This window comes from Xyrauchen texanus, chromosome 1 (genome assembly GCF_025860055.1).
Source record: "Xyrauchen texanus isolate HMW12.3.18 chromosome 1, RBS_HiC_50CHRs, whole genome shotgun sequence".
Classification (NCBI taxonomy): Eukaryota; Metazoa; Chordata; class Actinopteri; order Cypriniformes; family Catostomidae; genus Xyrauchen; species Xyrauchen texanus.
The window spans coordinates 36667320-36811498 of NC_068276.1; the positions used below are offsets into that span (position 1 = coordinate 36667320).

The following is a 144179-nucleotide window of genomic DNA, read 5'->3' on the forward strand; positions in this document are numbered from 1 at the left end:
TACATATGATAAACACTATATATTGACAATTTATTGATAATTGTCATTTTAAAGTTTATTGGGACATGTCCTAAGGATAGCAAGGAGTTAATAATATTAAGAAGAGGTTCTGAGATTACAGGGAATACCTCTTTTATGAACTTGGTTGGTGTTGGATCTAACATACATGTTGTGGCTTTTGATGTTCAGATAAATTTTGTTAGCGCTTCATGACATATGACAGCGAAGGATAGAAGTTGCAGGTGAGGAAAATTACAAGACACTGTTTTCTGAGGTACTGTGAAATATGATTGCATAATTCCAATTTTATTTCTGATTATTTAAATTTTATCAGTAAAGAATTTCATGAAGTCATTACTCTTGTGGTGTGACAGAATATCTGGTTCTGTTGAGGCTTTGTTCCTAACCAATTTAGCCACAGTACTGAATAAACACCTAGGATTGTTGTGGTTATTTTCTACGAATTTGCTAAAATATGCTGGCCTGGCAGCTTTTAATACCTGTCTGTAGCTACAGACACTATCCTTCTATGCACCACGAAATACCTCTAATTTTGTATTCTTCCACTTGTGCTACATTTTCCAAACTGTGTGAACATTGTTAACTGTGTGAACATTGTACCATGGTGCAGGGATTTTTTTCTTTAATTTTCCTTAATCAAAGGGGGGTGACACTATCAAGAGTGCTAGAGAAGACTGTATTGATATTTTCTGTTATTTCATCAAGTTCTTCTAGGCTTTGGGGTTTACTGAGTGTTGAGATAGATCTGGAAGATGATTAGTAAATCTATCTTTAGTGATCGAAAGAATAGTTCTACTTGAACGATAGATTGATGTAGATTGAGTAATATTAGCTGATCACAGTATATAAGAGACGAGGTAATGATCCAAGATGTCCTTTGCTGAATTTCTATAGTATCAACATCAACTCCATATGACAGAATTAAATCTAGCGCAGTGGTTCTCAACCGGTGGGGCGCGCCCCCCTACGATGGAAGGGAAAAAAAAAAACAGAAAACATTTTTGGGCACATTTTTTTTTATCACTAAACTACTGTCATAAAAGTTATAGTTTTGTATATACATAACTCCTGAATAAAAATTTAAATATGTTTGGACTGATTTAAAAAAAAAGTTTTGAACAAATTTGATTGGTTTGTCGATAGTTAGTGCAAATGCAGGTGATAAGCATAAGCGGTTTCATTAAGCGAGTCATTGAGTCATTCATTCAAACGATTCGTTCAAATGGCCGATTCATCAAGAATGAGACAGATGTTTGTGAATGGGTCATTGAATCTTTGACTCAACCGATTCGTTCACAACACTGAATCATTCAAAACACGATTGAGTATTGCTGTGAGATGCGCTATGCTAAATAAATAACAATACATTGTTGTAACAGCAATATCTCCAAGTTTTGTTTTTCACTGTAAAAATTTCATTATTTGCCAATGCAAAGAGAGTGCCGCCACCTTTTACCCCCACTTCAAGCACTGATTATAACACAAACAAATCATCCTCCTGGCGGCTTTTTTTTTTTTTTTGGTCAAAAGCGACAAATCCAGCGACTTTTACTGGTGTTTTTGGAGACTTTTGTGGTGTTTGGAGACTCGAAAGCACGAATCACTCTGCAGTTAGGCCTACTGTGCTCAACAAACAGCGGGTGCTGCCGTGAGCCCCTCTCCCGTCCAAAAGCACTCACAGGCGGTCAGTCTCTCAGTAGCCTCGCGCAGCAGTCAGAGCAAAGAGGAGACACACACACACACACCCCTCCGCGTCCAGGCTGCAAATGAATCGCGCATGCGCATGGCCGCCGCCGTTCCCGCCCTGGCTTACAGAGCGGGGTATAAATGTAAATGTTCACTCACTCTCACACAAAAATAAATCACTGCATTTAAATTGACTCGCGACATAGCTTTCCATTCACTCTAGTCTAGTCTCTTGCCAAGTTGGCTTGTGCCAGCTCTCGCTAGTCTTATCAATCTCGATTTACATAGGCCTTTACTACAAAACCCCAACATTCTTTTTAAAGACTAAACCCACAAACATTCTTTTTTAAGATTAGATCAAATCTCAGCCCTAGCCATTATTTTTTTTTAACTGCTAGGCAGTAGCTACACTTAGCTAAAACTACCCACACGACTAAGACACACACACACTCACACACTCACACACACACTGACGAGGACTACAATCGTTAAGTATTAAAATAAAATCTGAATTGTCTGCAAAATAATTATTTTGTTCGTTTAATTAAAGATTGTGCCTAAGTCCCGACTGATTAGCCCCTGATACGTCTCTCAACATACACCACACACACAGTTACATATTGCCTAAACTTTATTGAAAACACATCAAAATGGAGAAATTTCTTGTGAGGACCAACAAGCCAACCGACGCACCACCAGCTGCAAAAAAGCTTCGAAGATACGATGAAGCATACCTGCAATTTGGGTTTACAGTCAAGGCTGATCTGAGACCTCAGTGTGTCGTGTGTGTCGTGTGTGCCGAGGTGCTGGCAAACGAAAGTATGAAGCCCTGCAAATTAAAAAGGCACCTCGAAACAAAGCATGCTGGCATTAAAAATAAACCAGCTGAATATTTTAAAAGCAAGCTTGATGGCCTCCATCAGCAACAGGCAACCATTTCAGTGCACAGCACTGTGTCTAAACAGTGTTTGGAGGCATCATATGTAGTGGCCAAAAGGATCGGTAAACTAGGTAAACCGCATACAATCGCCGAGACTCTCATTTTGCTGGCAGCGCAAGACATGTGCAGAATAATGATAGGTGATAGTGCAGCAGCCAAACTCGGTGCAGTACCACTGTCCAATGACACAGTCGCTAGGAGAATTGTAGACATGTCCAATGATATCAGAGAGTAACTGATAGAGTTCGTAAAAAAGAGTCCTTACTACGCGCTGCAGCTGGACGAATCCACTGATATTGCTGGGCAGGCACAGCTCCTCACCAATGTCAGGTATCTGCGGGACAAGGCGATTGAGGAGGATGTCCTGTTTTGCCGGCCTCTTCAGTCGCACACTACAGGAGAAGCCATTTTCAATGTCCTTGATATTTTTATCCGTGAAAATGGTTTGGCTTGGGACCGATGCGTTGGCCTATGCACGGATGGTGCGCAGGCAATGACGGGGCGTGAGCGTGGCCTAGCTGCTCGTGTTCAGCAAGTAGCTCCACTTGTGAAATGGACACATTGCATGGTACATCGCGAAGCACTAGCTGCTAAAAAATGCCGGTTCTCTTTGACTCCGTGCTGAACCAATCCGTGAAAATAATAAATCTCATCAAATCACGGCCGCTAAACTCTCGCTTGTTTGGGGTCCTCTGCCAGGAGATGGGGTCAGGGCACGAACAGCTGCTTCTGCACACTGAAGTTCGCTGGCTCTCCAGGGGGCGGGTGTTACAGCGGTTGTATGAGCTGCGAGAGGAGGTGAAGTGGTTTTTGACAGAAATCAAATCAGATCTGGCGAAGCATCTGGATGACACTATGTGGCTTGCATCTCTGTCCTATTTGGTCGATATATTTGACCGCTTGAATGGCCTCAACCTGTCTTTGCAAGGCCGCGAAACTCATATTTTGCTCCTTGCAGACAAAGTGCACGCCTTCACACAAAAACTAGACCTCTGGCATGGCTCTCTCTTCAGCTCGGTCAGGTCTATCCCAAAAACTCTTCCAATTGTCTATAAATCCTATTCTATTCTCCTTACACCTTGTCACCATAATGAGCAGGGAGGGGGCCAGAGCATATTACAGTGTCTGACAGTGTTTTTGCACATTCACACACCTCTTTAACATTATCTCTAGTGATTTCCGACTGCAAAGCCGGACATCTTTAGTGCTGAAATAAATAACAATTTTAGAAAATCATTAGCCAGCAATTGTAAATTTTATCTGATGTCAGACATTCTGGTACCTGAAATGCATTTAACAATAGTGGCTGGAGTCTCTATTTCCTTACAATAGAATCACCAATTATTAGGGCACTTTTAACATGATTCTCAGTGGGTGCATCACTGAGTGGGAAGATTGGAAACCCTAACAGGAACAGGAGACTGTTGTCACTTTGCTGAGAGAGTATGCCGCCGAAACGCCCTGCTGCGGGGGCTCTAGAGCCGGAACCAAAGTGTGTGTGTTGCTCTCTGTACTGCCCGCATCCGAAACAGTATCTACTGGCTTCTCTTTCTCAGAAATAACATGAGCAGATGCCATGACTTACTGCAATTGATTGTTGTTGTTGTTGTTTGTTGTTCCTGAGTGGTGAGGGTTTGAGATCGATGTGAATCTCTCATGCAATTATTTGGTGTTATGGTTGTTCTTGAAAAGCGGTGCTTTGAGATCGATGCAATAATTTGTGTAATAAAGAGGAGAAAAATGGGTGCACACTGTAAAATGCATGCAGTTTATTCACAATAAAAATAGAAAGCGGATGCATCGCGAGCTAGACGCCAGCAGCAACAGGTAAAATACACACAGATGAAACAGTAGAAAAGTGGAAAAGCACGAAACATGTGGTAAAATGACAAAGGATAAAATTATGAATGTATGAGAATAAGAATAAGCAATGCTAAGCAGACAAGCAGGCTACAAACACTTGTGAAGTGTACTGTCAGCAACAGGAACAGGGAGTCCAGTGACGTCAGTCAGTCCAGGTTGGCTGTAACACCTCGAGCACTGTGTGCTCAGTCCACTGCTCTTCACACTGCTGACACATGACTGCACTGCCAAGTTCAGCTCCAACCACATCATCAAGCTTGCGGATGACACATCTGTCATAAGCCTCATCAGCAACAATAATGAAACACTCTACAGAGAGGAAGTGGCACAACTACTTCAATTGTGTGGTGCTAAATACCTGTCCCTCCATGTGGGGAAGACAAAGGAGGTTGTGATGGACTTCAGGAGATACTCTGTTGACCACCTCCCACTGACCACATATGGCATGACCGTGGAGAGAGTCAGCAGCATTAAATTCCTGGGGGTGCACATCCCAGAGGATCTCACCTGGACCACCAACACTATATCAATATCCAAGAGGGCCCAGCAGCGCCTCCACTTCCTACGCCAGCTGAAAAGTGCAAGTCTCCCTCCATCCATCCTCACCACATTCTACAGGGGCACCACTGAGAGTATGTTGACCAACTGCATTACTGTCTGGTATGGAAACTACAGCGCCGCAGACCGCAAAACCATGCAGCGAACAGTGAATAAAGCTGCAAAGATCATCGGTGTCCCTCTCCCCTCTATCATGGACATTTTCCTTGCACGGTGCTCCAGCAAAGCCACCAGTATTTTGCAGGACCCCACCCATCCCTCCCACAGTCTTGTCCAGCTCCTACCGTCCATCAAATCCGAGCCTTCAAGACTCATATCTAATAAAATCAATTTTGATCAATTAAATATATTAAATATTCACAAATTATAGCCATTATGATGTGAAAAACAATATAATTTGGAAATTGTAAAATATAAATCGATAAACTCGACAGAAGTTAAGAACAGCCTAACTGTTTTCTAAAGATGTTTTATTGAAAATGGAAATATGCCTATAGCATGGTACACAAATAAAAATATTAAAACTAAGCATATTATGTTTTCTGCAATTCTTCAACAGACAATACGTATTTTAAACCAAGAACCTAATGAAAGCTCCACTCCCAAAAATATTTTATTGTGTCTATGAAATACAGAGGCATTCATTATGATGCCCTTTTGCAATACTGTGGATACAAAAACAGGAACTTCACATATTTGGTATGTCAGTACTAAATCCAGTAGCTCACAAAAGAACCTAAACCAGTTTTTAAAATGTGCCATAATGTATAGAGCAAATTAAGTTTCTAAAATCTAAATAATTTAGACCATATCATGAAAATAACTGTTTATTTTGCATCAATTGAAGTGCTTCATAGATCAAAACCATGCATAATTTATCCTTACTGTATGCATTTAAAATCTTGTATCTTGAATGAAGAAATTGTTCTTATGTGGTAATAAATAAATAAAGTGCTCAAAATATAGCATATAGTCAATTACTCAATGAACATGTGATTATTACAAAACATGTCAAATCACTTCATATTCAGATCATTAAGTAATATTACCTGTAGAAAAGTATCTACTGTAAATACAACTAGTAAGTCTTCTCCAAAGTAGAATTTCATATATACATAACAGGAGCACAGCTGCAGTTTTGAAGTAGTTATTACTGCTGTTGGATTCATGTATCCTCTAATAAACACAGCTGAGCATGTGCTTCCACATTACTTACATTTCAAACATGCTGCCACCCAATTTATAAAATGTTCTGACATACTATTAAAGACATTTGAAAAACATACAAACAAACAAAAAAACAAACAAAAAACTTTGCAACACTTAAGACCTTATGGTGCTTGTGAAATTAACTTTCAAGTTGAATTATAGGTAACACTTTCTTTTATAGTTTACACTTTCAGTGGATTTAAGACCACTGACAGGAACAGTCCGTTGGTTCCTGTATGGTGTAGCTGACCCATGTGGAGTTTCCACTACAGTAGAGTTGGACTGAACGGCGCTGCAGCCCCAACTCTCTGCAGCACTTACAGAAACGTGCATATGTGTTGATATTGTAGTTGTAAATACTTGCAGATGGACACTTTCCATCACATGACACTATATTGACCTGTGAACATGGCAGACATGGTGTGAGCCACACATAAAGCTCAAGGGGAATTAAATCCATATGATAATAGGCATATTCTTAAGTGAACTTACCGGTCGGTTGCTACGGCAATCATTCTTTCTAATTGTCATCCTCACTGTCACTTTCTGACAAGACTTTCCATCCTCTTTACCTGCAATGCAAGAAGTCAATGAATTATCTTTTTCATGCTGTGTAACAGTTCTATTTCATGCAATAAATAACTTCTGCTCGTCCTAAGTTACAACCCCAATTCCAAAAAAGTTGGGGCAGTATGAAAAATGCTAATAAAAACAAAAAGGAGTTATTTGTAAATTATATTCACCCTTTGCTATATTGAAAGCACTACAACTAAACATCATATTATGTTTTACCTTGTGAATTTCATTTCATTAGATTTTTTCTTTTTTAAATGTACAGTAATTTCAAATCAGATGATTGAAACACACTCCAAAAACGTTGGGACAGTCCAGTGTTTACCACTGTGAAACATTACCATTTCTCCTAATAAAACTTATAAAGCATTTAGGCACTGAAAACACAAGTTTGTTAAGTTTAAAAAGTGGAATTTTCCCCCATTCATCCATTATTCAGGTCTTCATCTGCACAAATGTACAGGATGTCTGTTGCTGTATTGTGCACTTCATAATGCATCACACATTCTCAATTGCAGATGGTCTGGACTGCAGGCAGGCCAATCTAGCACCCGCACTCTCTACTTATTCGGCCAGTATGTGGTTTGAAGTTGTCCTGCTGAAACTGCCGGGATATCCCAGGAAAAGAAGGTGCTGGATGTCAGTAAATGCTGCTCCAAAATTTTTACATATCTGTCTGCATTTATGGTGTGCAAGTTACCCATGCCATGGGCACTGACCCTGACCACTGGGTTTTGGACCTGACACTGAGCTTGGATGGTCCTTTTCCTCTTTGGCCCTGTCACGATCCACTGTTGTCTGCCCCGTGATTCACTTGTCAATTGTCATGCATTACACTTCCCATGATTCCCGGCCCTCATCACTGTGTTATTGTGCTCACCTGATTGTCGTTTTGTCATCACCATGTCTGTGTATTTAAACCCTGCTGTTTCTCCATTCCTGTGTCGATCGTTGTTGGATGTAGATGTTGGTATATGTTAAGGTATATGTTAGTTTTGATTTGTGCTCATATGTTAGTTTTGATTTGTGTTCTCCTGCTCTCCGTGGATGTTTCTCGTGTTTATGTTTAGTTTTTTCCCCACGTGGATGTTTTGTTTGTTCCCCGTATTGTTTCATTCATTAAAGAAGCTGCTCTTAGATCCCCACTCCTCGTCTGCCTTCGTCTGAATCGTAACAGGCCCAGAGAACATGACAGCTGTGTTTTTGAAAAAATATATTTGAAATGTGGAAAAGTGGTTGAAATTGTGTTGATGTAGTGACACTATGGGTCGCTCTTGAGAGCCCCAAAACACCTCATATCTTTCGAGAAAAGGCCAATGAGAATTGGCGATTGGAATTTGCATGCCACTCCCCCGGACATACGGGTATAAAAGGGAGCTGGAATGCAGAGTTCTTTCAGATTTTTTCTTTGGAGCCGAGCGGTTGTGTGGGGTTCACTGATGTTTCATTCACCTCTTTAAGAAGTGTTTGCTGCTGGATATACGGTGCATTCCAGTGACTTTCTCTCCTTCAGCACGATCAGTGTACGCCACTGGGCGCTTCGACAGTGCAAAAAGTGTGTATTTCTCCTCTAAAGAGTATATTTCCCCTATTAGAGCAAACACATTGACGTTGAACGTATTTTTAAAGACGCATCTTTTAAAGATGCCTTTCCGTCTGTGTAGTTCCTGGGTGCAGTTGTTACCTCTCCGCCTCTGATGGTCAAGATCGCTACCTCACTGGGTCATGATCACGTTCAGGAAGCGTTCATGGATGGTTCATGTTCTCACTGAGAGTACATGACCATGGCAATGTTGTGGTCACGGAGCGGCTGAGGGTTATGCCGCGATACCCCAGGTGGATAAAGCGATCGTAGAACACCAATCCTGGACCTGTGAGTTCTGTACCGGGCCTTGCACAGAATCCAGTTCAAAATTCTGTTGCAGAAACTCATTTTGACATGCATCTGGCATCAAGATTGGTTTATGGCAGTAGACTTGAAGGACGTGTATATATGTCTCGATTTTTCCTCGACACAGACCTTTCTGATGGTTCACGTGCGACGGTTGGGACAGGTCCTGGACAGGTCCACGCCTGCTTTGGCACATCGACTGCCTCGAGTTGCAGGCAGTACAGCTCAGGCCACTCAAATCCCCGCCAACCTCAATGCCACTACAGACACACTGTCGTGGCAGGTGATGCTCAGGGGAGAGTGGAGACTCCACCCCCAGGTGGTTCAGCTGATTTAGAGTCGATTCAACAGGGCAAAGGTAGACCTGTTTGCCTCCCGGTATGCTCTGATGGGAGCCCCCCTCAGCACAGACATGCTGGCAAACAGCTGGGACAGGGCACCATCTGGCATGCACGCCCAGACCTCTGGAACCTCCATGTCTGGTCCCTGGACAGGACACATTAGATCTAAGTGGTCTACAGCCCGCAGTGGTTAACACAATCACTCAGGCCAGGACTCCTTCCACAAGGAGCTGTATTCCCTGAAGTGGCGTATGTTTGTTACATGGTGTTCTTCCCATAGCGAAGACCCCCAGAGATGCACAGTCGGGTCAGTGCTTTCCTTCCTACAAGAGAAGCTGGAGGGACGGCTGTCCCCCTCCACCCTGAAGGTGTACATAGCTGCTATAGCAGCGCATCACAATGCAGTTCAAGGTAGGTCCCTTGGCAAGCACGACTTGATCATCAGGTTCCTGAGAGGTGCCATAAGGTTGAACCCTCTTAGGCCGTGCCTCTTTCCCACATTGGACCTCTCTGTGGTCCTGCTGGGCCTTCAGAGAGCCCCATTCAAGCCCCTAGAGTCAGTCTCATTAAAGACCATCCACCTGACCGCGCTCACTTTCATTAAGAAGTATGGGGACCTGCAAGTGTTCTCTGTCAGCAAAACGTGCCTGGAGTTCGGTCCGGAAGACTCTCAAGTGACCTGAGACCCCGACCGTGCTATGTGCCAAGGTTCCCATGACCCCCTTTAGGGATCAGGTGGTGAGCCTGCAAGTGCTGCCCCCAGAGGAGCCAGACCCAGCCTTATTGTTGCTGTGTCCAGTGAATGCTTTGTGCATCTTTACACTTCATTACACTTGGATCGCACGCAGAGCATTAGACGCTCTGAACGTCTATTTGTCTGCTTTGGTGGACAGTGGAAAGGGAACACTGTCTCCAAACAGAGGCTTGTCCACTGGATCATAGACCCCATCGCATTGGCCTACCAGACCCAGGCTGTGCCCGCCCACTTGCGGGTTCAAGCAAACTCTACAAGGAGTCTGGCATCCTCATGGGCACAGGCAATGGCACCTCTCTAGCAGACATCTGCAGAGCAGCAGGCTAGGCAACACCCAATACCTTTGTGAGATTCTACAATCTCCGGGTTGAGCCGGTTTTGTCCCGTGTTCTTTCAGGTACGAACAGGTTAGTTTCGTAATGCAGGGCAGCTGGCCAGGTGTACCGATAGCATTTAGTACCTTTCCCCTCCAGGACGTGAAGTTGTACGCTCTTTTCTTGCATGCAAGCTCACCAGCCGTGAACCCTAGATGTCCTTCCTCCTAGCCCTCTGGCTCACAAAGCAGAGGAATTCGTAGTCAGACCCAGTACGTGTGCTAATGTGCCCTGTTCTGGTGTAACCCCGGTAACCTCCTGTGATGTATTTTCCGCAGCACGGTCTGCCTTCGCTAGACCCGCGTCTCCCTTGGGCAGAGCTCTCTCTGCCCCGGTCTCTGTGTTTGTAGAGCTCCTCCCCTAAGAAAGGCAGGACCTTCCACCACGGCCCTTCCATGTGCGGCCTAGAGCCCATGTGACATATTTACCACATGTTTACTCCTCCTTTGGGGCAGGGTGTGGTCTCCTGGGGTCTTTTCCCCCTGCGGAACGCTCCCATTCTAGATACCATACTAGATACTAGATTACTGAAGCATCTGTAGGCAAATTGAAAAGCCTCAAATGACCCTTGCTCTTGAAGGACTAGGCTGTTTTTGGAAGCTCCTTATAAACTACGACACGAATGCCTCACCTGTTTAATATCTCCTGTTCCACAATGTTATTTTAACTCGCCAAATTGTTATTAGTCTTAAATTGCCCCGGTCCAATCTTTTTTAGAGTGTATTGCAATCATCTGATTTTAAATTACTGTACATTAAAAAAACAACAATGAAATTCACAAGGTAAAACATCATATAATGATTATTTGTAGTGCTTTAAAAATAGCAAAGGGTGAATATATTTTTTTTTATTAGTATTTTTCATACTGTCCCTTTTTTGTAATTGGGGTTGTAGGATTAGCATTTCAAGCAAAGAAGAACCTCCTCCCTCTGGTAGATTACCATTTAATTGCTTGGTTTTATTACAGTAATATGATTTTTAGCAGACATCTGATACTCAGAATCAATGTTGCCAAAAACCTATTAAGGGGTTAACTGCTGCTAATGCTTAAAATGTTTAAACATTTTAATGAATTGCTTACCATTTAATAGGTGAAGAAACTTCATTGGCAACAGCACACTGCACAAGCATATTGCTGGGAAGTCACTTCAAATTACATGAATGATGGCTTTGCCCCGGTATACACTCAAAAGAAAATACATGGTATACACATTTTGCTGCTTGTTCAATTTACTTAATTCAAATGAACCAAGGGAATACAATTATGGAACATTTTGTCACAACTTGATTTCACTGTGTTCTGTCTCTGTTCTGTTATTTTATGCATTTTGAGCAAGATGAGAATAGGTAAATGTTTTTAATGCTTAATGTTCTGTTATATTGATATTTTAAAATAGTGTCTGTTATGCTGGAGTTTTGGGGGTTAGCATTGTGGTGAAGAATGGCACTTGTGCTTAGGTGGGGGATGGACTTTCACTTTTAAGTAAAACATGGTTCAAGTGCTGCTTAGCTCTATAAGCAGTTGTTACTAACTTGACAGTGCAACAGTTTTACTGTCCTTCACTTGCTCACCTGGCATATCCTAATGATTAATAAAATAAATTAAGTTGGTCCAATATAAGAAAACGTATTTAAAGATTTTAGTTTGACGAACCTAATGAAGTTAATTTAAATCTACTATAGTACATTGTTTTGACCTAATCCAACTTAATTATGTTGGCTCAATGAAACTGACTTAAAAGAATGTTATGGGTTCAAACATGTTCAGCTCAATTGACAGCATTTGTGGTTTATGTTTACATATGTTGGTTATCACACAAATGTATTTCGACACGTCCCTCCTTTTCTTTAAAAAATCTAAAATCAAGGCACTTACAATGGAAGTGAATGGGGAAAATGAAAGTTAATTTGGCCAATTTTTGGAGGGTTTATACACTATAAAAACACTTTCATTCATTCTTCTGTTAATTTTTTTTTTATTATTTGAGCTGTAAAGGTGTTTAAATGGTCATTTTTAGAGTCATTTTAGTGTTTTAGGGTTTGTTGACATCACATTGTCATGGTAACAAAGTTGTAATATTGGCAACAACTTTACACAGAAAAGGTTAGTAAGCCATTTTTTCACACTAAAATCATGTTTACACACATTGTTTATGTCTTAGGCTTTACTAAAAAGTGTGCATTTTAATGTTCACTGTGGAGGCGAGGGCATAGTCGAGCATTCATTTGGGGGAGATAGGAAGTGGTAAGGGTTTATAACTGAGATGAATTGCTGTTAATTGCTGTTTCTTTGTTCACAGTGACAGATGGGCAAAATAAAAGGGGCCAGACCTCAGAGCAAGAAAGAGAGAGCCCAGCTGAAGGTTCAAGTGTGTTGGCAGCTGCCAGTCCCACTAAATATAGCGTTTGAGTGTTTATATATGAAGCTTTACCATTACACAGTCAAGCAAACATGTTATTGTGTGAAGAATTGGATTCAACGTCTCCCGCTTCCTCATTCCTCAAACCCGTTCACAAATTGGCCCCCATTCACTTCCATTGTAAGTGCCTCACTGTAACACAGATTTTTGCTTCAAAGTCAAAATATATTTTTGTTGGTACTCAACATTATGCCACAAATGCTGTCGATTGACCTTAACTTGTATTGAACCAAGAACATTCCTTTGATCTGAATTAAACTTTCTAAAATTCAATAAGGGTAATTAATAAATATTTGGAGTATATAAAGTAATCTATTATTTTAATCAGGTTTAACAACCACTTTCAGCAGGATGATGAGGCTACATCTATTTATTTTCCAGTCCACAATTATTATTTTTTTTGTGTGATACTAAATGGTAAATAGACTGTACTACAAATTTTACTGATGGGTTATCTTTTATAAAAAATTCCTTTAAGATTAATTCATAAGATTTTAATATGTATTTATTATATTTTAACTAATACTGAATCAGAGAAATAACCATTCTTTCCCCACTTAGCTGAAAAATAATTTCTATAAACTACTCATCTACTGAAAAAAAAGTGATGCATATGATTTTTACTTATTTTCAAGATTGATGTTGTTTCACCACACTGAAAGCAAAATAAGAAGAAAAGAATAAAAAGCCCCAAATAAGCCCCAATATATATATATATATATATATATATATATATATATATATATATATATTTTTTTTTTACCAATACAAATATAAATCAGTAGTCAGTAGAAGCTGTAATAGTTTGGGTAATGTGGCATAAGAGGCAGACTTTGAAGAAGAACACAAATAGGGGAAACACTTAGTATTGCTAATAATGCCAAATAACCCAAAACATTACCAAACACCCCATAACCACAAACTAGACCTACTGTGTGATTAGAGGCTACAGCCTAGGTATTCTGAATCATGCAGATCTACAGAAACTCACTACTTGGCCACTACCAACAGTACATTGTTGGCAATCAACAATGCACTGCCCGACAAAGCAAAATGGGGAAAGATTTCGCTATGTCAATGAGAAAATTTTCAAAGACTTTCTTTAGGGACAAGTAACTTAAAAATAAAGTATATTTATTCCAGTAAGCAGTGATCTACAACTCTGTTGAGAGTCCTGTTTTGTTTGAATAGGGGGAGTACATTGTTGGAAATCAACAATGGTGATGGTGAGCCTCAGGGTCTGATGTTAGTACCAGGTACCTTGTTCACAGTTTGTGCTAACTGTGGGTTTCAAAGGGCTAACAGGGAAGGGGAACATGGAGTTTTCAGAGCCTGGAGAGATTGTTACACAATGTTACACTTACCCTGATATAGCATACTAATATTTTGCTATGTTGCTATGCTTTTCTTTTATGTTTTGTTCCAGTGAATTCTCTAATATTCTCTAGATTTCTTGTACTTAAGTGACATGCAGCCATTGTTTTCATGCTGTATACATATGCTGAGGGGAAATTACTCTTGAAGAAACAGATGTGAAGTTGAGCTTTCATTTGTGAATGGTAGTGTTACTGATGGAGATGAACAAAGAAAATAATCCTCTGTACTCACATGTCTTGCAGCATCCATCCATGTAACTAACAACAGTGCCGCCAATCTAAGACAAGATGAAGACTTTTAAACATGTAGAAGGGGTCAATAAATGGGGCAGTTTATTTAAATTAGTTTAATGAATTGCTGTTTTAATTTTAGGCACATTATGATTGTACTGTGTCTTTAGCTTTTTACAAACTTTAAACAAAATCTTAATGGCAGAATAAATTTAAAGTATTAGTTGGATTGTTTACTTTGTTCCTGACTCAGGACCAGTTATGTCTCAGAAATAGAATGGAAACACCTTGATCTGTGTATAAATTAAATCCTCTAATGGACACTATATAACAGACTAAATCTCCACATCATTTTCATGTGTTTGTATGTGTTTGCATATACCTTTACCATGATGCTATACTTAGGTTTATGTTTATTAAGAGAGAGAATTCACCTTCATACATTCTGTCTCATTGAAGTGGGGGCAGCTGTAGGGGTGAGAGACAAGCACAGGTCCTGACAGAGTGTCTGTGCAGTCATAGTGCATGCAGTCAGACACCCAGCTGCGCCCTGGCTGCAGACGAGCAAACAGAGAAGATTGTCACATTCACAGCAGAACAGACAATAAATGCACAGTAATACACTTTAGACCATGTGGCAGACCATGAACCATCCTCGAGACAGACTCACAGACTTGACTGTCAAGTTATTTCAACAATTCAGACAATATGTCATAGATTTCTTTCTAACCACAAAACAATAAAACCGCAGAGTAACATTTGACATTAAAAGTAAATAGCAGGAAAAAAAATATTTCCTCATAATAGAACAATACATATAACAACGTGGCTTGTAGGGCTGTAAATTACTGCATTACATATTCAAACTTTGTTAGTAGAATTATATTTAAATGTCAAACAACTATAAAATGATGTTCTGCTGAAGTAAAAATTGTCTCATGAATAAACAGCCTTGTCTCACGAAAGGGATATTTTTCTAAACATTTCACAGCCGTGGTTCCAATCTTTTATTTATAGGGATAATAAAATTACTATGGGAAAAATAAGATATTATTTAAAAATTTTAACTGTGTGCTATGTAAAAGACAATGAAGCTAAGGTTTAGCACAGAGTTAAATTAATGACAAACATGAACTTTTCCATACTCAGTTTTATGATGATGTCAAGAGCATGTGAATGAAATTAAATACCAGACAGAGAGATGACAGAAATGTCTATGTTTATAAAAGTATCCATGGTGCAAGCGATCAGACGTGATTTTTCCGGCCCTGCTTCTCATTCTGGAGCTGCACAGATGTGTGAGAGAGCAGAGCTGGCTGCCAATGATTTTCTCTGCACACATGCTGTTTTACTTGCAATAATGCAGAGCCAACTCAAACAGATACGGAGTATAACGATGAGAAAGTATTATCTTATTTATTTTAATGCTATAGTTATTTATTACCGGTGAAGTGTAAGACCAATAGCAGCTTGAATATCTCAGTGAATATGCTGGATTCAGTCACATTATGCCTTCCTTAAAGTTGTCAGAATGTTAATTAGAGCTCTGAAGAGTCACAAAAAGTCAGATCAAATATATACACCCCATTTAATTTGTGTGAAGACTTTGATTTCAACAGTCTTGCTCACGTTTCAATAGCTGTTGTTGATACCGGAAGTAAGTTTACACTGTGAGGGCCATCCTTGGAATCGAGAAACGTGGAAGTGTGACAATATTGCCTTTCATAGTCAAAACATTGAGACTGTGATTAAGCAGGTTGCTTTTTAAAGTTTGTGCATAAAATTAAATTGAGAAAATAGTTAATGAGAAAACCTCCTCTGTCCCTTGATTTCAGCAGTCAATTCAAACAGTTTAATGAAAAACTTTCACTTTTTCATAATCAAATACTGAAACTTTTATTTTACTCAAGTAAGCTTTTGGCTAGATACTTTTCACTGAGTTATTGTTTGACACAGTAACCATATTTATCTGAAGTATAATTTCTCAGTTTTTACTCCTCTAGAGGCTTGATTATATTCAAATATTTTTGGCCTGGCATCAAACAATAGAAAGCAAAACAGACCACAATTGAATGGAGATCAAAATGATTTGCTGAATATCACCTTGTACATAGTTACAGATCCATTGTCACTCTGCTGCAGGCAGGAGATGTTCTTACACACCCCACAGCAGCTGCTGTGGTCTTTAGGAGGGATGTAAATTTGGTTCTGTTCAACAGGTAACACACAGTTAGTAGGCATGTTTGTGTTTGGCTTGTGTGTATGTGTGTCTTTGTGTACCTTAAATACTCACAGGCTGACAACGTGCAGTGCAGTTAGTGCTGGTTGCTTTGAGGACATAGAAACCTGTGGCAGAGTCCAGAGTGTGTGTGCATTGTGTAGTGTAACACACACCCTGTTCACGGTGCTCGACCAACGTCTGTCCCGGCCGCATCACTCCCCTTTGTCCATCCACACACACTGCCTCTCTCACTACAAACACACACACACACACACACACACATGCAATGAGATACATAAATGCATTAGATAAAGACACTCTGAGGTACGGTATATTAAGAGAAATTCCAATTTGGGCAATTTCACTGAATGTGGAACAAAATTATTTCAAATGGTTAGGAGCTGTTCTCACAGAATGTGTTTTTTCTTGCATCCATCTGCTCTGTTTTGAAACTGTTTTTCTATGTAAACATGTGGCTAATGGACATATTTGATCATTGCGATGCATCTCGCTGCTTTTTAAGGGTTTCAGTTTTATTCTGTTCCATTCTGTTTGAACGGCCCCTGAGTATTTCAGACAGAGGTGTATTCTCACCACACATGAATTGTTTGCAGCTACACTGGTTTTCTGGATCAGACAGAAATGACCTGTCTAACTGCATACTCTCCCCCTACAACACAAACACCTCATATCACATATGACCCAACCAATCTAACAAGAGCCTGATCAGACACAAATGTAAATGGAAAACAAAAGTAAATAAATCATGATTAGGATATATATTAAAATCTGAATGAAATGATAGAGTGCTGAAGACTCACCAAAGAACATTTAGGTCGAATTATTTTCTCACATGCACATTCTGAGATAGAGAAGAGCTTTAGTCATTTTCAAGATCACACACATGCACACTCAAAACAGATCTACATTCTGTTTCATTAGCACACATTCACAGACACACACAAATTGCATACAAAACATAGATATATTCTTAGACTGATACTCATGACAAAAAAAAAACTTGTCAACTTAGATAATATTTTAGAGCAGCTTACCACATGTCTTTGCTGGACAACACTGTTCTGGAATCCTTGAGGAAACTAAAGCCATGCCAACTGGACATGTGACCTCTAAACATCGAGAGGTCTCACACACTGCATGCATACACACACGGTTACTGTAAGACTTCACAATTTAGTTCAGTTTATGTTGCCTTTTCAAGGCAACCTTTTGGTGATTAATTTGTAGACCTTTAAATTTGTCAATATTTATATGATCATTAATTTATAAAGCAGTATATGAGGTGTAAGCTGCTTGTTCTCCTGTGGATGTATAGTACAGAATAATGCTTCATAAACTTCTCCAACAGTAAATGGCTCATCATTAGCTCCATGGATGCATTTACCACTGAGAATAATGTTTATAAATGTTTATGGATGTTTATACATGTGTTTGTGTGTACTTACAGCAGTGATAAACTGGGCAGCAGTGTTCTGTGCTGTTTGTGTCCACGATCAGAAGTTCTCCATCTTGACACACAGGAGCTCCCTCCGAACATTTGTCACAAACTAAAACACAATAACGGACACACAAAATGAACGTAACAATCAACTGTAAGTCAGGTTAAAATGTGCAGTACATTACATGATTAATACAGTAAAGGCAGGACAGAGGTAAGTTAAGGCTGATATCAAATAATTTGTGTGTGAATTTGTTTTAAATGGAAAAAAGACAAATTGAAGATGTTTAGAACACTGGAGCCTCTCTGCAGATGTAAGCAGGAGTTCAGATTTAGGTATAGCTTACTTTAGGTGCCACAGCCTAAATCTATTGATTAAATATTTATAGATATTAATTACTCACTGCAGATGTGGGCCAAACAGCAGCTGCCTTCAGCACGAGTGACGATTAATATCTGATCCTCTCGACAACCAGGGATGTCCAAGACACACTGATCAGGATCACACTCTATAGAGAGCACAGTGTCATTGAACGAACATGCACACATAAGCACAATCTCATGCATAGTCACATTGAAACAAAAAGTACACAAACCCAAATACACAAACTGGAGTGCAAACATCCAAACTCACCACATATGTTTTCTGGACAGCAGGAGTCCTGCCTATAATACGACACCAGCTTCTCCCCATATTTACAGTCTGCAGGAGCCATCTCACACATACTCTGATTACAAACTGTCACAAAACATAACAGCAGAGATAAAACACAGGTCTAAAATTATTATAATTAGGGGTGGGCGATACAGCTAATATATATATATATATATATATATACACACCGATCAGCCACAACATTAAAACCACCTGCCTAATATTATGTAGGTCCCCCTCGTACTGCCAAAACAGCACCAATCCGCATTTCAGAATAACATTCTGAGATGATATTCTTCTCACCACAATTGTACAGAGTGGTTATCGTAGAGTTTGCCGGTTCAAACCAGTCTGGCCGTTCTCTGTTGACCTCTCTCATCAACAAGATGTTTCTATCCACAGAACTGCCACTCACTGAATGTTTTTTGTTTTTAGCACTATTCACGTGTAATTCTAGAGACTGTTGTGCGTGAAAATCCAAGGAGATCAGCAGTTAGAGAAATACTCAAACCAGCCCGTCTGGCACCAACAATCATGACAAGGTCCCATTCTGATGGTTGATGTAATAATCTATCTATAGAACGGCCATACTGGTTCAAACTGACAAAGTCTACGGTAACTCAGATAAGCGCTCTGTACAATTGTGGTGAATAAAATATCAGTTCAGAATGCTATTCTGAGATGCAGTTTGGCACTGTTTTGGTGGCACGTGGGAGACCTACAAAATATTAGATGATAACAGATGGTTTTAATGTTGTGGCTGATCGGTGTATATAATACACTCATCGACTACATTATTAGGTACACCTGTTCATCTACTTATTCAGATTATCTAATTATTCGGATTATCTAAGTAGCCAATCGCGTGGCAGCAGAGTAATGTATAAAATCATGCAGTTAATGTTAACATCAACCATCAGAATGGGGAAAAGTGTGATCTCACTGATTTAGACTGTGGCTTGATTGTTGGTGCCAGATGGGCTGGTTTGAGTATTTCTGTAATTGCTGATATCCTGGGAGTTTCACACGCAACAGTCTCTAGAGTGTAAAGAGAATAGTGCGAAAAACAGAAAACATCCAGAGAGTGGCAGTTCTGTGGGTGAAAACGGAGGTCAGAGGAGAATGGCCAGACTGGTCCAAGCTGACAGGAGGGTGGCATTAACCCAAATAAACATGCATTACAACAGTGCTATAAAGAAAAGTATTTCTGAACATTCAACACGTCGAACATTGAGGCGGATGGGCTACAGCAGCAGAAGACCCCTCCGGGTACCACTACTGTCTAAGAACAGGAAACTGAGACTGCAGTGGGCACAGGCTCACCAAGATTGGAGCGTTGAAAAAACATTGGCTAGTCTGACGAATCTCGATTTCTGCTGCGAGATAAATATAAAATGAAGCAAAATTGTGAATATATATATATATATACAGAGAGGAAAATAAGTATTTGAACACCTTGCTATTTTGCAAGTTCTCCCACTTGGAAATCATGGAGGGGTCTGAAATTGTCATCGTAGGTGCATGTCCACTGTGAGAGACATAATCAAAAAAAAAAAGAAATCCAGAAATCACAATATATGATTTTTTAACTATTTATTTGTATGATACAGCTGCAAATAAGTATTTGAACACCTGTCTATCAGCTAGAATTCTGACCCTCAAAGACCTGTTAGTCTGCCTTTAAAATGTCCACCTCCACTCCATTTATTATCCTAAATTAGATGCACCTGTTTGAGGTCGTTAGCTGCATAAAGACACCTGTCCACCCCATACAATCAGAAAGAATCCAACTACTAACATGGCCAAGACCAAAGAGCTGTCCAAAGACACTAGAGACAAAATTGTACACCTCCACAAGGCTGGAAAGGGCTACGGGGAAATTGCCAAGCAGCTTGGTGAAAAAAGGTCCACTGTTGGAGCAATCATTAGAAAATGGAAGAAGCTAAACATGACTGTCAATCTCCCTCGGACTGGGGCTCCATGCAAGATCTCACCTCGTGGGGTCTCAGTGATCCTAAGAAAGGTGAGAAATCAGCCCAGAACTACACGGGAGGAGCTGGTCAATGACCTGACCCGTTTCCAAGGTTACTGTTGGTAATACACTAAGACGTCATGGTTTGAAGTCATGCATGGCACGGAAGGTTCCCCTGCTTAAACCAGCACATGTCAAGGCCCGTCTTAAGTTTGCCAATGACCATTTGGATGATCCAGAGAAGTCATGGGAGAAAGTCATGTGGTCAGATGAGACCAAAATATAACTTTTTGGTCATAATTCCACTAACCGTGTTTGGAGGAAGAAGAATGATGAGTACCATCCCAAGAACACCATTCCTACTGTGAAGCATGGGGGTGGTAGCGTCATGCTTTGGGGGTGTTTTTCTGCACATGGGACAGGGCGACTGCACTGTATTAAGGAGAGGATGACCGGGCCATGTATTGCGAGATTTTGGGGAACAACCTCCTTCCCTCAGTTAGAGCATTGAAGATGGGTCGATGCTGGGTCTTCCAACATGCCAATGACCCAAAGCACACTGCCAGGATAACCAAGGAGTGGCTCTGTAAGAAGCATATCAAGGTTCTGGCGTGGCCTAGCCAGTCTCCAGACCTAAACCCAATAGAGAATCTTTGGAGGGAGCTCAAACTCTGTGTTTCTCAGGGACAGCCCAGAAACCTGACTGATCTAGAGAAGATCTGTGTGGAGGAGTGGGCCAAAATCCCTCCTGCAGTGTGTGCAAACCTGGTGAAAAACTACAGGAAACGTTTGACCTCTGTAATTGCAAACAAAGGCTACTGTACCAAATATTAACATTGATTTTCTCAGGTGTTCAAATACTTATTTGCAGCTGTATCATACAAATAAATAGTTAAAAAATCATACATTGTGATTTCTGGATTTTTTTTTTTAGATTATGTCTCTCACAGTGGACATGCACCTACGATGACAATTTCAGACCCCTCCATGATTTCTAAGTGGGAGAACTTGCAAAATAGCAGGGTGTTCAAATACTTATTTTCCTCACTGTATATATATATATTCACAATTTTGCTTCATTTTATATCACCAGCAAACTCATCACAATTTTTTGTTGTATTCAATATATCAATATCATCTAGCCTTAATGTTAATGAAACAATGCACATCATAGCATTCATTATGTGTAGCTGTATAGGATAGAGTAATATATTGTACATTGGCGTGTACTGCACAATGTAGATATGTTTGAGTTGTGAAACAAGATATTAACAGACCACAGGCTTTGTGAGGGCAGCAGCTGCTGTCATCTGTAAGGCTGACGCTGATCTCTCCTGTACGGGTGCACACTGGCTGAGGGATGTTACTGCAGTTATACTCCACAGGCACAATGCTGTCGTTCTCACACTTATACATGCAGCAGCCATTCAGAGAGGCTTTCCACACCTCGCCCAGTGCCCGTGGAGTTCCAAAACTATCAGTGCATGCTGCAAACAAAAAAAACAAAAACAAATTATTTAGCATCTACGTGTTCTAAAGGGAGATGTGAGATGAAGGGCAGAGAGAGGGAAGGAAGGAGAGGGACGGGCATACCACACTTGCTGGGTGTAATGCAGAGAGCAGAATATGGCCGGTGTAGGAGAGTTCCCTCTGGACACACACAGCCCTCCGTAAGGCCCGTGCATTGGTCTGGGACAAACTCAAACTCTTGGTTTGGGCAGGAGTGGGCAGTGCAGGTTGGCAGACATGCCTGGTACCGCAGATTTTCTGGGCACATAAATGCTACAGAAACAGAGAAAACATATTATCATTAATGTATAATATACATTACCCCAATCAAACTACAGTGATATCATACAATAACAGAACTGCAAATCAAGTAATGGCATTTTAACCACACCATATAAAGCTGTGGAAACAAAAAGTTTTAATTACGTAACACTAAATAAAAGGAAAAGTTCACCCACAAATTAAAATACATTTTTTACTCTCCTACGTATATTCCATACACATATGACTTTCTTTCTTCTGCGGAACACAATAGGAGGAATTTTGAAGGATGTCTTCACTGATTTCAATACAATGGCAGCTGAGCAGAATGTGACTAACAGTAAAACTTAAAATGGGACATCCCTAAACTCAGAAGATAGAAAGTCAAACAGGTTTGGAACATCTTGAGAGTGAGTAAACTATCATAGAACTTTTATTTCTAGGTAAACAATTCTTTTAAATCAGTATTAAATCCACAGGTTGAAAACAGCAATGTATCAACCTTTGATTTTCTGAGAAAAGTGTTTTTGAGTGTGTATGTCTTGGTAACTTCATACGGCAGAAATTAGCGCTCCTCCATTCCATGCAGATGTTGAATTTGTGGCAGGATGCAGCATAAGCAGCCAGAGCAACACAAGGATTATTCACATACTCCACATCTCTCACCCACATATCACAGAATGTTGATGGAGGGACCTGAAATGCACAGACTGGTCAGGAATTGTATATAATCAAGTGTGTGTTTGCGGGTATTGGTAGATGACATGCATGTGTGTGCTGTACATAAGGATGGCAGATTTTGAAGGTATGGTTGTTCAACATGCTCATGCACTGGGAGCAGTCACTTGTGGTGCAGTTGACCTCCCTCTTTCTGCTGTGGCTGATGTAGCTTGTTGTGTTGGGAATCTGCCAGCTATCGATGAATACGGCTGGATCCTCTTGTTCAGTCACAACTGTACCATTAGACAGAGTCAGATCATTCAATGGATTACCATCACAACTACCTGCACCGGTTGAAAAAGATAGATTGAGAGAGATCGAGAGTGAGGAACATGAAAGAGGAAGATGACACTTAAAAGATACCGTGATAATTTAAGCGAATATACTCTGTAGTTAATGGCTTCGTACCACACAAGCCCATGGTGGTAAGTCTGTTGTTATAACTGTCCATCTCAATCACCATCATGCCTGTAGTGTGGAACCACTGGATCTTCAGACCAGCTGGACTTTGGATCAGATACATGTTTCCTGTGTCTAGAATCTCAAAACCAAACTTCTTAAACCGTGGCTTTGCATACCTGGAGTTCACATAGAGCTGGAAAGGCAGCACATCATACAGTACATATTAACATCTCTCAATTTGTCAGACTGGCAAAATTAGCATTTTTACAGCATTAATAGTATCGTTCACCCATAAATTAAAATTCTATAATTTTATTAGATTTTTCAAATTCTTGCATCACTTTTTGTGTTCTTTAAAAGAAAGAAAGACATACAGGTTTGAAACAACAAGTAGAGAGTAAATGATAACATATTTTCAACCTTAATATAATGCATCTCTATCACAAAAATACAAGTACATTCCAAGAATGGCCAAGACATATGCACACTCACACGTCTCTGCAGGCGGTTGATGAGAACTTCGTTGGATTTGTGAGTGATGTTTAAAGCTGCCAGACACAAATTGGTAAAGTTCCAGAAAGGCTGAAAAACATTCAGAATTATATGAGTTATACTTACAGTACAATTAATAACTATCTTTGAGATAAGGCAAAGGACAGAGTTGTGCATAGTTTTTTTTACTGCATATCTTACTGGGTCGTCTGGTCCAGAACACTCCTGTACCAGGATGCTTACAGTCTCATTGGGAAGTTGAGTCACCACATATAAAGCAGCTTTATATATTGCAACACTGTTCCCATCAAACGTGATCACATTGAGATCTGGAAAAACTGAACAACGACCTACATAACAAAATAAAATAACAAATGCATTGAAGACACATTTAACAGCTCAATATGAGCAACAAATGCCAGAATGGGAATGATTATAGTAATGTGTGTGTTCCTCACATGGGCAATCCCATCGTGGACAACACTTGTCACCATTGACCAGCACGGCAAAGCCAAGAAGACCACAGTTTGGGGGCGTAGGATCATAAGGGCAGCTCTGAGATTTATTGAAGACCAGCAACTGGCCACTCACACAAATAAGCTTAGTGCATTCATCCACTACCTCTGAATATGGAGACTACAGACACATGCACACACACATACACAGACATGCACACACAAGTAATTTAAACTAATATCTTACCCCAAAATTATAATTCTGTCATCATTTAAACTTGTAAAAAGAGATGTTTGGCAGCATGTTAGTCTGTAGTCATGTAGTTGATGAGAGTGCAAATGTCAATCTTGACTTGAAATGTTCATAATTCACAAAGAAAAGATAATATTATGTACATGTTATGTCATCGCACCACTGATATACTATACTATCTGAATTTCAAACCACTGTTATCTTGACCATGGCAAAGTTAGCTTCACACGAGAGAGACACAGGAAGCTGCCTGGTAAAGTACTTGCGCTCCATGGGATCAAGGCAAAATCTGTTTGGCCTACATATGCATATCTGCCTGCTTCGAGTACTGGAAAGCCACTTAAAAAATGTCACAATATTTTGGCAGTTAAAAACAAAATAAATTGCCAAGACGTGCTATTTTGCGCATCTGAAAGACACAATCTTTATGTTGGTAGATCAGCTCTGACCTTTTTTTTGTGTGCTATCAAGTTGCACATGCTTTTATACATGCAAACCTTTAGTAAATCGGGGCCATAATGTCATTGCAGGCTTTCTTGATCCAAAATTTAGAAAGTGATTTGAAATTTTACATGAAAATCAAATTATATTAAATAATTTCTTGATTGACTTACAGTGCACACTCTGCTGGGTGTGAGAGATGTTGTTTTGGGAACTGGAGGTGTCTGCCTTGTCATCCAGTGCTCTGTTTCAATAGTGTATGAAGGCCTGGTCATCAGAGACGAAGCAAGTGTTGTTAGGCCAGTGTCTGGAGCAGGTGACTTAGCTGTGACTGAGATATGTTCATCCACCAGAGGGTGTTCAGCAGAGGTGACAGAAATACTCTCAGTGACAGTGGGAGAAGCAGGTAACCATGTGGAAATAGTAGTCTGGGTAACAACTGATGCAAAACTGGATACTGGAGCAGATGTAGCTGTTCCAGTTGATGATGATGGGAGTATTGTGGTTGGACCAGATTCACTGGTGTGCTCTGTAGATCCATAGGTGATTTCAGTGGTGGTTACGGGACTGTGCAATGTCTGTGTGCTTGTAGTAGCAACAGATATACTGGTAGTATTTGTATCTGTGGAAACAGTGGTCACTTTATCTGTGGAAAAGGTAGTAAGTTGTGTTGTTAATGTAGATTCAATCCTGGCCACTGGTGAAATGCTGGTCGTGGCTACAACTCTTGGAGTTTCTTGTCGTGTGGTAGTCACAAACGCCGGAGAGGTCAGAACTGGTGTGTCACGGGTTATGATTTTTGGTGTAATTCTGGAAGGCAGGGTGCTGAAGGTCTCACTCTGCTCTGTTGATGTCTGTGTCATTGCAGCAGTTGACAGCACAGTTGTTTCCTTGTCGGGAGAAACTTGAGTTGTCTCTGTGACAGGATATACAATTAAGGGTGTGATTGTGGATGTTCGAGTGGTAGAAACAACCTTCTTATCAGTTGTGGTAGAAATTAGCAAAGATGCCTCAGAAGTGACAGTTGTTTCTGTGATTTTTGTTGGGGATTTATCTATTGAGGTTGCCGTTGTCCATGTGGATGGTGATGATGGGGAGATCTCATTAAGTGTAGTTGTTCTGGTCATAGAATAAGGTGGATGAAGTGGGGAAGTGCTTACTTTGTCTGTGAGGTGAGTCGTGGTGGAAACCGAACCCCAGTGAGACTCTGTAGGGCCTAGTGTTGTTGACATGGACATAGCTGTAGAGGTTGTTTTGTCAGTGATCGACACATGGGATGTAAACAGTGTTGATGTTGCCTCTGCAGTCATTGAGGTGGATGGGATGGTGGTGTAGGTGGTAAGTGGGATTTCTGTTGTCCTCACACTTGTTTGGGATGTTTCTGGTGGCACAGATTGAGTTGACATGGTTTGGGTTACTCTCCAATCAGTCTGTAATGTCCTTTCGGTTGTTGGAGTAGCAGGATAGGTATACAGAGAATATGTTGGCTGATATGCTGTTTTATCTGTGGTTTCTGTTGGCACATATTCAGGGGATGACACTGTGATGATGCTGGTTGCTGGGACAGTTGTTGAGACAGACACTGTTGTTTTTGCAGTTTCAGGTTGCTTTGAGGTTGTTGAGGTTGTTGAGGTTGAAAAAGCCAAAGGTCTGGTTTGAGTTGAAGGCAGTGATGGAACAAGATAACTTTTTGATTCAACAGGGATGTGGGTGGACAATGATTCTGTAGGTGAAGTGTAAATAGTTTCCAACTTCAAAGGTTTCTGGGTTTCAGAGGTACTCTCAGGGGTTGTCTTCAGAGTGTGTATAGAAGTTGACAAGGTAAGATTTGTTGTGGTGACAAAGGTACTAGATTCTAATATAGGTGATGTGGTTGATGGTGAAGTGAGTTTTGTTCTACTGATAAATTCTGAAGCAGACTGTGTGCCACCAGTAGAAGTCACAGTGGGTGTTGTGGTCTTTTCCATTAGTGTTAAGGCCTCTGAGACTCTGAGAGTCTCTGTACTAGAAGTGAGGGGAGATGGCACTTTGTCAGTTGGGGATGTGACTTCTGTGGGGCTCATGCTGGTCAAAACTGGAAGGACAGGTTGAGTGCTTTCTCTAGTCAGCTCCTTGCTTGAGGTCGATGACAGAACAGGGCTTGAAGTAAGCAGTAAGGGTACAGTTGTGGTACTGATGAGTAATGTTGAAGATTCTGATGGCCTGCTTATTGTAGAGGTTAATGGAAGAAAAGATGAGACAGAGACAGTGCTAGAGTGCACAGTGGTGGGGGAAGTGGGACTGTGGGTACTACTTGGCTCTCTAGTGGTTCTCTGTGTGGAAGCCAGCAGGCTTGTGGAGGAAGAGGAGGTTGTTAATGTGGTAATGGTATCCACAACCTCAGGTCTGACAGCGGAAGATGTTTGCTTTGCTGTGCTTGACATGGGAGTAGTAGGTGTAGATTCTGGGGTGCTAGCATTGGTAGTGGCTGATATAGAACCTGCTGGGCCGCTCAAGGTAGAAATTTCAGAGGAGTGTGCAGATATTACAGTAGAAATGGGTGGTGTGAATGGAGGAACAACTGCAGGCATAATGCCTACATACAAACACAATTCCTTTGTTAGACACTGCACAAAACAGCTCATTGAAACATGTTATTTTATGCTATATAGCTAAACTGGAGCTTGGAGTTACAAAACATTTTTCTAGAGATGGGAATAAAAAGTAAAACTGTAGTAAAACTAAAGTAAATGTACTGTATATAAATATTCATATCTCCATTGATACATGGTCAAAAATCAAGCAACTGGTTGAGCTAGTATTTAATCTATCATTCACTATGTTCACTATGTGAACACTTTAAAAGTTCAATATCAGTCAGACTTAAACAATAATTTGTCTTTTTAAAATGTCATGTAAATGCTTTAGTCCAGCTGAAATCGTACTAGTCAGTTTTGTCCTAAAACAGACTAAAAGACTTAATTTCATTGTAGCTTGGCTTCATACAACGTGTATCGTGATGTGTATTATCAGAACTTCCTCAGCTAATGTTCTTCTTTAAAATATTTGATTATATACTATGTCATATATACTTGGACAGACAGATAATAACTGTTGCTTGACTATTCCACTCTTGCTCAATTATAACGGCATATGTAATCGTATTGACTGAAAGGTAAACTTTTACATTTTTTTAAGGGAAGATCAAACAAAAGCAACCAAAGACCAAGTATTAAATGTGACATTAACCTTAGAAAGGTACAAATGCCATTGACAATGAACTGTATTTTACACAAGCTTTAGCATGGGTAGTAACACAAATAGCAGTAGCTTACAGTCCTCCAGATAGACACATCTATGAGTGACCTCATCTAGAACCATGTGACCCGGACACTGCGGCAGGCACCCTTCCACCCTACAGAAAAGAGCATTCAAGCCACACATCTCTTAGCCATATATCCAACCAAGCAGTGGCATGTATGCATGTATGTGTGTTCTTACTTTATGATGCTGATACAACTCAGACCTGATGGGTCACTGCATGTCCTAAAACATGGACTCACACAAGACTCATACACCCACTGACACCGAGGACCAATTGGATAGTCTGGTATAGCACCTGTATTAAAAATATGGGAAGAACATAAGTCATGATGCTCAATGCATAATATTTATTTGAATACAGTGAATTTGCCTTTATATTGTGACATGCTGACCTGTAAGTCTGAACAGTGTAGCTTGGCGGTACCGGTCTGAGTGACTGTATTTCAAAAGCTGGATTCTGGACTGCATGAAATGCACAAAGAATCCAGGCCGTGCCAGTGATTCTAGTGAATCAAAGCCTGAGACCCATGTGTCCCTGTGCTGCACAAATGTAGCTGCATCCCAGAAAGCCTCTATCTCTTGATACTTCTGCAGTCTCAGCTGGCCATTGCGCTCTGCTCTTAAAAAGAAGTTGGGTCTGTCTGCTGCCTCAAATGATATCAGTGATGAATCTGCAGTATCAACAGCATTAAACACATTGAGAAAATCCTCCTATACAGTATACATCATTCAAAAAGTTTAATATGCAAAAACAAAAATCTACAAGGACTACAACTACCACACATTTGAGTGAATATGCCTAATGAAAATGGAAAACCATAGCAGGTCTTAAGTATGGACTGTAGGTGTGTAATTTACAGTTTGTTGTATGACAAAACATAGCAAGTTGTATAACTAAACCATGGTCAAGTAATGTTTAACATAGACTTTATTTTACTCATAAATCCAAAACCCATAGGAAAATCCTGAAGGAACCCATGGATCAAAATATGCTCATTCTCTTCCAGGTTTTTGGACTACAAACTGAACAGCTCTATTTGCCAATGACGTAAGAAAAATATTTATTTTACTTTAATTCAAGATTTATACTCTGAAATCAAATCTTAACATCTTAAACAATTTTGGTTTCCATGTACATTTTTAAAATGTTTAGATATTATTACTGAAAATTGAGATTGTTGAGTATGTGCTTTTGTCTGAATGTTTGACTAACCATGTAGTCTGGCTTTGGTGAGGCCTGGTGTCATCATGAACAGTGTCAAAACCTCATCAGAACTGAATATTTCCCTGTTTGGGTACACCAGTCCACTTGACAAATTGGCTGCCAACAGTGTGCCTCTCTCTCTGTAGGTCAACAGTTTGATAGGACCCTTCCCTAAAGCTGGGCAGAAAATATACACAAGCTTAAGTAAATTCCCTTAAACATACACAATTGTCAAATAATGTTAATTATATAAAATATAATCAAATATTCTTAATATATACAGTAATATATATACAGATATATACAGTAAAGTACATATGCCAACATGTCTTAAATGTATAGATCTTTATGATGTTATTTACAGATGTGATCTTCAAATAAGGCAGATATGCAAATGTACCTTTGTTGTAGTATTCACAGTCATAAGCTGTAACGGGAGGAAGGCAACATTTCTCATTATAGCATAAAATTCAACCATGTAAAAAACTTGCAAGATAGATTACTCCTTTCTGAATACACTATAGATAGTCTTTAAACATAATGTTTGCTGTACTCAGTTAGTCTGTTTTATCTCAGTAATAACTCATATAATAAGTCAAATAGCTGGGCAGAGAGGCTGTCACTCACGGCAGACAGAAGGAGAGCGCCAGTCAATGGTCATGCCCTTTTGGCAGCAACGGTGAGCATATGCTGAAACGCTTGTGCAGAAACACTCACAGTCTCCTCCACGGTTGCAGCCACATGTGTCCACCAGGCAGTTCATATAGAACCATGTGACATCTACCTAAAGAGCATCAAACACCTTTAAACACAGATAATCTCTCTCACTCACATGTACATTTCCACACACATAAATACAAAGTGAATGTGACAATTAAAGGTGCACTCAGAAACAAGCCTGATAAAAAAAGCCTGTTTTTTATTTTGTTTTTTTTACATGGAGATGTGCTGCCTCATGGCATGTTGAGATCAAATGACTCGGCAGCCCCCTTATTATTGAAAATGTTTGCTCACAGTTTATATTAATCGTGACAGACTGTGAATTGCGCATTTCTACAAAGGCATCCGTATCCAAAAATTACTTTTGCAACTACAGTATGTGTCAGTAGCCTATAAGTCCAAGATAGCCAGCGCAAAACCAACACAAAACTGACTTCTTTAAAGTCAGCTGGAAACTGGACAGAGGTCATAAACTTACCACTGGGTGGCAGATCTGAAACACTTCACTGAGCAGAATCCCACACTGTCTTTTTGCAAAGGACTCACGGAGAGGATTCAAAATGCAGGGGTGCCTTATATCAGGACTGTTCACACACTGGAGAGACATTCACACACAAACAAATACAGTTATACTGTTTATTTGATGCTACTGACACATTCCAGATACATTGATCTGCTTCATTCAATTTAAGTTTATTCAATGTTGCAAAAACATGTATGTTTGGGCATCTACTATCAAAGAGAATGGAGAATTTGTGTCTGTGTGTCGTATGTGTGTTTATCTGTGTCATACCTCTGCTGCTGTCCAGCTGTTGCCAAACTCCTGCGGTGTTGATGAGTCAATGTTCTCTGGTGTTCTCATCTCATTTGCAGTCTTCTGATCAAAATTACCACAAAGACCAGAAAGCTTGCCCTGAAATTGGACAAATAATACATTAAATGATGCATTACCAAATTTCTGAAAAATAAATGTTATTGATTTGCCAACATAAAAGTTTACTCTTGCTGTATACTCAAGATTGAGTGGAACCTGCATAGTATCACACATTCAACACATTTGTGTGTGTTTGTGTGTGTGTGTGTGTGTGTGTGTGTGTGTGTGTGTGTGTGTGTGTGTGTGAGCATGTATTTATCACTTTGTGGGGACCAAATGTCCCCATAAGGATAGTAAAACCCAACATTTTTGAACTTGTGGGGACATTTTGTCAGTCCCCATGAGGAAAACAGCTTATAAATCATACTAAATTATGTTTTTTGAAAATGTAAAAATGCAGAAAGTTTTCTGTGAGGGTTAGGTTTAGGGGTAGGGTTAGGTGTAGGGGATAGAATATAAAGTTTGTACAGTATAAAAACCATTATGTCTATGGAAAGTCCCCATAAAACATGGAAACACAACGTGTGTGTGTGTGTGTGTGTGTGTGTGTGTGTGTGTGTGTGTGTGTGTGTGTGTGTGTGTGTGTGTATGTGTGAGCGTGTATTTATCACTTTGTGGGGACCAAATGTCCCCATAAGGATAGTAAAACCCGAAATGTTTGACCTTGTGGGGACATTTTGTCGGTCCCCATGAGGAAAACAGCTTATAAATCATACTAAATTATGTTTTTTGAAAATGTAAAAATGCAGAATGTTTTCTGTGAGGGTTAGGTTTAGGGGTAGGGTTAGGTTTAGGGGATAGAATATAAAGTTTGTACAGTATAAAAACCATTATGTCTATGGAAAGTCCCCATAAAACATGGAAACACAACATGTGTGTGTGTGTGTGTGTGTGTGTGTGTGTGTGTGTGTGTGTGTGTGTGTGTGTGTGTGTGTGTGTGTGTGTGTGTGTGTGTCTGTGTTTTACCTGCCAGCGAGGTCCAGCTTGTATATGGATGGTAGTTTTTCTATCCCAAAGCACAGTAAGATCTTCTCCAAGAAGATGTACAATGGTGTAGTATCCTGCTTGCCAGATATATACTCTCTGCCTGTCAATCACACTGGATGGGTTCTGCACATTAATCAGAACAGCAGATTTTTCTCAACTGACATTAATTTTAGAACAAATCAATCATCAGACCAAATCAATATTACATAGAACTTAAGACTAACGCCACAACACTGACAAAATAATGCGACAACTACTATCATTCTTTGTGTTTATGGCCGGAAAAAAAAGTCATTGCAATCTGCTTATGGTACAGTTATAATAGTTCTCTGATTCTTGAGATAAGGGACAAAACATGCCTTACACACAAAATAAATCTTTATGTAAAAAATCAAGAAATGTATAATAATAAAAATACTGAAAAAGTAAAATCTAAAAGGAAATGTGTATACTCGGCATTCATTTTTAAAATGCATGCTCTATACTTGGAAACGCATGCAACTTAACCTGTCCTCAGCAAGAGATCATAATTTATAACTGCCAAACAATGTGTTTTAAAATGCTACAAATTCATAAATATAAATATAAAATGAAAGGTAGGGATCTGTATGATATAAAACTATATATAAAATAAACTTAAATTTATAATTTCCATAAAAAACAGTCAATCAAAGTTGTGTCCTCATTTTGCATCAACTTGCAAATTTTTTCATAATCCTGAATAAATCAGGCAATGTCTCTGAGGACTCTTTCACATTTCCTGCTCATGGTGGATGCAACAGTAGGACACGTCTGGTCTGGTAAGTGTTATATTTTTTATATTTTAAACAAGCAATATTAAAGTTTCTGTGGTCACAGCTTCAACATGTCAACTTGTCATTCATCATTTCTGTTAGAATTGTGGAATCATTTTGGCATTTTAATTTAGGTTATGGGGCAGCTGTAACTGAAGAATTGTTTTTTAAAATGGCTGTAAACATTTTCAGAATAGTGTGAAAACAGATATAAATTATTTTATCACTCACATACTGAACACTATTATTACATAACTAAAGACGTTACACTCTTGTTAGATGGATCAAATTAAGATAGTGTTCTTTTGGTGTCTGACAGAGTTGACACAATTGACAGAAAGATGTAAGTTCTGACGTGAATAAATGCCCATTTTTGGATAGAAACATTTTTCCAAAAACCTGTTCCCTTACATGGTTTGTTAGCTGAGACCTTTGTCTACATATATAACCATTTAAAATTAATTTAGTATTAAAAAATAAAAACAGGTTTTGTTCCTTATCTCAAGAATCATTTCAGAGTTCAATTCCAGGATTTTGGTAAGGCATGAGTGAATAAGACACTCACAGGTTTGCCGGTGTCATCATCAAACACAATGAAGGAGTGACCGATGGAGATGAGGAGAGATTTCCTGCAGATCACGCCACTCTCAAAACAGTCAACATTCTCTGCTGTGATAGTCAGCATTACATCTACCAAACTCTAGCACACACACATACACATAGGAGCACACATTTGAGTCACACAACAGTCTCAGAGCCTTTATGTGTATGTCCCAGTCTGTTGCTAAATGCTCACCTTTACCAAGTACACCTTGCATGCTCCAATGTAATCAAACAGGAAACTGTCAAATGTTCGGTAGTGTCGATCTCCATAAGCTGTGCACATCGATGGACATGGGCGGAACACACACTGGAATGTGCCATGCTGACACACACTGCAAAACACATTCTCGTTCAGATACTAATAGAAGCACTTTTACTAAGTATTTCCATTCTCTCTCTCTCTTCTCATAGTCTGCGCATATATAATGAGTGAATATGTTTCTTTGACAAGTGACTGTGATAAATTAGCCTTCGAAAAGACTTCTGCTTCTGAGTAAATAACATGGTGTTACTGTGCATGTATTATTTTGTCATATTCATCATAAAAAACTACAAAATATTATGCCAAAATATTCCACCACATGTAACCATGCCGTTCCGTACCAATATGGGCTCATTGGCACAGTTGCTGTTTCTTTTTCCATTGTGGTGCTAAAGTTCCACCAGCATGGTCCTATGTCCTGAGTACGTTTAGCTAACTGTACAGAGAATTCCAGGCCGGAACGGGTTGTCATTGTCCCATAATAAACCAAATTGAAATGCTACTGGTACCGTTGGCTGCAAACTGACTGCTGTAAAACATATATACAAGTAAGTGAGCGAAATGCAGAGAATGTGAATGGATGTAAACTCACCACTGATGGCAGGGGGAGGACACTCTGTCTCCTGGATAATATTCCTTTCCTTTCCACAAACATGGGCAGGCATTTGGCTCGAAACACTCATCACCATGCTTTAGAAGCCTGAAGAACAAAATGCACCTGTGAACATACTGTAAAGAAACAGCATATAGGATGTGGATAAATGTGTGTAGGTTTGTGTATGAGAGTACATATGAGTCTAGAGCATGTGTTTAATGTCAAGTTGTTTTTTTAATGCAGTGTCATTGGGTAGCATGTTTACACTCATGCCTTACAATTGTGAGTTTTTTTGCTCTTTTGTTTATGAATTATGTTGTGTTTTGAAAAGGGGATTGGGCATTTATTTGTATTTTTATATATATATATATATATATATATATATATATATATATATATATATATATATATACACACACACAAAGACTTTACTATGAAAATAGTCAGCCTGAGACTAATATAGAAGAATATATGGGGGAAAAAAACTCTCACTGGTCACATGAGAAAAGAAGTCGATTCTCATTCTCACAGATCCACAGAGCTTCTTTTCAGTTAACTCTGCCTCCTCTCTCTCCATCTGTCTATCCCTCAGTCTCTTTTTCTCTCTCTTTTGCTGATAAAGATTTGTAATATTGATGTGAATCATTTCCATTGGCCTGAGGGCTCTCTGAGAGTTCCCAGCACACTGTCCCATAGTAGTGAGTGAAGTTACACCCCAGATAGACAGGCGTTAAAAGTTCTCTTTATCCCACAGCCAGCACACTGGATCACTTACTTCCATCAAAGAATCCATAATCACCTACTCCTGTTCTGCTTGCATAAACTTAGAGACAGAGAGATGGGTCCATAACTAAACAACCACACAGTCCATTGCTCAACAATTTTGTTCATGGACCATTGATGTAGTGTCCTCTATCTGTACAATACAGAGACTCCAGACAATAAACACAAAGCAAAATAAATAAATAAATAATTAAAAATAATAACAATAAAAACAAGGAAGTCTGAAATTACAGAAATACTGAAAAGGTGTGCAAAATTTATTTTTCCAATGACTAATTAAAAAAAGCCATAGTGAAATGAGTTCTCTGGAATCACTTCTATTGTTATATTGGATTGAGTAAAATAATTTTCATATTTCAATTCAAATGCAAGTGGCTGTCATTAATAAGAACTGATCACCTTCACTATACATGTAGGCTTGCCAAAAATGAAGAGTCTACACTAACTAACTCTTAACCTACACAATTCCTTTTAACCTCTACAAATCTTTTTAACCTGTACAATTACAGCACAATAGGTGAATTAATGCAGTGTGTCTGGTTAAGGGTTAGAGGTGACACATTTAGTGTAACAGTGATACTTTAATGTCTCAGACTGAGGCTCATTTACAGACTGATGTGAGGGTCTATATGTGTTTGATTTCACACATACCAGCTCTACCTACATCCAAGTTACCCAAAGTGGGCACTCTCACACAAATCAATCAAGCGGACACACTCCTATAAACACAAACCCTACAAAGACTAACTCCACAGACTCTTTTAAATCTTCTAATTTATTAAAGTAAACTGTCAAGATGCAAAAGAGATAGACAATTAAACTCTACAGACATTTTCTCATATAAGAAAATAAACAATCTACATCCAAGATCAGGGGTGGGCAACTATTTTGGTAAAGGGGCCACATCAGGCTTTAAGTAGTGCATGGGGGGCCACATTGTATTCCTTATGAGATACAATGCTCTGCATTTATTTGGATTTTGTAACTTTTAAGCACAGAAATAGTTGTGTACTCTGAAGTGTATCTGTGAATAGTGAGACTATACTGCAATTGCCTAAAGTATTATATTGCTCTACATATGTAGATACTTTTCTATCAGGCATTAAAAAACTGAATAAAGCTTATACATTTATTTTACCATCTCTACTTCCCTGTTCATTTATAATTCAATTTAACACACTCTACATCAGGGGTCTGTTTAAATAAAAATGTATTTTTTAATTATAGAACTTTTAATGTTTGGGCAAAGCGGGGGAGTTCACATGTTTTTTTTTCTAAAACATTACCAGTTTACATGCTAAAAGGGTCATGATGCGGATCTCCTCAATGGTTTGACTTTCAGCACATAACTGAATAACACAGACTGCATGACTATGATAAATGATTACTGCAAGAGTTAGATTAACATACAAGTGCAAATGGACTTCAACATTTCTAAATTGCACAAATAAAAAATACATATACGGCACAGGCTTGCTTTTGCTCGCATGTTAATGACCCTCTGTGTGTCAGTGATGCCGATATCTACTTATATATTTATTTCAATCACTGAGAAGGTTTACCTGCAAAATGAGTAGCACCAAACATCACAAGCAGCCTCAAGAATGGACACAGAGTAGCTGTATAAGACTTTTCCTTGAGCAGAATATTGCACTACAGATCGCCAAGTTTGTTCAAAGGGAAAAGAGAGAGATAGAAAAAGTGCACTTGCGTACATGGTTGCCAGATTGCACAAAATAAGTATAACATTAGGTGGAATATTTCCAATTCGTGCAAGTATAAATCTCAAACTGTGAGTGTTGCGTCTCTTATCTGGCAACCCTGAGCATGTTAAATACTTGTGGAGACGCATTAGGTCCCAATGCAAGTTAACTGAAATATCCAATGAAAAATAAAAGCATTTTTACGATAAATGAGCTGCCGGCCACGTTAAACCATGTGGATGGCCTGATCCAGCCCGCGGGCCATATGTTGCCCATGTCTGTCCTAGATGTGTTATTTGATCCCAGAGTGAATACTGAATAATGAATAGTGAATGCTGGTCTCACTATGACATCTTCAATATAATTTGTTCAACTTGTAAACATGCTTTCTCTAATATTATTAAATGTGTACTCCTCTAAACCTTACCTTTTTACTGTCAGCCAATTTATGGAAAATATTTCAGTCAATCAGAAAAAAAGAGGCAAAAAACTAACACTAACTAACTATAAAGTGGTAAGAAGTTATTAATTTAACAGCTGGAGTCAGTATGAATGACATTTATGCTAAATGTCTGTTCTTTTTGGAGCTTCAAAAGTCTGATCACCATCCACTTGCATTTTAAGGACCTACTGAGCTAAGATTTTTTTCTATTTTTCTTAAAATGTGTTCTAGTGAAGACAGAAAGTCACATACACACACCTAGGATATCATGAGGGTGAGTAAATGATGAGAGAATAAAACATTTTGGGTGAACTAACCCTATAATGCATTAGGTTTCAGGAACTTAACTTTAAGTATTTAAGATACATTCTCTTAAAGCAAGTCTAAATATATTTATATGTTGCCTCTCAAGTAAATGTATTTTTAGACCATTTTAAATGCAAAACAAGACAAAAACACTTGATAACAATAGGATTGTCATTTAGAAGTTTGCTTTATTGTTAGTAAGCATGTTTAATACAACCTATTAAGTCGGGGTACAGGCACAGTCAGTTAAGAATAGTCGAATAATCATTCTAATAATCATTAGATTAATCGATTAGCAAAATAATCGTTAATTGCAGCCCTAATAATGACACTAACTTGCGAAGCTTCACCTTGCGTTAGACTTTCAATTAATGTCTTGCCATTAATTATAATTTACATATGGGCAAGTATCCAAATCTGAAAAAGTGCTCTCCTCTATATATTTGCATTCCTGGTCATGTCATTCATGTTTTAACAAAGTCTTCCTGAGGCAAAACCTGGTGTAACGACAGATGACGGAAACAACAAAAATAAAAACCACATGAGACGCATTAACAAAAATCTTCACCTATGAAGGTGGTTTGGATCAGGCATGTGAAACTCAGATTTTAAGTTTTTTTTTTTCCTGTTCATACAACAAAAAACTAAATATATTTGAGTCGAATAGGCAAAAAAATCAAATTGGATTTCAGAACAAGGCCACATCTTAAAGAGTGGCAGATCATAGCAAGAGAGCAATATCATAAAGATACCTTTTCTTTCAATCAAATGAAAATGTGCTGATTTTGGAGTATGAACTACAGGAATGTCTTTAAGCAGCTTATCGGTTATTTGATCCAGCTGTGCACCTGTTTACAGCATAAATAAGCATTGCTGCCATTAATCACTTTGCTCGGGGTGGAGGAGAGTGTAATTACTCTCTCTCTCATTAGTGCAGGAATTCCCCTACTCACAAAAACACTCCTATACCTGCCGGTCCCAGGAGAGACAGGGGTATCAGCATCACACTTAGCATAATAGACAAAGAGTTAGAGAGAGAGACATAGAGGAGTCAACCTATGTGGAAACATCTTCGACAAATGTTAAAGTTCAAGGTGTAGTAAACAAAGTTTTTAATTAAATGACATGCAGAAAACATCCCTACAACCTTTCAAATATAATTGAAAAAATCTTGGTTATAGCCCTAGGCTTGGTAAACAACCAGGTCTACATATGGGCAAGTATCCAAATCTGAAAAAGTGCTCTCCTCTATTTATTTGCATTCCTGGTCATGATCATTTGTTTAGCCAATCAGACCAAAAATACCAAAGACTATCTGCCTGTCAATCATTGTGAGTGTTCACCAGGCAGCCCATATATACTCGTATAAGTGCCAGTACGGTGTCCTGCGACGAAAAACGTACAACATCGGAAGGGGGATCCATCTGTAACCAATTAGAATGTTTGTTCAAAAACTATCGCATGCATCAACAGTGATCTGTATTTTTTATTTCTGTGTACATCTTATTCATTTAAGAAACTACTGTTTCAACAAAACTTATGTGAGAACCTTAATAAACAAGTACAAAGTTGAGGAACATCTGAAGTGTCACATTGTCTAGGCAACAGGTGCATTGTGGAATTAAGGCTGCATGTGATACCTAGATCACATATCAAACACACTCATTAAATGCACACACAAACAACAATACCTAAATGTGAGAGATAGCAATGATCCAGACAACAAGACACTGCTTTATGAATCAGATGAGGTGGCTTGCCTGGGAATGTGTGTACTGTAAGTGTCTGTGTGTAGAACAGTATGCGCTCAATAATGCACTGACTGCTGGGAAGCACCTATAGAAAGGTCTAGAGGAGACTGTGTTTACCAGAGGTCAGTCTCCAAAGTATCAGTACAATTCAACCTTTTAATATCACTCTGGATGCTTTCAGATATAGTAGTTTGGCAGCAAAGAGAAAATGAATCCTACCCAATGCAGCATTAAATGTATCATTAGCAATGGATGCCTTCCTCATCTGGATGATTCTCACAAAACTGTCAAAAAAAATTCCTGCTCCTATCTTACTCCAAAATAATAATAAAAGAAATAATAAAAAATAAAAAAAAAGAAATTATTTTTTGCATATAGAAAATTAAGCCTATTTTCAGGGCCATTAAGATTTTTTACATTGTGACATCATTTCTGATTGTGAATATATGACATAATTTTTATATATTGCAAATCCCCCATCCCCAATTCTCATTACCACAATGCAAAAAAGATGCTCATACATAGATACATGATAAGAATCATTATTGTACACAACAATCATTTTCATTAACAATTTTCAGCTGACACACACACACACACACACACACACACACGCAGCAACAAAGTTTCTCTCTAGTTCTGTTGGCTAATTAACATCCCAAAAATAACATCCAGCGTAATGATTTAAGACTTCCTGGAACAGACCAAGAAAGTCCCCTACATTTATTTATTTCCAGACTTATCAATAATCTCATCACTATTTCTCATTGTGGCATAAAGGCCCATTGTGCCATTTTTACACCAGTTCCAGATGCCAAACTATCAAGTTCCAGGAATTTATTAAACACTCATGACAGAATCTCAGCCATGATATTTCTTTCCCATGAGGCTCTTGCGTAATGGTTTTCTGTTTAAAAGGTCAATAAGTCAGAAGCAAGTGAATCTCACACACACACACACACACACACACACACACACACACACCTAAAATATCACATCCCCTCTGTGTGCAGTGGAGACGCCAGTTGCTCTCCAGATACGTCTGTGACCTCATAGTCCTTTCACTACGTGAGCAATGAATGTTCATGAGAGTTTTTCACTTTGTATTGAGAGTATTTATTTGCCATTGTAATTCATTCTGGAGGTCTAAGCATTGAGCATGTGCTCTACTGATCCCAATCTCAAAAACAAGCCTTTCACTGTAAAAAAAAAAAAAAACTTAAACAAAAAATAAAAACAAACAGACAAAATCAACAATTTAACTTTCTGAATTTATTTAGTTTAAATGAAATGTCTAATAGATTAATAATAAACCTGTTACTCTTATCTACAACAACTAACAAAAAGTGCTTTAGCTTTTCATGTATTCTGAAAAGGCAGTAGTGAACTACATATAAACAGCTTAGGATCTTCAGGAAATTTGGTCAATTGTCTTTCACAAATAAAGTGGAAAACAACATAATAAATTCAAAGAGCTGCTGGTGGTGTTTTAAATTGTTTTCACTTGGTAAGTGAAAGCAGGTCTTATCATGCTGTTATGGCTGAGGATGGCTTTAGGAAATTAAGCTTGTGATATGGCACTTAACCTCAGTTTGCTTGTGTAGACACTGGCATTAAATGTATCAGATGACAAAAATCCATCTATAGAGCAAGAGCCATGCTCTCCGAGGCCCGGAGTGGGAACGTGACGCGAGGGGGAGAAAAGAGGGGGAAGTGGAACTGAACGACAAAGAACTCTTTTCACCTGCTGAAGAGAGTGGCAAAGGTTCCCACTGAGTAAGCCCGAGACCCTTTAACTGATCTGTATCGACATCATCACCTGCACCAAAAGACACGATCCGAGTGAGACCTCGATATGTAGAGCACCATTTGTCCGTAAAAGGCTGCCTCAGTGCTAATCTACATCAGTTTGCAATATAAAAATAACTGCACTTGCCATTAAAAATTACTTAGTAGTGATTAGTGATATTGATCTAGTGGTGATTAGTAATCATCTAAATTAAATTAGTTTAAAAAAACTATTTTGCCCAGATTACCTAGTAAAAAAATCCCACTGTATGCATGTGTAACGGAAATGTGTCATTCCTGACGCTACTCCACCCACTAAGCTTAGCCATGGATCACTGCCACATCACACGCACACACACCTACATAATCCTCTAAAATCCGCTAATACATGGAAAAATCTGCCCTTTAAAGATATAAAAATAACTCTACCAACACAGATCTTTACTATTAGTTCTTCAAAATTAGTTCTTTAAGAGCCCTATATGTCAGCAAAAGTGTTTAAACAGGCTAAAATAAGATGACTGGTGGTGAGACACCATGGGTCTGTTCCAAAACCAAGTGAGCATCCCCTGGATGTTAGTGGCAGGCTGGAGGCAGCATTTTAAGACATCATAGGCTGTGGACGAGTGTCACGTCCGCTGCATGAGCGCAATTTGAATAATATGCAGAGCTGCTGCCTATGTAGAGCATTCCAAATCAGTATCTTATGAGGCATCATTTCATTAAAGGAACAGTTCACCCAAAAACAAAAATTATGTTATTATTCACTTACCCTAATACCATCTCTGATGTGTATGACTGTCTTTCTTCAGTAGAAAACAAATTAAGATTTTTAAATTAAGAAACATTTTGAAGCTCTTTATGTCCTTATAATGTAAGTAATCGGGTGCCATCTGGCTCCTGGCTATTTGACAGTCCAAAAGGCATATTTAGGCAGCATAAAAGTAATCCACAGGACTCTAGTTGATCCATTAATGTCTTCTGAAGTAAATCGATAGTTTGGTGTAAGAAACAAATCAATAATTAAAAGGTTTTATAACTTTATAATCATTGCTTCCACCCAGCGTTGTATTGCTGTTGAAATGAACTAACTCATGACATTTGTTCCTCTTTTGTATACAAAGTGTATGCTTCTTGCGTGAACGTGCCATAGAGCTTATGTCACTGATGCGTCGACTGTTGGCAGGAAGTGATTTTTTAAAATTATAGTTTTAATTATCGTTTTTTTTCTTACACCATCCTATCGATTTGCTTCAGAAGACATTAATTGATCAACTGGAGTTGTGTGAATTACATTTATGCTGTCTAAATATGCCTTTTGGATTATCAAATAGCCAGCAGACTGATGGCACCCATTTACTTGTGTGACACACAAATCTATGGTCACGTTTTTGTTTAAAAGGAGTGTTTATTTTGTATTCAAAATTATTTATTTGCCTGAGCCATTTTTATGTTGTCAATGTAAATGCTGTGCTTTCAATGAGTCAGTACTGCTGTAGCCACAAGGGGACGCTACTTACAGATGTTAGTGGCAGGCGAACTTTCAGACCTCAGATGCTGACAAGCCACGCTTGAGAAAAGCCACTAATTTATGTCTTGTCTTCTTTTCTCCTGATTTCATAGATATGTTCAATGCAATAGTTGTAAAATACAAAATTTCTCATGTAAAAACTTATTAAAGCTTCACTATGTAACTTTTTTGTTAAAATATGTGGATGGAAGACCATCAGATCAAGACCCTGTCATGGCCAGCCCAATCTCCAGACCTGAACCCCTTTGAAAACGTCTGGAATGTGGGGGCCTGGGTAGCTCAGCAAGTATTGATGCTGACTATCACTCCTGGAGTTGCGAGTTCAAATCCAGGGTGTGCTGAGTGACTCCAGCCAGGTCTCCTAAGTAACCAAATTGGCCCAGTTGCTAGGGAAGGAAGAGTCACATGGGGTAACCTCCTCATGGTCATGATTAGTGGTTCTCGCTGTCATTGGGGAGTTGTGCATGGATCGCGGAAAATAGCATGAGCCTCCATATGCACAGTGAGCCACGTGATAAGATGCATGGATTGACTGTCTCAGAAATGGAGGCAACTGAGATTGAGTAACCACGCCACCACAAGGACCTAGTAAGTAGTGGGAATTGGGGATTCCATATTGTGGAGAAAAGGGGATAAAATTTGAAAAAACTTGAATGTTTTCTTTGCATTATTCGAGGTCTGAACACTGCATATTTTTTGTTATTTTGACCAGTTGCCTCATTCTGCTAATAAATGCTCTAAATGACCATTTTTGGGGGGAATTTGGGAGAAATGTCAGTAATTTATACAATAAAATAAATAGAAAATTTTTTGCAGTGGTCTCTCTTTTGTTTTGTTTTTTCCGGAGCTTAATATATGTTTATGTGTCTATATGTGATTACAAATGTGATGGTTATTCACATATAGTGAAGTTGTAAAAAAAAAAAAAAGTGATACTAAATTAAAGATTGTGAAGAAACTGATATATAGTAATTATGAAATATTCTTTTATTATAAAGACATGATTTTTTATTTTATTTTATAAATTAAATGAGTTTAATAAAGACGCTGACAAGCCAAACCTAATTTGTGTCTGGTCTTCTTCTCTCCTGATTTCTCAGGCAAAAATGAATCTGTCACCCAGGTCCTATGCCTGAGACCTGTAACACTTACGGTATATTATAAGGACTACAGAGCTTCAAAAAAAACATTTTTTAAATCTTAATATGTGTTCTGCTGAATAAAGACAGTCATACACATCTGGGATGGCATCATGGTAAGTGAATAATGAGAGAATTTTAATTTGGGTGAAATATTCCTTTTAGGATGATGCCATAGAAGACAGCTGCCTATGTAGTCAAAAGAGACAGCAAGGCAGCTGAATAGGTTTTGGAACAGACCCCATAAGCAATTACATAAGAAGTCATTGTTCTGCTGGTACTATGGTATTCCCATTGATTTTTTGGGACACGCATCATGGTACTATCCAGGGGATGTTCATGGATCTAATATTTTTCTAGTTGGGCATTTGTATCTTTAGGGTGGGCAACTGTTTATCTCTATGTTGGCCAGGAGGGTGCTCATACATGAAAATTTAGCTTGGGTTGGGTGGGGGTCGGGGGATCTATGGAGGCAATGCCCCTCCTTAGACCTGGCCATGGTTCTACCATGCTTTTGTACCACTGTAAATCATGTATGCTTTAAATAACTTTGGAATAACATTTAAATACCATGGTATATACAAATTATAATCATTCAGTTCTGTACCATGATATACCACAGTACAATGGTTTTGTGGTACCATCTGATACCATCACTGTACCATGCTACTACCACATTTGTAAGTGATAATAGACTCTAAAAATGAGATCAGTAAAAGAAAGTAAGACTGCACTCACCCTGCAGGACAGACGCAGCCCGGCACACATGGCTCATGGGCGGAGCAGGTAAGGTTGAGTAAATATGACTCACAGGTCTTTTCACAAGCTAAACCTTTACTGGCAGAGAATTCATCCAATCTGTTCCCACAATCCTCATAAAACTGCCCAGGTGGACACAGCATATCTGAGAGAGGAGAGAACACACACCCTGAACTCCAGCAAACACACACTGCAGACATTCACAGGAAACTAGTGTTCAGAGTACATTGCAAGGATAATCAACAGCAGCATCACAGGATGCTGAAACACAACACTCACCAATAATTGAGCTCTGGGAAACAAGTTTTCCATCTTGGCAAATTCTGTTGAAGAAGTAAAGAAAGATTTGAACTGATCTAAGGCAGTGAGTGTATTCTACTGTGATACAGTGATCAGTCAGTTTTTGTCCTTATAAAACAGTAGTTTTTACAGGGAATGGGATTTAATGCAGAGTCTGATAGTATGGTGACTGCTTAATATAAGTGAATGAGATGATCTTACTGTACACCTGATGATGTCATGATCACATCTCCAGGAGAGTAATCAGCACCAAGAAAACTGCATGGACACTCACTTCTGTACCACAACATATGAAATAGGTGTCATAAATGAATAGAAGTGTCGAAAATTCTGTCATCATTTATTCACTCTCACAATGTTATCAAACCTGGTATGTGTCTTGAGGCACCACATTTGAATGGACGCAAATGCGAGTGATATCTTAGAGGTATGGTGGAGGTGAAGATTTCCAGTGAATAACAATATACATTTTGCTCTGTTCTTCCACAAAGATATATCATGGCTTTAAGAGACTTGGAATATAGTGTATAGTTTTTGAACCTAGACAGAAGCACCTGTATTCATTTACTTTCATTGTATGGAAAAGAACGGTCAAGACATTGTGCTAAACTTCCCCTTATTTGTTCAACAAAGGAAAGAAAATTATACAGGTTTGGAATGGCATGAAAGTGAGTTAAATAATGACAGATTTATTTTTTTCATTTAGCTTAAATTTTAGACAATTCAGTTAACTAAGTCTCTATGGGTACAACTAAATGTATTTCCCAAAGCACAAGCCCTAGTGATAACAGTCTAACTAGAAACGAAACTGAATTGTCAGCACTCAACATACTGCATTCACTATAACCAAGAGTCTTGTTATGCCATTACCACCTCTTACCACTGGACCACACCCTTCATCAATGAGGAACATGTAGTGAGTTATAAGACTATAAAATATCTATGATCTTTTTAAGATTAGCTGGGTTAGAGGTGAGAGACTGCAGGCCACAGCGCAGCTGCTGAGTTTGTAGCAGAGTAAGAGGACGAAATCCTTCTCTATCACATCCCTGACTTTCTCTCAGACTCAGCCTCTGAGTGCTGTAACTCTAGTACACGCTGAGTATATGGCAGTGGGACACAGGACATTTAAGGGAAGTAAACCCATGTGAGGGTGGGGAGGCTAAAAGCGTTATACAACACCAGAGGTTGTCAGGTCCACAACATTTTACAGCCTGCTGAACAATGACTTGAAATACCTTCATTCTCACAAATACTAGATAACTCAATCAAGGTCAGTCACACATCTAATATTTGAAATAATGAAGAGGGTATAAAAATGCACATATTTGTTAATTTCACAAGTTAATTTGCATTTAACCCTTGAGTGATATAAAGGTAAACATACTTGGCTGTCTTTGATGGAGGGCTCAAGCACAAAAGACGACTCACACAGTAAATTCTTGCACTACTGACTACTTAAATAATAAAGATATTATAACATTAAATACATAAGATGAGTGAATAGAAAGAGAGGCAGAGATGATTTAGGCAGAATAATGTTTAACGTGTTCCCACCCTTTTTAATAATTGCCATTTCGTCTTTCAGTCATTTGCGATTACTGGATATGGAATTTTACAAATATGTAAGCTAATGAATCCTTTAAAGAGATTTGTGAACCTTTTCAACCAATTTATTGAAAAGAACTGACTCAAAAAATTATCAGCTCATAAATCGGACATCACTATGTCATGCAGTAATGTTTTATGCAATATGTTATTTTATGCAATATGACAATTTGGTATTTTCAGAGCTGATATTTCCTGGTTTTCCATGAACGTGGGAACCCTGTTTACTAAGTGCAGTTTAAGTAGAGATGTTTACGATTGTGAAGGTGTGTACCGTGGCACGCAGGTGTGTGTGTGCATGTTGAAGTATGTTCCTTCCGGGCAAACACACCCCTCTTCACACTCATCCCCACACGGCTGTGGATGAGACAGAAACAGGCAGCGGCGCTGACACGAAGACACGCAGACTCCATACTCCATAGTAGGCGGACACAAGACGGCTGCAAAACAAACACACATACAGGCATGTCATGCATACATATACTATATGTACATGGAACTTTGACCTATTCATACGATTGTATGTATTTATTAGAATCACCCCAAAGAGATGCAGCATGTTACTTTAAATGTTATATTACGTTTATATGTGAATGTGTATTCAATATTGATTAGGAGGGTATTTAAGCGTGTGTGTGTGTGTGTGTGTGTGTGTGTGTGTGTGTGTGTGTGTGTGTGTGTGTGTGTGTGTGTGTGTGTGTGTGTTAGACTCACCGCACTCAGGCAGGTGTGTGCGGAACTCAATGATGACACTGTGTCTCCTGCAGGTCCGTGCGTAGTGAGCGATGATGGAACAAAGGCACGGCGCTCCACACTTACATACGTCTGCCCGACATTGTAGCTGGAATGCCACTGGACTTACATACTCGTGACAGGCAGAAAACACTTCCCGCATCAGCATGTCACACTTCTCCACTGCATAGGGGGCTGACATCACACACACCATCAAAATCATGTCACTATCATGCCATAAAGACCAGACAGAGAGTTTGAATAGACGTTATGGTGTGTGTATATCGGTATGTATTCAGGTATGTAAATGTGTCACCTGCTTGCTGGTGAGTGTCACAGGGGTCGAGCTGGGGTAAGCTGGGCTGTGGCACACATGCTGAAGAAACACGCCATGCATTTCCAAACAAGTATGGTGTGCTCTCAATCATGCCAGAGGGTGCGCTTGAGTAACAGTCAAACAATCAGCACATTTTGTACACATATTAAGTACACATAGGTAACGAAAGAAAGAAAGAAAGAAAGAAGTAATTAATTAAATAAAAGAAAGAAAGAAAGTATAGGAAGAAAGAAATAGAGAGATAATAGGGAAAAAAGCAGGAAGCCGGGTGATCAGTTGAAAACTCACAGGAAATCATCCTGAGTGTTTCCGTTAAAGGTCCCGCAGAGCCCCACAGTATCATCTCTCCAGTGTTCTTCCAACTGGAGGTACAGCCTGAACTCTCTCCAGTTATACTGCAGCCGCAGACCCTGCGATGACTTCACCTGAACAAACATGGAGGACAGCTCCTGGATCTGAAACACATCTGCAAACAGCAAGAGAGAAATGTCTCATATCAAACATATGAATGAATATGAATAAAAACATGTTTAAAAACAACTCACTTTGACATACCACATAAAAATGATTTTAAAGACGTCACAGTAAAACAAAAGAAGAAAAAAAAGAACACAAAATCATGTTCTAGGGATGGACCAATTAGGCTCAAGTTCACATAAATTGTATTGCAGATTAATTTGTAGAACACATCCAAGCTAAAAGCTTAAAAACATCGAAATTTACAATATAAGCGTTTACCATGTCAAAATAGCATAACAACACTCAACCATCTCAACACATAGCAGTTGTAGTAAATTACCATTTGAATATGGCAGTGAAATCCTGAACTGGCTTGCCAGAAAAATCTCTCCACTGTGGCTCATTGTGATCTCAGTGCGTGGATCCTCATCAACCACCAGGTTCACTGACTGTATACAAGCACCATCCATATTCTGCAGTAAACACAGACACACCACAAATAAAATCTGAGATTCTGAACTTCTTAAATCATACACACACTTGTATAGTACTGTATCCACACACATAATAACAGCTATTGAATTACTGCACAGAACACACACAGGCTAAATGGATGAATGACTGCACAGGGAAACAAACATATCAGTTCATCTGTACATTTAAATTTGAACTAATTAATTTATCATGTCATTTAGGAATTAAGCATTTATGCTTGTGAATAAGTTCCTGAGAGCTGTTCACAGGAGATAACCAACTCTGACTCTGAATCGTTACATTCAAGAAAATGATGGACTCTACCAACAGGTGCCTATGCAGGGATCTTTCACCGACCGCTTTACTGAAATACATCTCTCTATCTTCTCTCTTGCTCTCTCTCTCTCTCTCTCTATTAGTGACTACAAAGTCTCTGGCTCTGTCATTCAGAGGCTCAGATAAGCAGAATAGCTTGTTCAGATTCCAGACAGTGACACCATACACCAGAATGCACTCCGTGTGTTGAGTTGTAGCATCAGCAGCGCTGGGCTTTGGGAAAGGAAGGCTTTCAGTGGGGAAATCTCTTCATCTTTTGTATCTTTTCATGTTTTATCTGTCAAAGCTAAGCAGGGTATAATCACGACACAAACACATCGTAGACTTTGTTTTATCTTGACCCAAAACCTGAGACTTAAGCCAGGACAAAAGCTGTGTAATCGTTTGCACAATCCTTACCTAATCTAGCAATTAATTCAACTAATTTAGCTAACATACTGTAGTAACAAATCCAGCTACTCTAGCACCTTAATTGCCAGTTACTTGACTAATCACACAAATCTGTCTGTCTACTGAAGCTGCGTTCCAGCCACCAGATTACTCTTTAGATCAACACACCAGGACAATTCTGGAACATGATGAATAAAGGTTTGTCATGCTACATCTGGCATGCCTTTTGTCTTTTTTATGCTATTGCTTTAGTTTTGTGTTAGTGCAGATAGAATGAAAGTGCAGAAAGACTTACGGCTCCACAGGGTGCATTCTGAATGGTCACAGTGAACCTGCCAGAGTTTCTGCTCTTGGCTAAAACATACTGGCACGTAGCAGGAAAGGTGTAAATGCGGCCATCAAATGACTGGAAGAACATATCTCCTGTCACAGAGCACTCTCCTGTATCAACCACAACAGAGTAGTTTCTTAGCAATGGTGGAAATCTTTCCATTAACATTATGCTGTTATCAGATTGAAATATTGGAATTAGTTATGAACAGAACATGATTCATGAATATACAAGCACTATATCAGGAGGGTTTAATAGTACTTGCTACATTTGACATATTAATAGAATCTCAGGAATCACAAGATAATAAAATACCAACAAGATAGTAAGTTTCAGTGAAGTAAGAAAATGTTGTTTATAAAGAGTGAGTGAATGACTGTGAATGTGAAAATGATTCAGTTACACATTATAAGTGAGACAGCACAGATGTGCAAAACAAAGTTTGTGAATAAGAAGTACACAACAGGGGTATACATTTCTACAGAGGTCAACAGAAGACCACAGCAAATATTATTTTCTATTTCCTATTTGCTCCAACAGCTAAATAAAAAATTCACTATAAAGTTTTCACTTCTTTCCAAATAAGGATAAACATAGAGAGTGGTCAATAAAGGTTGTCAGAAGAAACAAAGTTGCCAAATTTACAGTGACCCTTAGCAGCTATATTAGAAACCACATCATGCCAGTGGTGACTAGTTTGTTGGAAGTTCACATTAAAGGGATACTTCACCAAAAAATTAAAACTCTCTCATCATTTACTTAACTCAAAATATTTTTAGAACTTTGTAGGTCCATACAATGCAAGTGAATGGTGACCAGACCTTTGTAGCTCTAAAAATCGCATAAAAGAAATACAGGTAATCCTAAAGACTCCAGTGGTTAAATCCATAATTTCAGAGGCAATATAATAGGTGTGGGTGAGAAACAGATAAATATTTAAGTCCTTTTTAAATCTCTGCTTTAACTTTCACTTTTACATCTGAAAGTCACATATGGTGTCCGTTTAGTTTCACTTTCACAACTGAAATTGGAAGGTAAAATGGAGATTTAGAGTAAGAAAAGCACCCAGACCCATACTATCGCTTCTGAAGATTTGGATTTAAACACTGGCTTCATATTGATTACTTTTATGTTTCCTTTATGTGTTTTTTAGAGCTACAAAGGCCTGATTACCATTCACTTGCATTGTAAGGACCTACAGAGCTGAGATATTTTTCTAAAAATCTTTGTTTGTGTTCTGCAGAAGAAAGAAATTCATACACATCTGCAATGGCATGAGGGTGAGTAAATTATGACAGAATTTGTATTTTTGGTTGAACTATCTCTTTAATATAAGGGTAATCTAACACAATGAAAACTGTTATAAATTGACACAAAATAATAAAAAACAAAATGAAAATATAAAACATTTGCTAGATACACTGCAAAATAAGGCTGAAAAACGTGAAAAACATGCTGTGAAAAGGTTCCAATAAAAGGTGAGTTAAAAAAAACATAAAAACCTGGGCAGTTGTGTTCAGTGCAGTTCCATACTCCCCCCTCGCATGTGCTGAGAGATACAAAAAATAAATGAACAAAGCTAAATGAATACATGCAAAAACACACAAAAAAATATGCATTTTTATAATTTTTTTTGAGTATATCGAATCTTCATGCATTCAAGTTTGCAGTGCAGTATGGATAGTAAATAGTGTCTGACCAGTTGTTGCAGTCCTCTTGTATGATGTGTCCAGAGGAGTACAGCATACCGTGGTGCTCACATGGACAGTCTGATGCCTTAACACACACTCTGTCTTCATAGATCAAATCTAGACACAGCCAAATGATTGTATTATCATCAACAAATGAACACACATATTGAGGACATGCTCTGCACTATTATGTTACTACCATCAGGGCAGTAGCAGCCATCCAAACACTGCAGCTTGCTGTCTATGCACTTGCGTTCGACATTGCAATGTGTAGGGCAGCAGGTGATACACTCTCTGAAATGGAGTTCGCCAGGACAATCAACATCTACAGCCAAGAACAAGAACATGAACTCACACAATATGTATCTCCCTGCAAAATATACACTCAAATGCTCAAAACCCACAAAATTTACACTAGCTTTGAATATGTTTGTTATCAACAGAGATAAGAGTCTAACTATCAATTTTATACAACTTAAAAGTACATTTGATACATAAGCAAAATGTACACAAGCAAACATTTGTGTATTTGTAAGCAACCCACCACAAACAGGAAAGTGTGCTCTCCAGTTATGCAGTGGATGTTCAGCATGGGCACATGCCCTGGCATATTCTGTGAACACCTGGCACACAACATCACCATTGGGACTGGAACTGCACCAGGAAAAAAAAACATTACACACATAGAAGTTGTAAAGCACTACAATAGCATCAATTCTATCAGTAAGACTCAGGATAATTAGAATTAATATGACTGTAAAGATATTTAGATAATTTGGTTTGTCCTACGGTTTGGCGCTCAGATACTAGCTTAAAACGCCAGATCCCGACTGAAGCAATGACGGCAGGGGAGAGGAGCTTACCCCTACTAAAGGACGGAACCTAAACTTGTGGTGGAGGGGGTGAAAACAACAGAGGCAAATGAGCAATGAAAGGATTGGATGAGATGCCTGAATTGAATGAATGCTTAAAGATCCAGAGTCTTTCTGCTAGAACTACACTTATTCAGTTCTTACTTCCATTTCCAGCAGTACATTTAGGTTATCACTTCTGCATAATAGTTTTCCAGTATAATGTATTATTAGTAGGTGTGGTAATGTCAGTGTTCCTGCAATATGAAGTCAGGAGGTCAGTGTGTGTTACATCAGTACTTACAGGCAGAGGTCATTGGAGCAGCTGGCCATGTATGAATATGGACTGACAAACTCATGACAGGACTTAAACGGCTTCTTCAGTAGGGTAGCACATACCTCCTCCACTTTCTGCAGGAAGGACCAGAATACTTATTTATCAGGTGTATAGGTGTGAGTATGAATATGAGACTGTATGGTTGGGGGGACAAGAACATGTTTGTGTTTTGTGTGAAGTACCAATAGGACATGAGGATCTTGAGTGGCACAGGGTGAAGGATAGAGAGAGGGAACAATAGGACATCTGGCCAGCTGTGGCTCTTCCTCTGCCCAGCTGTTTCCGAACATAGCCAAATCCTGCGTCAAAACACCTGGGCCAGATATTCACAGACACATATACAACATTAATTTAATCAAATATTAGTCTTCTGGCCTTGTCACAAGCAGAGTTGTGGAACAAAATTTATAAAAATTTATTAGTAATTTATTTGAAAATAAACTTTAATTTCAGGTTTTCACAATCTGATGACACCTATACAACATTAAGCAATTGTTGTTGCATGGTTGTCTTTGGGACCTACCTACAGTATGTGGAAAAGTAAACATTTATCAAAAGTCCTTTAAGTGTACATGTTACTCGTGTGATTTCCAGGGAAGGCACTTACTGATAAAATGTAAACTTTGAAGTCACGTGACGCCATGCGAGGATCGGCATGTGAAAAGCGAGCTCTGCGCACTTGGCATTCTATAGACCAAGTGAAATTCATTGATGGTCAGCATCTCTAGCCGAAAGTTGCACTTTCATATCCATACTTTACAATCATAAGAGAGCGGTTATATCGAGTGATGCAGAATGCTCACACAAAGGAGGATACAACCCAGTTGCTAATACCGCAAAGCCGCTGGGAAATTTTATTCCAGGCGGCTCATCATAATCCGATGGTGGGTCACTTAGGGGAAACTGACACATAAACGAATAATGGCCGGGCATCCATGGCAATGTTTGCAGGTGGTGTGTGTTATGCCGTGAATGCTGGCTGGTAAACCAGAGAGCACCATAGTGCCCCCTTCTGCTAATCGAGGTTCCCTTCGAAAGCCTTGGCATGCACCTCGCCGGGCCATTAGACCGGAGTACATGCGGAAATTGCTTTGAATTGGTCTTAGTGGACTATGCAACGCGATATCCGAAGGCAGTGCCTCTGTGCAACATCTCAGCGTGCAGTGTTGCGGAGGCACTCTTCAAGGTTATCTCCCGAGTTGGGATTCCGAAAGAAACCCTCACTAATCAAGGCACGATATTTATGTCATGCACACTCTGTGAACTCTACGAATTATTGGGCATTAAATCGAGTCACACCAACATGTACCATCCGCAGTCAGATGGCCTGGTGGAGCGATTTAATAAAACCCTGAAGAGTATGATTCGCAAGTTTGTACACGAAGATGCTAGAAACTAGGATAAGTAGCTTGAGCCCCTATTGTTTGCAGTGTGAGAAGTCCCGCAAGCCTGAGCTGGGTTTTCCCTGTTCGAGCTCCTATATGGGCGGTGCCCACACAGGGTGCTTGATGTCATATGGGAGATATGGGAGGAGGGACCTTCAACCAGCAAAAAACTAAATTCAATACGTCATTGATTTTAGAGCAAAGCTCCACACACTGGGGCAACTAACACAGGAGAATTTGCTCCAAGCTCAAGAACGTCAAATCCTCCTGTATAACAGGGGTACTTGGCTACAAGAGTTTGCACCGGGAGATAAAGTACCCCATTCACAAGAATTGAATGCAATGCTCGTTATGGGGGTAATAGAGGAATTCCACAGCGATTGGTCCAGCTAGGTTGTTCTGGTTCCTAAGAGCAACGGGTCTTTACGGTTCTGTGTGGATTATAGAAAGTCAACGCAGTGTCTAAATTTGGTGACTACCCAATGCCTCGTGTTGATGAGTTGCTCGATCGGTTGGGCGCTGCTCGTTTTTTTTTTGACACTGGATAAAAGGGTTATAGGCAGATCCCCTTGACACCAATTTCCCATGAAAAAATTGTGTTATCGGATTACACCAATTTGTGACACTTCCGTTCGGTTTGTTCAGCTTACGCCGCTGACTATTTGGATTCATCTTACACCGCTGACTATTTGGATGACATTATCATTTACAGTAATTATTGGCAGTAGCACATGCAACATCTGAGGGCAGTTCTGAGGTTGCTGCGATGGGAGGAGCTCACAGCAAACCCCAAGAAGTGTGCAATTGGGCAGGTGGAGTTACGGTATCTGGTGTTCCACTTGGGCCATGGGCAGCTTCCCCAAATAGATAAAACTGCAGTGATCGCGACCTGCCCAAGGCCCAAGACCAAAAAGGGGGGTGAGACAGTTCCTGGGGCTGGCTACTATATCAGTTCTGTGTCTAATTAATCAGACGTCACCAGCCCTCTGACTGATTTCACTAAAAAGGGAGCTCCAGACAAGGTCCAGTGGACAGGTGATCCCACGAGCTATAGCCTCACTTTGTGGGGGGTCGCTCTTACACTCTCTCCCTTTAATATTACAGACGGACGCTTCAGACAGAGGGCTGGGGGCAGTGCTCTTGCAGGTGGTGGAGGGGCAGGAGTGCCCGGTGCTGTACATTTGCCCCAAACTCTCACTGAGGGAGACTAAGTACAACAGAGTGGAAATGGAAAGTCTCGCTGTCAAGTGGGCAGTCCTCACTCTCCGGAACTGCCTGTTGGGGCAGGCCTTCACTCTCTGTTTAAATCATGCCCCACTCCAATGGCTCCACCGCATGAAAGATACCAATGTGTGGATCACCCGCTGGTATCTGGCTCCTCAGCCCTGGTAGTAAGCAGTCCGGATGTCTCTACGGCCTGAGTCAGGTATTGGGGAAATGTGGCAGCAGGGGCATGGTTGAACATCCGTCGAGAGAGAGAGAGAGAGCGGTAAGGGTGCATGCACCTGAGCCAGATTATGACTAACACCTGTCTCGAATTGTAGTGAGATTGGGGAGAGCGGCATAAAGGACCACACTAGTGCCAGAAGAGTAAGAGAGTTTGGGACAAGCAAAATGTTAACAAATTAAATTGTTTATTAAAAGTTCCTACCTGTGTTTGAAGAATCTAGTTCCCTACGTTGTTCCTTGTCACAGGAGTTAATTGGTCTAATTGGTCTAAATACGAAGCTTTGGCTCTAACAGCGTACTGCACGGTAACAGCTTTTCAGCCAGGCGTCTTCCAGTGGCCCAAACAGGGCATTAAGTATTTGGGTATTTTATTCCCAGCAAATTTGTGTGTTTCAGTTCATTTAGACCCTTTATTAAAAAAAGAATTCCAGCGATGTGGGCAGATGGGCTTCATTACATTTATCTATGATTAGCAAGGTTAATGTTATTAAAGTGAATATTCCAAAATTCAACTACCTGCTACAATCTCTCCCAATAGATGTCCCCCTCTCTTATTTTAAGCAATTTGATAGAATGTCGAAGTCCTTCATTTGGAATGGTAAACATCCCAGATGACATTTCAGTAAATTGCATAGGCCGATTGACAAAGGTGGGCAAGGTCTACCCAAGGTTTTGTTTTATTATTATGCATTCGGTCTCAGACATTTGGCTCATTGGTCGCTTCAACCTGAGAGAGCCCCTCCCTGGTTTTGTATTGAACAGGAAGGTCTTGCCCCTATTTCGCCATTACAAAGACTTTCTATCAAACTAACCGGAGAAGTTAAGTTACACCCCGTTATCACGCATTTGCACTCAGTATGGACAAAAGTGTCCAGAGTGTTTAATTCGGACATTTACTTAAATGTAGCCTCGAGCATATGGCTGAACCAAACATTATGTATTAATATGTCCCCTTTCTGCTGGACAGAGTGGATTGAAAGGGAGGTTAATAATCTCTGTGTCCTATATGAGAGTGGAGTGTTGAGATCCTTTGAAAATATGGTTCAACATTTTGGGATTTACAGATCTCAGTTCTTTAGGTATTTACAACTGCTCCACCTGGTCTGTACTATTTTTGGGAGTAGCTTAAACTTGGTATTGGAGGAGGGAGTGTGGGTTTGTATTCTAAAAACATCAAGTCTACATCTAGAGATGCAAGGGTGTGCCTTATGCAATTTAAGATTTTACATCGATTCTACTGGACCCCCTCTAGATTGTATAGGCTTGGTCTTAAAGACAAACCCACCTGCTGGTGATGCCAGTCAGAAGATGGGGGCACAACCCACGTTTTTTGGATGAGGGTTCAGAGTTTTAAGTGTTATGTATTGGTCACTCAAATGTCATTTTGCCCCAAGACTCTGTATTTTAGGTCGATCGGCGGTCATTAATATAGCGGAAAAATACATAAACACTTGGGTCCTAGCCAGTGCTATGATCGGCAGACAGATTGTACGTAGGGGATAGAAATTGGCTGGAGTGCCCTCATTTCAAGAGTTGTGCACAGAGATGGTGAGGGTGGCGGCATTCGAGAAAATGTCATGTAGAAGGTTAGACAATTTAGATTAATTTAATAAAAAATGGGCCAGCTTTTTGGGCTTCTTGGAGGGCTCTTGGGGAGGGGCAGAGATAATTTTTTTAATTATTTTTTCTTTATTTTTTTTGTGTATATGGATATTTGTTGAGAGTCAGTGTGTGTGTGTGTAATAAAACATCAATAAGACATCAGTGCCACAATCTGCAACAAAATGAGAAAAACTTGCCATAGCTGGTCTTAAGGTCATCCTGAATGTCAGCATTGAAATTCCCACACAGTCCACAGGTGCGTCCCACAAACTCAGGGCTCGTCTTGATGTACACAGAGCCAGTGAGCCCCTGCCAGGCCAGTGTGAAAACCTGTGGTTGTGATACTATGATGTAATCAGAGATTCGCTCCAGCTCAACATCATGGATGTTATGAGGCAGCTGCACACTAAAGAGAGTAAATATGCAGCTACAGTTAGAACTGCACACACACACTTAAAAATCACTGAACAATTAATTTAGAAGAATCTCTGAGATGTATCACTATGGTTGGTTAAACTGCAGTTAAGTGGCAATGTGTGAATGGTCATTACCTTTGACCCTTGAACATAACACTGGAGTTCTGTAATCTAATCTCTCCCTCCCAAGGCAGGAATAGGCTGACTGAACGTGTGCAGAAGTATGGGAAAGAACTGCATTTTGGGTCATTATGCACCTGCAAATTAACAATTACAAATGAAGAATGCAAACAAGATGGTGATTCTTACAATTTAGGCCTATCTCAGGGTAGTAAATTTGCAGAGAAAAACTGAGTAGACCTATAACAGATTCTCCAAACCTGAAATAAATACACAATAAAATGCATTAACTCTCAAATAAATAAACAAATAAATAAATTCAAATATAGTGTGCAGCTCTTAAGAAGCTTTCTCTGTCCCATCAAAGCCTGGAGTCCTCTTAACCAGATCAGCCAGGGCAATCCTACTTAAATTCTGCATTACTGTCGGTCATTCTTTCAATTGATAAATGATATTGCCACTTAAGCTAATGGCCTAAAGAAACTCCTGGCTGAGGCAGCTCACCTCCTCTGGATTCCCATCAGTGAGTCTAAGAGAACAAAGCCAATTCTGTTTTGGCCCTGCCTGTAATTACTGTTTTAAACTGTAATGGCCATAAATGACCATAATAATGAGATCACTTTCTCTATGAATGCCAATAAAAATCTTCCTCAGGCAAGAATTGGGCAGTATACACACGCATGTACACACACAACACACATACAATTCCTCAGTGTAAATGCAAATAAAAGAACAGAAGCCTGCTCAAACCTCTATATAAACATATAAAAGCTTATAACTGAACAGAGCGCTAGTAAATCTATCCCGTGAAGTGCAAAAGGAAGATGCAGTAAAAACATATTTTGTCAAAACTGAGTTATGAGTAAAAACAGATCTCTTAAACCACATCTGTCCTGTGACAGGTGGCTTTGGCTCAATTATTCTCCTAAAACTATTAAGACACACTAAAACCAATGCAAACAGCATTGCTGTTGCTGTTCTTACTGCATTTTGGTTTTGTAGGGAAGTATTGAAATTTAGTAAAGACTAAAATCAACATCTGATAAATTACTATTTATTGCCATGGGTGATCTACCACTATGAGCATTCTTTTGATTTGAAATAAATTCATAGCCCTCAAATATCATTCCACAAAAAAAAATAAAATACATAAATAGAAAAAGTGATGGGCATCTCAGTACAACATTTCTTTTATAAACAGTGGAATCACCTGTATATGCACACTGGACTGAGTGTTTTCTTCACAGACTCTCAGTAATGTGTAGCTGCATTTTCCAGGGAAGTAGTAATAAAGTCCATCAAAGGTTTCATAGTTGTATTGTCCCCATGAGCGGCATGTCATCTCTCGCTCAAAGCCTAGGTTGGCGACTGAAACATTTAATCTATTATTGCCATACCGAAACATGCCACTGTCTTATCTGACTGAACAGCAGAAATTCAAAATGAGATATGAGAGTTTTCCCTGCAGGATCCATAGTACCTGTCTGGCAGTGTGTTCCAGTGGCGTGGTATAAAGTGCAGTTACAGGAGTCTGGATAGACACACCGACCACCATTCAGACAAGGAGATGTACACTCACCTGTACAGTACACAAAAAGCACAGTGTAATGTGCCCCACAGTAACATTAATCATATACAACAGTGTGCTTTCTGTGTTTAAGTGCATTTTTGGTGTACATCAAAGAGTGGCACAGTTAATGTGAAATGCTCAAAGAAGTGTAAAGACGAATCCGGCTCTTGATTTTAATGACCATACTGATCAGCCTGTTTAACAGATGTCCACAGAAAGCGGAGGCAGCTACATTCTCACATTCAAATGATCATAAACTGTTATTGTTTGCCATTTCCCAAACCAAAAATCAGGCTAAATGCAACTCAAACACTGAGCAGAAACAACATACACTGTTATTATTAATACAGGTCATAGGCTAAAAGTCTCCAATTATTGATAGATGATGCAATATACAAATATAATTATACCACAAACACAAGCAAATTATTGTGCATGCACACAAACTTACATTTACATACTCACAAAGATGCCAGTTTAGTTCCCTACAGACCAGACTAACCCTCAAACATACAAACACATGTGCAGGTGTGCACAACAGGACTGACATGCAAGTTGATAAACACACAGAGCATTGTTTGTTAGGGTGAAAACACAGGCCGAAAAGACAAAGGGAGCACTGGGCCTCCTGCTAAGTTATTGTGGCATTCGGCTTAGGTCTTACCACTGGCTGTGCGGGGTGATGGCTTCTGGGCTTCTGTTTGCTCTGCTGATGATGTGATGATCTCTAAGAAAGCTTGCTTTGGAGAGAAAGTAATTTAAGTTAAAGCATAGTATTTTAGACCGAAAGTATGACTGTATTCATCAGGAACGACACTGTGATCTAGGAATTGAGGTTAAATACAAAGACTGCTGTGTGAGAAATATTTTATTTCAGGTGATGAACAAATACTGAGCTTATGTGACTGTACCTGTGCTATTTAATTAGCTCACTGTCCCAACTTGTCTAATAAAAAGCAAAGTTCCATCCTGCATCTAAATCAATTTGCTCTCATATCAGGTTAATGAAGACCTCCAAGAACTAGCACACCACAACAAGGCACATCTGAAATTCAAATCAAAATCCTCATCTAAAAAAATCATTATTCACCTGTACAGAAATTGGAACATTATGCAGAGCATAATGTGGATAAGAGTTTATTATTACCGCAGGAGGGGGGTAGCTACACGACAGCGATTAGTGATTCACTTTTGAGCTAAAAAGAACATTTCTTATCTGACCGAAACCTGCTCTATTCTGATAGCTTTTCCCCCATCACACCTGATATTTGAGAGTTCAATAATTTTATGAAGCTTTCAAGGCTGCAGAGGAGAAAGTATTCTGGCATAATGAACGGGGCCAGTGTGTCTCAGTGAATAGCGGCTCTTGGGAACAGTTTACCAATCCTAAGCACCCAACGGACACCTGAAACCGCTTTACTGCCACCGAAATGACAGCTTTTGTCCCAAAAAATCTCATCAAAGCAAGCACTGGGGGATGTGTTTTTCCTTTTTCAATTATTAAACATCTGACATTGGTGAGCATGTGGTTTTAAAGACTTATTTCTGTTATACATCAATAATGCCAGATTAGACTTATTGAGGTGTCTTTACATAGCCGAGTTAAGCCTGCTCTGTGCCTGCTCAACATTCTGTGAAAAGACAGAGAAGCTAGACTAAACTATGTCTGCTCTGACCCACCTCAGCCACTACTATCAAAGGCAGTTCTGATGCAGCTTTGGTTCTGTAAATGAAATGCAGCATCAGAGCAGCCTTAAACTTTGATGTTGTCATAATAGAGCATATTCTTCATGATTCAGTTTCACATTTAAAAGTATAACTTCATATTTTCATTCATTTCATTTTTCTATATTCATAATTTTATCATTTAAATATTCATCTAACATTACTTATTAATTTGTAACTGCTGTGTAAATGCATCAATGTCAGCTCTGAGCAGCTTTTAAATGATTGTTCTGGGTTCAATACTAGTTAAGCTCAATTGACAGTATTTGTTGCACAATGATTACCACAAACATTTATTTCAACTCATTCCTCCAAATCGAGGTTACAGTAAGGCATTTACAATGGAAGTGAATGTAGACAATTATGGAAGATTTGGAAGGTTTAAATGCAGAAATGTGAAGCTTATAATGTTATAAAAACACTTGCATTAATTCTTCTGTTAAAACTTGTGTAGCCTATTATGTGAGCTGTAAAGTTGTTTAAATAGTCATTTTTACAGTTGTTTGAGGGTTTAGTGTGTTAAATCGTCATGGCAACGAATTTGTAAAATTGGCTTTAACTATACACAGAAAAGGTTAGTAACTTATTTTATCACACTAAAATCATATTTACATGCATATCCTTTTTGTCTTGTGGCTCTACTTTTTAAGTGTGTATTTAACCTTCAAAAAATGCCACCCTTTCACTTCCATTGTAAGTGCCTCACTGTAACCAAGATTTTTGCTATTTTTTAAAGGAGGAACAAAAATATTTTTTTGTGGTAATCAAAATTATCGATTGAGCTTAACTTGTATTGAACCCAGAATATTCATTTAAACAGTCTGTGTTAATACATAAAATGCCACTTAGAGTCTCTGCCACCTTAGCCGTGTAAACGGATTATTATTGCGTGTTAAATTCAGAAATAGAAATTAGAACAGAATAGAAGATTTATTGACAGGTTTCTTGTCAACAAACCTTTATTGGTTATGAAGTTGTTTTAAGTGGTGTTTATCGTTTAGCTGACGAAACTGAGAGGGGAAAACAAATAAAAAATGTCAGAAAACACACGTAGAGAAAATTAGATGCGACCTGGGACCTACTGGAGTGCATTCCATCACAGAGATTGCAGGTTTATTCCTCACAGCCTGTCTCGTTTTAAATCTTGTCAAAACAGAAATAGCGCTATTCTGATTTTATTTTTATTTTTTTTTAAACCTGCATTCATATTTTGAATATCCCACTTTAATTCAGACTCTTAATTCAAATATCCTCACCTTGACTTTAATCATGATCAAGAAAACATGGCATTTTGCAAACACCCTGTTTTCTGTAATATTATGCATTCAACCGCAGGTTTCCTATGCGCTCTCTCAATGCATCTCTTCAGCATTCTTACCTGCTCCGTTTGGGAAGCGGGATCCCATTTCTCCAGCATTCTCCTGCTGCTCTCGCTGCGGGCACACACAGAGAACAACGAGCGGTTTGTTCCTCACATACACAGGTAATCAGCACTTGTGTTAGACAGAAAAGCCAGAGACTCACAGGCGTTTCGAGTGAGCACTGTCAACCTGTTTCACAACTATTACAGACCCGAAGACCTTTCGATAAACTACTTGTCATTTCACCAGTTATGCGTAAAATCATGTCTGAGTTTTGGCAAAATCTTAAAGGCTCTCAAAATCTGCATGTAGCGTATTCAAATATGTAGAATTGTTTTTTTTTTTTTTTTTTTTTATACCATGCTTTGACAATGTACAGTAGATATAATTTACATACAAAAGACCTACTTTACAAAAAATTAATTAAACAAAATAATTAGAAAATATAACATTCATATTGGATAGAAATAGGAATGTACATTTAAATGCTCACTTTTTAAAATCATGCTGCACCGTTATGTTCAGTCTTTCAGTGCCCGACGTGATATGTGCTAAAAAGAAAAAAAGAAAAAAAATTGTGTTACATTTTTCTACATTCATAACGGATCAAGTTCAATTTAAAAATAATTCAGTTAACAAATAAATGAGTTACTCGAAAGTTTGGAAATAATTCATTTTTCATGCGTGTAGGCATTGACTTTACAAGCCTTTTGGGTAGAACTACACAAAAGCATTTTCACACAATTCAATTATATATACATTTATTCTCATTCTTCCTTAAAACAAACTTTTTAGAGATGAAATGATAAACATCAGTCCATGACCATGTTACTCACCATGATATATTAAAATGAAGAATAATAAATAGATTAAAAAAAGTTTCTTTCCGGGAGTTAAAATAGGATCCATTCGTGACTCATGCGAATCACTTGTAATGGAATAAGATTCTCTCCTCACTGTCTTACACCGATGGGCACTACCGACGCATTTTCACGTTTGACTCCTCGCGCTCTTTCTCTCTCTTCAATGTCTGCGCGCATCTCAGGTGCTGAAGACAACAGCCTACTAGCTGACTAGCTGCGCCGATCGCCGTCATTAGCATAATATATGCAAATGAACGTCACACACTCCCGGGTCTTCAAGGAGAAGAGGGGAGGCTTGTAAAGAAAATGCAGCAATACAAGGCTAAATGAACGCTGATATTTATTATGTGTTCATGATACAGACAATTTGCTAATGAATTTCGATCCAATGGGTAGAGGTGCTAGTGATGTTCTAGTCTAACTAGGTCATGGTGTTAAAGGAATAATTCACCCAAAAATGAAATTCTCTCATTTACTCAACCTAATGCCATCCCAGATATGTATGACTTTCTTTCTTCAGCAGAAACAAAGGACTTAAATATCTGTTTCTCATCCACACCTATTACTTTATATCGCTTCTGAACACATGGATTTAAACACTTGAGTCATATGATTATGCTGACTTTGTGTGCTTTTTGGACTTTCAGAGTTCTGGTCACCATTCACTTGCATTCTATGGACCTAAAGACTTGAGATCGTCTTCTAAAAATCTTTGTTTGTGTTCTGCAGAAGAAAGAAAGTCATACACATCTGGTGTGGCATGAGTGTGAGTTAATGAGAATTTTCATTTTTGGGTGAAACCTCCCTTTTAATGCATCTTACTTAATCAGAGGATTGTTGTTCCCTTGAATGCATTACAATTCAACATACAAATCCAATCCCAGCTCATCTACTAACCTACATTTATAAATAGTTATTTCTTCTCTTTTATAATATCAAATATGTACATTGGGATGTTCCGTTATATTTTATGTACAGTAGTTCAGTTAACGTTTATTTCATTATTTTAGTGTTACACGTTATCCTGATGGTGTTTGATGGTGTTTGTATGAGTGACACTGTGCACTGTCTCAACAAGTTTATTAATTATTGCTCCTCCAAGGGCCATTCTTGATGATCTTTAAGTCATCATGTGGACTTTTGTGGTTATTACGGTGATTAACAATACATTTTAAAATGTAAAGCGGGCTTTAACAGTTACATAAGGTTAGTTTTTCAAGTTTATATAATTTAATAATATAAACAAAATCGTGGTGAATCGTAAACTAAACAGGCATCAAAATTACATCCAGTAAAGCCTGAAACATGTTCACCATATTTTTTAACTTTAAATTTCTTGCAATTCACAGCCGCAGATATTTTAACATCAGTTGAAAATTTATTTTGTATTTTTTTGTATATAGCTAATCTTTTCATGGCACCATAAATTATGTTAATATATTTCAGAGTTCAGTAGTAGGATATACTGGCAGAAGTCCAGAATGCCTGTTGCTAGTGTGAATAATATGCTAGTGGTGTGTTGCAGTGATGTGCATATAATTCTGTCCAGACGAAAATACAGTACATGTGTTGACTGCTGTAAAATGGGGTGCTCTCCAGCATTAGATCTGGCACCAATCTTAAATTGAAACTGAATTGAAAAATTAGCTTTTATTGCACATTCATTTGAGAACTTTCAAATACAATGATATTTAAGGATGATAATGGATTGTAATTCAAGGACACATTTTTGTCCTTTCACATGATGCGTCCTGTGACAGCAGCATCATAATCAATGGTTACTGCATAATTTAGGTTTTTTTAAACAAGACTATATCATATACACCATAATTCATTGCTTTGTACTGATCTACAGTAGAACAACTTTACATGTCAGCTGCTTTCAGATATGAAGCTTCTTAAAAAAAAACATTGGATATAAAAGCAAGTGATCTTTATGTTAAGTGTAACTCATTATGATATAAAAGCCATTTGACAGTAACATAAGATATTTGAAACATCTTTGGAAGAGGTAAATAAATGCCCATGGTGTGTTGTAAACTGCCAGCAATTGCACAATTTGTGTAAAATGCACATAAACAACACTCTTTTTTCCACATTTTCATGGTCTATGAGGCTTTGGGTGCCCTCCAGTGGCAAGTAGAAAGCTAAAAACAACAGCTTTGGTGGCAAATTGAATGTATCCAAAGGATGGCACACCATACCTCTCATAGAGAAATCCTCCAATTGTTGGGCCCACTGTTCTTTGCACTGATGCACATAGACCCAGCATGGTTCCTGAAGACACCACACAAACTTGGTACACAGGAATTATTTATTTTTTATTATTTATTCTGAGTGCTTTATGTCAGTGGTGGAGCTAGGGGTGGCCAGGGGTGGACGAATCCTGGCCCCAATGTTTGACCCCATTGGCCACTCCACACGCAATTGCTGTTTTAGTCTTTTTAGAACTGTTTAGTTCTTTAGAGGTGAAATCATCTTAATGAAGTGATGTTGCATAAGTTTGTCGAAACAATGCCATGTGGAATGTGCACCATGTTCAAAGCTAAAAGTGGTCCAACTATATATTAAAGTATGCTACTTTTGTTTTGGCCAGGTAGTGTATGACTGAGTAGAATGTGTGCATGTGGCCCTAGACCTGCTGGTGTTGTGCTGATCAGGGTCAGAAAAAAAGTAAAGGGCAAAATAAGTAATAGCATTTCAAAGACAGTAATATAACACTACATATTTTATTAAAAATATATTAGCCTATTCATAGAATGCTGCACAAGTACAGCTGGCATAGCTTTTATAGCTATATATTTGTACTTTTTTTTTATGAGTATCAGAGATACTTCCTGCATTCTGGGGAATTTTGAATGCATTTGAATCATAATGTAACCGCTGAACAGCAAATACAATTTTAGGAGAAATATTATTGGAAGAAAAGTATTTCTCCTCGAATTGGTTGTGGTAATGAAAATATTTGTAATATTTTGTACCTGCATGTTGGAACCTCATCCTGTAAATAATAGCAATAAAGACTATAAAGTATGCCAATAGAAAAATAAATTTTTAATGAGATCATATTGTATTATAGGTATGATACAATCAAAATATTACTGTTAGGCCTAATATTTTTATATACAGTGGGTTCTTAAAATTAACATATCACAGATGTTATTCTCTCATCAATGGAAATACTGCATTGAAAATCTATTGAAATGAACTGATCCAACTGAATAAAATCTGCTTCAAAGCAAACAAAGACTTAATAGGCTATGGAGTAACTAAATGTAGCTAAACTAACATCCTTTCTGTATTACTACCTGCTCATTTTGAAAAAATGTTAACCATTCATGAAATCAGTAGGATAGTCCCTTATTGTAAAATATTTCTGTTATGGACATGAATTAGTTAAAAGGACACTGGCCAGAGATGATCGACCCAATAAATAGTCCAAGAGAAGATAAATTCAGTTGCATCATTCATAAACAGCGGCAGATGCCGGCTAAATTCACTTGCATCATTCATAAACAGTGCCAGCCATCAACCAGCCACAAACAGCTGCACATGTCGGTGAAGTCAGTGGCATCTGAGCATGACACCGGAAGTGCCGTGGCTAGATGCCTTTGCCGTGGTTTGAGCCTGTGTGAAATTGCAGAATTTACAACAAACATGGCAACATATAATCCACAACTTCAGTATAAAGATATATAGAAAACATTCAAAGGAAACAGCTCTTAATAACATGAATAATAATTTTATTTAAAAAATTTAAAAAAATTAAATAAATAAATAACCCAGTGATAAGGCATTGTTGTACCCAGGGGAGAATTCAGTCTAAGTTCAGTTATTTTCTATAGTCGGGAAGTGTTTTAGGATGTCGTACAATTTTTGTCCGTTTGGATCTTTTAGAGTTTTTAGAGATTTCAAATACAATTTAAATTCATTTAAAAAAATAACAAATTTGGGGGATGATTTTATAGTTCTACAGTTGTGGATAAAACATTTAGCTAGGCACAGCATTGTATTACAACAGAGTTCATTGTCTTTGCTTTGCGATTTCAAACCAAATGTTATGTCATCTCTGGAGATAAAAGTCAGGAATGAAGAGATCTTTTTCTGTATCCAATTATATATGTCACACCAAAATATATGTACCAGGTTGCATGAGAAAAAAAAACATGGTCAGTAATTTCAACATCATTTTCACAAAATGTGCACGCATTATCATCAATACCAAAGTGAAGTCTAAGTAATTCTTTAGAGAGGTAAATGTTGTTCATAACTTTGAAGTGTGTATCTTTCATTTTGGGGGGTATAGGAAGTGTTAAATACATTGTTCTTAGTTTAGTTATTGAATTTGTATCCAATTATGCAGGATGCCATTTTTGTTGGGCTTTTAGGGGTAAAGGTTTTCAGTGAAACAACTTCTAATAAAATTAGTATTGAACTTTTTAGCCAAAATTACAATCCCTTGAATTGATAGTGGAGTCAGTCGTGGCTGTATCATTTGGTATGTTCATATATTTCTTGTTAGGAAAACAAATTCTTGGGGAAGTGCTTTATGTAATTTAGTGAAGTCTGATTGTGAGAGTTTGACATTATTCACAGTTTAAAAGATTGCCACTGGCATCTATTAAGTCAGTTATGGACCATATATTCCTCCCAAGCCAATCATCAAAAAACAAAAATCTGTTGCGGTGTAATACATATCTATTATTCCAGAGTACAGAGGTGTGTGGTGAAAAGTTATGCACATATAACATTTTCCAATATAACAGTATTTGTTTGTGGAACTCTGATAGTGATATACTGTAGGTAATTTGACAATATTAAAGTCCATCCTGAGAAGAAAATCCAGGCCTCCAACTTTTTTGAATAAATGCTCTGGGATACAATACCAAAATGAGCCACTGTGTTTGATCCAGGACTTCAAACTATTTATATTTGACGTTCCATTAAGACAATCAAAGTCAATAACTCGAAGTCCTCCATCCTTTATATATTTAAACATACTACTTTTTTTCAGACAATGAGGTCTGTTTCTCAAAATGAAGTTAGAATTGATTTGGTTAATGGATTTGATCAAATTGTGTGGGATGGCATTGGAGTAGGCTGGGTAAATACATCTGGACAAACATTCCATTTTAGTTAGATAAATTCGACCAAGTATTGATAGGTCTCTTTGAAGCCATAAATTTAGTTTTGACAAACATTCTTGAATTTTATTTTCCACATTTAGAGATTGGCTTTGTTTTTGGTCCTTTGAAAGGTAAATTCCCAAGTATTTGATTTCAGACTTAATAGGGATATTACACATTTCTGTCAATGATGTGTCATGTGCAGCGAACAGTTCACATTTTTGCTAAAATGAACAGATATGGTGAAATGGGGCATCCTTTGGGGATACCCACATCAACCGTAAAGCTTGGGGTGGTACCACTAGATAATATGACACAGCTGCTGATATTTTGATATAGTCCACCAACTAACTTCCTAAATTTAACTCCAAAGTCAAAATTTTCGAGTACCGAGAGGATAAATGGATGCTCCACGCAATCAAAAGCTTTATAAAATTCTAAAATTAGAAGAAATCCATCATCCTCGATATGGTTTCTATTTTCAATAACATACATTACCAATCTTATATTATTGTGGATTGATCTTCCTTTGAGAAAACCAGATTGTGTTTTTGCAATAAGATCTGACATTCCTGATTGAAGACAGATAGTGAAGATGTATGTTAGAAGTTTGTAGTCTGAATTCCTAAGAGTAATGGGTCTTCTGTTATATATGAGTCTGGGATCTTTCTCAGGTTTTGGAAGTGAGACGATAACCCCATGTCTCACTGTGGTAAAACAGGTCTCATTTTTAGTAAAAAACTTGGTGCAGTAGTTCTCTTATATCTATCAAAAAATGCTTATAAAAGTCACCTTTGAGACCGTCCAAGCCGGGAGCTTTGTTAAGAGATCAGTTATTGCATCAAGTTCTGCAATCGTTATTTGATTATCACATGTTTGTCTGAAACCATTTTCTACTTTGGGAATATGTTTCGCTACATCCTTTAAGAATGCATAACAATCCTCTTTGGAAAATCTAGAGCTGTAAAGCTGGCTATAAAATTTCAGGATTTCTGAAGAGATCAATTTGTTATCTGTGAATTCTATATTATCAACTATTAAGGATCTGATGCTATTTTTTCCTTGTCGTCTTTTTTCAAGGCCACAGTAATATGCTGATTTCCTTTAAAGTTATTTAGGAGGATGGTGACACCTGCTGATCTTGAAGTACCATGGCTAAAGTAAGCATCATCTCCCCATTGTTTAGAATCCAACATCTTCAACCTTAGAATGTGTTTCTTGTAGAAAAATAATATTAGAAGTCCTCCCTTTACAAAATAAAATAATTATTTTCTCTTTGTCATGTCTCTTAATCCCCTTGCATTAACAGAAATGAAAGAGATGTTACTATTTAAACTGAACATACAGCAAAAAAAAATTAAATAATAAATCGATGAATTACCTGAACTGTATTAGAATAATAGTAGGAGTTTTTCCTACTTTCCCCTTTAAAGTATGGTGTGACTACTTGTCCATTAATGAATGCGTGGGGACCCCGGAACAATCTTCAAACCTGCCTTTGTTGCTTGCTCAACTTTCGGCCATACAGCCCTACGTGCCTCTCTGTCCTCTTTGGTGAAGTCTTCTGCGAAGCGGATGTTGAGATTCTTGCAGATGGGGTGAAGTTTGGTGATCTGTCATCTCTGAAGTGCTGACCTGTGAACTGCATGATGATCTGACGAGGGCGGTTGGTGTTGTTCGTCCCCAGCCGGTGTACCGTGTCCAGGATGAAATCCATCTTCTCTCTCCAGTGTGGAGGAATCTGTTCGATGAAGTCAGAGACGAGCTGTCATGTGTTCTCTTCTTTTTCCTCTTTTAAGCCATTTAATCTTAGGTTCCATCTTCTCTTGTAACGCTCTAACTCTACAACTCCTCGTCCCACCTCTGCCGCTTTATTTCCTAGCTCTGTGTTCTTCTTTTCAAGTCGTTTCACTTCGTCATGCAGCATCTTGTATTCTTCTTTACATTCTTTGATCTTGGCCGAGTTAATGTCGACCGCTTTTGCGATGTTGGCTATGGTCAGCGTGTTCTGCTGTAGCTCTGTTTTGAAGTCCTGCATCATGTTTTGTAGAGTGCCAATAGTAGCCAGGATCGCAGCGTTAGAAGTATCTCTCAATGGAGGTTAAAACAACTGCTGCAAGTACAGTAACTATCTACACTTATACACAGTCACCTTCAACAATGAATCACTTTTTTTAAATTAAGGTCCACCATGTGTTCTTTAATTGCTAACTTTAGCCAAAAATGTCCACCCTGTCTCCAAGCCTCCCATGACAGGGTGGACATGGTCATGACAGGGAGGACATGTGTATAGTTTTTGCCACATTCTGATAATGTTACACATATTACAACAGTTATTACACACATTATAACATTAGATGCTATACATTGTAGGTGTGGGCGATATGGACTTTTTTGACCAAAAGTCAAAACAAAGTCCATATAATGGATTTCATTGCCTGTTTGAAAAAATACAGCTGTGCAGATGTAAATGGACAAGACTAGGCAAGCCTTGTTTAGCTGGACCTCCAATTAAAAGGGTAGTCAGTGGTTTGTAAGGGAATGTTTTGAATTGTCTTTTTCCAGGAATGAGTCCAAGTAGAGCTGAGAAAGCAAGGAGATATAGGGAACGTCATGATGCTGACCCGGACAGAAGAAAACCTACCTTGAGAAAGATAAGGACAAATGGAATAAAGACAGAGAGACTCGAAATAAGAAGGGTATTTATGAGCTCAGTGGGAGAGAGAAGAGGGCAAAAAGAAAGGCAAGGCAAGGCAAGTTTATTTATATAGCACATTTCATACGCAATGGTAATTCAAAGTGCTTTACATAGAAGAGATTAAAAAAAGAATAAAAACAAAAGAACAATTGAAACAGTTTAGAATCAAATAAAATACAGTACAAACAGTCGGACACACAGTGGCACAGTGCTCATTCAGTAACTGCACAGCTAAACAGATGTGTTTTGTGTCTGGATTTGAATGTGACTAATGTAGGAGCACATCTGATCTCTTCTGGTTCCAGCTGCGGCTGGCATAAAAGCTAAAAGCAGACTCTCCTTGCTTAGAGTGAACCCTTGGTATTTCTAACTGATGTGATCCTAATGATCTGAGTGATCTGTTGGGTTTATATTCAGTGAGCATATCTGCAATATATTGAGGTCCTAGCCCATTGAGTGATTTATATACCAGTAATAATACTTTAAAATCAATCCTAAATGTAACTGGGAGCCAGTGTAAAGACCTGAGGACTGGTGTGATATGTTCATATTTTCTGGTTCTGCTCAGAATCCTGGCAGCAGCGTTCTGTATGAGCTGCAACTGTCTTATGGTCTTTTTGGGAAGGCCAGTGAGGAGTCCATTACAATAATCCACCCTGCTGTTGATGAAAGCATGCACAAGTTTCTCTAGGTCTTGACTGGAAACAAAGCATCTAATTCTTGCAATATTTTTCAGATGATAGTATGCTGATTTATAGTTATTGCTTTGACATGACTACTGAAACTAAGGTCTGACTGTAGAGACACACCAAGATTCCTGACTTGATTTTTAGTTGTTTGACCCCTAGCGTCATGGTATGCATTCACCTTGAGAACGTCATCTTTGTTTCCAAACACAATGACTTCAGTTTTGTCTTTGTTTAACTGAAGAAAGTTTTGGCACATCCAACTGTTAACTTCATCAATGCATTGGCACAGGGAGTCAATGGGGCTGTAATCGTTAGGTGATAGGGCTAAGTAGATCTGTGTGTCGTCTGCATAGCTGTGGTAAGCAATTTGGTTCTTTCTCATTATTTGGCTCATTGGGAGCATATACAGGTTGAACAGGAGTGGCGCAAGAATTGAGCCTTGAGGGACTCCGCATGCCATGGACATCCACTCAGACTTATGGTCTCCTATACTCACATAATAACCTCTCCCTTCTAAGTATGACCTGAACCATTTTAGGACCATCCCAGAAAGCCCCACCCAGTTTTCCAGCCAGTCAAGAAGTATGTTGTGATCAACAGTGTCAAATGCAGCACTGAGGTCGAGTAGTACCAGTACTGATAATTTGCCTGTATCAGTATTTAAGCTAATTTCGTTTATTATCTTTATGAGCGCTGTCTCTGTGCTGTGATGCGATCAGAAACCAGATTTAAAATTGTCAAAGTATCCATTTGAGTTCAAGAATTTGTTCAGCTGATTGAAGACAACTTTTTCAATGATCTTGCCTATGAAAGGAAGATTTGAGATCGGTCTATAGTTGCTTAATATGGTCTTATCAAGATTGCTCTTTTTCAAGAGGGGCTTGACAACTGCAGTTTTCAGGGAGTTTGGAAAACTCCCAGAGAGAAGTGAAGAGTTTATCACTTCTAGGAGATCTGCTTCTAAACAGTTGAACACACTTTTGAAAAAAGATGTGGGAAGTGCATCAAGGGCGCAGGTTGATGTTTTAAGGTGCTGTATGGTTTCTTCCAAAATGTTGCCATCAATTTCTTTGAAATCAGACATAGTAACTACTTTCTCAGGTTGTGGTTTGATTTGTCTGACCCCAGCACAACTCAAGGATGTGCTGATCACCTTTCTGATATTATTGATTTTTTCAGAGAAGAAAGAAGCAAACTCGCTGCACTTGCTGTCTGAGAGCATTTCACTGGGAATCTGGCTTGGGGGGGTTTGTCAGTCTCTCTACAGTCACAAAAATTGTGCGTGTGTTGTTTAAGTTGCTGTTTATAATATTCGAGAAGAAAGTCTGTTTAGCTTTGCCTAGTTCCATATTAAAAGCATGGATGCTGTCTTTGTAGATGTTATAATGGACTACATAATGGAAGGAGGCAATAAGGCGAGCAAGAGCCTATATATTTGTTGTTAGATTTTATTTAGAAAGGAAAGTGCAACTTTCACAGATTTTATAGGGAATAAATATGTTGCAGTAATTTCATTATTATTAAAAGTGTTTTCCAATTAACTTAAATATATTGTTGAGAAAGGGACTAAATATCTTTCTGAAAATCTACATTTATAATCACTACACATTAAAAATGTATTTAATCTACTTTGAATTTGTCCACAACAGGGTGGACATACATTTTGGTTTGCTACAACATGCTAACAGCCTAAGGTCTACTTAATACAATGAATTAATACAATGTCCAGGGCTCATCTTCTGACACCATATCGTCCAAATCCTCGGAGTGAGTGCCGAATGTAATGGAGCCTTGCACCCCGATAACGGAATGCAGGTTATCAGGGGCATACTTCACAGGCGAAAAATCTCCTCCTTAAGCTCATCCCACTCTTTCATGTCTCCCTTGTGTGGTCCCTCGAGAGCATACGAAAGAGGAGAGCCGAGAGCACAGCTTTTTGAGTCTCATGCACTGGCAGTGAGCGCAATCTGACCCACTGACCACTGATCGCAGTCTCTGCATTAGCTTGACCCAAACAGAGGACACAGCACTCATGCCTGTCGGATAAGGGTAAATGCCATTCACACGGCGGAAAACATTTACAAAACGCCATTTTCCATTGAGGCCCACGGGGCATAGAATAATCCCAGCACTGTAATGAGGTAAAAGAGGCAACGATCATCCACCTGTTCAACACTGCTGTTCAATGGTGAAGGTTTAGTATCCGCTATCACCGGAGCACTGCAGGGGGTAGAAGAAATTCCAATTTTCCACTCAGAGTATGAGAAAGAGATTATTGGCACCCTGAAGGAGAAAATATATGAAGAGATAGCACTGTGCACGCTGTTATATATGTCCGCTACATGCGCGAGGAAGGCGGAGCACAAATCGCTATCTGCCTATTAAAATTGGCGAGATTTGAAAGAGTTTCAGAGATTGGCTAGGCCTGTGGGGATAACCCATAATGTCAGCTATGACGCAGCGTTCTGACTGAATTGAGAGGGAACCATGATTACAAAATCTATTTTGTGGGTGATATTTTATGAGGAAGTTCCTTCTCTTCCTCCCTCCTTCCATGTCCTCGACATGAATGGAGGCGTTAATATGGGCTGACACGCAAATCAACAAACTGTATCAAGGAGGTAGACCGAGAGACTAATGAACGAAAAGCATTATTTCTTTAGCACAATATAACTTTACAACATATTTCTTTCCCTCACAAAATAGGTTTATCTATTGGTTTTTACAGGTTTTGGCACGCACGCACAAGAGAAAGAAATCACCACAGTAGTGTGAAATAAAGAGCAGCTTTATTTAATCATATAATACAGAGTTTATCTGTATGGTTCCTTACAGTGACCAGCAGAGTATCAATAAATGTAATAAAATAAATCTGGGTAGAATCTGGCAAAATATTAAAAACCAAACAAGCAAAAGTTCACTGAAACAACACTGTGAAAAAAATAGTTTGAAAGTTCAGTCTGAACAAAGTGTATTTATGTACAAATATAACAATTTAAGTAAACAAATTTAATACAGTCTAATAAAACTTTTTTGTAATAAATTATCAGTAGGCATTTACTGAACATACATTTGCCCGTTTCAAAAAAAACAAAAAAAAAAAACAATAATTGCATACATACAATGGAAAAAGCATAATCGCTGAGTTAACTGTTATTGTCCTGAGAGATGTGACTAGCGCCAAATATTCTGCAGAATATGGGAAGGGTTTATAAGGCAGTAAGTTGACGGGTGAGTTTATTATAGTGAATGGGTGACTATGACTTTCAAGTCAAATCAGATATTTTCAGTGTTATAACCTATTCCGATACAAGACCTACTTATACAAACCTATCTCATTTAGAGCCAGGCTTAGGCCCTTAAATAAATAAGGCCTTAGTAACTTACTGTAATGTAAATAGATGTACAGTATCTATACGACACAAAAAGGACTCAAAAGAGCTATACCAAAACAGTAATGAAAAACAGGTTTCAGCATTGGCAGGATCATTCAATTAGAAAGACTGTTTTCATCTGGAAAATTTGTTTACAGATTATTGCACATGTCATTATAATGATGAAGTCATGGAAATACATGACGTGAAAGATGAGAAAATTCAATTTTACATCAAAGTAACATTACCAACTTATTCTGTACTGCACCTACATTTCTAAACTTGAAAAAAAAAAAACTTGACCAACAAAATTTTAAAATATTACTACATATTTAAAACACCTTTATAAACAAGCTTACATCTTAATCAATAAATATATCTTTGTTTTTTTTATAAAGGTTTCTCAATATAAAAATGAAACCACAAGACATGTTTCATTTCCAGCAGTGCAGCAAAATGACCAGGATAGAGGGTTAAGCCTTATGGTAGTCATTTTTGGATTTTCTCAAGGGTTCAAAGTTCTCATAAATAACGAGTGCAGCTGTGTTCTGGTAGATCAAGTCTACATTGTTGCCAGTCCGAGACCTAATGATGTCCATTGCGCACTGGTTAAGAAACACATACTGATCCTGCAAAAGTAGAGAATGTAAAGGCTTGCATTGTTAGAGAACAAGAAACTGATAATGGCTTACAAATCAGTATTTGAAATTACCACATTTTGAGATGAAGATATGCTTTATGTTAAGACTTCAGAAAATTGTGTTCATTTCTAACAGGTTCTCATACCTGTTCAAGTCCCCAGGAAAAATTAAAGCCTATAACATACAACAAAATCAACCTAACACACAGCTATCTACTGATAAGTTTCCATGTGCATATTTAACCTTCTACTGTATATTTATATTCATGCACCTCTTCATTCAACCTGTTTCTTAGTGTTTGTGTCTGTATATCAAACAGCAATATTCTGTTGTTAAATGATGTACCTCTGTCTGCACCATAAGTGGTCTGTGCATGCGTAAGTCATGGATGACCCCGTAAACATCCACTACATCATCACGCTCGATCTGAAAGATTAATCGATCAATTGCGATGAAGGTTCCTGTTCGGCCCACACCCGCACTGTATTATGAGATCAAAAAAGAATATTGTGAAAATTTAGCTTTTTTTGTAGGAGTTGCATTAAAAAAAACATCAAGTATATCTGATTGAAATATAATTATGGTTTGTATAACTTAGCTTCTATAAAGTATATTCAAGTGTTCAGAAACTACTTAAGTACCTGCAGTGAACAAGTGTGGGTGAATGCCGCGAATACTGGTCCATGTGTTCTCTGACCAGGTGTCTGAAGTTGATGAGAAGCTCAGTGGTCTCAGGAACTCCATGGTCTGGCCATGCAGTGAAATGGAAGTGACGAACTGATCGAGTCTCTGTTGTTTTTAACTGTGCGTACAGGACAAATTTACTACATAACACTGATATTAACACTGTTATATAACAAAGAATGACATTAACGTGTGTTTACATCTTAACCATAATGACAATAAATGTGTGTTAAGCTACCCCGATCTATCCTGGCAAGATACTTGAGACTTTGTTCTAAGAGTGGCAAGGAATAAAGGCAAGTTGTGCTGGGAGGACCACATCATCATGGTTTTCCAGACTTTGCTAGAGTGAGTAAAGTGAAGCAGGAAAAATTCAAAGAGTGTAAAAAATTGCTGCACTAACAGAAGGTAAGCTTCACACTGCTTTATCCAGCTATGCTACAAATTGATGGCAAGGATGGGCACAAGAATTGTATATGCCCACGACAAGCTATAACCATCATTAAATCAATGATGTGAGTGGATAATTTTGCCTGCACACAGTCAACAATACAGACTACACATTGTGCATTTTACTGATGCAGCCTGAGAGGGTTTGTTATTCTGTTGGCTGCCAACTGACTCTCGGTCAGCTCTTTTTCTTCTTTTCGCATCACAGTACAGAGACTGCACTTATCAGAGTTACAAATGACTTGCTCTTTTCATCTGATCATGGCTGCATTTCTCCTCTAGTGCTTTTAGATCTTAGTGCTGCATTCAACACCATGGATCACGACATTCTCTTGAATAGGCTAGAGAATTATGTTGGCATTTGTGGAGTTGCATTAGCATGGTTTAGGTCATATTTAGCAGACCACTACCACTTTGTCTATGTAAATGAGGAAGTGTCAAACCAAACAAAAGTAAAATATGGAGTGCCACAGGGATCAGATTTAGGGCCTCTGCTTTTCTCTTTGTATACGCTTCCCCTGGGAGATATTATCAGGAATCATGGAATAAGTTTCCTCTGCTATGCTGACGATACACAACTTTATATTTCTTCAAAACCTGATGAGATTTCACAATTCTCGAAATTAGCAGCGTGTATCAATGAAATAAAAGATTGGATGGCCAAAAATTTCCTTCTACTCAATTCTGACAAAACAGAGGTACTAATTATTGGACCAAAAAACTCTAAAAATAAGCCACTACAATATAATTTGACTCTCGATGGATGCACCGTTACATCATCTTCAACAGCGAAGAACTTGTTAAGTGGTGTTATATTTGATGCCAATCTGTCCTTTGAAAATCCAAATTACCAATGTTTTTATTGCTAAATTACGGCACATGCTCGCTGTTGCTGATGCCGAAAAACCAATTCATACGTTCATGACCTCAAGGCTAGATTACTGTATTGCATTACTGGGAGGATGTCCAGCAAGATCAATAAATAAACTTCAATTGGTTCAAAATGCAGCAGCCAGAGTGCTGACGAGAACCAAGAAATATGATCATATTAGCCCCATTTTATCATCGTTACATTGGTTACCTGTTAAATTCCATATTGGTTTTAAAATTCTGTTAACAAAGCTTTGAATGGTCTAGCTCCACGGTACTTATGTGACCTTCTACCACGCTATATTCCATCACGTTCATTACGATCACAAAATTCTGCCCATTTAATAGTTCCTAGAATATCAAAATCCACAAAAGGAGGTAGATCCTTTTCATATTTGGCTCCTAAACTATGGAATAGTCTCCCTAACACTGTTCTAGATGCAGACACACTCCCTCAGTTTAAGTCTAGACTAAAGACTCATCTATTTAGCCAGGCATAAACCTAATTTATCCTTCAACCCACAATTAGGCTGCTTTAGTTTAGTCTGCCAGAACCAGATACACTGATCATGATATATATCTCTGCAATAAATTGAATGGCATCTATGCTTATATTATTTTATTTGTTTCCATATCTCAACCTCGGGACTCCTATCCTGAGGTCACCAGAACTGGCTGGATCCAGCACCATTCCTGCTTCGTGTTGGACTCCCTTCTACGTGTCGATGAATGATGATGACTAAATGCAGCCGTTGCCACACAAATATCACTTCAGACTTCAGAGGATGAACTGATGCCAACTCCAACCATAAGACATGGGATACTTCATATGCCATTGTCTGAACCTTGGATTTAGGATGGACCACACCGAACCTCACCAAAATTACCGGTCAGGTTGAACTGCGTTTCACATCCCTGATCTCTGCCTGCATCACCTCGGTCTATTGATGGACTACAATCTTGAAATGGATTGCATAGACTAACAATTGCCAACAAAAGCCTTCATCAGCCAATTAACAAGGAGAATGCATCTATGTGAACTTCTGCAGTTAATCCAGGATGGACTTCAAAGACTTTGGTCATTAATCTTAGAGTTCAAACAAAATCGATGTTTAAACACTGACCCTTAACACTTATTTAATTTAATAATTTTAAACCATGACTTTAACTGTACAAAAGTAATATTTACATTATATTCATGCTGTTAGCCAGAGGGGAACTGGCCCCCAGAGGGGAACTGGCCCCCACAGTGAGTCTGGTTTCTCCCAAGGTTATTTTTCTCCATTAATCTACATCTTATGGAGTTTTGTGTTCCTTGCCACAGTTGCCTTCAGCTTGCTCTACTGGGGTTATAATACAATTATTATTTAATTACTTATTTTTAAACACGATTAACAATCATATTTTATCTAATTACACAATGATTCATCGACATTATAGACATTAGTTTTATCGTCTGTTAATGCCTGATTTTCAATAAAGCTGCTTTGAAACGATGTGTGTTGTGAAAGGCGCTATACAAATAAAATTTACTTGACTTTTCTTTTTTCTCTTTCTCCTTTTGAGTAATTCTTGAGTTAATTTGTTAATTTTTTTGGGTGTAAATGTGATTATTTACTGGGGCTTATTTTATGGATCTAAAAAAGTATTGGCTCCACTCACGTTAGAAGTTTACAAAGAGTCATTACAGAAAGTTGAACTACCGCCAACCATGACACAAGCACTGATCAGTCTCATTCTTAAAAAAAGCCAAATTATTGTATAAGTTATTGTCCAACAGCATAATTACATCTCATATATATATATATATATATATATATATATATATATATATATATATATATATATATATATATATATAGGTATTTATTTGAGTCTAAGTTAATTCTGAAAATACAGTATTAGACATTTTATAAATATTATATGGTCAGTAGCAAATGATCAGACCCGGATTGCTGCCATCTCACCTGATGCCAAGAAGGTATTTGATATGGTGGAATAGGAAATCTTTTTAAGATTTTGGAAATGTACTGGTTTGGGAAAACGTTTATTGAATGGATTGTTTTATATTATTAACAACGGTTACAGGCAGTGCAAACTAATTAATTCATTTCAGATTATTTTTCTCTTGGTAGAGAAAATTCCTTTATCTCCTCTGTCTCCTTTATTGTTCTGTCTTGCCCTGGAACCATTAGCAGCCACAATAAGGAAAGAAGATGATTTTGCTGGTGTTGTTGAAAGAGGTGGGGTGCTTAAACTTCTACTCTATGCAGATTATATATTATTATTTGTTTCCAACCCTATAACATCTATACCTACCCTCAATAGAATTACTAATTCTTTCTCCAAATTTTCAGGATACAGGGTGAACTGATCTTAATCGGAAGCTCTTGGTCTGACACCATATTGCCCTACCATGGCTTTCCAACCTGGTGCCTTTCAATGGCCCAAGCAAGGCATTAGGTATTTATGCATTTTATTTCCAGCAAATTTGAAAGATTTAGTCGATGTGGAAGGAGACATTAGCAGACACACCATGTCCTGAGTTTCTCACCTGACTAGGAAAGAGGCTACAAGATAGTTGAAGTTAAGCTTTTGCGAGCAAAACCTTTTATATTGCTTTATTTCTATATTGCTGCACTCTAGATGAAAAAAGACCCTAGCATTGAGGGACTTATCTGACCCTTAAGGCCCCTCCAGCACCACAACCCAGTCCACAAAGGACCTCTGCATCGGCAGACATTGCCTGTCTCACACAGCTCCTCACAGCTAGCCTGCAAAGGACCCTGTGAATATTCAACGGACCCAGCTGCCCGGTCAACTCTACAAGGACCCTCTTGGCGCAACCGAAGTTCAGCATTCTCCAGCCCGGCGTGGCAATGACTACTGGATCGCAACTCTGCGCCCTTCCCTTGCCCTACCAGCATCACCAGTGGAAGATGTTTCTAGTGCCGGACTGATCACCTGACTGTGTGGAACGTAAAAATAAACTTACCAAACCTCTTTCTAGAGACCTTGGCATTAGTTCATACCTGCAGCATATGTTTTTGTAACTTGCTTAGTTAACGGTTACCTGGGGTCAGCTTGTTTCATATAACAGGTATATTGTTTGTTTAATGATGAACAAGCATTATGAATTGAGTAGAAACCACTACAGGGGGATACACCTGCCTGCTGGTGGTGTCAGTTGGGGGATAGAGATGTGGCCCATGCTCTGGGGTTCTGCTCTAGGATTAAGGAATTCTGGGTGGGAGTCCAGCGTTTTGTCTGTGGGACTTGGATTTCATTCTGCCTAGACTGTGTGTACTGGGTGATGGGGTGGTTCTTGGGGAAGGTGACAGATATATAAGGGGCTGGGGTCCAAGCTAGTGTAATGATTGGCAGACAGATTATTCTTAGAAGATGGAAGTCAGGGGGCAATCCCTCGTTTCAGGAGTGGTTCACCAAGTTGGGCAGGGTGGCGGCATTTGAGGGGATGTCATGTAGACAGCTTTGCAGACTTGATGAGTATGGGAAGAAGTGGGACGTGTGCTTGGTCCTTCTGGGGGGCTCTTGGTGTGGACCATGTGGAGAGAAACATGTTTGTGGTTGAAAATGTAAATCATATCCTTGTGGACTTTTCTCCTTTTCTCCCTTTATTTGTTGATTTTTATATTTTAATTTGTTCAATTATTTGGGTGTGTGACTCAGGCTTGACAATGGAATGTTGTTCAGGGTTGAGGTGGGTTTTAGGATTGGGAGGGGGGTAGGGGATATTGGTTGTTACTGTTCATATACAGTATATTTTAATTTTTAGAATCTAAAAAACTGTTAATCACAAAAAGAAAAAAGAAAGAAAAAATATTCTGTTAAGCTTTTCCAGCATAAATGTAACATTGCATATAAAATTGAATGGGCATGTAAAGGCACCAATACAGTACATAAAATAAAACAAAAATGTGGTATGCAGTGTTATGTTCATGATATTTTGAGTAGTATTTGGGTTGTTTAGTGTTCAAATAGCAAACTAAGTCTGTCTGTATTATACAACAATATACAGTATGGATATATCAATATATTCAACAATGTTTACAACATATGTCTGTTAATACGCAACTCAGATGCTCTTACATTTTTCACTTCAAAGTCGCGTATAGTCCAGTCATCCAATGGGATCTCAGAAGTAGACGTGACTGTCAGATTATTATAATGTTTCATCTCTGCTGGCCAGTATTCCTCACATTTTACCTGGGAAGGACAATACATTTCAGTAGCAGAAATTTTGTCTCTTTAATTGTTATGAAAACATAATTTAACAATCAGAAATAATGATAAAAGTCACATAGTGCTGAATAAGGACAGATAATGTTAAAAGGGTCATAACATGAGGAATCTTTTTCCTTGATCTTTTAACTTAAAGGTCATTGTACTATAAAACCATACTGTAAGTTTCAGAACTCAAACTTCCTCCTCACTGCAAAAGAGAATTTGTTAAAACCAAGCTGCCAAATTACTTGTTCTCCACTTCCTCCACATTGTGATGTCACAATGTGGTAGGCATTTACATCTGACTGCCTCAACAGCAACACACCAACGCCTACTTTACTTTATCATTATTGTAGCCCCGCCCAGTAGCAGTGAGTAGTGAGTGATACGGCAAGTAGAGAGCAGGTTAGTCGAGAGCAGAGAGCCAATCATCAACAGTGGGTGATCACTGATGCTTTTTTTTGTGCAAAAACTTTACTAACATTATAAGTGAATCTCAAGGAACATTCAAATAATAAAAAAAAGGCATGTCATGACCCCTTTAAATAAATGTAAGATAATGCTGAATTTAAACTTTGACAATAATAACTATGATATATTTGAAATCAAATAAAAAATAGCTGATAAAAGAACATGACAAGATGTGGATGTGGCATTAAACACTTCATACAAAAGTTAAGTATGGGTCCGTTCACACAGAACGATTTCTTGTGTTAAACAAGAGCTAGATAAAGTGCAATGAATGGTGCACTCATGGCACAAAAGCAGTTGGACACATCATAACGGACAAAGATGCCCATCAAATGCATAATTACATAGTAAAACAATTGAAAAACAGTGCATACTTGTGTAAGGCAGGTGCCAGTGAGTCTGGGCTACTCCTCGAGAAAACAAAAGGCTCTCATGAGAATTAACATCTGAACTCTCTCTCGCAGATGTAACAGCAACATCCGAGATGCAACATACTGTGCAGCTAACACCTCCCTTCAAAAGTATCTTCATCTTACTCCTCCTCCTCACTTAAAGCTCACTAAAAACCTATGCAATGTGAAGTGTGTACAAAAAGTAACTATAACATGTTTGGTATCATTTAAAGTCTCTCAGTGCGCCTGGTAAACTGGTCTCATCCTCCCAGCCATAATGAAAAGCTAAAAGAAGTTATAAAATATGTGAAATGTGGTGTGCCCCTTAAAGGTGTGCCCTCCCCAGATCCTCCATACCTCCTGTATGTTAATCTACAGGAACCCCCTCAACAGGGGACCAAAATCTAATTATAATGACAGACACCACCATTTGGTAAGCATGTTGAATTATCTGGGTATTTAAGGAGAGGCCACACATTGCTCAGGGCTCTCTGTAATCAGATCGATCCCAAACAGTTTACTGTTTGTAGTTTATTTCAGGTGATTGCAATTCGTATTTCTTATGTTTTGATAAAATGTCTAACTTTGACTTATCAATGTCTAATTGGAATTGATGAATTGATTATGTTACCTGGTCAATAAATTGTCAACATTTGATTTTATTCTGACTGACTCTGACATTGTGTTTCCCAAACAGATTAAACGATTCAGTATGTTACCGCAAGTCTGCATCAGATTAGTGACGACTAATATTTGGCATCGATTCAAGTGTACTTGGTTTGCAAAGACAAAAAGGAATTTCCGCTTAGAACAGCAAACGCTGCTTGACCAATCTAAATCTGGGTGTCTTACCTCTGTTTTAATTTGATGTTTCTCCAGATAAGTGTACGTGGGAAACCACGCATGGCCAATCCAAAGCTATTATAAGAGAAGTTATGTTGGTCAACTTACATCTATAATAGTGGCCGTGACCTCTACTGAAGAAAACGTTAAGTTACATTCAAGTGTATGCAATTCCATGGGGCTATACTGAAGTATCTTTGATTGTGTATACGTGAATGTGACCGATCTCAGGTATATAGCAATTACCTCTGTTTGATGATCCAATACTGGCCGCTTGTGATCGTGGAGACCACGGTGTAGAGAAAACACGCGAGGACCTCAAAGCGACATAGTTTCTTAATCTAAACGGGTAAAATATAATTAAAGAGTTAAAGGAATAATCAAACATTCGCTCACTTTTAATGATACTCAGATATCATTAAAAACCTTTTTCATTTATGGAGTCAGATGAAATAACGAGATAATACATAAGAGAAAATGTATTTCATTTAATATTGTTGTGTTGCGTACAAGAAAGACTGTAACGCGCAGAGACCTTCACCCGTATTATTGGAGACCGTCATTGGACCGATAAACGGGCTTACACTTGTGCAAAATACATCCTGTGTGAACGGCCCCTACAGTATGTGTGAATATAGATAAGGTGATGCATGAATTAATTCTATACCCGTCCTTGCTCATTGCATTTGGTGAGCATGACAAGAGTGTGCACGTTTTTCTCCCAGATCATCCTCCAGAAATCATTCACGGTGCAGGGCAGTGGGCCTTGTGCTGCAATAAACTCTTTCTTGGAAGAGTAACCCTGTAAATATCACAGAATTAGCATGACATCTGTGAAAAGGAGCTAAATGTGACCAGACATATTTTTCTACATTCCTACCGGCATGTAGCTGGCATTAACATAGTCATCAAATGGGCTGCCAAGCACAGAGAGCTTAACACGGGATAAATCATCTGTCAAGAAGACATGAACCATATTCAGTTTATAAATGTGGGCTAAATTACTAGATGTAAAGTGTTCTGTAACTTTATAAAGGGAAAACTTTTGGTTCTTACATGGCAGCACATTGTTATAACGATTCTTGGCTTTGTTTTCAGGGGCCAGAGCAACAGCCTTTGACTGATTTATACCAACTTGTCTTAGATCCTATAAACACACACACGTAAATTGAAATAGATCAGTACATCTTACCATTGTGTTCATTGGTCTGTCTCTTTTGCGACATTTGATTTTATTACAATGACTGTATGCTATATCATGAATAATCATCTGTAGTCTGCTATAAACTGTTACCTCTCATTTTATATGGAGTATGTTTATCAGCCACAGGATTACTTGAATACAAATAAAAAAGACAAATGTATAATAACCTCAAAATCTTCAGCAAATCCACAGAAGGAATCAGCTCTTTGCCTCTTATAGTAAGCCTCATAATCCTCCACCTTGATTGGATCACTCCTGTGACACCATTAAATAAGAGACGATAGAAAATATGTTTTTAAACCATACAACACACCATAGAACACCGTATTTAAAGATGACATTTAACTTTCTGAATATGTGTGAATTTGTTCACTTCCTTGTTCGTGTCATCTGATTTCCTGTTCTCTCATGTGATCTTGTCTTGTGTTTCCCCTGTTCATGTGTCTTGTTTTCATTGGATCATTGTTTGAGTATCTTGTTTATTAGTCTTATGTTTTCATTGGGTCATATTTTAGTAGTCTTGTTATCTTGTTATTAGTTTAGTCTTGTTATTAGTTGTCATTTTCATGTGTTTGCCCATTTCCTTGTATATAAGCCCTCATGTTTGCCATTGTCTTTTGTCAGTTATTGTTTGGTGTAATGTTGTTTAAGTCAAGTCACATTATGTTTGTTTTGTTCACATTGTAAATAAACTGCACTTGGGTTCCTCACTACATTGCCATCGTCTGCCTGTCATTGCCAACAATGTTACAGTAACTGTGTTTGTACAGACGGGTCACTCAACACAAACATAGGAATTTTCAGAGCGCTACAGAGACTATGAATGGCTTATTTATAGTTGTCTCTGCATATTAAGCTTGAATAAGAGAAATTATTTTACCACAGAAAAATTATATACTTCAGCTTTAAATACTTAACATAACACAGTATTATTAATATGTACAAATATTTAAGTTTTGAAAATAAAAAAACTCTTCACTGCTTATGGTTCATACGAAGCTCAACAACTATATTATATGTAATATATTACATATATATATATATATATATGTATAAAATAAACCGATCAGCCACAATATTAAAACCACCTACCTAATATTGTGTAGGTCCCCCTCGTGCTACCAAAACAGTGCCAACCCACCCAGATGCTATGCTTCTCACCACAGTTAAACTGAGAGATTGAGTTACCATAGACAGTTCGAACCAGTCAGTCATTTTCTGTTGACCTCTCTCATCAACAAGGCATTTCCAACTGCAGAACTGTCGCTCACTGGATATTTTTTGTTTTTGGCACCATTCTGAGTAAATTCTAGAGACTGTTGTGTGTGAAACTCCCAGGAGATCAGCAGTTACAGAAATACTCAAACCAGCCCATCTGGCACCAACAATTATGCCATGGTCCAAATCGCTGAGATCAAATTTTTTCCCCATTCTGACGGTTCATGTGAACATAAACTGAAGCTCCTGACCCATATCTGCACGATTTATGCACTGCACTGCTGCCACACGATTGGCTGATTAGATTATTGCATGGATGATTGTTGGTGCCAGATGGGCTGATTTGAGTATTTCTGTAACTGCTGATCTCCTGGGATTTTCACACACACAACGGTCTCTAGAAATGGTCAGACTGGTTTGAACTGACAAAGTCTACGATAACTCAGAAAATCACACTGTACAATCGTAGTGAGAAGAATATCATCTCAGAATGCCATTCTGTGATGCGGTTGGCGCTGTTTTGGTGGTACAAGGGGGACCTACACAATATAAGGCAGGTGTTTTTAATCTCGTGGCTGATCGGTGTAATATGCAGTCATAGTATTCAGTAAAATTATGAATATAATATGAGACTGAACTGACAGAAAAGTCAAGAAAGTATGGTTACTTACACTTTGTTTCTGTAAAAAAAAAAAAAGTGAATTATTAAAGGGATATGTGAATGGATTTCATATAATTTTCTATGATGTATTATGCTATTTTGAACAGTATACTCACCTAATCGTGTGGATGGGAACACTAGTTGAATTATCTTTTCCTTGCTTCCTGTTAAATGGAAAGAATAATGTAATTATTATGAAGCATAATGTAGCTACTAGATACTAACAGAATATCTAGTTGCAGCTGCTCATAAACATACAAAAGAACCATCTGTGTAACACTTTATTATAGGGATCAGAAATTAGACAGTAATTAATTACTAATAATTGGACTTGTAAGTGACAAGTTAGTCTTATTTCGATTTATAATGTATTTATTAGGTCTTCGTTCGTTGATTTCTTACCCTTGCCTAATAGCCTCTTTACATATGTTTTTTTCTAACAACTTAAATTAGGTAAAAACAAAAGATACCAATAACCAGTAAGGTGCAAAATACATTCTTTATAGGTTCTCATTACACTATATGAATGTGTAACTTATACATATAAAATAAATATACAAGGCAGAGACTTTTGATGCTTAGTGTAAATAGCAACAAAATGCATCCTCTGCACTAAGAGAAAATAGTGTTAGATGCTATTTGCACTACTAATTAAATACTACCATACACTAGGGGCATCACTGCAGCATGTGTTTAATTTACTGAGTCCCACAAACACTCTACACCAACCCCTAAACCTAAACCTGCTTTGATGAAATACTTCATGCATTCTACATGTATTTCATACTTACAAGCCAAACATTCACACAGAGTACTGAAAACCTATATAAGATGTATTTTGCATTATACTAGCTATTAATGTGTTTTGTTTTTAGCTAAGAAATGTATTATGACAAAAGCAAATATAAAGGGGCTATAAAACAAGAATAAGAAATCATCCAATAAAGACTTTATAAATACTTTAGAATCCAAACAAGTCCATAACTAGTCACTTACAAGTGTAATTATTAGTCATGAATTACTGTATAATTTCTGATCCCTAAACTAAAGAGTTGACAATTGGAAATCTATTAATACATATCTTCACACTTCTAGTTTATACAATTTGTCAAGACTATTTAATCATTCCAACATCTCTAACACCATCTGTAAATCAAATGATTAACAAACAATCCAAACATCAATAATAATGTGCAAGATCTGTAAATGTCTCACCGTCTAAATACCACAACCCCGACGATGATGATGACAATGAGAACAGCAGCAAAACCAACTCCTCCAGCTGCCCCTGCAATTACCACTGACACAGGGAGAAAGACCAGATATGAACTACAGTTTAAAAACATAACTCAACATGACATTTTATGGAACCGCTGTTTAAATTGTATCTGAAGCACACAAGTGTGGATTTTCCCTGTAATGAAAATGTTTCTGTAAATGTGCATGTCATATACTTTTTATTTAATTGATGCTTTTGAAATAAATACACAAGGAGAATACATTTTGTAACCCTAATTGATCAATGTCAACCTAGGTAAATTTAATACAAAAATTAATACTGTAAATACATAACATCAGCAATGATGTGTTATGACGTACTCAATGATCTGAATAATGAGAGAAGTCTCCCAGTCATTACCTGGGTTCTCTGGCAGAGTGATGGAGCTTTGATAAAACTGGGATATGGAGTAGTATGATTTAGACACATCCACTAAACCATTCTCCATACTAATCTCCAGATGAGTGAAAGCAATGACAGCAAAACTGCAACAATGCCGAACATATGACAGCGTAATGCAGAAGATGTAACAACATTATTGTAACCAACAAAGAATTGCAGATTATAGAGCTGTACAACAAAGCAGCATTAGAATACAGTACAGTAGTTTAGTTTAGTAATGGAAGTATGTATTAAACTGTTATAATGGGTTTTAGTGTATGCAGCAGTGAGTTTTATGCAATGTAGTGGATGTATATTGACTTACCTGTAAATTCCTTTAGCATCAAGTTCTCCATTTGTGTAACCATTCCACGTAGTCTGATCTCCAATGACAATGGTTTGTTCCTTCATATCTCTACGCCCTTCTTTGACAACAGCCAGATAGGTGGTGCAATGCTTTGCTTTCCAGTCCTTATAGGTTTTTAACTGATCATAATGTGTGCTGCTTTCTCTTAAGTTATCTGTAGCATGCAAAAATCACATTAAAAGAATGTTCTGAGTTCAATACAAGTTAAGCTCATATCGACAGCATTTGTGGCATCATGCTGATTTCAACAAAACATTTAATTTCGACTCGTCCCTTTTTAAGAAAACTAAAAAGCAGCAGCAAAAATCATGGTTTCAGTAAGGTATTAACTGAATGGGCCAGTCCATAAACATTAAACTACTCAATAGACACATGACTTGATTTTAGTGTCATAAAAATGTATAAAATCTAACCAATATTACAACTTTATTGTAATGATGACGAATTCACGGTAAAACCTGCAATCTGATTTTATCACACTAAAATCACGTTAACATATAAGGTTTATGTCTTGTCGCTTTACTTTTGAAATAGTGTGTATATTAATGTTTAATGACTGGCCTCTTTCACTTCCATTATAAAACATGTTTAAAAGGCAAACGAGGCTGGACTCAAAATAATTTTTCACAAATGTCACAAATGCTATCGATTGTGCTTAACATGTGAATCTTAAATGCATCAAAATACTCTTTTTATTGGAATAATGTTCTAAAGATAAGCTATAAATCTATGAATTCTAGAGAATTATGAAAGAAGAGACTATAAAGTATCAGGTTTATCAGACATACCAATAATGCCAGAGGAGACAAGGACACCATAATATAGCACAGGGCCATTTGAGTCATTAAAGACTTCTGGCTGAAGAATGAAGGTAAACTTGTTGTAATGTTTTTCAGTCAATGTCACTGTTGTTTCTATTTTAGGTACAACAGGTCCTACGAACAAACAATAAAACAAAAAATATATGATGCGTACCTAGGTATAAAAATGCAAATAGATTTTCAAATATCAGAAATATAAAACAGTCACATATAAGTAATCTCATTACTTGTGATGCCAGTCATACAGTGGATCTCCTTCAGGGTGCTTTTCTTTCCACAGCCGAGTGTCCAGAGAGTGGCAGTGTACGGAGTATTGTACTTTAGGTGTTCAAAGGTGTAGTTGAATCTACTGGTGTTTACTGAAGAGTCAGAGGAGGATAGCTCGACTTCAAAACCCAGGTAATCACCAGAAGGAGGGCTCCATGAGAGGTTGAGTATTGGTAAAGTTAAATTAGGACCTATACAGGTTAAATTCTCCACTGGATCTGCATCTATATGCAGCAAAACACACCACAGCAACATTTCTCATATCACTTTAACCATTTTAACGACTAGAATAAAGCATTTTTATGAATGTATTCTTTTACAGGGATTTTGCAGGTTGTATGTAAGTTCAAGGGAACACAATATGCCATTGCATCGTTCTCTAAATGCAAATGCCTTGGGAGCTCAAGAACAGTCATTTATACTGTATACAGTAGTAACATTTCAAGGTTTAAAAATGCAACTTAACAGATTTCCATTACATTTTAATCCATTTTACAAAAAGTAACACAATAAGGCTTGAATAACTCTGCCCCTAACCACCAGAATGTAACTAAACTAAATAACTTTTTCCTTCTGATCAGACCCATTGTATCAGCTATATTCTTCTATGACACTGCTTTTTTACTTGAATAGTGTTTAAACAACACCCAAAATATACCCTAAGCTTTGGAATAAAATATATGTGATAACCACCAAACATGTAAAAACAAGATTTTATTCAATTACATTTTGGTCATTAAATCGAGAAGCTCAACAAAAGGATCAAATATGATTTTCTTTTGTTATAAGAACCTCCCTATGATTCTGCAATCTAAATCCCTTGGCCTAGATTAGCCAATAATATATACATTTACAGAAATGTAAACAATGTACCACACAGTTGACATGACTCACGAATGGCAAAGAGACATGCCAAGGATGGAGTCAGCAACCAAGTGTGGATTATCTTTTTAACTATAGGTGGCGCTGTCTTTAAACTGTTTAGGTACGTTCAGGACATGATGTCAATGATGCATACCAAATGTCTTATAAATCTGACAATGCATTTAAAAGATATTTAACTTTATAAAAACATGGTGTAACAACTTATTATTTATTTATTTATTTGTTCCTGGGTAGTAAGTTATTTCCTAATTGCTTATGCCTCAAAAGTATAGAAAATGGCTATTATTCCCCACAAACTTTGCTTTTGTAACCAATACAGTGATTGTAAGAGACAAATAGGAACTAGTTCATCTGAAGTAATAGTTTAATTTAAAAACAGTTAAGTGGTAAAAAAGGGAAACTAATTCATTGGAAATGTATTGGTTTAAAATGCATAATTTAGTAATGTTTAGGTATGATAACATTTCATTATTTGAGCTTCCAATCAGATAGTACTACGTCATAGCGTAATTATGGGATGTAGTTAGTTTAGTTTGAAGTTAGAGATGGTGGAAGCAACACAGTTTTTTGACCGTGCGTACCATGTCTATGTAATTTTACGTTTAGTATATAAACATTTAAAAAGAAGACTGTTTGGTTTGCTCGTGTTTCAAATACTGGTTGTAGTTAGACTGACTTCAAAAGGTGGCAGAAGAATTAGAAGCAACGAGACGCCACTACAGTGATATTTTGAAATGTATCTATTTTCCAGAACATTCCAGATAGATTCAGTGCTAAGTAAACTTGGAGTAACTTCTAGAAATTAATATAAATTGTAGTATAAATACGGGGGCCTTAAGCCCACCAGTTCAGTTTAGTTCTAGCTGCCTAAGTGGATACAAATCTGCATTTTTCTGAGATGGCATCAAGAGGCTGCAAGCATCCGGCAGATGCATTTTGCTACGCCTGTGGCCAATTTATCAAGACAAGATTAAAAACTACTCCGTAGAAGCATCTGCTAAGATGTGTGAGGCCTACAAGGCATATTTCGGCATGCCTGTCAGGGATCAAGACAAACCCTGGGCACCTCATTTCAAAAAAAAAAAAATTTGGAAGGTAAGATGGACAATTGTTGCTCAGAAATATATGTCATAAAATGTGTTAATTTTTTAAATTGTAAAAGATTTTAATTTTAAAATGCTTAAAAAAAAATCTAAATAAATAAATACATTTAAATTTTAAAATAGCAATTTTTCACATTTCTTGACCTATTGGTAGGGCTGTCATCAAACTTTGAATATTAGGCAGATCATGTTCTTGATGAAGCACACCAAGTTTTGTTTCAATACAACAAACACTTGCCAAGATAAAGCCTCGTTTACTGTTTTACGCCAACCTTGTAAAATCTGGGTTAACAACTTTTCAACAAAATAAATACATCTAAATTCTGTGTTATTCATTCTGTGCAGATCAGTCTGGAGATTATTTTCAGCCATTCTTTAGGCAAATCGGGCTAATTTGAAGTTACAAATAAAGATAAACGTCATAATCTAAGATGGCAGCCACTGTAATCGGCGGAGTAATTTAAGCGTTCCATTTGTATCACCAGGAGGAGTGTAATTACACGCAAAAATAATTTTGTCTCCAGGACAAATGGTTCAAAAGAAAGAATTTTAACTGGTGGAGGTGCTATAGAATGTGTTCTAGAGACCGCAAAGTTGGTATGGGGGCTATTCGTGCCAAGAACTTACTCTTAACTTTATAACAACTTAAACAAAAGGAGAAACCAATCCCTCAAGCACATTTAATACTATGACCCTATGAATTTAAAACTTGTTGCTCCAGTTTAAGTCCTTTTTATGGTCTTAACTTTTTAACTTTTTAAACTTTGTTTCCAACCTGCAGAAACCATGTTTAAATGTAAGAATATGGAATTCTTGGAAATTTTTAAACTAGCATTTTATGACATTACTGTAAGATAATGACTTGATTGCTTAATATTGATAATCAGTTTTGCAATTCTGAAGTAGATATGTTTGAGAATGTTATAAAAATGCAAAGTTTATTGATTTTATTGTAACTATTATTTCTATTACATCCAGTAATAGACACATTACAACATAAATTAACTTAAGTGCCTTCTGACTTCTAACGCATGGCCCTTTCACAAACAGGTCTTTGTAGTGCAAAAATAAATAAATAAAAGATTAAATAAAAACAGACATTATTTTCCTGTATTGTCTCCAGTTACACATTTAGCAGTGAAACAATTTAAGGATGCTCAGGTATAAACAATGAAGAAATGTTCTGTAACTTGCCAGGCGTGGAGGAATTAGAAGCCCTCGTTCTCTGTAACGCTGAATATCTTTACAAAAAAAAAAAAGGCGATCGCGTTGGTTATTACATCGGAACTAGCGGAGTTGTTAGCCATCGGGGAGTAGCACATAAAGGATGTGCCTTTAAGATGACTTATTCAATGGTGTACGCTGTTCTAACGCCCGTTTCACACATACTCCGTTTGCAGTGCATATTTTTTTCCGTACCCATGTTAACAGGTTAGAGCTTTTACACTGCACGCGGATGCAGTCCGTCGATCCGTTCCAGTTGCGGTGCGTATACAGCAGTGCAGCGATGGTTTACGGACCGAGTCTATTTTTGCTGTGCTGCACCGCACTGAATTAAAGTGGCAGCGCATTGTTCACATTAAAATAGACATAGATTGATAAGAAACTGTAATAATTTCATCATATACGCATAATTAAAGTTCATGTGTTCTACAGTTACTAAATTACAGGGTCAAGAAAACAAAAAAGTATGATTATAGTCCCAAAATGCCATCCTATATGATTTTTTTTACCCTAAAAAAGACAGTGAACCCAAATGCTTCTCATTCTTCTCCTTCTTAGCGCGATAGCTTTTCTTCTGACAACAACTCGAACTACATGTAAAACAAAGAATCACAATGATTATTGTTGATGATGATGATAATTTTAATACTGTTTCAATGTCTTAAACAATGTCAAAGTTAACGTTCCTTACACATTTTTGATTTTGTGGCACACAGAAACTGCGGATCAGTAGCGCACTGCAAACGCAGCATATGTGAAAGCACTATAGCGCGTGCTGCTCCTGTACGTATACGTACCGTATCCAAACGTTAACTTCGACATTGTTTAAGACATTGAACCAGTATGAAAATTAATTTGAATCATTGTGATTCTTTGTTTTACATGTAGTTTGAGATGGCCGCTCTACCGCTGACTGCTGTTACCACATGCAAATGTGCTCACTTTCAGAGGCGGAAATTGCGATCTGAGGTTTGGTTGGTTGGTTGGTTGGTCCCCCCCCTAAAATATCATTAAAATATGTGTATTGTAAATGATGTAATGATATATTCTTAAAATAATTGTTTAAGAAATAAAATAATACAAATGCAAATGGGGCAACAACAAAAAAAACCTTGGTGTCCCCTTCAAAAATTGCTCTTGAGAATTGTTGTGTTTATTGTCCCCCCCCCCCCAACATTTTGAGGAAATTTTCGCCCCACTTCCACTTTGATTTGTAGCGTTTATCAGTGTTATTTTTCCCTGTTTATACTCAATATTTTACATGTATGAGAAGAGTGTGCTCGTGTAAACCATCTATAAAGACTTGTGGGACAACCAGTTCATTTGCCTCGGGGTTTCCTTCTTGCATTTTCTATTTTTCATGATTCATCTGGGCAGGCTCCGAACCCTCTGACGGACGTTACAAACAATGCATATACAAATGCCAACTTGTACCTGATGCACACTTTATTAAATCGATGCATAACACCATTTAATTTTATGCCGATCCACCAATGTGAATCGTGAGTCTTACCATCCCTATCACACAGTGTTACTACTGCTTTATGACTATATATTTTGTATCAAATATAATTTTTCACATGTGTACTTACTGTATGTGTTTGTATTAGGACGTGTGTGTTGTACTAACCTGTGCAATTTTGCAGCCATACAGCAGCTCCCTCTGTGCTGTCAGATGTGATGCTCTGCACACTTATGTTATACTGTGTTGAAGGCATCAGATCATGCACAGTGCAGTTATATGAACTGGTTTTCTTCCTCTGAAGTTCTCTCATTGCACTGTACACACTCACTACATATTGTGGGACCCCTTCCACTCCCACCCACTCTACATGGATGACATTTGTTGTAGTGAAAACAACATGCAGGTTTTGAACAGGGTCAGGCTCTGAAAACAGATGTGGGAGGGAGAAGTTTGAGGACTTTAGAAAGGTGTTCAATAGCCATCAAAATAGTCTGTTGATCTTAATTTGGACTTTTGATGAATGATACTTCAAATACTGCAGACTCTGGTGCAAGTAGAGGTTCAAGAATGGACATGACCAGTGCACTATTTTACTTATTGTGTAAAACCTGGATTTGTCACTGGCTGAAGACTTTGATCGGACATAAACATTAATTATTTTAATATTCCACAAATCAATCGTTAATTCCCCTTTTGAGCTAAATTCCTTGAATATACAGGTGAAACTCGAAAAATTAGAATATCGTGCAAAAGTTCATTAATTTCAGTAATTCAACTTAAAAGGTGAAACTAATATATTATATAGACTCATTACAAGCAAAGTAAAATATTTCAAGCATTTATTTGATATCATTTTGATGATTATGGCTTACAGCTTATGAAAACCCCAAATTCAGAATCTCAGAAAATTAGAATATTACATGAAATCAATAAAAAAAAAAAAGGATTTTAAATACAGAAATGTCGGCCCTCTGAAAAGTGTAAGGTATGGCGGAGGATCAGTGGCCTTAACAGATTCACGAACAAACAAGAACTTACTGTTAAAAACTCCCCTAATTACTGAAATAGCGCCAACCAGTCTCCACAAGCACAATAAATGTATTGACAAAGAGACAATGAACTATTGACAGAGAACCGCATGTGACATCCGCATGCTCACCACGTGCTTATCGTGTGGACAGGAAGGGGGAAACTTTGAACGTAACAATGTGTGTGTGTGTGTGTTTTTCAGTTAAACACAGAACTGCATATTGCTAATGGAATACGTGTAATCCCTGTATGTTGTGTATTTCTGAGGTATATCAAACACGTTAGAACTGTTTCGTTGTGTGTTTTAAACTCTGAGGCCTCATATTTAATAGCCTCAGTGTATATTCCCTTTTTAAGTGTACTAAACACACGTTTCTTGGTATCAAATTAAACCTTACGATTTGTCCTAGTTGAATATAAATATAAGATTACCTTAGAATGGTGTTCTGCTAGGTATTACCATCTTTTGAGTTATTCAAACCAAAGCCAGACCTGGTCATAAGAAACGTGCAAATGAGCCGTGACGGAACAAAGGAATCATTCTCCTGCCCAAAGAAAGGGGATATTTCCTAGTTTCTTTCTTGCTCATGCAATGAGAAATGTGAGAACAAAGAGCAATAAACCAAATTCCCGCCTGGAACCCAAACCCTTCTCATTGGTCGAGCCAATGAGAGGTGGGACATGTTTTCTAAGGTTATAAATGCTCTTAGCTCTTATTTCTCGCTCTCTTATCTCTTCGTCTCTTAGCCCTCTCTTAGCCCTCTCTCCTCTCTTATCTCTTAGCCTCTCTTGCTTCCTGTCCTCTTGCTTTCTGGTCCTCTGAGCCTTGTGCTCTCTTACTCTCTTGGTCCTTCCTGAGAAGTCCTCATGAAGATGATGCTGAACTAGAAGGCCCCAAGGACTCCCAAGCGTGCGCCAGGCTACGGCCTTGTCTCTGACTCCCACTGGTTCTCTCTCTCATCAAGACAACATCATCAAAGATCAACTCAAGCCATCAACAAATTGCATCAGGACAGTTTAATTCAAATGGGACATGCAAGTATCAAACTTAGTCTCATTATTTGATACGTTAAGTATCCTTAACCCCTTTCTAAAAAGGGCGTGTCAGAACTAATATGATGGTTTGCTCAGGCTGTTGATCTGCTGAACTTCAAACAATGCTATAACTTATTGCCTTCCTGTAATCTGCTTCAGCCCTCTTTCCCTTGGTAAACTGTATGAATGTATGTATATGTATGTTAGAGTAGTTTAAATGTTTAGTCTAGTTAATAAAGTCTTGTTCATGTCACATGTAAAGTTGTCTGTGTCTCAAGCTCATATCTAAAGTCACTAATCATAGATTTTGACTACTTGCTCTTAATACTTAGTAAGAAAGACATTTCCCTTGCCCCGGAAATGTACATTTCTATTAATTAATTAATTAATAACCAATATTGAGTGTTCACGGGATGAACCAAGTATTTGGTTGTAATGTTAATGTAGCTACATCAAGTTAACCCGATTAACTGATCCAAGTATTCATAATCGATTATAACAAGTTATGATTGATTATTAATATTTCATAGAGCTGATTCGCTACAAAAGTATAATCATGCATATGTACTCAGTACTTGGTTTGGGCCCCTTTTGCATTAATTACTGCCTCAATGCGGCGTGGCATGGATGCTATCAGCCTGTGGCACTGCTGAGGTGTTATGGAAGACCAAGATGCTTCAATAGCGGCCTTCAGCTCTTCTGCATTGTTTGGTCTCATGTCTCTCATCTATCTCTTGGCAATGCCCCATAGATTCTCTATGGGGTTCAGGTCAGGCGAGTTTGCTGGCCAATCAAGCACAGTAATACCATGGTCATTGAACCAGGTTTTGGTACTTTTGGCAGTGTGGGCAGGTGCCAAGTCCTGCTGGAAAATGAAGTCAGCATCTCCATAAAGCTTGTCTGCTGAAGGAAGCATGAAGTGCTCTAAAATGTCCGGTAGACGGCTGCGTTGACTCTGGACTTAATAAAGCACAGTGGACCAACACCAGCCGATGACATGGCTCCCCAAACCAACACAGACTGTGGAAACTTCACACTGGACTTCAAGCATCTTGGATTGTGTGCCTCTCCATTCTTCCTCCAGACTCTGGGACCTTGGTTTCCAAATGAGATGCAAAATTTGCTCTCATCAGAAAAGAGGACTTTGGACCACTGAGCAACAGACCAGTTCTTTTTTCTTTAGCCCAGGTAAGACGCTTCTGACGTTGTTTGTTGTTCAGGAGCGGCTTGACAAGAGGAATACGACATTTGAAGCCTCAGTCCACTCCTTGTGAAGCTCCCCACACATTTGAATGGCCTTTTCCTGACAATCCTCTCCAGGCTACGGTCATCCCTGCTGCTTGTGCACCTTTTTCTTCCACACTTTTCCCTTCCACTTAACTTTCTATTAATGTGCTTTGATACAGCACTTTGAGAACATCCAACTTCTTTTGCAATTACCTTTTGAGGCTTTCCCTCCTTGTGGAGGGAGTCAATGATGGTTTTCTGCACAACTGTCAGGTCAGCAGTCTTCCCCATGATTGTGAATTCAACTGAACCAGACTGAGAGACCATTTAAAGGCTCAGGAACCCTTTGCAGGTGTTTAGCTGATTAGAGTGTGACACTTTGAGCCTACAATACTGAACCTTTTCACAATATTCTAATTTTCTGAGATCCTGAATTTGGGGTTTTCATAAGCTGTAAGCCATAATCATAAAAATTATATCAAATAAAGGCTTGAAATATCTTACTTTGCTTGTAAAGAGTCTATATAATATATTAGTTTCACCTTTTAAGTTGAATTACTGAAATTAATGAACTTTTGCACGATATTCTAATTTTTCGAGTTTCACCTGTATATTGTGAGCAGATACAACGAACCTGTCATATTGACCAATTTAATGGTGGAAAATTTTTGTCAGATTTCTAATCTGCTAATTTGCATATACTGTATTTCCTAACATTATTTTGGTGGTCGAACACGGCCAAGATTCTTAAACTAATTATTAACATATTTCACAGTATACAAACAACTCCAGAAAACATGAGTTGTGGAAAATCAGATATGATCTAGGTGCTTTATACAGCTTTATGTCATTGACATTCCCATTAAAAATCAAAGATGATGCTAGTGTGAATAAGGTCTAAAAACTGCTAAACTTACTGGTGGTTACAGGGTATTTGGACACTGATCCACTCTGGAAACCCATTGGCCCGACAGTAGCTACAGAAATATTATAGGACTTTCCAGATCGCAAGCTGTCCAAAAGGTAAGAGTTATTAGGAGTGAGAAACTGATTTTTGTTAGAGCCAAGCGAGCAGTTCAAGCTGTAGTTGAAGCTTCCAACTGTCATGTCCTGAGCTTTTTCCCATTCCAACAACACTGAATGAGTGCTCTTGGACAACTCCGAAATCTCTCCTGGTTTGTTTGGATCTGAAACACACACAATCACTATTTATAAACACATTTGTCTGCTGTGTGCTTGTTTTAAAAAGTCTATGCATGATTTTACAGCCCTACATGATACATTTTGGAGATGAATACTCACAAGTTGCCATGTCAACTGAACTTGATGTTTCCTGGAATGTTCCTTTGACAGTGATGAGTGACACTGTGAAGATGGTTGCTGCTTTTAGGTGAGTGAAGGTATGACTGTGTTCAGTGATGTTGAGTTTGGTAGAGTTGCTCCATCCTGCACTGCTGATGTTTAGAATGTACATGTCCAGCCCACCAACAGGGTGATCCCACGTCACCAGGAGTGAGTTATTAGATCCTTGATTATCTAGTCTTGGAACCACTATAGAGGGCTCTTTGGAGAAAGAGAGAGAGAGAGTCAAGTGTCCTTTCAAGAACAGTAAAGACCCATAAGGAGTGTGTATGGAAATCAGCATGATACATACTTGTGAGTACAGAGATGTTCACTGGTTCTCCCAAACTGCCATAGGCTACACTATACACACTGAAGTGACACAAGGTCCCAGGCTCCAGGTCTGCTACTGTGATGTTTTCAGAGGACGTAGACAGATATGTAATGTTGTCTGTGCAGTTGGATACCAATATTCTGTATGAAAACCCACTGTGGTACTCATTAGGACGGACCCAGTTCAGCCTCACAGTAGAAACATTCAGATAATCAAAACACACTTTGGAAACCGGAAACGGCTCTGCAACACAAACATGATACTGAATGCATTGCAGATGTGATGAGCTGCATGTAATTTGTAGCAGACCGATATGTTTTTTTTTTTTAAATGGCAGATGCCAACACCTATAAAACAATGTAATAACAGTAGTAAGATGTATGCATAATTGCTGAATACAAATTAATACTTACTATACACAATATTTACTAATAAAAAGTCCAAAAGAATTCAAAAGATAACATAACATCAAAAAATAATTGAAAACAGAAAATGTGCACTAAACTGTACATTAACAAGACTAAAACTAAAACTAGGTGGAATAACCACTTCTGGTGAATAGTAAAAAATTGGCCAAATACTGGATTGCCCAATATTCGTTTATGACTACTTGAATAGCATAGTGTAGCAAATATTGGGCAGTGAAATGGATGGATGAAGTAGTATGTTGTCACAGGCAGCGTGGTTACGTACTGCTGGTGGCTGTCATAATATGGGGACTAGATTTGGTGCCACATGCCGCCTGCGTGATGATGCTGATATTATATCGCCTAGCTGACTGCAGTGACAGCAGCTGTGCTACGGTGGTATTTGCAGTCTTCTGTTCAATTGTGCCATTGGAGTGTGTGAAAATGAGCAGGTAAGAGTAACCATACTGCTGAACATCCCACTGCTGCCAGCTCAGAAATATACTGTTCTCTGTGGATCCATTCACTATCACATCACTTACTGCAGTAGGATCTGAAAGATTGTTCAAATAAAAATACACAAATCATCTTCAGCAGTTTTCTGTAGGTAAGTTGAGATACAGGCCATATTGCATTTACCATCAACTTTTCAGTACAGGTATGAGTGTTTGAGATTAGGGTTGATTAAAAAAAGTCACCTTATTCAGGATCATTTTCTTTTTATTTATTATGGTGTACCAATGCAGAGTGCATGCATGAACCAAGTGCAGAATAGATTTTATGCTGCTTTAAAGGAATAGTTCACCAAAAAATGAAAATTCTAATTTATTCACCATCATGCCATCCAAGAAGTGTATGACTTTCTTTCTTCTGCAGAACACAAAGATTTTTAGAAGAAAATCTAAACTCTGAAGCACTAAAAAGTGCATAAATGCAGCACCAAAGTAATCCGTACAACTCCAGTGGATAAATGAATATCTTCAGAAATTATATGATGGTGTGGGTGAGAAATAGATAAATATTGTTGTCCTTTTTACTATAAATCACCACTTTTGACCAGCCCCAAGCAGTAGGTGGCTGAATGTTAAAGTAAAAGTCACTTCCACATTCAAGCGAAAAGTGTAGACTTTCTGGACCTTCAAAGTTGTGTCCACCAATTACTTGCATTATATGGACCTACAGAGCTGAAATATTCTTCTAAAAATCTTAATTTGTGTTCTGCAGTAGAAAGTCATATAAATCTGCGATGGCATGAGAGTGAGTAAATGATCCACAAAATTTCGTTTCTGGGTGAAATATCCCTTTAAAGTGTGGTTTATTAACTGATTTGCCCATGGACAATTGTAATTGTACATATGTGTGCTGTATGTAGTGTGGAATTAAAATGGGTCTAACTCTTTAGAATGTAAGATTTAACATGCAATACAACAAATTCAAGAGCTTAACTGTCCTCTTGTAGCTAAAAAAAAAAAAAGAATAATAAGACTATCCAAACGATATAGTAATTAAAATGAAAGTTTTGCCATATTCTACTTAATGTTTTTCCTCTCAAATCATGTGTAAATGTAAATAACTACTAAGTACTTGTTGCTTACTTGTACATGCAGCGATATACTTAGGAGAGCTTAAATATCCCAGTGCACCAACAGTCTTCACAGTGATGTTGTACTGGACACCTGCACTGAGGCTGGGCAAAATCCTGTAGTTTTGACTACAGTTGATTGAGTTTGATATGAGAGTGCTGTTGTTGTACTGCAGGAGGTAGTAGAGTGGCAATGAGCCCATGTTGACTGGTCGAGCCCAGCTGATATTCAAAGAATTTGTGCTCTGCGCTGTCACCGACAAATTACCAGGAGGAGTCGGCACTGGAACAACATCAATATAACACAGATATCACACACATGCAGTACTAGGCCTACAGCACCACAAGGCCATATAACCAAAAATATTATATATAAAATTAGCCATTTTACATTCTTTTTTGTCTTATGTTTATGTCTATATGTTTAAAAACATATCAACAATTAACAATAAATCTTAATGACTAAGGTGTCCAACCAAAAAGCTCAAAAGGCAAATAGTTTAGAAAGCTGCTGCCCTCTAATAGAGGTCGACCGATATGGTTTTTTTTTAATAGCCGATGCCAATATCCAGAACAGTGTGGCTGATACAATGTCGATTTATAACACGATTTAATATAATAAATAACATAAACATAAAATTGCAAAGAAAAAAAAATCTAAACTCTTATCTAGCACTATACTTCCTCTATTTCACACAAAACTTAAAAAGAATCTAAAAAAAATACTATTGTATTTTAAAATGGTAGAAAGCAGTTTCTTCTTATTTTAGTTTAGTCCTCAAATTTTAGTAATTTATATGCATATGAAGAAATTGTTAATATGTATATTAGAAAGAAGGACATAACAGTACACACAGTAGTCCAGCAACCATAGATGGCATGTCCACGTTAGCAATCGTATTTTCTCCAAAAATACTGAATCAAACCAATTGTACATACAGTGCATACTGAACAAGACATTTACTCTTATACTTATACTTTGAAGTTGCACCAGAGACTCTTTAGCAGAGATGGGCCACTATTAAAATTAATGGGAAAAATGATAACGCTCAACTGCAGCCAACGGTCAATGGATGTACTGTAATGTGCAAAAGTCTTAGGCACATAAAATGTTTAACAAAAGCATTTGTCTTAAGATGGTTATTTATATCTTCAATTTTAGTGTGTCGATAGGAAATATGAATTTTTGACTCCCAAACATTACTTTTGCAGATAGAAAAGATTAGATAAGAAGAACAGGGAGCCCTGCAACAGATGTCATGGTCCCCACAAAGCCCCCCACTGAACATCGTGTCAGTCTAAGGTTACATACCCATCCATCCATCCATCCATCCAACCATCTTCAACCGCTTATCCGAAGTCGGGTCGCGGAGGCAGCTGCTCCAGCAGGGGGCCCCAAACTTCCCTATCCCGAGCCACATTAACCAGCTCTGACTGGGGGACCCTGAGGCGTTCCCAGGCCAGTGTGGAGATGTAATCTCTCCACCTAGTCCTGGGTCTTCCCCGAGGCCTCCTCCCAGCTGGACGTGCCTGAAACACCTCCCTAGGGAGGCGGCCAGGGGCATCCTTACCAGATGCCCAAACCACCTCAACTGACTCCTTTCAACGCAAAGGAGCAGCGGCTCTACTCCGAGCTCCTCATAGATGACTGAGCTCCTCACCCTATCTCTAAGGGAGAAGCCCGCCACCCTTCTGAGGAAGCCCATTTCGGCCGCTTGTACTCGCGACCTAGTTCTTTCGGTCATGACCCAACCTTCATGAATCAAAAATTGACCGGCAGTACATAGGATAATTGGTGCTGTTTTAAAGGCAAAGGTGGTCAAATCGAATATTGATTTAGCTTTTTTTTAGGTTTACTGGACTTCGTATGACATTAAGTGTCAAACAAAGTGTATTATTTTAAGTGTTATTATTTTTGCATCCTCACTTTGCAACATTTTTCACAAGTGCCAAAAACTTTTGCACAGTACTGTAGATAGGAAGTCCTGCCTAGGATAGAAGAAAACGCTGGATTTTCATGATGTTCGAGAATTACATCCAGAGTTTTTCCTGCATAGAGAATTATGAGGCAGCCGCCTCCATCAAATTTTGTGCTGCCTCCGACTGTCGATGACACTCGGGCAGGCAGTAACGTGCACCAACAGACCCCAAGTGACCCCGGTCTCTTTCACAAGATAAGTGCCCTTTTTGCAAGTAATTTCTTAATTTTTCCCTGACAAACAGCAGAAAGAAATTCTCTGTCATTTTTGGTCATACAGATAAGTGTAAGATATCATTCGAAACTATAAAGGTATCACTTTTATTTGTGTACACTCACAATTACAGCAAAACTTTCTGGTTTTGTAAAATAAAGAAATCATACAGGATGTGCGTTCTGTGTCTCGGTCTCCATAAACCTCTTGCCTCGCAGACATGACAAATATGTCTATAAAAAGCTTGAACTGTCTACTTTTAAATGAACCAATTTAAATTGAAATCAAATATTCTCTGATTGTGTAATCTATATGAAACCAACGAGATGTACAGTCTTTCCCATTTGAGCTCATTATCATTTTTGGAAGAAGACATGCTGTGAATTTATCTCAGAAGAAGAGCGTGATCCGATACGGCCTAACACAAAAAGTGTCCCACAAAAGTTAATTTTGCGAGCGAAAACTGGAGTCTGCAAAATCTATTATGCATTTCATGGCCTTATTTCAGTGACTTAAAAATGACTAACCATGCATAAACTTGATTTACTCAAAAATTCTAATGTACATATCATGTTTGGTGGCTCTTATGTTACAAAACTGCTGAGAAAGTGATGCAGTTTATTTATTCATTTTGTTAATTATTCATGCTTGACATGATGACTACAATCATGTCAACAGTATCTGGGATTTTTTTTATTTTTTTATCTCAAAGCAAGTTATGGCATTTGGAACCAAGGTAGCCTTTTTTATCGAAAGTCCAAAAACCTCTCCAAACAGTGATCCGAGCATTTTATTGAAACTTAGAACTACTTCCATTTGTAAATACCACAATAAACCAAAAACATAATTACAAAGAATAAGTAACAAGTAATAAGATCCAGCACTGTTTCAGTTGTGCGCATGGTAAAACAAGACCTGTCAATCTAAGCAATCAGTCCAATCCAAGCTGTAAAACAGTGGCTGATTGGTCTTTACTAGGGCTGTCAATAGATTAACATTTTTAAATCGAATTAATTACATGGTGTCCAGTTAATTAATCCCGATTAATCGCATATACAAATATTTGCTAAGACCCTCATATAACAATAATTAAATATATAATGATACATAGTTATCTTTAAATATGTAATTATATATATATTATATATATAAAATATTCAGATAATTAAAATGTATTACATTCTTGTGGCAGAAGAGTTCATCATTGATAAGACAATACAAAAAGCGGCTTTAGAATACAATGTATTGTTTACTACCATATTTTTGATCATAAGCCAATCATTGGCATACAGTTCACAGCAATCCATTTCACAAGTGAATTTGTCAATCAGTTCGAGATTTATTATGAGGCCTTGTTTAAGGACCCGTTAATGAACAGCTGCGCCAGATATGCTTGTGTAGCATCTTGGATGCGCTGCATCATAAACATAAAATGTTTAGGTCACTGTGTCAAGTTAAATATAGTTTAATACTTGGAACACATCTTGAGATCCCTTAGTTTGAATTTGTGCTCCATCAAGTGTTTTGAACGCAAGAACGTAACACATGTTTGTGTTGTTCTGCTGCTCAAAAGTGTTTTTCTTCACTGTATAAACTGCGCATTGCCACGCAGCTGAAGTTTCACTTACTGCCCTCTGGAGTAAACAGGTGATACTACAAGCTTGCATTTCTCAGGAATCTTCCATATTATGGTCCGGGGGCATTGCGATTAATGGCGGTAATTTTTTTTACGCGTTTTTTTGGTCAAATTAATCGCAATGAATTAACGTGTTAAATCGACAGCCCTAGTCTTTACACATCATTCCTTCCCACCATACCCACCCACATACCTGAGATCAGAGATGATCTATTATCGGTTTAAGAGGATAATACATTTTGCTGTTTGTTAGCTATAAATTAAAACATTAGCTGTTATGTTGCATTTAATTAATTTAATGTTGATCAGGTTAGCTTTTTAATTAAATATGCTATGAGTTGTTAATTGTTATTTTCTTCAATCATCTAATTATTAAGCACATAAAATATGTTGCTTGTAATTGTTTGCTTCAACCGGTGGAAGGCATGGGACAAGTGTATGTGTGCACATGATCAGGATGGTACCACCTCTGCCTCATTTTGAGCCAGGAAAAACCCTGATTACATCTACATAAAATTACAAAGCCCTGACATCAACATTATTGATGTGTGTGGTACCACTTGGCCAAGGAACAGTAGGAAAAAGGGAGAAGTCCACATCAAAGATTAGTTTACATTAAATTAATTTGTTCAATTGTTCTTTTCTTGTATTATGTAAAGTATGTTTACTTAAAATTATTCAAATGCTTTATATTTGTTTTACAGTACAAGCAAAAACAGGCGTTCTACCCAGATGCATAGGTCTAAATAATGTTTTTCCTGTGAGGCCTAAAACTTTTGGTGTAAACGGTTTAAGACACTGTCTCTTCTTGGAAAGGATAGACTTTACACTTTAGTATCACTTCCATGTGATAATTTGCAAAATTACAAAATGCAAATGTATGTCTGCAAATGAATGTCTTTCTTCCTTTTCCACTTACAAATGTCACTGCAAATAAACAAGTGTGTTGTATGTATTTAGTGCTTCTAATTACATGTACATGAGACATTGTGTCAGGGTGTGTGAAGAATCTTACAGGTAGCATTCATCACATTGTCGCTGTCCTGCTTTATGGGTCCACTGATGCTGGTAACAATGATCGAGTAAGAAGTTCCAGGCAGCAGGTCTGAGAAGACCACAGATGTTTCATTTGTTCGGTTCTCTGTTTTTACAACGGTTCCGTTCAGAAGGATTTTGACACTATAGAGACCCACATTTCCAGCAGGCGGTCTCCACTCCACTCTCATACTCGTGGTATTTCCTACTGCAGAAATAGATGATGCTTTATCAAGCCCTGAAAACATGGAATTGGAGTGGAGGAGAAAGAGGGTTACTGTTCAACATCACAATGGTATAGACAGTATCCTGTACACTTGTGTGCCATATCCTTTACCTTCCCAAGCATGGCCTGACTAGAGAACATGACATAGACAAATTTAGATGATGTTAGTTCAATAGTTCATGGTGGTCAACAAGTCGTCCAAAAATGAACTAGTCCATTAATACTTTTTTACATATATATATATATATATATATATATATATATACACACATATAGATGTTTTTTAGTTTTAATATTTTTTCTGTGACACTTTAGCTTTTAGATAGTTTGCACAGCAAAACATGTGTAAAGAGTCTGTTTATAGTCCACCACTCTGCATTCTGTTCCATCTGTCTGTTTCTAAGCTCAATAACGCATCTTATGTAAACAACCCTAAGAAACACTTCCGATCAGGATCGGGTGAAACAAAAACAAAAAAAACCTAATTACACAGGGCGTTTTTAAGACTGACTAGTAGACTAGTCATTCAGTCAACCCACTTGACAATTCAATGTGGAAAATATGCAGTTTTTCACAAATTTTGTCAGAAATGCAAAGACCATTGTGTTCCCGGTTACAGGATTGCTGATAGTCGAATGGTTATGCCATAAACGTTATTTAGAAAAACCCTTATTATGTGCAGTATAAAGGAACAGCAATGTGTAAGTTATGTGTGAAATGTAATACCTGTAAACACAGAGATGGATACTGGTTCAGAGCTAAGGCCGTTTGCTACAGTTTGCACAGTAAAAGTGTAGTTGTTCCCAGGTATCAGGTCAGGGACCTTTGCAGTCTCATTTCTACTCTGAATCCATTGAGTCCCATTCACACTCACGTATTCGTACATATACGCAGCTTTGTAGTTACTCGGACGACACCATGATAGAAGTATCTCAGTGGTGCCAACCAGAGAGGCAGTTAAATTACTAACTGGCATAGGCTCTGAAAGAGAGTTAAAGAGAATTTTATTCTGCATGAGACTCACAAGCTAATGAATACTGTGTGCTCATTAATGTACACACAGAGAATTAGACATATGAATTAAGTATATCATATATTGTTCAGTATAAGATAAGACTGGGGCTAGTTGACATGCATTTTACTCCAGTGGATATTTCTAAAGGTATGTTTATTTTTGAAGGTGAATTTCTGCAATGCCACATAAATAAAATTCTTGGTTACAAAAAAAAAAGCTGTAGAACATTTTCACATATTTTCGTTCTTACCAGGGGGAAAAAAATACAGTTCACTGAACAAACCTTTTGTGACAACTTTGTCACAATATATGGGGTATGCTGTCGCAATGGAACCTGCAATCAATCCAGTGGCTTATGTTTCATGTGAACATTGGGCAAGGCAAACTCCCCCACGTCAACCTCACTAAAATTAAATCTACCCCTGCTTTAAACAGTCTATTATAGGCTTTTTAGCTAAACAATTATGGGGCACTAAAATATTCATGAAACAACAAAAGTGAAAAAAGCAACATATACAAATATCAAAACATAGTTTTGGCCAAAAAATTATTGTAATTACGATATTTTATACATTTATCACATTCAAGACAGTGGCAACATGCCTTGACCAGTTTATTATGACAAATACATTTGTTCTAAGACCATATGTAGACCTTACGATAAAAATCTTCCTAAATAATCTAGTTGAAACTTGCCTGATTGCCTGAGTGTATGCCAGCGTGGTTTGATTATTTTCACTTGTTTACACAAAGAGCTATAACAAAAATATCATGAGAGGGAACATTTACTTTGGAGGGTAGAATTCACAAAAAAAGATTCAAATTTAAGAGTTTTAAATTACGTGTTACACATCAACATATAAAACCTCTGCTACACATAAAATAAATAAATCTGTAATTAAGTCTCATCAGTAATGAGATTTAGCCCTTGTGACATCTTCCCAGAGTGAAAGTCTGACCACAAACTTTGTACAAACTCCCTTATACAAACTTTTCTTTTTTTATTAATCAAAATCAGAATCATCTTTATTGCCATGTATGCTTACACATACAAGGAATTTGTCTTGGTGACAGGAGCTTCCAGTGTACAACAATACAAACAATACCAAAAACAGCGGCAAATTGATAATAAAAAAAAATAATAAAATAAATAATTATAAACATTCGTACATACACTCACCTTCATACATACCCACATACACACATGTAGTGCAAATCTATTACAAATCCATTACATAAAGAACAAAAATACAGTATATTATGTACAGTGCAATGTATGTAATGGCAGAAGTGGATATGTTGGATAATATAAATAGACTTAAACTGTGTATTGCACATAATTATTGCTCAATGGGGCAATTTAACTGTTCATGAGATGAATAGCCTGAGGGAAAAAACTGTTCCTGTGCCTGATGGTTCTGGTGCTCAGAGCTCTGAAGCGTCGTCCAGAAGGCAACAGTTCAAAAAGGTAGTGGGCAGGGTGAGTGGGGTCCAGAGTGATTTTACCAGCCTTTTTCCTCACTCTGGAAGTGTATAGTTCTTGAAGGTGGGGCAGGGGGCAACCAATAATCCTCTCAGCAGTCCGAGCTGTCCTTTGTAGTCTTCTGATGTCTGATTTCGTAGCTGCACCAAACCAGACAGTTATTGAAGTGCAGAGGACAGACTCAATGACTGCTGTGTAGAACTGTATCAGCAGCGCCTGTGGCAGGTTTAACTTCCTCAGCTGGTGGAGAAAGTACAACCTCTGCTGGGCCTTTTTCACAATGGAGTCAATGTGTGTCTCCCACTTCAGGTCCTGTGAGATGGTAGTGCCCAGGAACCTGAATGACTCCACTGCTACCACAGTGCTGATTAGAATGGTGAGTGGGGACAATGTTGGGGTGTTCCTCCTAAAGTCCACAATCATCTCCACCATTTTGAGCGTGTTCAGCTCCAGGTTGTTTTGACTGCACCAGACAGCCATCCGTTCAACCTCCTTTATATATACAGACTCATCGTCATCTCGGATGAGGCCGATGACAGTGGTGTCATCTGCAAACTTCAGAAGCTTGACAGAGGGGTCCTTGGTGGTGCAGTCATTGGTGTAGAGGGAGAAGAGTAGTGGGGAGAGCACACATCCCTGGGGGGGCACCAGTGCTGATGGTACAGGTGGTGGAAGTGAATTTTCCCTGCCTCACAAGCTGCTGCCTGTCCGTCAGAAAGCTGGTAATCCACTGACAGATAGACATGGGAACAGGGAGTTGGTTTAACTTAGTCCGGAGAATAGCTGGGATGATTGTGTTGAAAGCCGAGCTGTAGTCCACAAAAGGGATCCTTGCGTATGTCCCCGATCTGTCCAGATGTTGCAGGACGTGATGCAATACCATGTTGACTGCATTGTCCACAGACCTGTTTGCAAGATAAGCAAATTGAGGGGGATCTCGAAAGGGTCCAGTGATGTCCTTCAGGTGGGCCAACACCAGTCTCTCAAATGACTTCATGACCACAGATGTCAGGGCGACAGGTCTGAAGTTATTAAGTCCTGTGATTTTTGGTTTCATAGGGACAGGGATAATAATTGAGCATTTGAAGCAGCATGGGACTTGTTTGTGTGAAGTGAAGGACCGAGTGCATTTGGGGTGTGAAATTGGGCCTTTCGAATCTGCAGTACAACACATTCAGGTCGTCAGCCACAGGGTTGGGGGTAGGAGTCCTGTAATTAGTAATTTGTTTCAGGCCACTCCACACTGATGCAGGGTCGTTAGCTGAAAACTTGTTTTTCAGCTTCTCAGAGTAGCTTCTTTTAGCCACTCTGATTTCCTTATTCAGTGTGTTCCTGGCCTGATTATACAAGACTCTATCCCCACCCCTGTAAGCATCCTCTTTAGCATGACAAAGCTGTCTGAGTTTTCCGGTGAACTATGGTTTATCATTGTTGAATGATAAAAATGTCCTAGTAGGGATGCACATGCCCTCACAGAAACTGATGTATGATGTAACAGTATCTGTGAGCTCGTCCAGGTCTGTAGCTTCAAAAACACTCCAATCAGTGCAGTCAAACCAGGCTTGTAGTGCCAGCTCTGCTTCATTAGTCCATCTCTTTACAGTCCTTACAACTGGCTTTGTTGATTTTAATTTCTGCCTGTAGGTTGGAAGAAGAACCAGACAGTGATCAGAGAGTCCCAAAGCTGCACGTGGGACAGAGCGATATGCATTACGGCTTACAGTTAATAAAGAGCGCATCCAGATTAGGACAGCACATCCTCTTAAACGTTGTTACATCTGTACACCAACTTTCGTTGATGTAAAAGCATGTTCCACCGCCTCTTGTTTCCCCCGTTAACTCCACAATGCGATCAGCTCTGAACAGCTGGAAGCCCAGCAGATGTAATGCGCTGTCCAGAATGGCTTCACTCAGCCAGGTTTCTGTGAAGCACAGTGCAGCAGAGTTTGAGAAGTCCTAATTAGTACATGTGAGGAGATGTAGTTCATCAGTTTTGTTGGGAAGAGAGTGGAGATTCGCTAGATGAATGCTCGGCAGTGGTGTTCGAATGCTGCGCTGACGGAGTAAAACCAGCTCGCCATCTCATTTCCCTCACCTGCGTCTCGTAATGCGTTTAAACAACACAGGTGCACCTCCGACTTAAATGTCCAGCAAAACGTCAGAATATTCAAAAACCAGGAAAAGATTATCTGGTATGTGCTGCCGAATGTTCAGCAGTTCGTCCCTGGTAAAACTAACTGGAAAAAGATTACTAAACAAAGGACAAACACACAAAAACAACAAAAGGAGAGCTCCACACCGAGGCAGCCATCTGCGGCGCCATCGTTGACATCATTGTTTATTAAAACACAAAAACAATGAAGGACAGTACAAGGAAACATCAACACATGATGCAAACTCCCATAACAACCCTAAAAACCTCATCGGGGCAGAGAACTTTATCACATTATCATTTTTTTTCTGTTGGAAGTGGCTTTTAGTTGTTTTAGTCTTTTTAGTTGTTGGTTTAGAGAGAGATGTATGTAGGGTTTAGACTCACTTGTATTACACAGTATGGACTTTGAGGGTCCAGAGATGTTGGCAGCTCTTATGAGTGTTCTGACGCTGCAATTATACTGAGACCCAGAATCCAGTGCAGTAATCTGATAATTGCTGAATGTGGTATTGAATGTCTCTTCAGATGTGTTAATGTTGACGCTGTATGACAACAGGCTGGAAGTTCCATTAGGGGGTATCCAGGTCAGATTGACTGAACTGGTGCTGACAGGAGAAACCTCTAGATTTTGCACTGCATTAGGAGCTGGTGGAAAAATGCAGACACACAGTATACAAAGCACACCTTTTAAACATATACTGTAAACATATACTGTAAACATATTTTGCAGTGTACACTATCAGTAGCTTATGTTAAATATATGCTTTAGGGGTGTATGTGTGTATGGAAACAAAAGAGAGACAGTGAGTGTTACCTGTATATGCAGTGAGGGTTACAAGTGAGCTCCTGGAATCATTCACTCCAATGGTGACCACAGCTATGTCATATTGACTGCCCGGTAATAAACTTGTGAGCGTATGATTTAAAGAAGCGGACTGACTAAAAGTTAGGTTGAGCCCTGATTGGCTGGGTCTATACGACACTTCATAAGTCACAGTTACTTCACCCATTGAGGGAGGTCTTGACCAAAACAATGAAATGGATACATTTGTCTGGCCAGTTACTATGAGTGCTTCGGGTGGGCTGGGGTCTGAGGAGAAATATCATACAAGCATATACTATTAATGGAGGTGCTGATGTAATAAATGTAGAAAGATTGTGTTTTATCTTCTGGTGACGAAACAGAGTGTATGAGGCTTTTCTGACTCACTAGTGGCAACCGACACCATGTTTGAGATGTTCCTCAGGATTCCACAGATGGAGGTGACTGTGAGGTTGTAAACTCGACCTGCTGTGAGGTTCATGATGACAACGTTTTTGGTAAAGGTGGTATGGTTCTGGATCACATTTAGTTCAGCACTGGATATGCTCACCACATATGAGTCCACAAGACCTAGAGGAGCTTTCCAGCTCACATTCAGACTGTTATTGGAACTCAGCACAAAGATATTCTGCACTTGTGCTGGACCTGTACACAAGCAATACACCTTTATTAACATAAATGCAAGAACATAAGACATCCATTGTAATCCATGCACACACCCTGGTTCAATTTACTCCACATACGAAACAGAGACTGCTTGGGGCTGTTCACACAGGACACCTGTCTACGCTGATATAAAAAAAAAATACTTCTTTAGTTCTATAGAAACTAGTCAGAGTAGGGCCATATTTAATTTATGACATGAATTAAAACAAGGCTGTGAGGTATAAAAATACAGTCTGTACAATGGCAGCCCTGTTTAAAGTTATATAAAGGTCCTAGATCACACCTAATTTTCACAAATCAGATTTTGTTTCACCATGTTTCATCAGCTGAACAATCAACACCACTGTAAACAACAGTACAAGCTATTGAAGAGACAGCAAGACCATTCCTTACGGACTCGTTTTCATTGCTGTTAAAAATGAAATGTGGCGCTACTCTGTATAAGCTCCATGTAAAATATTTAAATGCACTTTGAATTGCAACACATTTCACAGTTTTTTTAAAAGTCTCATTTTGAGTATGGGAGTTCACATTTTAAGCATTTTCATTCTGCAAGGATGATTCCTGTGTTAATGGCACTTAAAGGAATGTTCCAGGTTCACTACAAGTTAAGCTCAATCGACAGCATGTGTGACATAATGCTGATTAACACAAAAAGATTATTTTGACTCTTTTCTTAAAATAAAAAAAAAAAAGCTAAAATTGAGGTTAAAGTGAGGCATTTACAATGGAAGTGAATGGGGCCAATATTTTTGAGGGTTTCAAAGTAGAAATTTGAAGCTTATAAATTTATAAAAGCACTTCTGTTAAAATCATGTCTTATTTGAGCTGTAAGTTTGTTTAAATCGTAATTGTTACAGTCGTTGTAGGATTTTAGGTTTTGTTAACATTACATCATCATGGCTTTTGAAAAAGTCAGTATTTTAACATTAACAAGAAAAGGAGGGACAAGTTGAAAAAAAAAAATTCTGGTATTCAATATTATGCTACAAATGCTGTTTATTGAGCTTAACTTCTATTGAACCTGGAACATTCCTTTAAACACTTTCTCTCTCTCTCTTCTGCAAGCATAATTACTTGTGTTTGGGATATGTCAATGGCAACCCCCTCAGTGAGGTTATCAAAGGCCACTGAGGTGACATTGAACATGTACTTGGTGCCAGGCGTGAGTTGTGAGATTTGCATGGAGGTTTGATTAGTGGTAAACAGGAATGATGGGCAAACACCCCATGCTACTCTATAGTATTTACTAATGCCATTTGGAAGAATCCATCTCAAAATCACTGAGCTCACAGTGACAGAGGACACAGACAGGTTTTTAATGGGCTCAGGGCCTGTGAGTGCAAGAGAGTGGACAAGGACATTGAAAGGTACATAAATGATTTTCATTTTTGGGTGAACTATCCCTTTAATGTCTTTTCATTGTGTGTTTCTGCTACATTGCACAGTAGAGATTTTAGATCGATTGTGATTATTTGTGACATACACAGAGTAACATTTTGATTGGCTATTGGTAACAGGCAGGTCCAGATCAGGTACACTGGGGTGCAGTTGACTTGTGTGATAGTCAGATTGCTGGAAGTGTCTACTATGCAAGAGTAGAGAAATACTGTGAGAGTGCAAGTGACAGAGAATGAGAAAAGTACATGAAAGAGTGATACTCTGAATGTGAAGTTTAAAAGATAAAAAGATAATATCCTGTCTCTGCAACTTCCAGGACAACAGAGTACTTGTTGCTCAAAAGGCACTGAAAGCAATCTTCAACCCTAAACGTGATTAATTGGTGGTAGAAATAGGAAGGACTTACTGGTGGTGTAGTTATTACAGCACAGAATTGAGCAGTTGAGTCTGAGGAAGTATGTGGACGTTGAATTATATAGGCATGATGTACCTAAATATAGACACAAAACCGGTGTAGGCAATATCATATAAAAAAGGGATTTAAGCTTAAAACTATAAATCTTGTTAAAAACGTGTACAAATTATAAATAAAAAAAACACTTTGGTTCTTGATCAGTAAGAGGACTTTAGAAATAATTATACTTACAATCAGACTGCACATGAGGGATCTGGGGAATAAAACAACATTGTAACATGGTTATATTGCATATTGCTCTTCCATTTTGTCTACACAGTATTTCAAAGTGACTTGCATTATATACTTGTAAGCCATGATTCAGTATGACTGTATTGTTCCAACTCAGTTTGAAAATGATATGCCATGATTAGAAAGTAGGCCCTTAAGACACACACACACACACACACAAATACTGTTTTTACCCTATTGGGGTGTACATTACCCTGCTTATTTCACATTTACTTAACAATTAAATAAATGGACATTCGAGATGGACAGCAGAGTGATCCAAGAGACATAACTAGCACTGTAATGTAGGAAAGTGGTTGCCTAGGTCAACAGTGAGCCTGTGTGCATGCACACCAATGCTGGCTACACCCCAAAATCAACTTGTTTAAAAATCTAAAAAAGCAAGAAAACCGCATTTACATGAGATTTGAAATAATTGTGTTATTCTCTGCTTTTGACATGAAACCATGAAGGAGTATGCGCATACACATTGGATAAACTGTTAAGAACGGCAATAAAAGTTGTTTACATGCTATGGGAAATCTGGATAATGTGTCGACTGGCTTATTCTTACAACATTTCTGACCTTATACTGATACAGGAACAGTGTTTAATGCATTTACATGACCACAAACATTGTTGGTTTATTAAGCATAGCCTGTGTAAGAACATGCATTTTAACCAGTTTTAAAATCTTACCACATTCTCCCTCCTCCAATTCCAAATTTAAATCGTTCTCCCATTATATCTTGAGAGCGGTCGAGACTTTGTCCCCCAGACTCTGAATTAACAAGGAGTAATACACTGAAGCCTCATGAGGAAACCTCACTGTCCAACTGGGTCGCTGACCTCCTCCTTGTCCCTAGAGAAGAAAGGGAGGAGCTTAACAGCTACACACAACCCCAGTGTGATACTGAAATGGCCGCCGTGGTTGATGGTGCACACAATCCTAAAGGGAAGGTATCCACTACCCAGGAAGCAGTTGGCAAACTGTTCCTGCTCTACCACCACAAGGCCCAGTTGCAGATAGCAACACTCTGAAGTTAAGTCACTTACTGCCCATGGGAGTCAGCTTGATGCACGCAATTGTGCCTTACACAGAGACCTCCAGACCATGAATACGATACTGGAGGAGTGTGTAGGAAGACTCCAGTCGGCTGAAACAGATAGCCGAGAAGCCGCGGATGACCGAGTCCAGCAGGAAAGCCAAGACGCACAGGCCAAGACTCAAGAAGTGCTCCGCTACTTCACCTCTGACAAGAGTGGGGCAGAGGACTCAGAGACTGGCACTACGGCGAAATACCCCACCCCTGGTTCAGGTAGTATTCGAAAACCGTTGTCCCAACTCCCGGAGCTAGAGCGCATCCCTGTTCGGGACAGGTGTCCACCACATTGCTGGGGCAAGACCCCATTCCTGCAATCCCCCCCTCAGGCATCTGTCAGACCCCATCCCAGCAGGGCACCTCCCTCACCAGGAGGAGGAAGTGGTCTCACCCAACACAGTGGCAATGGGGGCAGGCACTGGTACTCATCCTCTGACGAGTCAGATGGACACCAGCGGGACAAAGCCACAGGTCTGCGCATGCGCCAGCTTGACTCCTCTGCAAAGGACATAGAACACTTCAACCCAACCAGCCAGATTAAAAATGTCAACGATTACCTCAGGGAAATCGAACATTGTCTTGCCGACTTGCCTCATGCTTCGGCATGCGAGAAGTTGAAGCTCATCTGGAAAACAACTTCCAGAAGCGTCCACACTTTCATTGAGACTCAACCGCCGCACATTCGGGACAGTTACCCAAGGCTTTGTAGGGTTCTGTGCGAGGAGTACTCGCTGTATACTGATGAAACATCAGCCACCTTCATTGCCATCCGCATTCAACAGAAGCGTTTGGAGCCTCCCAGGGAGTTTTATAGGCGTTTAAGGAAAGCATACCTCCAAGGAAATAATGAGCCAGGTCTGGAAGAGGAGAGAGGTTTCAGATCTCTCTTCCTCCATAATCACCACCCCTGCGTGCAAACCCACGTTACACTGATGAGTAAGCAGGGTAAACCAACCATGCAGGAGATTAGGAAGATGGCCCAGATGACATGGGAAACAGTCATGTGTCTGACTGATAAACAAGATGACGATGTCAGAGTCCTGGACATCCAGTTTTCCGAGAGGGCAGACGTAGGGCTTGAGGGCTAAGAAAGGCCTCAACCTAGAATGAGCAGCAAAGCAGCAGCCCCAAAACGCATGCCCAACCACCCACAGGGGGGTTAGCGGAATCAAGGGAATGACCACAAGGGTCAATTTCAGGTTGAGCAAGAGCCCCAAGAATGGAATGTCGGGTTTGAGAAAAACCCCAGACATCGGAATGGAAACAAAGGAAATCGTTAGGGGCCTCCCAAAGAGAGGGATCTGGAGCTGGAGGTCAGCCTCATCCAGAAACACCTAGCGGATGTGATGAAGCACCTCAATGCTTCTCGCCGTCCCTCCCAAAGGGCCAGATGATGACCACAAGGGGACTGATTGTGACAATCCGCCAACATGACAAGGCCAGATCCTTCCCCCCCTCAACCGCCACAGTCTACTTCGTAGGCTGGGGGGAGAACATAGGGGAGACCCCAACACTCCCAGTGGCAGTCATGCCCAAAACCCATGCTCCGCTCCTTCAATTTTTGGGAGACCTTGTCCACAAGGTTAATGCCAGATGCATATCCACCTCAGTGTTGGTAGGGAGATGTATAGACTTCCATGTGTTACTGGACACTGGGTCTGAAATCAGCCTAAGGTGCAAGGAGAATTTAGCAAATATCGTCAGGGCATTGCTCTCTCTTGGTAAACCACTGCAGACCGAGCCATGTGATGTGAGCCTTGTCAGCTACACACAAAACAGGCCCCTTACCAAGCTCCTCCAGAAGGACATGGTATTTGAAGGGGGAGACCTGCAAGAGCAGGCTTTCAGAGAACTGAAGGCAAAGATCCGTTCAGCCCCTTTCCTTGTCTACCCAGACATTGATGTGGAGTTTCACATCAAGGCAAGCTTCTCCTCCCACTGCCTCAGTGCCACCCTGGAACAGAGGTATGACAAAGAGAATTGGGAAAATCCCCAAAGCTGCCTACAGATGGTGAAACTGGGTCAACAACCGGGCAATGCAGAATTGAGTCATGCAGGAACGGAACCCGGTGATCAAGACATTCCGGCAGCAGTTGATGGAACCTCAGACACTAAAGTTCCTACCACCCTCTTTACAGGACTCAAAAGAGCTAAAAGCTCTCTGTCAGGTACAACGACACCTGAAACTTGAGAGAGTCCTTTTGATCCATGTTACCCATTGTCCAGGTCCACCCTGGCAGGTCGTTCAGACCGACCATAGGGGGGTGATGCTGCTACATGCCCACGATGCTCCCATTGGAGGTCACAGGATCTACAAAGCTACCTACCACACCCTCCAACAGGTTGCATACTGGCCATTTATGCTGTACCATCCAGTAGATGTCAGTGTTGCAACCGCACATAAGTATGTGACTGATTTACACAGACTCCTCCAAACTACATTTACTTGGGCCCAAACAAACCTGGAAACCAGAGTAAAGGACAAAAGGCCTATTACGATAGGAAAACGTCCAACAGCGAATATAAAGTAGGTGAAAATGCCCTCTACTTCAAGTTCACTAAACCAGTGGGAATCTCCAAAAAGTTCCTACCAAGCTGGTCAGGCCCCTTTGAGATCATAGGGAAGCTCTCCCCGGTAGCGTACAGAATCCAGATCTCAAAGTCAAACCAGACACCACTGTACAAGTGGGTCCATTCAAATTGGATCAAACTCTTTGAACAGTCTACACTCCAAAGGGGGTTGGACCCACCACAATAGTGTCCACCGTAGTTAAGCTTTACTCACAATATTAGCATGCACTAACACTTAATACCACTCACACAAACACAAGGTAATGAAACTCCTGTTCCAACAAGAACAATTACAGGGTCTGGGCAAAACCCTGCCTGGTACCATACTCACTGTAAACATGCATTCTGCTATTCTGAATAACACTTTGCATGCTCTGGATGCCTTGTCAGAAGTTGTGAGATCAGACATAACACATGTGTAAGTGGTTAGAGATCTAATGCATGACCTTGTGTGGGAAATCAGCACTTCAGTTAACAGCCTGAGTGGTGGAAGGAGCCCATCCTACTTGGTTCTCCTTAACATGGCTGAACAAATCCTTAGATCTGCCACTACCACCGTTGTGCAATCTTCTCAGATACATCTGGCATACAGCCTTGGCAGTGCAATCCCGGGCAGATAAATCCAAAGAACCTAAAGTTAGGATTTATCCGTAACTTACCCATTACAGAGGGAAGGAACAGAAACTAGGGTAGAAGGAGCTGGTTGTCGATGGATTGTCAACACCGAAGTCCTTCTGTCATATGACTGCCATGATACAGCCACTAAACAAAGGCTACCAAACCGTATTCTTAATGGTTCCCCAAGGTGCCACCATGCACATTGACGATATTGTCCTCCATAATCTCAACGTCAACAAACACATTGCAGAAATTGAGATCATGGATGCATTTAGACGTCAAAACCTCACCATGACACCCTTCAACATCAGCTCCATGCTGAAGTTTTGAACCTAGTTCTCCATGTTGAAACCGATCCTCCATTTTGAAACTAGTTCCCACGTGGAGTTTAATCCGCCATTTTGTTTCCTTTGTTACCGAATCTAGCCACACACATACATCCATACACTAGCATATAGCTCCACTATTTAGTTAGGATTTCCATTTTATGTTTTTGTGTTATATTCATAACTCGCAAGAATGCACTGTAAACATGCATCATACTACAAGATCTTTATCGGATGATCTCAAAAATTTGGCCAGAAATGATCGAGGCCTGTCTCCCTCAGCTGATCTGTGATCTCGCTCGATTTCCAGCTTATGGCCAGTTATGTCGAGTAGACTCGGGAAGAACTCTTCCAGGAATTTCACCATACAGTCAGGTCCATAAATATTGGGACATCGACACAATTCTAATATTTTTGGCTCTATACACCACCACAATGGATTTGAAATGAAACGAACATGATGTGCTTTAACTGCAGACTTTCAGCTTTAATTTGAGGGTATTTACATCCAAATCAGGTGAACGGTGTAGGAATTACAAAAGTTTGTATATGTGCCTCCCACTTTTTAAGGGACCAAAAGTAATGGGACAGATTAACAATCATAAATCAAACTTTTCTCTTTTTAATACTTTGTTGCAAATCCTTTGCAGTCAATTACAGCCAGAAGTCTGGAACGCATAGACGTCACCAGACGCTGGGTTTCATCCCTGGTGATGCTCTGCCAGGCCTCTACTGCAACTGTCTTCAGTTCCTGCTTGTTCTTGGGGCATTTTCCTTTCAGTTTTGTCTTCAGCAAGTGAAATGCATGCTCAATCAGATTCAGGTCAGGTGATTGACTTGGCCATTGCATAACATTCCACTTCTTTCCCTTAAAAAACTCTTTCGTTGCTTTCGCAGTATGCTTCGGTTCATTGTCCATCTGTACTGTGAAGCGCCATCCAATGAGTTCTGAAGCATTTGGCTGAATATGAGCAGATAATATTGGCCAAAACACTTCAGAATTCATCCTGCTGCTTTTGTCAGCAGTCACATCATCAATAAATACAAGAGAACCAGTTCCATTGGCAGCCATACATGCCCACGCCATGACACTACCACCACCATGCTTCACTGATGAGGTGGTATGCTTTGGATCATGAGCAGTTCCTTTCCTTCTCCATACTCTTCTCTTCCCATCACTTTGGTACAAGTTGATCTTTGTCTCATCTGTCCATAAGATGTTGTTCCAGAACTGTGAAGGCTTTTTTAGATGTTGTTTGGCAAACTCTAATCTGGCCTTCCTGTTTTTGAGGCTCACCAATATTTTACATCTTGTGGTGAACCCTCTGTATTCACTCCTGTGAAGTCTTCTCTTGATTGTTGACTTTGACACACATACACCTACCTCCTGGAGAGTGTTCTTGAACTGGCCAACTGTTGTGAAGGGTGTTTTCTTCACCAGGGAAAGAATTCTTCGGTCATCCACCACAGTTGTTTTCCGTGGTCTTCCGGGTCTTTTGGTGTTGCTGAGCTCACCGGTGCGTTCTTCCTTTTTAAGAATGTTCCAAACAGTTGTTTTGGCCACACCTAATGTTTTTGCTATCTCTCTGATGGGTTTGTTTTGATTTTTCAGCCTAATGATGGCTTGCTTCACTGATAGTGACAGCTCTTTGGATCTCATATTGAGAGTTGACAGCAACAGATTCCAAATGCAAATAGCACACTTGAAATTAACTCTGGACCTTTTATCTGCTCATTGTAAATGGGATAATGAGGGAATAACACACACCTGGCCATGGAACAGCTGAGCAGCCAATTGTCCCATTACGTTTGGTCCCTTAAAAAGTGGGAGGCACATATACAAACTGTTGTAATTCCTACACCGTTCACCTGATTTGGATGTAAATACCCTCAAATTAAAGCTGAAATTCTGCAGTTAAAGCACATCTTGTTCGTTTAATTTCAAATCCATTGTGGTGGTGTATAGAGCCAAAAAGATTAGAATTGTGTCTATGTCCCAATATTTATGGACCTGACTATATCTCTGCCTTCTTCATGCTCAGGAATTCCAACAATCTGAACGTTGCTTCTTCGGCTCCTATTTTCCAAATCTTCCAATTTTTCCAAAATGCTTTCCACGTCTATTTTGGTCACGGGCAGATTAGCGGATAATTCCCTTTACGATGACTCCAATCAAGCCGTTTCTCAACATCTGCCACTCTTGCAACCAACTCAGAGAATTTTATTTCCATCACCGTAATCAACGTATTAAATCGAGATTCTCCAAGTCAGCAACCTTCGTCAGCATCACCGACATGTTGGACAGTTGACTCTGAACTTCCCCGGTCGCACCATCCTAATTGAGTCCCCAGTCTGCAGGCCCATCACAGCTTTAATTTTGAACATGTAAGTGTTTTTTAATGTCTCCAAAGCCCAAGGATTTTTACTTTTTTGTCATGATTACCTCAACAAGCAAATGTGTAGCTGGGTGTATCGAATTTCACTGTATTATAGCATGAAAACAATTTTAAACTTAAAAGTGCGCAGAGCTGCCGTTCACACGTCAGCTTCTCAAATGGCGTCTACAAGACCCCGTAAATGTAGTATGTTAATGTGCAAGTGTTTCATTGATTTCATCCAAATTGGCCGCTCAAACTCAATCCCGGTCTCATAACAAAGCATGCCTTCATGGAATTTTTGTAAATAGGAGTTTCCTACTAGAAAAACGGCCCCTCAATTCATAATTATGGTTAGAAAACTCTGAGATCTCAATAGACAATTATTAATACAGATCTTAAAGGAATGTTCCAGGTTCAATACATCTTAAGCTCAATTGACAGCATTTGTGGCATAATGTTGAGTGCCACAAATATGTAATATGTCTCGTCCCACCTTTTCTTTTAAAAAAGCAAAAATCTTGGTTACAGTGAGGTACTTACAATGGAAGTGAAAGGGTGCTAATTAAAATACTGGACTTTTTAAAAAGTATAGCCACAACACATAAACAATATGTGTGTTAACATGATTTTAGTGTGATAGAATCACTTACAAACCTTTTTTTTGTGTAAAGGCACAGACAATTTTACAACTTTGTTACCATGATGATGTAATGTCAACAAAACCTAAAACGACTGTAAAAAAGTAATTGTCTCACTGTAACCCAGATTTTTGCTTTTTTAAAGAAAAGGAGGGATGAGTCGAAATAAATGTTTATGTTAATCAACATTATACCACAAATACTGTCAATTGAGCTTAACTAGTATTGAACCCGGAATATTCTTTTAGAAATTGCAATTTCATAAGCTCAAGCAGTCCTGGAAGTTTCCACATCAAATTCATTGTAGTTTAACCAAAATCACTCTTATTTCAAAAATCTTCTTTTCAAGTCGATTATTCTGCCATTGGAGAAGTTGGAATAACATACATGTATAAGCTGGACAGATATACAGGCAGATGTAATTTCATTATTGTCCTAGATCATGATAGAAATTTCTATTTCTTTGTTCTACCCTAAATCCTGTTCCCCTTTCCTTGTTCTGCTAAGAAACACATTATGTCATTGGCCTTTTATCTAACTGACACCTACTATCTGATTGGTTGTTTGTTGGTCAGGAACATTATCAGTTTGCAGATTTCAACTTCAGTGTGGTTAAATAATACTCTCTCTGTAATAAACACATTCAAAAAAGATGACTGTCTGTTCTTGTCAAAAAATGCTTATCAAAAATGCTTATCTATATCCTGGAAATAAAGCATTTTTAGAAGTTACTTAATCTGAAACGTTTGGACAGCTTATTTTGTTGAGCATAATTGACTAGGAGGAGAGACATCTATAGTTCAAATCGGTCACAGTCATGACATCAGGGTTAAAATAATGAGTCTCTTCTCACAGATTAATACGAGATACTGAAACCGTCTTTACCAAAGTAACTGACAGAGCATGATGATGGGTTGCATCTACATTTGAAGGTGGATAATAAAAACTACAAAAATGGATCTTACTGATGCAAAGTGCAAAAATCCACCCTACATCTAGCAGGGCTGTCTATTAAATTCAAAGGGCCCAGGGCAAATTATTTGTGGTTTATCTAACTCGTTCTCATGGCAAGTCATAATGATATTACAAAATGGCAAAATTGTAAGAAGTGTGGATGAGTGTTCTCAAAGTATCTTTTTGACACAATTACAGTATGATGCACAGCGCAAATAAAATTAATACCTAGCTGCCTTTTATTCGTATTAATTTGCTCTTGCTGTTTACATTTCTGAAATTACTTTCAGGCTGAAATCACATTGTGGATGCAATTTGATTCATTTGCATTAACCCCACCCTTTATTATGCTCATTTTGGAGGAACTCCTCTAAACGGCATATTAATTTCGGGGAAACACGGAAAAATGGACAAGATGTGTTATTTTGCGCATCTGAAAAGAAGCAATCTTTAGAGGACTATGTCAGTAGATCAGCTCTGACTTTTTTTGGACATGCTATAAAGTTTGCACATATTTGTATACATGCAAACCTTTAGTAAATCAGTGCCTAGTGTATGTTAGATAATCTTATTTATACAGACAAAGGGGACTGTTCTCTTACTGTAAATGCAATGGACCTGGCATAAAGAAAGTTAAGTCTAATTTATGAAGTTAAATTAAGTTAAGAATTTGGAACTTCCTTAAAAACTAAATAGATTTCCATGAAAAAATCTTGTTCTGAACTCATTTGCATTATTTTTTAATTCCAGGTAAATTCCATGATTTAAATTCCATGACACAACAGATTCATTCACTGCAGTATTTTTGGCTTTAGGACTTTTTGGATAAATGTAAATTTCTGCACCTTTTATATCTATTTATATTTCTGTTAGTAATCAATTAAGATTAAACATTTATGTTAGTTATTTACTAGCATAACATTTACAGTTGATTCTGTGTTTTGCTACATTGCCATTACTGAATAACAGAATTCATCTCAATGCAGACTCTGCAGAGGCAACAACTTCTGAATGCATCACTATTGTTTAAAACATGCACAGTTTGCACACACATGCAAATATATTCAGGTTACTTCTTCTCTGCTGAGTGTCATTGGAGCATCATCATACTTTTAATATACACAAATATGTTTACCTAATGAGTTTCAAACTATACCTATGCTCCATTCAGATTTAGTACCCCAATACTTTTACTCACACACTCACATACTGTACAGTTTAGAGTCTATGGACTTTCTTATCAGCAACCCTACAGATCGGCCCTTCCACTGCCCACAGGAAGGAGGCCTTACCCAGAATGCAACTTCACTTCCTCTGACCCTATAACTTATAATGCACTGGCCCAGATATTACACCAAAAAAGCACAAAGTTCAACAATATTAAGAAACACTATTGTTGAACCTTAATAAAAACCAATGCAGGTCTATTTCCTACTCACAAATCTTCCGAAAAGGAGATCTAAAGAATACAGCCTAACACAACACAGCAACATCTAATTGCATTGCAAAATAATAACTTCTAAAGCATTTAAAAGTACAATACATATTTGCAGATCTGCTATTTCTATGGCCACAGGAATTAACTCTGTGTTTAGGGGTGGTAACGTTCAAAGGTTTTTGTAGTTTGTGATACTTTTAACAAGCATTAACCTAAGGCAAACTATGGATAATGTTATAGATGTAACAAAAGTGGTTAGAATTGAAGGAATAGGATAAAGGATGGATGAATTTATTGACTTTGAATGCAATGATTTACATAAGAATTAATTCACAAACATTTTGGTCTGCTAAAATTTGTACATCAATTGTGTATACGGAAAAAACGCTACAATAAGATTTGGTGCCATCAAGAGCAGGCTGTCTGGATTATACATGGAAACACATTTTTTTTTTTTTTTTAAAGCAAGCACAAATCAAATGCTTCATGGGGAAGTTCAACATTGAAAAGTGGGCTGTGATAGTCAGTCTTTGCTGCCCAATCTGTTTCAGCAAATTTTCTAGTGTCAAACTGACAGTGCTCTCTGAAAATGCCTGATGGGTGGCAGGGATCATTTTAAAAACGAAACTCATAAACTTCCTCATTTCAAATGTAGACAATTGCCATTTTTGCAACACACCCTGCTGTCAGCTCAAACACACAAACACAAACACTGTCCGGGAGATCTTTATCATTTCTCTCTGTAGAAGCAAGTAAAAGTAATCATTGATGTAGTATAATTATGCGAGAGTTATTGTAATACAGTCTGCAGGGGTGTTTACAGAGAATGTTGAAGAATTATGACAATTGAATTCTGAAAATTGTTTATAATGTGTTTGATTGTTCCTATTCAAATTTGCATCAATACAAATTGTATAACTGCCGTCCTATTCCTATTGGTCTATAAGTCCTTTTACAGTCGTGTGAAGTGCATGCAAATACAGAGTGGTAGACACCATATTTGCATGTTGCTGCTACTCGTTCCATCTAGTCACCATATAGATAGAACCACAATCTTTTGCTAACCATGATGAAAGACTCGCATAACACTTCTGAATAGGTGTAAAGTGCATGTGTGTGTGTGTGTATATATACACACATCAGAGAAAAAAGCATATTATTTTTTTCATGTATAATACCATTTTTCTAATATATTTTTTCCTTACATTTTCTAAAATGTATTCTACTCTAGTGTTTGTTTTCAGAGAAGTAGCAACTGAATAACTGAAATATACTGAGTATGGATATGAAGAGTGAGATGTGTCATGCAGACAGTCAAAGATGGGACATGAAATAAGACATACAGACAGCTTCATGAATGATAGTGTACAGTTGAACTGAAACACCATCTTGTAGTCTAAAGCCCAGTATTGTGCACCGTAACAAATTGTATGTTGACAATGCAATGAATACTGACTTTATTATTGTAGATTATGTATAATTCATGTAAATGTATTGTGTTTTGCCTTGTCTTTTATAATATTATCTGTTTATTCATGATTTCATGAAACCTAACATGTCCGTGAATGCACATAGTAATTCCAATAATTCCATATGCCATGATATACAATAAACCCTTTGAAGACTGTGAATGAATAGACTCAAAATTGAATTGAACACAGATCTGTGTCTGTCTGTGTGTGTGCGTGTGTGTGTGCGTGTGCGTGTGTGTGTGTGTGTGTGTGTGTGTGTGTGTGTGTGTGATCTATTCCACCCCAGAATAGGTCAGGAGAGGGCATTAAACACTGGAAACATGCATTTTTGGGGAAGGCAAAGAAACGATCCTTTCTCACAGATGACTGAATTTCCAAACTTTAGAAATTAAGTGATTCTTTTAAGTAAATTGTGCAATAGTGGTCTGAACTAATGCTTCTGTTCCTATTTATTTTCTCAAACAGTAACTAAGGTCTGTGTTCATTAATATGCAATCCATATACTGCACTATGGTGTGATTAAGTCTTCGTAACAATCAATCTGTTGTGATGTCGGACTGTTTCATGTTTAATTCATGTCAATCTGTAGCCAAACTGAAATCATCAAGTTGTCCTCAACACCGCTACATGTCAAAAATGAATTTAATGTATTATAAAAGTTATAAGTCAAATAAATTGTGTGAATAAAGTCAAACCATATTGTCACAAAAATAGACCATAAGCTTGATGTCTTTCTGAGATGTTTTTGCTGCTCCTGCTTTGGCATATTACTTCCAGTGGATCTAAATAACCGGCCATTTGTTACAGTTTCACCGTCACATTTTACTAATTTCTCTTAGAAAATCCATTTAACATCTAACCATTGTATCATACATGAACACAAGTATGTGTTGCTGAAAAAGGGTTTTCTTAATGCATTTTGTCCCAGATAATCACACTATGACTGAGTGGGTCAAAATTTTTATTTTGAAGTTCAACTCACAATTCTGGATAGAGATATTTAAGCACTGACTGAATTGTATATAATTTACTACACTGTAAAAAGTGGTAACCTCCAATTGTTAAAAAAAAAAAAATTGTTGGGAGTAATTAATGTATTCAGGTTGGTTCAGTAATTAATAATACCTCTGACTTAAATAAAATCATTTAATTTACATTACCACATGAAGTAATTGTTTAAGAAGGTTAATGTTTTTATTTTACAGTGTAATTTTACTTTACTAAAACCAGCCTAAGATGATTTTAGATGTTTGTATGTTTTTCAGTGGGGATATATTAACAATACAAACATATTTTAGGATAATAAATTCTACTACTTAATCCATGTTTTAGACCTGGGACATTAAAAAAAAAAAAAGTCAAAGCCAAAATGGCTTAATGCATGAAAAACTCTGTTATCACAATATATGGTTGCTGTGATTATAATTGAGAAAAGAAGCATTGGGGTAAGGAGGTGGGAATCCAGAACATTTTATTTCTTTGTTACGCAGCTCTACGTCAGTTTTTTCCTTCACTCCCCAACCGCCCAAGGTGATTTATTCTGCCTAGATGGGCCAGGCATTATTTTCATGAGACATTTATGCAAAATACTGTACTTTCCTGGTGGTGTTAATTGGCCACACATCAAGGAATAAAGGCAAATGTCATGCACATTTTCCCAAGAGGAGAGGAGAGAACAGAAAGATTGCCTTGATATCGAGCATTGCAATAATCATTTATTTTTCTTCTGAATCAGTGTAGACCATTCCTTAAAATCACATTTCACTGTCCTAATCATCTAGGTTTGGATCCAACAGCCAATCACATCTCTTCACCACAAATTAAGGTTGCTGGTATATATTTAACTCCCCACAGCTTCTGTTTTAGAGGTAACAGGTCTATACAATGAGAAAACATACAGACGGTGAAATAAGAGTCATGATGCTGTCAAGTATTCGGATTGAGGAAAATAAGAGAACTTAATCCATATGCTCGTAGCACTGCCATAAGAAAAAGTATCCCACAAATCACAGCTGCCAGTATTCTCACTATCTATCCCCCTCTGTATCACACCAATGCAAACAGACTTACTGTGACATGAGATGAACCTTAGAAATTTGCATAGATACTGGTTGCACTTCTGCTTCAACAGAACATCATGGAAATATATATATATATCTATAGATATATATACACACATACATATACAAAGAACTGTGCAAAAGTTTTAGGCACTGGTGAAAAATGTTGCATAGTAAGGATGTCTTCAGTGCCACAACTAATCCCAGACTGACTCTGTGTTCAGTAGGGGGTCTGAGGGGGCAATGTCCTTCTAATCTTTACTATTTGCAAAAGTAATATTTGGGAGTCTAAAATGTATATTTCCTATTGATACACTAAAGCTGAAGATTCACATAACTATTTTAAGATAAATGTTTTTGTGACTTTTGCACAGTACTGTGTATATATTATATAGGTTTTGCCATGATTTTCAGTGACACTGGCTTCACGTGGACAGATAAAGACAGACAGATACAGTAGACAAACACAGTAGACAAACAAACAGACAGATAGGCAGTTAGACAGACAGACAGATATAGATAACAGTCTACATCATCACAACTGAATATCGTGTGTTAAAATGTGGGCAAGTGTTTTGGGGAAGGTTTTTTAAAAAGTAGGAACAGAAGTAAGCTACTTTTTTGCAACTTTCCATGAACTAACGTGTGCTTTTGAGGCAGCTCAATACAATGTGACATTTTGCCTGAAACATGCGTGTTACAAGAACCTGAAATAAAAGTAAACATCGCTGCGGGTCCAAATACACTTTAACGCAGTTCAGCTCAAACATAAGACCGTTTTAACTTATTTCAAAGTACTAACATACATTTAATATTTAACTATGTTAGCTAATATTAACTCATATTTATCTTTCTAACTATGTTAAATATTAGTTGAAGACAAATAAACGCTAAAGCTGAAAAATCCAAAAGACAATCATGCCTAACAACTATGTTAGAGACACGAAACCATGCTTAAAAACTTTCACACAACACTTTGACACTTACCAACACAAGCAGAGCAAGGAAGACACTTGCACGGAAGACACTGGCTCGAAGTAAATACTGCTGACCCATAATGGCAAAAAAATCCAAGCTAAAAATGTTTATGTCATTTCATAATTTGAGTTCTATCTGAAATAGTTTTACTGCTGTGATAATGAAAGATGATAGTGATGCTGCTTATTCCTGCTTCAGGTGTAGCTTGAACTTGCTCATTTGGCTCTTTCCTCTCACTGGGTGATGTGGGCGTAGCGAAACGATTAACCCCGCCCCCTGCTGTCTTTTCGGAGGCATTCTTTAGGAGGCATTGCAATAATAGGTGGTATTTTTGTCCACTAATAAATGCTATGTCAGTGCATTTATGTGATGTTGCTTGCTCAGCCTGGTTTACTGTATGTTGCACTCAGGGGCGCAGATTATGTGGGGGACGGGGGTAATAAAACATAAGACCGTTTTAACTTATTTCAAAGTACCAACATAAATGTATTATTTAACTATGTTAGCTAATATTAACTCATTTTTATCTTTTGAACTGTTGAATATTAGTTGAAGAAAATTAGAAAAGCTAAGCTGAAAAATCAAAAGACAATCATTCCTAACAACTATATTAGAGACACGAAACCATGCTTAAAAACTTTCACACAACACTTTGACACTAACTTACCAACACAAGCAGAGCAAGGAAGACATTTGCACAGGAGACACTGGCTCGAAGTAAATAATGCTGACCCATAATGGCAAAAAAAACTTTTTGCACTCAGGGGTGTAGATTCTGTGGGGGGTGGGGGTAACCTCCCCAATAATCAAAACAGGCAAAAAATTGGCCGGTTGCTAGGGACGGAAGAGTCACATAGGCTAACCTTCTCGTGTCGCTATAATGTGGTTCTCGCTCTCGGTGGGGCACGTGGTGAGTTGTGCATGGATGCCGCGGAGAATAGCGTGAGCCTCCACACGTGCTAAGTCTCCACGGTAATGTGCTAAACAAGCCCCGTGATGCACGGAGTGACGTTTCAGATGCAGATAAAAGGAATTTATTATTTTACCATTTTGTTTTTTGTTTTCTAAAATTACATACAAATGTATGTAAAATGACAAATATTATCTGTAATTAAATATGTTGCTCATAATATAAAGGTTTTAAAATTTTTAAGTTTTTCTTTGTAATTTTAAGGTAAATCTGATTAGATTTATATTTATGCACTGTTAAAAAATAAATAAAAAAAACGGTCAAATGACTGCCAGATTTTCATTAAAGGTTTTGCAGAGAAACACTGTTATTTTACAGGTATTTTCTGATTAGGACGCACAGGTTTCTGTGAGGGTTAGGGATGTAAGATTATATATGCAGAAGAATTCCACCAACATGATTTGAAACGGAAAAACCAAGCCTTTCCGTTATCTTGTACCATTCTCGAGATATGAGAGTTCATGATTAAGTACGCACTATTTTTGAGCGGGAGATTTGTAAGACTCCGAAACAAAGGGTCACAAATCAGCTGTCGGCAAGGACAGCCCAGTCGACAATGTGACTCTGAAAAGTCACTTCTGATTGCCGCAGGACACCTTTCGAGATGCGGACAGTTTTAGTTCAAATAGTTCCAAACAGGGAGAACAATGTCTCTTGGCTTGGCTCTCTTGGTTTCCCTCTTGTCTCTTGCTGGACCCTCTTGCTTCATCTTGCTCTTCAGTTGCTCTCTGAACACTTTTCCTCCCATGTGAGATCCAAGGGAACTTGGGACTCGATGTCCCGAGAAGGAGTGAGAAGGCCTCGCTTCACAGCTAACATCATTCATTCCAGACAATTAACTTCGACCAAAGACATCACATCGACGGAACGATCTTTCAACCAAGAACTTTCGACGTAAAGAACGCCTGGACATACCAAATACACGCAAGTACACCTCCAGTTTGTGCTCAAAGGGCTGGTGTATTGATTAAATATTCTGAGTTATCCAATAGCAAATCGATGTAGACTCAAATGAGGATAAATAGTTTTTAAGGCATTGTCAATAGAGTTCCTTTCATTTCACATTCTGTCACTACTCACCAACCTGTCTCATGTATATATGTGTTAGATTCAATTTATATTTAGAATAGCAATAAAGTTTGTCTGTATTCAAAGATGATTTGAGTGTGGTATATTTGATGAATAATCTTGTCACTGTTTCTAAAAGATTTCTCTTCAACGCTGTAACTAAACACATGTGATATTATTCTCATCAAGCCATGAGAATTATATTTCTCCAATGAGTGAATTAATCATAGTTCCCTTATTAAAGCTAATTCCTTACAATAGAAAGTGTGAGTGGATAAATCTAGACTTATTATTTGAAATCGTTATATTACGGTTTCAATGGTGGAGAATCTTATTCAGACAACTAATCTAGTTATTTGTAATTTATCTCATTTATAATGGTTGTCGAACACGACTAATTCCATTATATATTTCACTACATAATAATGTAGAATAAGGACAGTTTGATTTAGTTCATAGCTCACATATTTCGAGACCCCAAGTTCCCTTACATATTATGGTGAGAATGCGGACAAATCTGATAAATGTTCCCGTCTACACCTATCTCTAAATTAAATATATATGTAATATCCTACAGGGGATATAAAATATATTTTGCCTTCTTTTAAATAAATGTAAGTCTACGAGATGTCCTTATGAACATATTTTTGGAGCAAAACAACTGAGTGCCTGTGACAGTGGAATTTGTAGTTGTAGAGATTAGCTACACATGTGTATCAATCAGTAAATTTGAAGTCACAGAGAAAAATGTTTTAAGAGTTGCAAACTTGTAGAATTTTTTTTCTCTCCCACAAACACAACACAACAGTTACACCTTCTCAAATTCTTCATTGCAGGTGCACAAATCCTATTCTACAAGTCACAAATTAAGAAAGTCATACGCTCACATTTTTGCTACAGTTGCTGCAGTAAATATGTGGCAAAACACATTCACACACCCCCATCACAAAATGTGAAGTCACAGACAAATTTTGCTCATCTGCAAATCAGTATGGGAATTCATCCATTGAGAGTTGCACACTTGTAGAATATTTTCTCACAAAAATTTTTTCTTTGATATTTTTCTAGCACAAACACAAGTACATAACTACATCTGCTTGAATCTGCTGCTACGAGTCTGAAACACTGTTTTACTCTTGCAAATGACAAGTTTAGCATGCTTTCCCTTTTGCACCACATATCTATGTAAAATGTGGAGCAAAAGTGTTTTGTGCATCTGTAGAGGCAGCGTGGGGGGGGGAGGGGGTTGCACTGTTCAGAAATCAGAGAATATTGGCCAATCAGAAGAGCTAGTTAGGGTGCCTAGTTTTATTTTATTTTATTTTTTTATTAATGCTCGAACAACAATAACATAAGAACGTTGCCAAGGGAATACATACAAATACACAAACAAAATAAAACGATACATAATTTCTACATAATTGACACACAGCTTACAACAAATTGAGAAAAGTTACAATTTAATAATACGTTTTTTAAGTTATATAAAAATTATAACCAAAACATAAGTTGCTAAACGACATGACAAGGACACAGACACTACAGTTGTATTAATACACTAACATACAGACATTAGTTAGGTGAGATTCTAAATACATGGATTTTCTTGAAATATTTCTTCATAATATTTAAGGAATCTTAGGGTTTTTTAATCTTTATATAATAAAGAGATTTAAGAAGTGAGGTTAATTCAATTTCAAAGTGGGCATAGGATGGAATACCGTTTTCTTATGAAGTATTTATGAAGTTAAGTATATGTGGAGCTTTCCACTAAGGAAGACACGGGAACCAGCGTCTGCTTCAAGGTAAGGTTCTTTAATTATATACTTTCTGTTTTACACAATTGCACAACACAGGTTCCTTCTAGCTGCTACTCGGGGTGTAGGCACTCTCCCCTAGGCTCTGTGGCTGCTGCTCTTTTATGCCGCTGTCCTCATGCTTACTGCAATTAGACACAGGTGTTAGACATAATTTAGCTCAGGTGTAAGCGCCCTTACTGCTTTTCTCTCCCGGACGGGCGCTTGACCACGCCCCCGCTGCCACAGTATATAATTATAATAAAAATGATGTCTTTTAAACTGAAAGAGTGTGTAACATTGGCAGAATCAAATATGTGAGAACCTAGGTCAGACCAAAATTGTTTGGAAATAGGGCAACTAAAAAACAAATGTACAAATGTCTCCTCTGCTTGTTTACAACAAGAACATGAGCTGTCAATCTCCAAATATATAGAAATGTTAGAATTGACAGGGTATATTTTATGTAAAATTTTGAAATGTATTTCCTTTGCCTTATTGGAAATACAATATTTTCTAGGTAAAAGATGGGCCCTTTTCTAATCAATATCTTCTACCAAGGACATTGAACTGAACTTTCCTCTTGGAGAAATTTTCTTTTTAAATTGAAAAATTTGGCATAGATTCCTATTGGTACTGTCACGATTCCCTTGTTGTCTGCCCTGTGTTTCACCAGTCTTTGTCTCAAACTCCCATTCCCTTTGTAAAAACTACACTTCCCATGATTCCCGGCCCTCATCACTGCCAGCCCTTTGTCATTGTGCTCACCTGATCGTCGTTTGTCATCATCATGTCTCCTGTGTATTTAAACCCTGCTGTTTCTCCATTCCCGTCGATTGTTGATGTGTATGGATGTTTGTTCTTCGCCCTGTTCAACCTGTTCTCCCCGTTCGTGGTCCCTTGATGTTTTCGTGCTTTTATTTTTTATTTTCCCATCGTGGATGTTTCGTTTGTTCCTGTTTTGTCTGTTTTCACGTTTAATAAAAACCAACTGCATTTAGATCCTCACCCTCGTCTGCCTTCACCTACTCATCGTAACAGAACAATCGACCAGAATGGATCTAGCGGTGTTACATGCTAACTGTCGTCTGCTCGGCCTCATTCAGGGGGACCGTCCTGTGGAAGACCACATCCATGATTTCCTCGAGCTGGAGAGCGTCACAGACTTCCCAGACTCCTCCCTGGTTGGGTTTTTCCGGGCCAATCTGAACAGTGCGCTCAAGGAGCGGTTGTCACCGGTGACGCGCGGCTGTACGCTCCGCGAATTCGTGGAGGAGATGCTGCTGGCCTGCGGTTCACCGTTCACTGTGGGCATCGTCGAGGAGGACCCCGTCGCTCCTCCCACAGTGGTGACCCTCCACTCGTCCATGGCTCGTTCCTTTATGCCTGCCCCGCCTGCCAGCAAGCCAACCCCCACTCTTGCCTTGAGCAATGAGCCAGCGCTGCCAACTTCGTCCGCCCGGAGGAAGAGGAGAAGAAAGGCCTCTGCTCTCCAGCCTCCGCCAACCACGGCCAACCAGCCAATGCCTGTAGCCTCGAACGTCACTGAGCCAGCGCCTGTAGCCTCGAACGTCACTGAGCCAGCGCCTGTAGCCTCGAACGTCACTGAGCCAGCGCCTGTAGCCTCGACCGCCACTGAGCCAGCGCCTGTAGCCTCGACCGCCCCAGAGCCAGCGCCTGTAGCCTCGACCGCCCCAGAGCCAGTGCCTGTAGCCTCGACCGTCCAAGAGCCGGCGCATCTCGAGCCTTCCAGGGCTCCGCCTCCCGAGCCTTCTAGGATTCCACCTCCCGAGTCTTCCAGGGCTCTGCCACTCAAGTCTCTCGAGCCTCCCAGGGCTCCTCCTCTCGAGCCTCCCAGGGCTCCTCCTCCCGAGTCTTCCAGGACTCCCCCTCTCAAGTCTCTCGAGCCTCCCAGGGCTCCGCCTCTCAAGCCTCCCAGGGCTCCGCCTCTCGAGCCTCCCAGGGCTCCGCCTCTCGAGCCTCCCAGGGCTCCGCCTCTCGAGCCTCCCAGGGCTCCGCCTCTCGAGCCTCCCAGGGCTCCGCCTCTCGAGCCTCCCAGGGCTCCGCCTCTCGAGCCTCCCAGGGCTCCGCCTCTCAAGTCTCTCGAGCCTCCCAGGGCTCCGCCTCTCAAGCCTCCAGAGTCTCCTATGGCTCCGCCTCCCGAGTCTCTCGAGCCTCCCAGGGCTCCGCCTCTCGAGCCTCTCAAGATTCTCACGGCTCCGCCTCCCGAGCCTCCTACGGCTCCGCCTCCCGAGCCTCCTACGGCTCCGCCTCCCGAGCAACCTGAGCCTCTCGAGCCTCCTACGGCGCCATCCCCCTCGGCTCCGCCTCCAGAGCCTTCCAGGTCTTCGCTTCTAGAGCCTACTACGGCGCAATCTCCCTCGGCTCCGCCTCCAGAGCCTTCCAGGTCTTCGCTTCTAGAGCCTTCTACGGCGCCATCTCCCTCGGCTCTGCCTCCAGAGCCTCCTACGGCCCCACCTCCCTCGGCTCTGCCTCCGAAGCCTCCTACGACTCCGCCTCCAGAGCCTTCCAGGTCTTCACCTCTAGAGCCTCCTATGGCGCTACCTCCCTCGGCTCCGCCTCCAGAGCCTTCCAGGGCTCCGCCTACCGAGCCACACTCTGCTCTGCCTCCTGAGCCTCCCATGGCTCCGCCCCTGAGCCTTCCAGGGCTCCGCCTCTAGAGCCTCCTACGGTGCCACCTTCCTCAGCTCCGCCTCCTGAGCCTTCCAGGGCTCCGCCTCTAAAGCCTCCTACGGCGCCGCCTCCCTCGGCTCCGCCTCCTGAGCCTCCCTCGGCTCCGCCTCCTGAGCCTCCCTCGGCCCAGCCTCTAGAGCCTCCCTCGTCTCTGTCTCCTGAGCCTCCCATGGCTCCGCCTCCTGAGCCCACAGGGCTTTCCATGGTTCTGCCTCCCTTGGCTCCGCCTCCAGGGCCTCCCTTGGCTCCGCCTCCAGGGCCTCCCTCGGCTCCGCCTCCTGAGCCTCCAGGGCCTCCCTCAGCTCCGCCTCCTGAGCCTTCTACGATGTGGTCTCCTGAGCAGTCCACGGCTCCGCCTACCTCGGCTCCGCCCTCGGAGTCCCCCATGGCTGTGGTCCTGAGGCCGCCTCCCAGGCCTCCTGAACCTGTCTTTGCTCTGTGGCCAGCTCCCAGACCACCTGATCCAGTCCCCTTGGACCGCCTTCTTGCCCCCTGTGCCCCCTTGGACCGCCTTCTTGCCCCCTGTGCCCCCTTGGACCGCCTTCTTGCCCCCTGTGCCTCCTTGGACCGCCTTCTTGCCCCCTGTGCCTCCTTGGACCGCCTTCTTGCCCCCTGTGCCTCCTTGGACTGCCTGTCTGCCCCCCGTGCCTCCTTGGACTGCCTGTCTGCCCCCCGTGCCTCCTTGGACTGCCTGTCTGCCCCCTGTGCCTCCTTGGACTGCCTGTCTGCCCCCTGTGCCCCCTTGGACTGCCTGTCTTGTGCTCCCTTGGTCTGTCTGTTTACTCTCTGTGCTCCCTTGGTCTGTCTGTTTGCCCCTTGTGCTCCCTTGGTCTGTCTGTTTGCCCCTTGTGCTCCCTTGGTCTGTCTGTTTGCCCCTTGTGCTCCCTTGGTCTGTCTGTTTGCTTCCCCCCCCCACCCCACTCCTTGGACGATTTTTGTTTTTTTTTGAGTATTCCCTTTTTCTTTTTGTTTCTGAGGAGCGTCTGGAAGCCGCTCCTTTGAGGGGGGGGTTATGTAACGATTCCCTTGTTGTCTGCCCTGTGTTTCACCAGTCTTTGTCTCAAACTCCCATTCCCTTTGTAAAAACTACACTTCCCATGATTCCCGGCCCTCATCACTGCCAGCCCTTTGTCATTGTGCTCACCTGATCGTCGTTTGTCATCATCATGTCTCCTGTGTATTTAAACCCTGCTGTTTCTCCATTCCCGTCGATTGTTGATGTGTATGGATGTTTGTTCTTCGCCCTGTTCAACCTGTTCTCCCCGTTCGTGGTCCCTTGATGTTTTCGTGCTTTTATTTTTTATTTTCCCATCGTGGATGTTTCGTTTGTTCCCGTTTTGTCTGTTTTCACGTTTAATAAAAACCAACTGCATTTAGATCCTCACCCTCATCTGCCTTCACCTACTCATCGTAACCGGTAATAGATCAATTCCTTCCAAGAGTAAAGTAAATTATATTGTAACTTTATTCCTTGGATTATATATGGAGTGACTTTTAATAAGGTAAATTAACGCAGGTGAGATTGCTCTCCACTGCACTAAACTCTTTTGGAGAAACCGGAATATTGTGGTAAGTCATAAATTGCTCAGAAGTCAAAACATTTCCGGAGTCATCAAATAAGGAAAGGATACAGCTAATATTATTTTGGAACCATCTGGGGGAAAAAAATCAACTTATTCCTGATAGTTATATTAGTGTTATTCCATAAAAGTCTTCTATGGGGTGAGAAACTATGGACATAGCATAGTTTCCAAGCAAGGAGACGCTGCTGATGAAATTTGGACAAAGCAATAGGTAGCTTAGAAGGTAAATAACGTAATTTCAAATTAAAGGAAAGGTTACCAATTTTATAAAACAAAATATGGTTGGGGCCAATATATTTTAAAGATATTTATCATGTAAGAAAAAAAAAAAAACTCCATACCTCCATCCGCTCTGCAGTTGTAGAGCACTTTTCTTATTTGAGTTTTCTTTTTCCAAATGAAATAAAAAAAAAAAAAATACTATTAATTTCTTTAGCAATTTTATTCTCAATCTCAACAAATAAAGAATGTGATGGATATGCAAAATAAGAAAGACCTTCAGCATTTGACAGGAGGACTCTGTCATATAAACGATAGGTAAAAAAAAAAAAAAAAAAACTTCCACGAGCATCTTCCTGAGCTGGCAGTGGCAAATACCAATAAAAGGTATGATTTTTCTTTTTTCTGAAATCACTAATCTTTATACATTTGTTTATAGTTTATATATGTGCGCTGGTCAGCTACGGTTGGTAATCAGTCTTTCCTAGTTAGGTTAGTCTTTCTTGTTTCATTAAAGGTTTGGTTCCACCAATGGATAGGCACACAAAATAGCTCTTCTGATTGGCCAAAATTCTCTGATCTCTGAACAGTCCCCCCCCCACCCACTGCCTCTACAGATGCACAGCGACCTCTGTGGTCGTGGGCATAGACGGAGTCTCTGGAGCATGAACGAAATCTCTTCTCCTCCTCCGCCTCGGTGAAGATGAAGTTGAAGTTTATTAAAAAAACGTGAAAGCAAAACCCTAAATATAAATGAGAACTAAACTAGACATAAAAAGGAACATGACTAAACATAAACTTGGCTTGGCTTGGCATGGCATGGTTTAAACAAAGCAACAAAGTTACACTTACAAACACATTCAATACTAGACAAAGGGCAATGGTAAACATGAGGGCTTAAATATATGACACGGAACAAATCAATAATCAAACAGAACAATAAACAAGGTAACAAGACAATTAAACTAACCCAATGACAAACTAGAACAGATAACAACTTCATGAAACAATAAACCAATGAAATCAAAACACATGAAGGGACAACAGGACATCATCTGACTAGGGAATCAGTAACTAAACTTTTCAAAATAAAAGACATGGAATCAAAACACATCTAAACATGACAGTTTATGAAATACTGAGGGGCAGCAGCAGTAAACTCCCACACAGAATCACACTTCACTATCACACAATACATCTATTTAAACTTGCCTTGCTAACTATTTCACTATTAACTAGTTCTTTAAATCTTCATTGTGTTTTGCCCACTGAGTGGTAGGAATGAGATCTTTAACATTGTTCTGTTGTTGTGAAGGATGACAAAATATATTACTATACAGTATGAAACCTTATTTTACATCAAAGTTTCATAGTCTAATGTTTGTTGACTTCAAGCCTAGCATTTTAGCCTTCCTGTTTGCCAATTAAGACTGTTGTGTTTCCGGCTTCTCAGCACTAGATGATGGAACGATTACTTTCCATGGAATTCCAGTCATTTTGAGGTGTCATGACATTTTACATTCCTAAATTGCACTATGGGTAAGTGTTAAGTTGGTCTTTAAATAGCCCAAGTATGGTTATTAGTGGCAATGTCATCAACCAGCATTGTAGAGGCATTTCAAAAAGAAAGATTCATAACATCTCATTCCAAAGGCCCTTTCAAACATCAGATCAGCTCAGATCACATTATAGAAGCTGTTTGTGCAGAAAAGAAGACAATCAAATAGGGTACACAAACTTTTTCACACAACTGTAAGTTTCTGTAAATTTGCTCAAGCTGAACAGTTTAGCAGCAGTCTTGATGATTCAGCCCCATAACAATATTTCATTGTAAATGCTTCTTCCAAACAGGCCTGTATGCTCGGTTTTCTCTGCTTTGTGTTCCACTGTTCTGTGTTGCAGCAGTTTTTTTTTTTTGCATGGGTTCTTAGTCCTGTTTACTGAACTATGCCGTCTCCTGGGTGACAGAAAGCAAGCAAGCAAGACTAGGTCAAATGCGATGACTAAACAGGAAGTGGTAATACACACAACTCTGGTGGATGAAACAGTGAAACTCTTATCTCCCTGCTCACAATAGAATCTTTTTTTTTTTTTTGATTGTACTGAACATGGTGCAAAATACAATGTAAACCATAATTTCCTCTTTGTGATCCATGCTTGAAAAATTCATATATAAATGCTGAAAAGCTGTGTATGTGTAAACTTCTATGTCTACATTCTTACAAATAGAAGTATCTGTTTCTTTTTCCTATTTTATATTCAAGCAACAAAATAAAAGGACATATTCAAACAACTGTGTGTGCAAGGATGTGCGCATGAAAGGGGGTGCACAATAAAGTATATATGAAAACATTAATAATAATGCTGGTGTATTTGCTTCCACAAATGCTAATATAGATATTTTTTGATAAGTCAAAAATCAGATGCCACTGAACCTTTTTAACAGAACTTACACTATTGAACAGTAAACATTAGAAACAGAATGGGGGAAAGGAAAAAAGAAAGGTGGTGGAAAATGAAGACACACAGTAAATCTGTTTAGGTTTGACTTCTATCTCTCTTTGATCAAAGCCATTCAGGTTTTGTTTTTTTTGAGTTTCTCTAACTTTTTGAAGTCAAACTTATGGGTGTTGAAATGTAATTGCCCCATTTAGATGAAGTGATGTTTTGTTTAATATAAATGTATGTTAGTGCAGCCTTTAGCATCTGCTCTACCAGACTGATGTTGCTTCTACACCAATAGTGTAATGTTATATCGCCACTCTGGAATTGTGAAGTTCCTTAGCATATGGACAGTGAAAATAATTTAACACAAAATGTACATTTAAACTGACCTAACATAACAATGTGAGCCAAAACAAAGTGCAGTGGATATTCGCCACACATATTATTTTATGTTTTACTCGCAGACTGCAGAGTTGTGTTCACAATAAACTGCTCTGTGGAAATAAAGTGAACTGAACTCAAAGTACCTCCTGAGATGTCTGAGGGCATTTACAGCACTCATAGACCATATTGTTCTTGCAAATAATAATTCATAAGACAGAAACAAAGAAAGAGTGAGAAACGTTTACATGTTTGTGTTCCACTAGACTGCACACCTCCGTAAACAGTGTGTAATACATGTGCATAGATTGCTTTTCTGTCATCTTTTCTTAATAATATAATAAAGTGTGTCTACGGGCAAATAAATTGTAATATTAATTTGATAATAATATTAGCCTAATAATAATTTTATACATTAATGGGAAAACAAATCAAATATCGTCTTGACATCGTAAAATGCATCAGCTATTTGCAATCACTCTGACCATCATCGATCCCAGAGATCATCGTCTGTCGGCAAAACCCTAATGTGCATTTCTCTCAATAAATTTGTCTTTTAGTTTTTCAGTATTTGAAATAAGTGACTTGGCATATAAATTAATATCAGATGTGTTTTAAAAATTCTCTAAGAATCATATAACTGCTGGGGTAATTTTATTGGGTCTTATTGCCCCAGGTAGAGGGTCATCCTACCCCAGTAGTGTGTAAAATGGCCCCTTTTTATAATCTTTACTTGCATGCTTCTCTTAATTTCCTTTGAAATGGTATTGGATCATCATCAACCTGCACTTGCTAAACTAACATGTTACAATTTAAAAGTAAATGCACATTGTTCTCAAGAAGTTTGATTTTCCCAGTATAAGCACTTTGGCTCTGTGGGGCTTTCAACAATGCTGTTAGAATCAGAATCAGAATCATCTTTATTGCCAAGTATGCTTACACATACAAGGAATTTGTCTTGGTGACAGGAGCTTCCAGTGTACAACAATACAAACAATACCAAAAACAGCAGCAAGACATAGGTAATTAAAAACAAAAAATAATTAAAAATAAATAATTATACATATACGTACGTACATTCATCTTCATACATACCCACATTCACACACGTAGTGCAAATCTATTACAATCTGTATATAAAGAACAAAAATACAGTATATTATGTACAGAGCAATGCAAGTAATGGCAGAAGTGGATATGTTGGATATAATAAATAGACTTAAACTGTGTATTGCACATAATTATTGCTCAATGGAGCAATTTAACTGTTCATGAGATGGATAGCCTGAGGGAAAAAACTGTTCCTGTGCCTGATGGTTCTGGAGAACAGAGCTCTGAAGCGGCGGCCAGAAGGCAACAGTTCAAAAAGGTAGTGAGCAGGGTGAGTGGGGTCCAGAGTGATTTTACCAGCCTTTTTATTCACTCTGGATGTGTATAGTTCTTGAAGGGGGGGCAGGGGGCAACCAATAATCCTCTCAGCAGTCCGAACTGTCCTCTGTAGTCTTCTGATATCTGATTTCATAGCTGCACCAAACCAGACAGTTATTGAAGTGCAGAGACTCAATGACTGCTGTGTAGAACTGTATCAGCAGCACCTGTGGCAAGTTGAATTTCCTCAGCTGGAAGTACAACCTCTGCTGGGCCTTTTTCACGATGGAGTCGATGTGTATCTCCCACTTCAGGTCCTGTGAGATGGTAGTGCCCAGGAACCTGAATGACTCCACTGCTACCACAGTGCTGATTAGAATGGTGAGGGGGGACAATGTTGGGGTGTTCAGTCCACAATCATCTCCACCGTTTTGAGCGTGTTCAGCTCCAGGTTGTTTTGAATGCACCAGACAGCCAGCCGTTCAACCTCCTTTCTATATGCAGACTCATCGTCATCTCGGATGAGGCCGATGACAGTGGTGTCATCTGCAAACTTCAGAAGCTTGACAGAGGGATCCTTGATGGTGCAGTCATTGGTGTAGAGGGAGAAGAGTAGTGGGGAGAGCACACATCCCTGGGGGGGCACCAGTGCTGATGGTACAGGTGGTGGAAGTGAATTTTCCCTGCCTCACAAGCTGCTGCCTGTCCGTCAGAAAGCTGGTAATCCACTGACAGATAGACATGGGAACAGGGAGTTGGTTTAACTTAGTCCGGAGTATAGCTGCGATGATTGTGTTGAAAGCCGAGCTGAAGTCCACAAAAATTATCCTTGCGTGTGTCCCCGGTCTGTTCAGATGTTGCAGGACGTGATGCAATCCCACGTTGACTGCATCATCCACAGATCTGTTTGCTCGATAAGCAAATTGAAGGGGATCCAAAAAGGGTCCAGTGATGTCCTTCAGGTGGGCCAACACCAGTCTCTCAAATGACTTCATGACAACAGATGTCAGGGCGACAGGTCTGTAGTCATTAAGTCCTGTGATTTTAGGTTTCTTAGGGACAGGGATAATAAATGAGCGTTTGAAGCAGCATGGGACTTCACACTGCTCCAGTGATCCATTAAAGACCTGAGTGAAGATGGGGGCCAGTTGGTTAGCACAGGAACGAAGGCATGCTGGCGCGATGCCATCTGGGCCTGGAACCTTCCTTGACCTTTGCTTCCGAAAGACACGGCACACATCGTCTTCACAGATCTTGAGTGGAGGTTGTGTAGCAGGAGGGGGGAGGAGGGGGGTTGCAGGAGGTGTTAATGTTTGTGTGAAATGAAGGTCTGAGTGCGTGTGGGGTGTGAAATTGGGCCTTTCGAATCTGCAATAGAACACATTCAGGTCGTCAGCCAGTCATTGGTCCACCACAGGGTTGGGGGTAGGAGTCCTGTAATTAGTAACCACTTCACCAGCTTAGACCACTACACCACCACCACTCCTTTATACATGTCTGTTTGTGTTTAATAAAAACCAAAGCATTATGACCACTAAAAGGTTAAGTGAATAACGTTGATAATTCCCTTACAAGGGCACATGTCAAGGTCTATGTAGATTAGATGGTAGTTCTCATAGTCATAGTGTTGAATTGAGGAGAAATGGGCGGGGGTAAAGACCTGAATGTCTTTTAATAAGGGCCAAATTGTTATGGCCAGATGGCTTAGTAAGAGCATCTCTGAAACAGCAAGGCTTGTGGGGTGCTCCCGGTTAGCTGTGGTGAGTACCTACCAACAGTGGACCAAGGAGGGACAAACTACACACCGGCAACAGGGTGTTGGGTGCCCAAGGCTCATGGATGCACAAGGGCAACAAAGGTTATCCCATCTGGTCCGATCTGACAAAAGGTCTACTGTGGCACAAAGCACAAAAAATGTTAATGGTTACAGGAGGAATGAGTCACAACACACAATGCGTTGCACCCTGCTGTGTATGGGGCGGAGTAGCTGCAGGCCGGTCAAAGTGCCCATGATGACCCCTGTACACCATCAAAAGCGCCTACAATGGGCATGCGAGTGTCGGAACTGGACATTGGAGTAGAAGGTCGCTAGGTCCGATGAGTCCCATTTTCTTTAACATCAATTGGACAGCTGTGTAGGTGTGTACCGTTTACCTGGGGAATTGATGACACCAGGATGCACTGTGGAAACAACAAGCCGGTGCAAGGAATGTATTGCTCTGGGCAATGTTCTGCTGGGAAACCCTGACATGTGGATGTCAATTTTACACGTCACCTACCTAAATACCATTGCAGACCAGGCAAACCCCTTCTTGGCAATGGTAATCCCTGATGACAGTGGCCTCTTTCAGCAGGATAATGCACCCTGCACACATTGTTTGGGAATGGTATGAGGAACCAGGTGTTGTCCTAGCCTCCATATTACCCAGATCTCAATCTGATTGAGCATCGTTGGGCCAGCACATCCCACAAAGTCCGATGCACAGCAGCTCCACCTCACAACTTACAGAACTTAAAGGATCGGTTACTAT

The 144179-nt window shown here is 39.0% G+C and overlaps 2 protein-coding genes across 2 annotated transcripts; both read right to left on the bottom strand.

Moving 5' to 3' along the window:
- Positions 1-5616: 5616 nt before the first annotated feature.
- Positions 5617-70125, bottom strand: LOC127645358 (otogelin-like). The gene is given in 58 exon segments (XM_052128949.1): positions 5617-6677; positions 6770-6849; positions 14239-14284; positions 14672-14791; positions 16341-16445; positions 16531-16709; positions 17053-17128; positions 17280-17320; positions 17514-17612; positions 17925-18026; positions 18322-18426; positions 18552-18656; positions 21822-22031; positions 22138-22326; positions 22872-23010; positions 23098-23318; positions 23443-23629; positions 23929-24018; positions 24130-24278; positions 24387-24564; positions 25251-27652; positions 28392-28471; positions 28558-28675; positions 28773-29051; positions 29594-29761; positions 29985-30011; positions 30212-30368; positions 30783-30899; positions 31098-31217; positions 32145-32288; positions 33525-33659; positions 33756-33894; positions 34417-34524; positions 44601-44766; positions 44901-44944; positions 45123-45197; positions 46804-46969; positions 47244-47456; positions 47578-47702; positions 47857-48064; positions 48398-48530; positions 49553-49698; positions 51091-51137; positions 51288-51396; positions 51479-51604; positions 51824-51933; positions 52435-52541; positions 52650-52780; positions 57101-57309; positions 57455-57576; positions 58650-58807; positions 58920-59018; positions 59674-59749; positions 62113-62167; positions 62589-62646; positions 65163-65235; positions 69577-69825; positions 69946-70125. Coding segments are annotated over 58 exon segments (9801 nt in total). The 3' UTR covers positions 5617-6476.
- Positions 70126-74252: 4127 nt separating this feature from the next.
- LOC127650328 (receptor-type tyrosine-protein phosphatase eta-like) lies at positions 74253-129349 on the bottom strand. The gene is made up of 29 exons (XM_052135677.1): positions 129134-129349; positions 114550-114571; positions 114310-114393; positions 112224-112481; positions 111828-112103; positions 111398-111658; positions 107087-107341; positions 106115-106372; positions 101285-101554; positions 99976-100242; positions 99262-99525; positions 98910-99170; positions 98525-98794; positions 94482-94739; positions 89600-89863; positions 89340-89486; positions 88510-88705; positions 88164-88288; positions 87740-87824; positions 86641-86688; positions 86535-86543; positions 84813-84900; positions 84498-84588; positions 84322-84395; positions 84109-84243; positions 81601-81717; positions 76128-76288; positions 75832-75967; positions 74253-75474 (listed from the first exon to the last, which is right to left on the bottom strand). Exons 1-29 carry the CDS (start codon positions 129200-129202, stop codon positions 75319-75321), a joined length of 4905 nt encoding a protein of 1634 aa, XP_051991637.1. The 5' UTR covers positions 129203-129349; the 3' UTR covers positions 74253-75318.
- Between the last annotated feature and the right edge of the window lie 14830 nt (positions 129350-144179).

Bases quoted from the DNA above. Each gene is read 5' to 3' on its own strand.
- LOC127650328 (XM_052135677.1), bottom strand. From the start codon at position 129,202: ATGGGTCAGCAGTATTTACTTCGAGCCAGTGTCTTCCGTGCAAGTGTC. The intron at 84,589-84,812 runs GTTATTATACAT...GTGTGTTTATAG, and splicing joins GATTTGCTGAAGATTTTGAG to GATCTAAGACAAGTTGGTAT. The intron at 81,718-84,108 runs GTATAGAATTAA...TGTCCTTCCCAG, and splicing joins AATGCAATGAGCAAGGACGG to GTAAAATGTGAGGAATACTG.